This window comes from Lonchura striata, chromosome 1 (genome assembly GCF_046129695.1).
Source record: "Lonchura striata isolate bLonStr1 chromosome 1, bLonStr1.mat, whole genome shotgun sequence".
Classification (NCBI taxonomy): Eukaryota; Metazoa; Chordata; class Aves; order Passeriformes; family Estrildidae; genus Lonchura; species Lonchura striata.
In genome coordinates, this window is record NC_134603.1 from 1 (window position 1) to 138993 (window position 138993).

The 138993-nt window shown below is 60.3% G+C and overlaps 6 protein-coding genes across 7 annotated transcripts in view; 5 read left to right on the top strand and 1 right to left on the bottom strand.

Moving 5' to 3' along the window:
• Positions 1-7: 7 nt before the first annotated feature.
• LOC110483343 (transcriptional repressor scratch 1) lies at positions 8-4361 on the top strand (the record flags this gene model as incomplete). Its single annotated transcript, XM_077781451.1, has 2 exons — positions 8-107; positions 3634-4361. Coding segments are annotated over 2 exons (828 nt in total), but the record flags the coding sequence as incomplete, so codon positions are not given.
• Positions 4362-16531: 12170 nt separating this feature from the next.
• Positions 16532-34103, top strand: LOC110479458 (cytochrome P450 11B, mitochondrial-like). Its single transcript, XM_077781453.1, has 10 exons — positions 16532-16660; positions 19359-19514; positions 21518-21717; positions 24162-25514; positions 26112-26167; positions 26410-26523; positions 28932-29128; positions 30756-30834; positions 32512-32703; positions 33990-34103. Exons 1-10 carry the CDS (start codon positions 16542-16544, stop codon positions 34101-34103), a joined length of 2580 nt encoding a protein of 859 aa, XP_077637579.1. The 5' UTR covers positions 16532-16541.
• Positions 34104-36020: 1917 nt separating this feature from the next.
• On the top strand, positions 36021-65552 carry LOC110483891 (diacylglycerol O-acyltransferase 1-like). The gene is made up of 17 exons (XM_077781454.1): positions 36021-36199; positions 41300-41387; positions 42152-42192; positions 45982-46067; positions 47419-47471; positions 50029-50134; positions 50234-50374; positions 50444-50509; positions 54720-54823; positions 56624-56662; positions 57248-57289; positions 58009-58053; positions 59484-59596; positions 60882-60947; positions 62238-62325; positions 63296-63358; positions 64797-65552. The coding sequence occupies exons 1-17, from the start codon at positions 36021-36023 to the stop codon at positions 64941-64943; spliced, it is 1467 nt and encodes a 488-aa protein (XP_077637580.1). The 3' UTR covers positions 64944-65552.
• A 3033-nt stretch (positions 65553-68585) lies between these two features.
• LOC144246325 (uncharacterized) lies at positions 68586-76331 on the top strand. Of its 2 annotated transcripts, XM_077783512.1 has the most exons (8): positions 68592-68641; positions 70347-70405; positions 70503-70553; positions 71152-71190; positions 71759-71791; positions 72765-72887; positions 74402-74446; positions 76097-76331. In XM_077783512.1, exons 1-8 carry the CDS (start codon positions 68598-68600, stop codon positions 76102-76104), a joined length of 402 nt encoding a protein of 133 aa, XP_077639638.1. In that variant the 5' UTR covers positions 68592-68597; the 3' UTR covers positions 76105-76331. The 2 variants fall into 2 exon arrangements, with proteins under 2 accessions (XP_077639656.1, XP_077639638.1); XM_077783530.1 differs by lacking the exon at positions 70503-70553 and having other exon boundaries at positions 68586-68641.
• A 9279-nt stretch (positions 76332-85610) lies between these two features.
• Positions 85611-102594, bottom strand: LOC110484436 (heat shock factor protein 1). The gene is made up of 11 exons (XM_077781456.1): positions 102460-102594; positions 100275-100383; positions 97929-98065; positions 96243-96367; positions 94647-94722; positions 92323-92384; positions 90934-91027; positions 89628-89812; positions 87486-87737; positions 86113-86558; positions 85611-85621 (listed from the first exon to the last, which is right to left on the bottom strand). Exons 1-11 carry the CDS (start codon positions 102592-102594, stop codon positions 85611-85613), a joined length of 1632 nt encoding a protein of 543 aa, XP_077637582.1.
• Positions 102595-107332: 4738 nt separating this feature from the next.
• The window catches only part of LOC110482562 (ribosome biogenesis protein BOP1), a gene marked incomplete at its 3' end in the record, with an annotated part of 100064 nt that continues 68403 nt past the window's right edge, over positions 107333-138993 (top strand). The window contains exon 1 of the mRNA XM_077781459.1: positions 107333-107361. Within this exon, the coding sequence (XP_077637585.1) occupies positions 107353-107361 (9 nt within the window). The remainder of the gene's footprint in view (positions 107362-138993) is intronic.

The window sequence follows — 138993 nt, forward strand, 5'->3', positions numbered from 1 at the left end:
CAGGTCGTTCCTGGTGAAGAAGGTGAAGCTCGATGATTTCCCCGCCGGCCTCGACGCCCCGTACGGCCGCGCCCGGGCGGATTTCGGCTCCCGCTTGCACGACAAGGGTAAATACCGAGCGCCGGGCCCCCGCCGGGCCCCGGCCGGGAACCGCCGCATTCCGCCGCGCTGCCGCCGCCGCCGCCGCCGCCGGGCGCGGGGAAACGCCGCCGGAGCGCGGCGGGACCGGGCCGGGACCGGGCCGGGACCGGGGCAGAACCGGGGCTCCGCGGGCGGCCGGTCCCCGGCGCTGCCCTTTGTCTGCGGGAGCCAAGTTCAAGGGCAGCGGCGGCGGCGGCGGCGGCGGCGCGGAGCCCCCCGCGGCCCCGCCGCCGTTGTCCCCGTTGTCCCCGTTGTCCCCGTTGTCCCCGTGCTCCTCGGGCCGGCCTTTGTGCGGAGCGCGGCCCCGGCCGGGCCCGGTGCGGCGGCGGCGGCTGCGGCTGCGGCGCGTTGCGTAACCGGGACCGGCGGAACCGCCGCAGCCGCACCGGGCCCGGCCCGGCCCCGCCGTGACCTTGAGCGGGGCCGGGGCAGCGGCGGCGGCGGGCGGGGAATGCGGGAATGCGGGAGCGCGGATGGCGGCGGCCCCGGGAATGCGGGCACGGAGCGGGACGGCGGCGGGGGACGGACACGGGACAGGGGAGGGACAGACGGACACGGGGACGGACAGCGGGACACGGGGAGGGACACACGGACACGGGGACGGACAGCGGGACAGGGGAAGGGACAGCGGGACACGGGGAGGGACAGACGGACACGGGGACGGACAGCGGGACACGGGGAGGGACAGACGGACACGGGAACGGACACGGGACAGGGGAGGGACAGACGGACACAGAGAGGGACAGACGGACACGGAGAGGGACAGACGGACACGGGAACGGACACGGGACAGGGGAGGGACAGACGGACACGGAGAGGGACAGCGGGACACGGGAACGGACAGAGGGACACGGGAACGGACAGCGGGACACGGGGACGGACGGGATGCGGGGGCAGGGACCGGGACTGCGGGCACGGACGGGGACAGCGACAGGGGAAGGGACAGCGGGACACGGGAAGAGACAGCGGGACATGGGGAGGGACAGAGGGACAGGGGAAGGGACAGACGGACACGGGAACGGACACGGGACAGGGGAGGGACAGACGGACACGGGAACGGACACGGGACAGGGGAGGGACAGACGGACACGGGAACGGACAGCGGGACATGGGGAGGGACAGAGGGACAGGGGAAGGGACAGACGGACACGGGAACGGACAGCGGGACACGGAGAGGGACAGACGGACACGGAGAGGGACAGTGGAGGACGGCAGCGATGCGGGGATGGGGATGGAGGAAGGAGGGACGGGGACAGGGGACACGGACTGCGGGGACTGGGACAGGGGACAGGGGACAGGGACAGGGACGGGGACAGGGATGGGACAGGGACAGGGGACAGGGACAGGGACAGGGACAGGGACAGGGGACAGGGACAGGGGACAGGGAGCAGAGCAGAGATGCGGCAGCGATGGGGACAGGGACAGGGGACAGCGACAGGGACAAGGGAAGGGACAGGAAGCCAACGGCAGGGATGGGGACAGGAGTGCGGGGACAAGGGACAGGGACAGAGATGCGGGCAGGGATGGGGACAAGGGAAGGGACAGGGACCAATGGCAGGGATGGGGACAAGGACAGGGACATGGACTGGGGACTGCGGGGACAGGGATGGGGACAGCGTCAGGAGGAGACAGGGACGGGGGACAGGGACAGGGGACAAGGGACAGGGGACGGGGGACAGGGGACAAGGGACAGGGCAGGAGTTGAGTCGGGCACAGTCTGGCAGAGGGATGGGCCGGGGTCGGGAAGGGGGACAGATGGGGGACAGAAGGGGGACAGGCAGGGGCAGAGGGGTGACAGACACGACAGGCAAGGGGACAACCAGGGGACAGACAAGGGGACAGGCAGGGGGACAGACGGGGGGACAGACGGGGGATGGGCAGGGGGGGACAAGGGGGTCACAGTGTGACAGACATGGGGACAGACAGGGGGACAGACAAGGGGACAGACAGGGGGACGGGCAGGGGGACAGGCAGGGGGGGACAAGGGGGTCACAGTGTGACAGACAGGGGGACAGACAGGGGGACAGACAGGGGGATGGGCAGGGAAAGGGCAGGGGACGAGCAGGGGACAAGGAACTGCCAGGAGGACACAGGAGGGACACAGCCAGGGTGACACACATGGGACAGGCAGGGTGACATAGGAGAGACACACAGGGGACATCCAGGGGGACACAGAAGGGACACAGGGGACAGGCAGGGGGACACACAGGGAATAGCCAGGGTGACACAAGAGGGACACACAGGGGACACACAAGGGACACCAGGGTGACACAGAAGGAACACTCAGGGGACACACAGGGTGACACTCAGCGCCCCCATCATGTCCCCCCCCCTTCACCACCACCCCCACGCGTGTCCCAAGTGCCACCAGCCCCTCTGACTGCTGTCCCCAGTGCCACCAGTGCCACCACCCTCCCTGACCTCTGTCCCCAGTGCCACCAGTGCCACCATCCCCTCTGACCGCTGTCCCCAGCGCCACCACCCTCCCTGACCGCTGTCCCCCGTGTCCCCCGGCTGTCCCCAGTGCCACCACCCTGCCTGACCGCTGTCCCCCCATGTCCCCAGTGCCACCAGCCTCTCTGACCGCTGTCCCGCCGTGTCCCCAGTGCCACCACCCTCCCTGACCGCTGTCCCCAGTGCCACCAGCCCCTCTGACCGCTGTCCCCCCATTGTCCCCAGTGCCACCACCCTCCCTGACCGCTGTCCCCCCATTGTCCCCCCGTGTCCCCAGTGCCACCAGCCCCTCTGACTGCTGTCCCCAGTGCCACCAGTGCCACCATCCCCTCTGACTGCTGTCCCCAGTGCCACCACCCTCCCTGACCTCTGTCCCCAGTGCCACCAGTGCCACCACCCTCCCTGACCGCTGTCCCCCCATTGTCCCCCCGTGTCCCCAGTGCCACCATCCCCTCTGACCGCTGTCCCCAGTGCCACCAGTGCCACCACCCTCCCTGACCTCTGTCCCCAGTGCCACCAGTGCCACCACCCTCCCTGACCGCTGTCCCCCCATTGTCCCCCCGTGTCCCCAGTGCCACCAGCCTCTCTGACCGCTGTCCCCAGTGCCACCAGTGCTACCATCCCCTCTGACCGCTGTCCCCAGCGCCACTCTCCCTCCCTGACCGCTGTCCCCCCATTGTCCCCAGTGCCACCACCCTCCCTGACAGCTGTTCCCCGGCTGTCCCCCCGTGTCCCCAGTGCCACCAGCCCCTCTGACCACTGTCCCCAGTGCCACCACCCTCCCTGACCGCTGTCCCGCCGTGTCCCCAGTGCCACCACCCTCCCTGACCGCTGTCCCCCCCATTGTCCCCCCGTGTCCCCAGTGCCACCAGCCCCTCTGACCGCTGTCCCCCCATTGTCCCCCCGTGTCCCCAGTGCCACCAGCCTCTCTGACCGCTGTCCCCCTCACTGTCCCCAGTGCCACCAGCCCCTCTGACCGCTGTCCCCCGTGTCCCCAGTGCCACCAGCCCCTCTGACCGCTGTCCCCCGCGTCCCCAGGTTACCTCAGCGACTACATGGCCCCCTCGTCCTTCCCGGGGGACGCCGAGGCCGCGCTCAAGGTGCCGTCGCCGGCCTCGCTCTACCCCGGCGGCCGCGGCGACTTCGGCGCCGGCGACTCGGAGCCCCCCGACAGCCCGCACTCGGGCATGGCCGGCGGCTACATCAACGGCGACGCGGCCGTCAGCGAGGGCTACGCCGTGGACGCCTTCTTCATCACGGACGGCCGCTCCCGGCGCAAGGCGAGCGGCGGCGCGGCGCGGAGCCTGCCCCGCCACACCTGCGGCGAGTGCGGCAAGAGCTACGCCACCTCGTCCAACCTCAGCCGCCACAAGCAGACCCACCGCAGCCTGGACAGCAAGATGGCCAAGAAATGCCCCACCTGCGGCAAGGTGTACGTCTCCATGCCGGCCATGGCCATGCACCTGCTGACGCACGACCTGAAGCACAAGTGCCAGGTGTGCGGGAAGGCGTTCAGCCGGCCCTGGCTGCTGCAGGGCCACATGCGCTCGCACACCGGGGAGAAGCCGTTCGGCTGCGCCCACTGCGGCAAAGCCTTCGCCGACCGCTCCAACCTGCGCGCCCACATGCAGACCCACTCGGCCTTCAAGCACTTCAAGTGCAAGCGCTGCAGCAAAACCTTCGCCCTCAAATCCTATCTCAACAAGCACTACGAGTCCGCCTGCTTCAAGGGCGCCGCGGCGCCCCTCAGCCCCCTGCACCCCTGATGGGGCCGGGGGGCAGCGAGCCCCGCGGAGCCGCCGCGGGGGGAGCGGCCCCGCCCGGGGCTCTGCGGCTCCTCCGCACCGAGTTCGCCCGGCCGGGACCGCGAGGGGACGGGGAGCCCCCGGTTCAGCCCCTCGGAGCGCGGCCGCCGGGCCCGAGGCGCCGGCGCGGACGGAGCTTCTCCCGTCGGGATCGGCGGCGCGGATCGCGGCCGGCGGGGTCCGCCCGGCGGGATCCGCCCTTCGAAATTCATCCTCCAGGATTCACCTGGCCAAATTCACCCTTCAGGATCCGCCCTTCGAACTTCATCCTCCAGGATTCACCTGGCCAAATTCACCCTTCAGGATCCGCCCTTCGAAATTCATCCTTCGAACTTCATCCTCCAGGATTCACCTGGCCAAATTCACCCTTCAGGATCCGCCCTTCGAAATTCATCCTTCGAATTTCATCCTTCGGGATTCACCTGGCCAAAATCACCCTTCAGGATCCGCCCTTCGAACTTCATCCTCCAGGATTCACCTGGCCAAATTCACCCGGCGGGATCCGCCCTTCGAAATTCATCCTCCAGGATTCACCTGGCCAAATTCACCTTTCAGGATCCGCCCTTCGAAATTCATCCTCCAGGATTCACCTGGCCAAATTCACCCTTCAGGATCCGCCCTTCGAACTTCATCCTCCAGGATTCACCTGGCCAAATTCACCCTTCAGGATCTGCCCTTCGAAATTCATCCTTCAAATTTCATCCTTCGAACTTCATCCTCCAGGATTCACCTGGCCAAATTCACCCTTCAGGATCCGCCCTTCGAACTTCATCCTCCAGGATTCACCTGGCCAAATTCACCCGGCGGGATCCGCCCTTCGAACTTCATCCTCCAGGATTCACCTGGCCAAATTCGCCCGGCGGGATCCGCCCTTCGAAATTAATCCTCCAGGATTCACCTGGCCAAAATCACCCTTCAGGATCCGCCCTTCGAAATTAATCCTTCAAATTTCATCCTTCGAACTTCATCCTCCAGGATTCACCTGGCCAAATTCACCCTTCAGGATCCGCCCTTCAGGATTCACCTGGCCAAATTTGCCCTTCACATTTCACCCTTCAGGAATAACCTCTCAAAATTCACCCTTCAGGATTCAATTCTCAAATTTCAACCTTCAGGAATCACCTCGCCAAATTCAACCCTTCAGAATTCGCCTTTCAAATTTCACCCTTCGGGATTCACTTCACAAAGTTCGCCTTTCAAAATTCACCTTTTAAATTTGACTCGTCGGGATTCACCCGTCGAAATTCGCCTTTCGAAATTCGCCTTTCAAAAGTCACTTTTCAAAATTCACTTTTCAAAATTCACCCTTCCAATTCCGGCCGTCAGGATTCACCCCAAAAACTTCACTCTTCAAAGTTCAGCCCAAAAAATTCACCCTTCAAAATTCAGCCCCAAAAATCACCCCAAAAAATTCCGGCCCCAAAATTGACCCCAAAAAAGTCAACCTTCAAAGTTCAGCCCAAGGAATTGCATCCCAAAAAATTCCGGCCATGAGATTCACCCCAAATATTCATCCCAAAAAATTCACCCCAAAAATTCACCCTTCAAAATTCAGCCTTAGGAATTTCAACCCAAAAATTTCATTCACGAGATTCACCCCAAAAAGTTCACCCTTCAAAGTTCAGCCCAAGGAATTGCACCCCAAAAAATTCCGGCCACAAAATTCACCCCAAAAATTCATCCCCCCAAAATCCCCCCAAAATTCACCTCAAAATTCATCCCTCCAAAATTTATCCCCCCAAAATTCGACCCCCAAATTCATCCCCCCAAAATTCACCCTCCAAAATTCATCCCAAAAAATTAATCCCCCCAAAACTCATTCCCCGCAAAATTCATCCCAAAATTCATCCCCCCCAAATTCGATCTCCCAAAAATTCACCCCAAAATTCACCTCAAAATTCATTCCCCCAAAATTCATTCCCCCCAAAATTCATCCCAAAATTCATCCCCCCAAATTTCACCCCAAAATTCATTCCCCCCAAAATTCGACACCCCCCCAAAATTCATCCCCCCAAATTTCATCCCAAAATTCATCCCAAAATCCGACCCCCCAAATTCCCCTCTGGGATCCCCCAAATTCACGTGCATGGCCCCTCCCCCCGCCCCTCCCCCACCCGGCGCCCCCCGCTGCCTTCAAGGGGGTCCCGGGCACCCCAAAATTGGGGGGACCCCCCCAGTTCTTGCAGGGACGTCCCCCCCCCACGCTGGTGTCCCCCAAATTCGGGGTCACCCTCGCTCTTCCATGGGCTCTGCGCCCCCCCACCGGGGCGCACCCCAAATTTGGGGTGACCCCCCCTCCCCCCACCCTCAAAGGGTGCCCCGACCCCGCGGGGCGCCCCAAAATTGGGGTGCCCCCCCCGCGCCCCCCCTTTTTGCATGGGTGCCTCAGCCTTGTGCCATAGCCCAGCCCTGGGGTCACCCCCCCGCACCCCAAAATTCGGGGTGACCCCCCAAACTCTGCATGGGCCCCCCGGGCCTGCTGGGGGAGCCCCCCCAAAATTCGGGGGGACCCCCCCCCAAACTCTGCATGGGCCCCCCGGGCCTGCTGGGGGAGCCCCCCCAAAATTCGGGGGGACCCCCCCACCCACTTTTGCATGGGCGCCCCCCTCCCGTGCCGTGACCCAGCCCTGGGGTCACCCCAAAATTTGGGGGTGCCCCCCTCCCCCCGCGCTGCACCCCAAAATTCGGGGTGTCCCCCTCCCCCCCTTGCATGGGTACCCCGGCCTCGCGCCGTACCCCAAATCAGGTGAGCCCCCCCCCAGACCCCCAAATTTGGGGGTCCCCCCCTCCCCCCACGCTGCATGGGTGCCCCTCCCCCACAGCTGCCCCCCCGTGCCGTACCCCAATACCGGGGCGCCCCCCCCCCACAATTTGGGGGCGCCCCTCCCCCCGCAATAAGCCCCTCCCCCCCCACGGCACAGCAGCTCCTGGGGGGACCCCAAAACCTCCCCCCACCCCCCCCGGGACCCCCCAATTTGGGGAGGGGTCCCGCCACCCCTCCCCCATCCGTGCATGGCCCCCCCCTCCCCCCGGGTACCCCTCCCCCACCTTGGGTACCCCAATAACTTCAGGGTGCCCCTCCCCCACCCCTCCCCCTCAATGGGGGGGGGGATCCCCCAAATTTCCCATTTAGGGACCCCCCCCCAAAATCCCGGGGGGGTTTTTTTTGGGGGGGGGAGGGGAGGACCCCCAAATTCTCCCCTCCCCCCACGAGGGGCGGCCCCGCCTCCCCCCATTTTGGGGGCGCCCTTGCCGAGAGCACAAACCCCTCCCCCACCCCCCCAAAACCGACCCCTCCCCCCCCAATTAAACCCCTCCCCCTCCCCCCCCGGGATTTCGCGCCCCTCCCCCCTCCTCCCCTCCCCCCCCGCGATGCCAAAGCCTGAAGGGGGGAGGGGGAGGGGAGGGGGGAGGGGCGGGGTGGGGGAGGGGTCTCTGCATGCCGGCCCCTCCCCCCGCCCCTCCCCCCCCCCCCCCCCGATCTCCATCTATGCCAATTTTTGGAGCTTTTTTGGAGTTTTGTTTTTTTTTTTAAAGGAACTTTTTCCTTTTTTTTCCGTTTTTTTTTTAAATTAATTTTTTTGCGTTGCCAAACTGTAGAACCGCGGGCGCGCCGCCCGCCCTAGAGCAATAATTACCGACCGTTAATTACCGATTAATTAGCGACCGCATGGGCTCGAGCAATCAGGGACCCCCCCGAGCCGAAACCCCTCCCCCCGCCCCTCCCCCCCTTAGAGCGACCGAAATCAGGGATGACGTCAGAGTAGCGATAGCCGCCCCTCCCCCACCGCACGGCCACGCCCACGGACACGCCCAGGACACCTGGACACGCCCACGGACACCTGGACACGGCCGGGACACCTGGACACGGCCACGGACACCTGGACACGCCCACGGACACGCCCGGGACACCTGGACACGCCCACGGACACCTGGACACGGCCAGGCCACGCCCACGGACACCTGGACACGCCCGGGACACCTGGACACGCCCAGGACACCTGGACACGCCCGGGACACCTGGACACGCCCACGGACACGCCCACGGACACGCCCAGGACACCTGGACACGCCCGGGACACCTGGACACGGCCAGGACACGGCCAGGACACCTGGACACGCCCACGGACACGCCCATGGACACGCCCAGGACACCTGGACACGCCCGGGACACCTGGACACGCCCACGGACACGCCCACGGACACGCCCAGGACACCTGGACACGCCCACGGACACGCCCGGGACACCTGGACACGGCCAGGACACCTGGACACGCCCAGGACACGCCCACGGACACGCCCGGGACACGGCCAGGACACCTGGACACGCCCACGGCACCTGGACGCGCCCATGGACACGGCCAGGCCACGCCCACGGACACTGACACGCCCACTCCCAGGCCACGCCCACGGACACCTGGACACGCCCACGGACACCTGGACACGCCCACGGACACCTGGACACGCCCATTGACACCTGGACACGCCCACGGCACCTGGACACGCCCACGGCACCTGGACACGCCCAGGACACGCCCATGGACACGGCCACGCCCAAGGACACGCCCGGGACACGCCCAGGACACGCCCATGGACACGGCCACGCCCACGGCCACGCCCACGGCACCGGGACACGCCCCCAACACCTGGACACGCCCACGGACACGGCCAGGCCACGCCCACGGCACCTGGACACGCCCACGGACACCTGGACAGGCCCAGGACATGCCAAGGACACGCCAAGAACATGCGGGGTGGGCGTGGGGAGAGGGGGAATGAGAATACCTGTACACACGTGTGAGCACCTGGACACACCTGTGCGCACACCTGGACACACCTGAACACACACCTGTACACACACCTGTACACACACCTGTACACACACCTCTGCACACACCTGTGAGCACCGGTACACACACCTGGATACACATGTACACACCTGGACACACATGTACACACCTGTGAGCACCGATACACACACCTGTAGACACACCTGTGCACACCTGTACACACCTATATACACACCTGTACACACAGGTACAGACCTGTGCACACCTGTGAGCACCTGGACACACACCTGTGCGCACCTGTACACAGCTGCACACACAGGTGCACACCTGCACAAACATTGACACACCTGTACACACCTGTATGCACCTGTACAGACCTGAGCACACCTGAGCACACCTGAGCACACCTGTGAACACCTCTACACACCTGCACACGCCTGCACATTGACACACCTGTGCACACCTGTACACACACCTCTACACACCTGCACACGCCTGCACATTGACACACCTGTGCACACCTGTGCACACCTGTACACACACCTCTACACACCTGCACACGCCTGCACATTGACACACCTGCGCACACCTGTGCACACCTGTGAGTGCCTGCACACACCTGCGCACACCTGTGAGGACTTGTACATACCTGTACACACCTGTACACACCTGCACAAAGCATGTACTGTAACTCAGCTCACCTGCACACACCTGCACACACCTGTACACACACCTTTGCACACCTGCACACACCTGCACACACCTGTACACACCTGTACACACACCTTTGCACACCTGCACACACCTGCACACACCTGTACACACACGTTTTCACACCTGCACACACCTGTACACACTTGTGCACACCTGCACACACCTGCGCAGGGCGCACCTGTGCACCTGTGCACTGACACGCATTGTACCTGTATGGCACACCTGTACATTGACACACCTGTACACACCTTTAGGCACCCATGAATACCTGCACACATCTGTGCACACCTGTACACACCTGTGCTTTGCACACCTGTGCACCTGGGCACTGACACGCATTGTACCTGCACTGCACACCTGTGCACACCTGTACAACGCACACCTGCACCGCTGCGCATGGCCCACACTACACCTGTACTGCACACCTGACACACCTGCACACACCTGTGCACCTGGGCACTGACACGCATTGTACCTGTATTGCACACCTGCACACCTGTGCAATGCACACCTGTGCACCTGTGCTTTGCACACCTGCACCGCTGTGCATGGCCCACACTACACCTGTACTGCACACCTGTACACACCTGCGCACACCTGTGCAATGCACACATGCACACACCTGTGCAGTGCACACCTGTCCAATGCACACTTGCACACCTGTGCAATACACACCTGCACACACCGGTGCATGGCCCACATTACACCTGTACTGCACACCTGCACACACCTGCGCACACCTGAACACAACTGCACACACCTGACACACCTGTACACACCTGACACACCCACCCAGGTGCATCCCCACAGGTGCCCCCAGATATCCCCAGGTGTGCCCAGGTGTGCCAGGTGTGTCCCAGATATCCCCAGGTGTGCCAAGGTGTGTCCCAGGTGTGCCCAGGTGTGTCCCTTCCTCACCTGGGCCAGGCTGGGCCCCCCCAATTCAGGTACCGCAGGTCCGGGAGCTCCGCCCCCTTCTGGCCACGCCCCCTGGCACACCTGAGCCTGGCCACGCCCCCGGGCACACCTGGGCCTGGCCACGCCCCTGGGCACACCTGGGTTGGTCACGCCCTTTGGGCACACCTGGCCACGCCCCCGGGCACACCTGACCACGCCCCCGGGCACACCTGGGCCTGGCCACGCCCGCGGCGCACCTGGCCACGCCCCCGGGCACACCTGGGCCTGGCCACGCCCCCGGGCACACCTGGGCCTGGCCACGCCCCCGGGCACACCTGGCCACGCCCCCGGGCACACCTGGGCCTGGCCACGCCCCAGGGCACACCTGGCCGCGCCCCCGGGCACACCTGGGCCTGGCCACGCCCCCGGGCACACCTGGCCACGCCCCCGGGCACACCTGGCCACGCCCCCGGCGCACCTGGGCACGCCCCCCGGGCACACCTGGGCACGCCCCCGGGCACACCTGGGCCTGGGCACGCCCCCGGGCACACCTGGGCACGCCCCCGGGCACACCTGGCCACGCCCCCGGGCACACCTGGGCCTGGCCACGCCCCCGGCGCACCTGGCCACGCCCCCGGCGCACCTGGGCACGCCCCCGGGGTTTTGGGGCCAATCCGAGCGGTTTCTGGACAAGCACAAGCGGCCCCCGCGGCCCCCCCGGCCCCGCGGCCAATAAAGGGACGAACCCGGCCCGGCTCCGCCTCCCTGCGACCCCCGGGAACACCGGGAACGAACACCGGGAACACCGGGAACACCGGGAACAAACACCGGGAACACCGGGAACACCGGGAATACCGGGAATACCGGGAATAAACACCGGGAACACCGGGAACACCGGGAATAAACACCGGGAACAAACACCGGGAACAAACACCGGGAGCAAACACCGGGAGCAAACACCGGGAACGAACACCGGGAACACCGGGAATAAACACCGGGAATAAACACCGGGGAACACTGGGGAACACTGGGGAATACCGGGGAACACCGGGAACAAACACCGGGAACAAACACCGGGAACAAACACCGGGAACAAACACCGGGAACACCGGGAACACCGGGAATAAACACCGGGAATAAACACCGGGAAACACCGGGAATACCGGGAACACCGGGAATACCGGGAACAAACACCGGGAACACCGGGGAGCACTGGGAAATACCGGGAATAAACACCGGGAATACCGGGAACACCGGGGAAATACCGGGGAGCACTGGGAAATACCGGGGAACACCGGGAATAAACACCGGGAACAAACACCGGGAACACCGGTAACACCGGGGAACACCGGGAACACCGGGAATAAACACCGGGAATACCAGGGAAATACCGGGAATACCGGGAAACACCGGGAACACCGGGAATAAACACCGGGAATACCAGGGAAATACCGGGAATACCGGGAAACACCGGGAACACCGGGAATAAACACCGGGAACACCGGGGAACACCGGGAAATAATACCGGGAAACACCGGGAAATACCGGGAACACCGGGAATAAACACCGGGAACACCGGGGAACACCGGGAAATACCAGGGAACACCGGGAACACCGGGAATAAACACCGGGAATAAACACCGGGAATACCGGGAACACCGGGAAACAACGGGAAACACCGGGAATACCGGGAATAAACACCGGGAATACCGGGAACACCGGGAAATACCGGGGAACACCCGGGAAATACCGGGGAACACCGGGAACACCGGGAAACACCGGGAACACCAGGGAAATACCGGGAAATACCGGGGAACACTGGGGAATACCGGGGAACACCGGGAAATACCGGGAAACACCGGGAACACCGGGAACACCAGGGAACACCAGGGAACACCGGGAATACCGGGAAATACCGGGGAATACCGGGAAATACCGGGGAACACCAGGAAATACCGGGAAACACCGGGAAATACCGGGGAACACCGGGAACACTGGGAACACCGGGAATAAACACCGGGAAACACAGGGAATACCGGGATACACCGGGAAATACCGGGAAACACCGGGAAACACCGGGACCCTCCCGGGACCCCCCTCGGGATCATCGGGACGCCCACGGGACCACCGGGATCAGCCCCGGGACCCAACCGGGACTCCCCCCCCCGGGAAACACCGGGACCACCGGGACCCCCCCAGGACCCCCTCGGGAATCACCGGGAAAGACCGGGACTACCCCGGAAAACACCGGGAAACACCGGGAATCACAGGGGACCCCCTCGGGACCCCCCCCCCCCCCCCCCGGGAAACACCGGGACCACCGGGACCCCTCCGGGACACCCCCGGGAAATACCGGGACCACCGGGACCCCTCCGGGAGACACCGGGACCCCCCCGGGAAACACCGGGACCACCGGGACCCCTCCGGGACACCCCCGGGAAATACCGGGACCACCGGGACCCCTCCGGGAGACACCGGGACCCCCACGGGATCCCCCCGGGGCCACCACTGGGACCCCACCGGGACCACCGGGATCAGCCCTGGGACCCTCCCGGGACCCCCCCCCCCCCCGGGACCACCAGGACTCCCCCCCGGGAAACACCGGGACCACCGGGACCCCCCCCGGGAATCAACGGGAAACACCGGGACCCCCCCGGGATCACCGGGATTCCCCCGGGAACCACCCGGGAATCAACTGGACCCACCCAGGACCCCGCCGAGACCCCCTCCCGGGACCACCGGGACCCCCCCCCGCTCCCATGGAACCCCCCGGGACCACACCGGGACCACCGGGACCCCCCCCGGGAATCACTGGGAAACACCGGGACCCCCCCCAGGAAACACCGGGATCACCGGGACCCTCCCGGGACCACCGGGACCCCCCCGGGAAACACTGGGAAACATCGGGAGTCACCGGGAACCACCGGGATCAGCTCCGGGATCCCTCGGGATCACCGGGATCCCCCCCCCCCGGGGCACCGAGACCCCCCCGGGAAACACTGGGACGACCCCATCCGGGACCCCCCAGGGATCACCGGGACCCCACCCCGGGATCACCGGGAATCACCGGGACCCCCCCGGGACCCCCCCGGGACCACACCGGGGCCTCCCCCCCCCACCATGGAACCCCCGGGACCACCGGGACCCTCCCCGGGAAACACCGGGACCCCCCCGGGATTCTCCGGGACCCCCCCCCGGGGCCTTTCATAGGCGAGACCCACCCCGGGACCCCCGAACCGCGGGACCCCCGGTCCCGGGACCCCCGGGACCCCCGAACCGCGGGACCCCCGGTCCCGGGACCCCCGGGACCCCCGAACCCCGAGACCCCCGGTCCCGGGACCCCCGGGACCCCCGAACCGCGGGACCCCCGGTCCCGGGACCCCCGGGACCCCCGAAACGCGGGACCCCCGGGGTCCCCTCGCCCCCAGCCCTGTCCCGTTCCACGGGGCTCCCCCCGCCCACCCCCGGGCCCCCCCCGGTGTCTCCCCGGTGTCCCTCCCGTGTCCTCCCCCGGTGTCCGGTGTCCTCCCCCCGGTTCCCCCCCCGGTTTTTCCCCTCCCCCGTGTCCCCTGTATGCCCCCCGGTGTCCCCTCCCGGTGTCCGGTGTCCCCCCGATGTCCCCCCGGTTTTCCCCCCCGGTTTTTCCCCTCCCGGTGTCCCCTCCCGGTGTCCTGTGTCCCCCCGATGTCCCCCCGGTTCCCCCCCCGGTTTTTACCCCTCCCCCGTGTCCCCTGTATCCCCCTCGATGTCCCCCCCGGTGTCCGGTGTCCCCCCGGTGTCCCCCCGGTTTTCCCCCCCGGTTTTTCCCCTCCCGGTGTCCCCCCGGTGTCCGGTGTCCCCCCCTCGATGTCCCCCCGGTTTTCCCTCCCGGTTTTTCCCCTCCCGGTGTCCCCCCGGTGCCCCTCCCCCCTCCCGGTGCCCCTCCCCCTCCCGGTTCCTCCCCCTCCCCCCCGGGCCCTGACCCCGCTGCCCCCCCCGGTTATTTTTAGCTCCGGCGGCACCGGCGGGGGGAGGGGAGACCCCGAAACCGGGGAGAGACCCCCCAAAACTGCCCCACACCGACCCCGAAACCGGGACAGACCCCGAAACCGGGAGAGAGACCCCAAAACCGGGGGAGGGGAGACCCCGAAACCGGGACAGACCCCGAAACCGGGGGAGAGACCCCGAAACCGGGGGAGAGACCCCCCAAAACTGCCCCACACCGACCCCGAAACCGGGACAGACCCCAAAACCGGGAGAGAGACCCCGAAACCGGGGGAAGACCCCAAAACCGGGGGAAGACCCCAAAACCGGGGGGGAGACCCCGAAACTGGGGGGAGATCCCGAAACCGGGAGAGAGACCCCAAAACCGGGGAGAGACCCCCAAAACCGCCCCACAGCGACCCCCAAAACCGAAGAAGCTCGGAGCCCTCCCCAGCTCCACATTTTGGCGGTTCCCCAAATTTTGGGGGTCCCCCCACATCCCGGGGTCCTCCACACCCTGGGGGTCTCCCCCACATCCCGGGGGTCTCCCCCAAATCCCCGGGGTCCCCCCAGCCCCCTCCCCCACCCCACAGGTGCCCTCCATTTCCCCCCTCCCCCTCCCGGGGGTCCGTGGGTCCCTCCCCACCCCACATCCCGGGGTTCCCCCAAATCCCGGGGTTCCCCCCCACATCCCGGGGTTCCCCCAAATCCCGGGGGTCTCCCCCCCATCCCGGGGTCCTCCACATCCCGGGGGTCCCCCCCCAATCCCGGGCCCCCCCATTTCCCCCCTCCCCTCGGGGCTGGCCCCTCCCCACCCCACATTTTGGGGGTCCCCCCCAAATCCCGGGGTCTCCCCCCCATCCCGGGGTCCTCCACACCCTGGGGGTCTCCTCCACAGTCTGGGGGTCCCCCCCCAATCCCGGGGCCCCCCCATTTCCCCCCTCCCCTCGGGGCTGGCCCCTCCCCCCGCGCGTGGGCGGCCTTGGCCGGGGCCGATAAAAGGGGCGAGAAAAGGGGCGAGAAAAGGGGCGAAAAAAGGGGCGAGAAAAGGGGGGGGTCCCGGCAGATAAAGGGGGTCCTGGCAGATCAAAGGGGGTCCTGGCAGATAAAGGGGGTCCTGGCAGATCAAAGGGGGTCCTGGCAGATAAAGGGGGTCCTGGCAGATCAAAGGGGGTCCTGGCAGATCAAAGGGGGTCCCGGCTGATAAAGGGGGTCCTGGCAGATCAAAGGGGGTCCCGGCAGATAAAGGGGGTCCTGGCAGATCAAAGGGGGTCCTGGCAGATCAAAGGGGGTCCCGGCAGATAAAAGGGGGGGGGGTCCCGGCAGATAAAGGGGGTCCCGGCAGATAAAAGAGGGGGGGGTCCCGGCAGATCCAAGGGGGTCCCGGCAGATAAAGGGGGTCCCGGCAGATAAAGGGGGTCCCGCAGCCATGGCAGCCCCGGGCTGGCTGTGGGGCCGGGGGGCGCGGCGGGCGCTGAGCTTGGGGGTCTCCCCAAACTCGGGGGTCTCCCCAGCCTCGGGGGTCTCCCCAGCCTCGGGGGTCTCCCCAAGCGCGGGGGTCTCCCCAACCTCGGGGGTCTCCCCAGCCTCGGGGGTCTCCCCAAACTCGGGGGTCTCCCCAGCCTCGGGGGTCTCCCCAAACTCGGGGGTCTCCCGCAGATCGGGGGTCTCCCCAGGCTCGGGGGTCTCCCCAAACTCGGGGGTCTCCCCAGGCTCGGGGGTCTCCCCAAGCTCGGGGGTCTCCCGCAGATCGGGGGGCCCGCGGCCCTTCGAGGAGATGCCGCGGGCCGGGCGGAGCCGCTGGCTGAACCTGCTGAGCCTCTGGGGCCGGGGGGGCTTCCAGGACTTCCACCGCCGCATGGAGGGGGGCTTCCAGCGCCTCGGGCCCGTCTACAGGTGGGGACCCCCCCGGGGGCCGGGAGGGCACCCCAAAAATTCCCGGGGCTGGGGGACACAGGGGAGGGGGGAAAAGTGACCCCAAAAACGTCCTGGGGCTGGGGGACACTGGGGAGGGGGCGCAGGAGACCCCCGGGGGGCTTCCAGCGCCTCGGGCCCGTCTACAGATGGCACCCCAAAAATTCCCGGGGCTGGGGGGACACCGGGGATGGGGAAAAAAGTGACCCCAAAAATTCCCGGGGCTGGGGGACCCTGGGGAGGGGGCTCAGGAGACCCCCGGGGGGCTTCCAGCGCCTCGGGCCCGTCTACAGGTGGGGACTCCCCCGGGGGCCGGGAGGGCACCCCAAAAATTCCCGGGGTTGGGGGGACACAGGGGAGGGGGGGAAAAGTGACCCCAAAAATTGCCGGGGCTGGGGGGACACAGGGGAGGGGGGAAAAGTGACCCCAAAACCGCCCTGGGGTCACCGGGGCTGGGGGACCCTGGGGAGGGGGCGCAGGAGACCCCCGGGGGGCTTCCAGCGCCTCGGGCCCGTCTACAGGTGGCACCCCAAAAATTCCCGGGGCTGGGGGACACCGGGACATGGGGGAAAAGTGACCCCAAAAATTCCCGGGGTGGGGGACACCGGGGCATGGGGGAAAAGTGACCCCAAAAACGTCCTGGGGCTGGGGGACACTGGGGAGGGGGCGCAGGAGACCCCCGGGGGGCTTCCGGCGCCTCGGGCCCGTCTACAGGTGGGGACCCCCCCGGGGGCCGGGAGGGCACCCCAAAAATTCCCGGGGCTGGGGGGACACAGGGGAGGGGGGAAAAGTGACCCCAAAAATTCCCGGGGTTGGGGGGACACAGGGGAGGGGGGAAAAGTGACCCCAAAAATTCCCGGGGTGGAGGACACCGGGACATGGGGGAAAAGTGACCCCAAAAATTCCAGGGGAGGAGGGAAAAGTGACCCCAAAAATTCCCGGGACTGGGGGACACCCGGGAGAGGGGGAAAAGTGACCCCAAAAATTCCCGGGGAGGGGGGAAAAGTGACCCCAAAAATTCCCGGGGAGGAGGGAAAAGTGACCCCAAAAATTCCAGGGGAGGGGGGAAAAGTGACCCCAAAAATTCCCGGGGTTGGGGGACCCCGGGGAGGGGGCACAGGGGACCCCCAAAACCGTCCTGGGGTCACCGGGGAGGGGGGACCCTGGGGAGGGGGCTCAGGAAACCCCCAAAACCGCCCTGGGGACCCCCAAAACCGCCCTGGGGTCACCGGGGAGGGGGGACAGGGGGACCCCCAAAAATTCCCGGGGCGGGGGGACCCTGGGGAGGGGCACAGGGGACCCCCAAAATCTCCCGAGCCCCCCGAGCGTGGTGGGACCCCACCGGTCCTGCTGCCCCCCCGGTTTTGGGGTCCCACTGAGGGGGGGTCCCCGGTTTTGGGGTGCCCGGGCCGGGTGTACCCCACCGACTCCGTGTCCCCCCGGTTTTGGGGTGGTTTTGGGGTGATTTTTGGGGTGATTTTGGGGTGATTTTGGCTGTTTTTGGGGCGAAGGGACCGCGTGGGCTCCCTGGACACTGACCCCGTGTCCCCCCACTTTTGGGGTGATTTTTGGGGGTTTTTTCGGTGATTTTTGGGGTGAATTTTGGTGTTTTTGGGGCGCAGGGACCGCGTGGGCTCCCTGGACTGCGTGAACCCCCTGACCCCGTGTCCCCCTGCTTTTCGGGTGATTTTGGGGTGATTTTTGGGGTGATTTTTGGGGTGATTTTTGGGGTGATTTTTGGGGTGATTTTTGGGGTGAATTTTGGTGGTTTTGGGGCACAGGGACCGCGTGGGCTCCCTGGACTGCGTGAACCCCCTGTCCCCGTGTCCCCCCGGTTTTGGGGTGATTTTTGGGTGATTTTTGGGGTGATTTTGGGGGGATTTTTGGGGGTGTTTTTGGGGTGTTTTCGAGGTGATTTTGGGGTGATTTTTGGGGTGATTTTTGAGGTGATTTTTGGGGGATTTTTGGGGTGATTTTTGAGGTGATTTTGGGGTGATTTTGAGGTGATTTTGGGGTGATTTTTGGGGTGATTTTGGGGTGATTTTGGGGTGATTTTTGGGGTGAATTTTGGTGGTTTTGGGCGCAGGGACCGCGTGGGCTCCCTGGACTGCGTGAACCCCCTGACCCCGTGTCCCCCCGGTTTTGGAGATGATTTTGGGATGATTTTTGGGGTGATTTTGGCTGTTTTCGAGGTGATTTTTGGGGTGATTTTTGGGTGATTTTTGGGATGTTTTCGAGGTGATTTTGGGCTGATTTTTGGGGTGATTTTGGCGGTTTTTGGGGTGATTTTTGGGTGATTTTTGGGTGATTTTGGGGATGTTTTCGAGGTGATTTTGGGGTGATTTTTGGGGTGAATTTTGGTGTTTTTGGGCGCAGGGACCGCGTGGGCTCCCTGGACTGCGTGAACCCCCTGACCCCGTGTCCCCCCGGTTTTGGGGATGATTTTGGGATGATTTTTGGGGTGATTTTGGCTGGTTTTGGGGTGATTTTGGGGGTGATTTTTGGGGTGATTTTTGGGATGTTTTCGAGGTGATTTTGGGGTGATTTTTGGGGTGATTTTCAGGATGTTTTCGAGGTGATTTTTGGGGATGTTTTCGAGGTGATTTTGGGGTGATTTTTGGGGTGATTTTGGCTGTTTTTGGGGTGATTTTGGGGTGATTTTTGGTGTTTTTGGGCGCAGGGACCGCGTGGGCTCCCTGGACTGCGTGAACGTGCTGCTGCCCGAGGACGCGGCGCAGCTGCTGCGGGCAGAGGGGCCCTTCCCCCGCAGGATGGGCATCGCGGCCTGGAGCGCCCACCGCAGCCTGCGCGCCCACCGCTGCGGGCTCTTCCTGCTGTGAGGGCACTGGGCAAACTGGGCAAACTGGGATGGCACTGGGATGGCACTGGGATGGGCATCGCGGCCTGGAGCGCCCACCGCAGCCTGCGCGCCCACCGCTGCGGGCTCTTCCTGCTGTGAGGGCACTGGGATGGGCACTGGGCAAACTGGGATGGCACTGGGATGGGCACTGGGATGGCACTGGGATGGGCATCGCGGCCTGGAGCGCCCACCGCAGCCTGCGCGCCCACCGCTGCGGGCTCTTCCTGCTGTGAGGGCACTGGGATGGCACTGGGCAAACTGGGATGGCACTGGGAGCACTGGGATGGCACTGGGAGCACTGGGATGGCACTGGGATGGGCACTGGGAGCACTGGGATGGCACTGGGAGCACTGGGATGGCACTGGGATGGGCACTGGGAGCACTGGGATGGCACTGGGATGGCACTGGGATGGGCATCGCGGCCTGGAGCGCCCACCGCAGCCTGCGCGCCCACCGCTGTGGGCTCTTCCTGCTGTGAGGGCACTGGGCAAACTGGGCAAACTGGGATGGCACTGGGATGGGCACTGGGAGCACTGGGATGGCACTGGGATGGGCACTGGGCAAACTGGGATGGAACTGGGAGCACTGGGATGGCACTGGGAGCACGGGGATAGGCACTGGGATGGCACTGGGATGGCACTGGGATGGCACTGGGATGGCACTGGGATGGGCACTGGGATGGGCACTGGGAGCACTGGGATGGCACTGGGATGGGCACTGGGAGCACTGGGATGGGCACTGGGATGGCACTGGGATGGGCACTGGGAGCACTGGGATGGGCACTGGGAGCACTGGGAGCACTGGGATGGCACTGGGATGGGCACTGGGATGGCACTGGGATGGCACTGGGATGGGCACTGGGAGCACTGGGATGGGCACTGGGATGGGCACTGGGATGGGCATCGCGGCCTGGAGCGCCCACCGCAGCCTGCGCGCCCACCGCTGCGGGCTCTTCCTGCTGTGAGGGCACTGGGATGGCACTGGGCAAACTGGGATGGCACTGGGATGGGCACTGGGATGGCACTGGGATGGGCACTGGGATGGGCACTGGGATGGGCACTGGGATGGGCACTGGGAGCACTGGGATGGCACTGGGCTGGGCACTGGGAGCACTGGGAGCACTGGGATGGGCACTGGGATGGCACTGGGATGGGCACTGGGATGGGCACTGGGATGGGCACTGGGAGCACTGGGATGGGCACTGGGATGGCACTGGGATGGCACTGGGAGCACCGGCAGCACTGGGATGGGCACTGGGATGGCACTGGGAGCACTGGGATGGGCACTGGGAGCACTGGGATGGGCACTGTCCCTCCCCTGTCCCTGACCCAATTTTGGGCTGATTTTTGGGCTGATTTTGGTGGTGATTTTTGGCTGATTTTGGGGTGATTTTGGCTGATTTCGGGCAGGAACGGCCCCGCGTGGCGCTCGGACCGCCTGGCGCTGAACCGAGCCGTGCTGGCCCTGACCCGATTTTGGGCTGATTTTGGGCTGATTTTTGCGGTGATTTTGGGCTGATTTTTGGGCTGATTTTTGCGGTGATTTTGGGCTGATTTTGGGCTGATTTTTGCGGTGATTTTGGGCTGATTTTTGGGCTGATTTTTGCGGTGATTTTGGGCTGATTTTTGCGGTGATTTTGGGCTGATTTTGGGCTGATTTTTGCGGTGATTTTTCGGTGATTTTGGGCTGATTTCGGGCAGGAACGGCCCCGCGTGGCGCTCGGACCGCCTGGCGCTGAACCGAGCCGTGCTGGCCCTGACCCGATTTTGGGCTGATTTTGGGCTGATTTTGGGCTGATTTTGGGCTGATTTTGGGCTGATTTTGGCTGATTTCGGGCAGGAACGGCCCCGCGTGGCGCTCGGACCGCCTGGCGCTGAACCGAGCCGTGCTGGCCCTGACCCGATTTTGGGCTGATTTTGGGCTGATTTTTGCGGTGATTTTTCGGTGATTTTGGGGTGATTTCGGGTGATTTCGGGCAGGAACGGCCCCGCGTGGCGCTCGGACCGCCTGGCGCTGAACCGAGCCGTGCTGGCCCCGGCCGGGGCCCGCCGGTTCCTGCCGCTGCTCGATTCCGTCGCCCGCGACTTCGCCCGGGCCCTGCGGAGCCGCGTCCGCGCCGCCCCCGGGGGGGCTCTGACCATCGACCCCCACCCGCTGCTCTTCCGCTTCACCCTCGAGGGTGCGCGACCCCCGGGACCCCGGGACACCCGGGACCCCCGGGACACCCGGGACCCCCGGGACCCGCGGGACCCCCGGGACACCTGCGACCCACGGGACCCCCGGGACCCACGGGAGCCCCGGGACCCTCGGGACCCACGGGACCCACGGGACCCACGGGACTCCCGGGACACCCGGGACCCACGGGACCCTCGGGACCCACGGGACCCCCGGGACTCCCGGGACACCCGGGACCCACGGGACCCACGGGACCCCCGCGACCCCGGGACCCCCGCGACCCCGGGACCCACGGGACCCACGGGACCCCCGGGACCCCCAGGGATGGGGGGTGGCAATGGGACCCCTGGGACCCCTGCGACCCCCGGGACCCCCGGGACCCACGGGACCCCCGCAACCCCCAGGGATGGGGGGTGGCAATGGGACCCCCGGGACCCCTGGGTACCCGCGGGACCCCCAGGGATGGGGGGGTGGCAATGGGACCCCTGCGACCCCCCGGACACCCAGGACCCCCAGGGATGGAGATGGCAATGGGACCCCGGGACACCCAGGGATGGGGGGCGACACCAGGACCCCCAGGGCCCCCGGGACCGGGAGAGGGGCGTGGGTGGGACCCCCAGGGACCCCCAGGGGATGGGTGGGGGGGGTGACAATGGGACCCCCCTGGGAAGGAGGGGGGGGCGCTATAACAGGATCCCTCCCCACCCCAAATCTGGGGGGCTGAGGGGGTGCAGACCCAGGAGATTGGGGGGGTTGGGACCCCCAAAACCCCTTGGAGGTGGGGGGGGGACACCCCGGGACTGAAGGGGACCCCTGGGAGGGGGGGACACCCCGGGACTGACACCGGGCTGCCCAACGGGGGTGTGGGACCCCTGCCCACCCGTCCCGAATTTGGGGGGCTGAGGGGGGGCAGACCGATCAGATTGGGGGGGTTGGGACCCCCAAAACCCCCATGGAAGGGGGGGACACCCCGGGACTGACCACGGGCTGCCCAACGGGGTTGTTGGACCCCTCCCCACCCGTCCCGAATTTGGGGGGCTGAGGGGGTGCAGACTGGGGGGGTTGGGATCCCCAAAACCCCCATGGGGAGGGGAGACACCCCGGGGACTGAAGGGGACCCCATGGAAGGGGGAGACACCCCGGGACCGACACCGGGCTGCACAACGGGGGTGTGGGACCCCTCCCCACCCGTCCCGAATTTGGGGGGCTGAGGGGGGGCAGACCGAGCAGATTGGGGGGGTTGGGACCCCCAAAACCCCCATGGGGAGGGGAGACACCCCGGGGACTGAAGGGGACCCCTGGGAGGGGGGGAGCACCCCAGGGACTTAAAGGGACCCCCAAAACCCCCATGGGGAGGGGGGGACACCCTGGTGACTGAAGAGGACCCCATGGAAGGGGGGGACACCCCGGGACTGACACCGGGCTGCCCAACGGGGGTGTGGGACCCCTCCCCACCCGTCCCGAATTTGGGGGGCTGAGGGGGGGCAGACTGGGGGGGTTGGGATCCCCAAAACCCCCATGGAAGGGGGAGACACCCCAGGGACTTAAAGGGACCCCCAAAACCCCCATGGAAGGGGGAGACACCCCAGGGACTTAAAGGGATCCCCAAAACCCCCATGGAAGTGGGGGGCACACCCCAGGGACTGAAGGGGACCCCATGGAAGGGGGGGGCACCCCGGGACTGACACCGGGCTGCCCAACGGGGGTGTCGGACCCCTCCCCACCCGTCCCGAATTTGGGGGGCTGAAGGGGGCAGACCCAGGAGACTGGGGGGGTTGGGACCCCCAAAACCCCCATGGGGAGGGGGGAACACCCTGGTGACTGCAGGGGACCCCATGGAAGGGGGGGACACCCCGGGGACTGACACCGGGCTGCCCAACGGGGGTGTGGGACCCCTCCCCACCCGTCCCGAATTTGGGGGGCTGAGGGGGTGCAGACCCAGGAGACTGGGGGGGTTGGGACCCCCAAAACCCCCATGGGGAGGGGGGGACACCCCAGGGACTGAAGGGGACCCCTGGGAGGGGGGGGGACACCCCGGGACTGACACCGGGCTGCACAACGGGGGTGTCGGACCCCTGCCCACCCGTCCCGAATTTGGGGGGCTGAGGGGGGGCAGACCGAGCAGATTGGGGGGGTTTGGGACCCCCAAAACCCCCATGGAAGGGGGGGACACCCTGGTGACTGCAGGGGACCCCATGGAAGGGGGGGACACCCCGGGACTGACACCGGGCTGCACAACGGGGGTGTGGGACCCCTCCCCACCCGTCCCGAATTTGGGGGGCTGAGGGGGGGCAGACTGAGCAGATTGGGGGGTTGGGACCCCCAAAACCCCCATGGGGAGGGGGGGACACCCCGGGGACTGACACCGGGCTGCCCAACGGGGGTGTGGGACCCCTCCCCACCCGTCCCGAATTTGGGGGGCTGACGCGGCCCCCCGTGTCCCCCCAGCCAGCAGCTACGCGCTGTACGGGGAGCGGCTGGGGCTGCTGGGGGGGCCGGGCTCGGGGGGCGCGCAGCGGTTTTTGGGGGCGCTGGAGGAGATGCTGCGCACCACGCTGCCGCTGCTCTTCCTGCCCGCGCCGCTGCTGCGCCTGCCCGCGCCGCTCTGGCGCCGCCACCTGCGCGCCTGGGACACCATCTTCCAGCACGGTGAGACCCCCGCCCACCCGCGGGAACACCCACGCGGGAACCCACCCGCGGGAACCCACCCGGGACCCCCGCCCACCCGCGGGACCACCCACGGGACCACCCACGGGACCCCCGCCCACCCGCGGGACCCCCGCCCACCCGCGGGAACACCCACGCGACCACCCGCGGGACCACCCACGGGACCCCCACCCACCCGCGGGACCACCCACGGGACCACCCACGGGACCCCCGCCCACCCGCGGGACCACCCACGGGACCCACCCGGGACCCCCGCACACCCGCGGGAACCCACCCGGGACCCACCCACGGGACCACCCACGGGACCACCCACGGGACCACCCACGGGACCCACCCGGGACCCCCGCACACCCGCGGGAACCCACCCGGGACCCACCCACGGGACCACCCACGGGACCACCCACGGGACCACCCACGGGACCACCCCCGGGACACCCGCCCACCCGCGGGAACCCACCCGGGACCCACCCACGGGACCACCCACGGGGCACACCCCGGGACACCCCCCGGGACACCCGCCCACCCGCGGGAACCCACCCGGGACCCACCCACGGGACCACCCACGGGGCACACCCCGGGACACCCCCCGGGACCACCCACGGGACCACCCACGGGACCCCGACCACCCGCGGGACCACCCACGCGGGAACACCCGCGGGACCACCCACGGGACCATCCCCGGGACCCCCGCCCACCCGCGGGACCACCCACCCGGGACACCCACCGGGACACACCCGGGACCCCCGCCCACCCGCGAGACCACCCACCCGGGACCACCCACGGGACCCCCGCCCACCCGCGGGACCACCCACGGGACCACCCCCGGGACCCCCGCCCACCCGCGGGACACCCACGGGACCCCGACCCACCCGCGGGACCACCCACGGGACCCCCGACCACCCGCGGGAACCCACCCGGGACCACCCACGGGACCACCCACCCGCGGGACCACCCACGGGACCACCCACGGGACCCCCGCCCACCCACGGGAACCCACCCGGGACACACCCACGGGACACCCGCCGGGACACACCCACGGGACCCCCCCCCCCACCCACGGGACCACCCACGGGGCACCCCCGGGACCCCCACCCACCCCCGGGACACCCACCCACACCCAGGACCCCCGCCCCCGTGGGACCCCCCCCCCAATTTTTGGGAACCCCACCCATGGGAATTCCCCACTTTTGGGATGCCCCCCCCCCCAATTTTTGGGACCCCCCCCTACCCGTGGGAATTCCCCCCTTTTGAGACCCCCCCCAATTTTTGGGACCCCTCCCCCTTTTTAGAATCCCCCCAATTTTTGGGACTCCCCACCCGTGGAAATTTTCCCCTTTTGGGACCCCCACCCGTGGGACCCCCCCCTCATTTGAGGTCCCCCCCAATTTTTGGGACCCCTCCTCACTTTTTAGACCCCCCCTCAATTTTTGGGACCCCTCCCCCTTTTTGGGTGGGCTCTGGGCGGGGGTCCCGGTGCCCCCCCCACAATTTGGACCCCCCCAAATTTGGGAGTGGAGGGTCCCGGTGCCCCCCCCACAATTGGGACCCCCCCAAATTTGGGAGTGGGGGCTCTGTCTGGGGGTCCCGGTGCCCCCCTACCGGGAGTTCTGCCGGTACCGGGGGGGTCCCGGAGGGGGTCCCGGGGGGTTCCGGTGCCCCCCCCCAATTGTGACCCCCCAAATTCGGGGTGGGGGTCCCGGTGCCCTCCGGTCTGACCCGCCCGTCCCGCAGCTGACGAGAGCATCCAGCGGATCTCCGGGAGTTCTGCCGGGCCGGGCCCGGGGCCGGTGCCGGTGCCGGTGCCGGGGGGTCCCGGGGGGTCCCGGGGGGTCCCGGGGGGTCCCGAGGGGGTCCCGGGGGGTCCCGAGGGGGTCCCGGGGGGGTTCTGGGGGTTCCGGGGGGGTCCCGGTGCCCCCCGGTCTGACTCGCCCGTCCCGCAGCTGACGAGAGCATCCAGCGGATCTACCGGGAGTTCTGCCGGGCCGGGCCCGGGGCCGGTGCCGGTGCCGGTGCCGGTGCCGGTGCCGGGGGGGTCCCGGGGGGTCCCGAGGGGGTCCTGGCGGAGCTGCTGCTGCAGGGGCACCTCCCCCTCCCCAACATCAAAGCCAACGTCACCGAGTTCACCGCGGGCGGCGTGGATACCGTGAGCACCGGGAACCGGGGATACCGGGGGGAATGGGAACCGAGGATACCGGGGGGAACGGGAACCGGGAACCGGGGATACCAGGGGGGAACGGGGGGACCGGGGGGGAACGGGAACCGAGGATACCGGGGGGACCGGGGAACCGAGGCTAACGGGGATACCGGGGCGGCACCGAGTTCACCACGGGCGGCGTGGACACCGTGAGCACCGGGGGACCGGGGATACCGGGGGGGAACGGGAACCGGAGATACCGGGGGGGAATGGGGATACCGGGGGGGAACGGGAACCGGGGTGTACCGGGAACCGGGGCTAACGGGGAGACCGGGGGGGCACCGAGTTCACCGCGGGCGGCGTGGACACAGTGAGCACCGGGGGAACGGGGATACCGGGAACCGGGGATACCGGGGGAGACCGGGGGTGGAACCGGGGGGACCGGGGATACCGGGGGGGAACGGGGAAACGGGGGGGAAACCGGGGACCGGGGGGAGAACGGGGGAACCGGGGTGGGGACACGGTGAGGGGCACCGGGGGGAGAACGGGGGAACCGGGGTGGGGACACGGTGAGGGGCACCGGAGGGGAACCGGGGGGGGAACGGGGGGAACGGGGTGGGGAGAAACGGGTGGGACACCGAGACGGGCACCGGGGGAACACCGGTGAAAAGCGGGGGGGGAACGGCGGGGACACCGGGGGGAACCGGGGGGAACCGGAGAGGGCACCCGGAGGGGCTTTGGGGTGGGGGGGGCACGGGGGGAACCGGAGAGAACGGGGAGGGTCCCGGGGGGCTCCGGGGGGTTTGGGGGTGTTCCGGGGGTCCCGGGGGTGTTCCGGGGGTCCCGGGGGGGTTTGGGGGGGTCCCGGGGGGTCCCGGGGGGGTTTGGGGGTGTTCCGGGGGTGTTTGGGGTGTCCCGAGGATGTTTTGGGGGGTCCCGGGGGGGTTTATCCGGGATTTTGGAGCCGGGGTTTCGTGGAGGTGGTCCCGGGGGTGTTTTGGGGGTCCAGGGGGTGTTTCGGGGGGTCCCGGGGGTGTTTCGGGGGTCCCGGGGGTATTTTGGGGTGTCCCGGGGGGTCTCTCACTGTCCCCCCCCCAGACGGCGATCCCGCTGCTGTTCACGCTGTTCGAGCTGGGGGTGTTTTGGGGGTCCCTGGGGGGTCTAAGGGATGTTTTTTGGGGATTTTGGAGCCGGGGGTGTTTTGGGGGGTCCCGGGGGTATTTTGGGGGGTCCCGGGGGGTCCCTCAGGTGTATCCCCCCCCCCAGACGGCGATCCCGCTGCTGTTCACGCTGGGGATGTTTTGGGGGGGTCCCGGGGGGTTTATCGGGGATTTTGGAGCCGGGGGGTCCCGGGGGTGTTTCGGGGGTCCCGGGGGTATTTTGGGGTGTCCCGGGGGGTCTCTCACTGTCCCCCCCCCAGACGGCGATCCCGCTGCTGTTCACGCTGTTCGAGCTGGGGGTCCCGGGAATGTTTTTTTGGGGATTTTGGAGCCGGGGGGTCCCGGGGGTGTTCCGGGGGTCCCGGGGGTGTTTCGGGGTGTCCCGGGGGGTCTCTCAGGTGTGTCCCCCCCCCCAGACGGCGATCCCGCTGCTGTTCACGCTGTTCGAGCTGGGGGTGTTTCGGGGGGTCCCGGGGGTGTTTCGGGGGTCCCGGGGGTATTTTGGGGTGTCCCGGGGGGTCCCTCAGGTGTATCCCCCCCCCCAGACGGCGATCCCGCTGCTGTTCACGCTGTTCGAGCCGGGGGTCCCGGGGGGGTCTAAGGGATGTTTTTTGGGGATTTTGGAGCCGGGGGTGTTTTGGGGGGTCCCGGGGGTATTTTGGGGTGTCCCGGGGGTCTCTCACTGTCCCCCCCCAGACGGCGATCCCGCTGCTGTTCACGCTGTTCGAGCTGGGGGTCCCGGGAATGTTTTTTTGGGGATTTTGGAGCCGGGGGGTCCCGGGGGTGTTTCGGGGGTCCCGGGGGTGTCTCGGGGGGTCCCGGGGGGTCTCTCAGGTGTGTCCCCCCCCCAGACGGCGATCCCGCTGCTGTTCACGCTGTTCGAGCCGGGGGTCCCGGGGGGGTCTAAGGGATGGTTTTTGGGGATTTTGGAGCCGGGGGTGTTCCGGGGGTCCCGGGGGGTCTCTCAGGTGTGTCCCCCCCCAGACGGCAATCCCGCTGCTGTTCACGCTGTTCGAGCTGGGGATGTTTTGGGGGTCCCGGCGGTTCCGGGGGTCCCGGGGGGTGTTTTGGGGGGTCCCGGGGGTATTTTGGGGTGTCCCGGGGGTCTCTCACTATCCCCCCCGCAGACGGCGATCCCGCTGCTGTTCACGCTGTTCGAGCCGGGGGTCCCGGGGGGGTCTAAGGGATGTTTTTTGGGGATTTTGGAGCCGGGGGTATTTTGGGGTGTCCCGGGGGTCTCTCACTGTCCCCCCCCAGACGGCGATCCCGCTGCTGTTCACGCTGTTCGAGCTGGGCCGGAACCCGGCCGTGCAGCGGGAGCTGCGGGACGAGCTGCGGGCGGCGGGGGCGGCGCCGGGGGGCGGCCCCGGGGGCGGCGCGGGCGGGGCGCGACCCCTGCCCGACCTGCTGGGGGCGCTGCCGCTGCTGCGGGCGGCCATCAAAGAGACCCTCCGGTGCGCGGGACACCGGGGGGACCGGGGGGACCGGGGGGACGGGGGGGACGGGGACTGGGGAACTGGGAATGGGGACCGGGGGGACTGGGGCACCGGGGGGACCGGGGGACCGGGGGGACTGGGAACGGGGACTGGGGACACCGGGGGACCGGGGGGACGGGGACACCGGGGACACCGGGGACACCGGGGGGACTGGGAACGGGGTCTGGGGAACTGGGGAGAATGGGACTGGGGGAACTGGGAACGGGGACTGGGGGACTGGGAATGGGGACTGGGGGGACTGGGGGGGACTGGGGGGACTGGGGGGACTGGGAGACTGGGGGGACTGGGGGACTGGGAGACTGGGGGGACTGGGGGACTGGGAGACTGGGGGACTGGGGGGACTGGGGGGACTGGGGGGACTGGGGGGACTGGGAGACTGGGGGGACTGGGGGACTGGGAGACTGGGGGGACTGGGGGACTGGGAGACTGGGGGACTGGGGGGACTGGGGGGGACTGGGGGGACTGGGGGGACTGGGAGACTGGGGGGACTGGGGGACTGGGAGACTGGGGGGACTGGGGGACTGGGAGACTGGGGGACTGGGGGGACTGGGGGGACTGGGAGAACTGGGGGGACTGGGGGGACTGGGGGGACTGGGGGGACTGGGGACTGGGGGGACTGGGGGGACTGGGGGGACTGGGAGACTGGGGGGACTGGGGGACTGGGAGACTGGGGGGACTGGGGGACTGGGAGACTGGGGACTGGGGGGACTGGGGGGACTGGGGGACTGGGGGGACTGGGAGACTGGGGGGACTGGGGGGACTGGGGGGACTGGGGGGACTGGGGGACTGGGGGGACTGGGGGGACTGGGGGACTGGGGGGACTGGGGGGACTGGGAGACTGGGGGGACTGGGGGGACTGGGGGGACTGGGGGGACTGGAGACTGGGGGGACTGGGGGACTGGGGGACTGGGGGACTGGGGGGACTGGGAGACTGGGGGGACTGGGGGACTGGGGGGACTGGGGGACTGGGAGACTGGGGGACTGGGGGACACCGGGGGGACTGGGGGGACTGGGGGACTGGGAGACTGGGGGACTGGGGGGACTGGGAATGGGGACTGGGGGGACTGGGGGACTGGGGGGACTGGGAGGGACCTGGAGGGAACTGGGAGGGACCGGGGGGGGAACTGGGATGGACTGGAAGGGAATGGGAGGGAACTGGGAGGGACTGGGATGGACTGGGAGAGACTGGGAGGAACTGGGAGGAACTGGGATGGACTGGGAGGGACTGGGAGGAACTGGGATGGAGTGGGATGGACTGGGATGGGACTGGGAGGGACTGGGAGGGAACTGGGAGGGACTGGGAGGGACTGGGGGGACCGGGGGGACTGGGAGGGAACTGGGGGGACTGGGGGGACTGGGGGACTGGGAGGGACTGGGAGGGACTGGGAGGGAACTGGGAGGGACTGGGAGGGACTGGGGGACTGGGAGGGACTGGGATGGACTGGGAGGGAACTGGGAGGGAACTGGGAGGGACTGGGTGTCCACACTGGTCCATACTGGTCCGTACTGGTCTGTACGGGTTTATACTGGTCCATACCGGTTTTTACTGGTCCATACTGGTTTATACTGGTCCGATTCCCCCCAGGCTGTACCCGGTGGGCATCACGGTGCAGCGCTACCCGGCCACCGACGTGGTGCTCCACAACTACCGCGTGCCCAAGGGGGTGAGCGCCGCGCGGGGTCACGGGGGGTCACGGGGTCACGGGGGGTCACGGGGGGGTCACGGGGGGGTCACGGGGTCACGGGGGGGTCATGGGGTGACCAAAAGTCTTGGATTGACCCAATGAGGTCTTGGATTGACCCAAAGTCTTGGATTGACCCAATGAGGTCTTGGATTGACCCAAAATCTTCGCTTGGTCCAAGATCTTGGATTGACCCAAGGTCTTGGCTTGACCCAACGGGGTCTTGGCTTGACCCAAAGCTTCTGGCTTGACCAGAAGTCTTGGCTTGGTCCAAAGTCTTGGCTTGACCCAATGAGGTCCTGGAGTGACCCAAAGTCTTGGCTTGGTCCAAACTCTTGGCTTGACCCAAAGTCTAACCTTGACCAAAGGTCTTGACTTGGGTTTTGACTTGACCCAAGGTCTTGGCTTGACCCAAAGTCTTGGATTGACCCAATGAGGTCTTGGATTGACCCAAAGTCTTGGATTGACCCAAAGTCTTGGATTGACCCGAACTCTTGGATTGACCCAACGAGGTCTTGGATTGACCCAAAGTCTTGGCTTGGCCCAACGAGGTCTTGGATTGACCCAAGGTCTTAGATTGGCCCAATGAGGTCTTGACTTGGTCCAAAGTCTTGGCTTGGCCCAACGAGGTTTTGGATTGACCCAAAATCTTGGATTGACCCAAAACCTTGGCTCGGCCCAAACTCTTGGCTTGGCCCAATGAGGTCTTGGCTTGACCCCAAAGTCTTTGCCTGGGTTTTGGCTTGACCCAAAGTCTTGGCTCGGCCTGGTGGGGTCAGCGCTGGGCCGGACATCCCGGTGACTTCCGGTCACTCCCGGTCACTCCCATTGACTCCTGGTCACTCCCGGTGCCCCCCGGTGCCCCCTGGTCACTCCTGGTCACTCCCATTGACTCCCGGTCACTCCCGGTCCCTCCTGGTCCCTCCCGGTCCCTCCCGGTGCCCCTGGCACCCCCTGGTCACTCCCGGTGCCTCCTGGTCACTCCCGGTCACTCCCGGTGACTCCCATTGACTCCCAGTCCCTCCCGGTCACTCCCGGTGCCCCCCGGTGCCCCCCGGTGCCCCCTGGTCACTCCCGGTGCCTCCTGGTCACTCCCGGTCACTCCCATTGACTCCCGGTCCCTCCCGGTGCCCCCAGCGCCCCCGGTGCCCCCTGGTCACTCCCGGTGCCCCCTGGTCACTCCCGGTCCCTCCCGGTCCCTCCCGGTCCCTCCCGGTGCCCCCAGCGCCCCCCGGTGCCCCCTGGTCACTCCCGGTGCCCCCTGGTCACTCCCGGTCCCTCCCGGTCCCTCCCGGTCCCTCCCGGTGCCCCCAGCGCCCCCCGGTGCCCCCTGGTCACTCCCGGTCCCTCCCGGTCCCTCCCGGTCACTCCCGGTGCCCCCCGGTGCCCCCTGGTGCCCCCTGGTCACTCCCGGTGCCTCCTGGTGCCCCCCGGTGCCCCCTGGTCACTCCCGGTGCCCCCCGGTGCCCCCTGGTGCCCCCTGGTCACTCCCGGTGCCCCCTGGTGCCCCCCGGTGCCCCCTGGTCACTCCCGGTGCCCCCCGGTGCCCCCTGGTCCTTCCCGGTGACTCCCATTGACCGGTGACTCCCATTGACTCCCGGTGCCCCCCGGTGCCCCCCGGCGCCCCCCGGCGCCCCCGGTGACGCGGCGGCCCCGCAGACGCTGTGCCAGGTGGCGCTGTACGCCATGGGCCGCTGCCCCGAGGTGTTTGCGCAGCCGGAGCGCTACGCGCCGCGCCGCTGGCTGGCCAAGGACGCCACGGCCTTCAAGGCCTTGGCCTTCGGCTTCGGCGCGCGCCAGTGCATCGGCCGGCGCCTGGCCGAGGCGCAGATGATGCTCTTCCTCGTCCACGTGAGTCGGGGGTCCCGAAAAACGGCCCCGGGCCCGGCGGGGGGCGGGAGGGACGCCACCGGCCGGGGGGTTCGCTCAGCGGGGTCGCAGTTGGGAGAAACGACGCGGGGGAGGTTCAGGGGTTGGGTTGATGCAGGGAGGGGTGGGGCGAGACAAAACTGCCTCGGTTTGACCCAAAACCGCCTTGGTTTGACCCAAAACCGCCTCGGTTTGACCCAAAATCTCCTCGGTTTGACCCAAAATCTCCTCGGTTTGACCCAAAACCACCTCAGTTTGACCCAAAACCGCCTGGGTTTGACCCAAAACCGCCTCGGTTTGACCCAAAACCGCCTCGGTTTGACCCAAAATCTCCTCGGTTTGACCCAAAACCTCCTCGGTTTGACCCAAAATCTCCTCGGTTTGACCCAAAACCGCCTTGGTTTGACCCAAAACCTTGGTTTGACCCAAAATCTCCTCAGTTGGACCCAAAACCTCCTCGGTTTGACCCAAAACCATCGAGATTTGACCCAAAACGTCCTCGGTTTGACCCAAAACCGCCTTGGTTTGACCCAAAACCTTGGTTTGACCCAAAATCTCCTCCGTTTGACCCAAAACCTCCTCAGTTTGACCCAAAACCTCCTCGGTTTGACCCAAAACCGCCTCGGTTTGACCCAAAACCTCCTCGGTTTGACCCAAAACCATCAAGATTTGACCCAAAACGTCCTCGGTTTGACCCAAAACTGCCTCGGTTTGACCCAAACCATCAAGGTTTGACCCAAAACTGCCTCACTTTGACCCAAAACCGCCTCAGTTTGACCCAAAATCTCCTCGGTTTGACCCAAAACCTTGGATTGATCCAAAACCATCCAGATTTGACCCAAAACAATCTTGGTTTGACCCAAAACCTCCTCGGTTTGACGCAAAACCTCCTTGACTTGGCCCCAAACCTCGGTTTGACCCAAAACCCCCAAGATTTGACCCAAACCCTCTGAATTTTACCAAAACCCTCTGGGATTGACCCAAACCCCCCCAAATTTCCCCCAAAATCCCCAGAATTTGCCCCAAACTCCCCGAATTTGCCCAAAATCTTGGGAATTTTCCCAAATTCTGCGGAATTTGCCCCAATTCCAGGTGCTGGGGAACTTCTCGGTGGAGGCGGCCAGCGCCGAGGACCCAAACCCCCAAATTTCCCCCCAAATTTCCCCCAAATTTCCCCCCAAAACCCCCAAATTTCCCCCCCAAACCCCCAAATTTCCCCAAAATCTGGGGAATTTTCCCGAATTCCGCGGGATTTGCCCCAATTGCAGGTGCTGGGGAACTTCTCGGTGGAGGCGGCCAGCGCCGAGGACCCCGGCACGGCGTTCCGCTTCATCCTGGTGCCGCGGCGCGCGCCGCTGCTCACCTTCCGCGCCCTGCCCTGACCCGGTCACCCGGGGTCACCCAGGGGTCACACGGGGGTCACGGGGTCACGCTGGGGTCACGGGGTCACACGGGGTCACGCTGGGGTCACATGGGGCAATGGGGTCACGCTGGGGTCACGGGGTCGTGCCAAGGTCACAGGGTCATGCTGGGGTCAGGCAGGGGCATTGGGGTCACGGGGTCACCCGGGGTCATGCAGGGGTCACGGGGTCACACGGGGGTAATGGGGTCATGCTGGGGTCACGGGGTCATTCTGGGGTCACAGGGTTATCCGGAGATCACGGGGGTCACACGTGGGTCACAGGGGTCAGCCAGGGGTCACGGGGTCATCCAGGGGTCACGGGGGTCAGCCAGGGGCCACAGGGTCAGGGGATCATCCAGGGGTCACGGGGTCACATGGGGTCACGCAGGGATCACGGGGTCACGGGGGTCAGCCAGGGGGTCACAGGGTCACATGAGGATAACGGGGTCACATGGGGGTCACAGGGTCATCCGGGGTCACACGGGGGTCACACCAGGGTCATGGGGTCACCTAGGGGTCACGGGGTCACTGAGGGGGCACAGGGCCATGGTGGGTCACACTGGGGTCACACAGAGGTCACGGGGTCACCTAGGGGTCACTGAGGTCACCCAGGGGTCACTCAGGGGTCACTCAGGGGTCACTCAGGGGTCACTCAGGGGTCACGGGGGTTCCCCCCCGCCCCTCCCCCCAGCCCCCCCCGGACCGTGGGAAAATCCTCCGGGTGGGGGAGGGGCAGGACCCCACACCCCCCCGCGAGAGATGGGCGGGTTATGCAAATGACATGTAAATCGCATGCAAATCGTATGCAAACCAGCACTCCCGGCCCCCAATAAAGGCACGTCGCAGGCACGGAGTCGGCTCGGCTTGGAGGGGGGGGGGCCTGGGGCACCCCAAAAACTCCAAAAATTCCCCCAAAAACCCCAAAAATCTGCCCCAAAATCCCCAATGATCCCCCCCAAAAAATCCCAAAAACTCCCCAAAATTCCCAAAAAAATTCCCAAAAATCTGCCCAAAATTTCCCCAAAGAGCCCCCCAAAACCACCCCCAAAACTCCCCTAAATTTCCCCAAAATTCTCCAAAAATTCCCCGAAAATTTGCCCCAAAACCCCCCAAAGATGCCCCAAAAACCACAAAAATCTGCCTAAAATTCCCCAAAAATTTTCCAATAGAATTCCCCAAAATCTGCCCAAAATCCCCCAAAGATCCCCCCAAAAACCTCCAAAAATTCCCCAAAAAACTGCCACAAATTCCCCAAATTTCTCCAATTTCCCCCAAAATTCCCCCCAAATCCCCCCAAATTCCCCAAATTTCCCCAATTCCTCCAAAATTCCCCCCAAATTCCCCAAATTTCCCCCAAATTCTCAAAATCCCCCAAATTCCCCCAGTTTAGCCCCAAATTCCCCCCAAATCCTCAAAATCCCCCAAATCCCCCAAAATTTCTCCCAAATTCCCCCAAGTTCCCCCAAAATTTTCCCCAAAATTTCCCCAAATTCCCCACCAAAATCCCCCCAAATTCTCCAATTTCCTCCCAAATGTCTCAAATCTCCCCAAAATCCCCCAAAATTTCCCCAAAATCCTCCAAGGCCCCAAATTTTTTCCCAAAATCCCCCAAATTTTTTCCCAAAATTCCCAAATTTCCCCCAAATTCCCCAAAATTCCCCAAATTCCCCAAATCCCCCCATTCCCCTGGCCCCGCCCCTTTCCCTTCCCCACCCTCCCATTGGCTGCCCCCTCAAACCCCGCCTCCCTTCCTGATTGGCCGCCTTTTTCCCCGCACTCTCCTGCCATTGGCCGCCGTCCCCGCCCATCGCGCGCTTCCCGCGCGGCCATTGGCTCGCGGGCGGGGGCGGGGCGGTGCGAGGTTTCAAAGGGCGGGGCGCGGGCGGGCCGGCCGCAGATGGGCGAGCGCGGCGGCAGCGCGGGGGCCGCGGGCCCGGCCGGGGGCGGCGGCGCCCCCCGAGCCCCCAGCCCCGCCCGGGGCAACGGCGGCGCCCGCAGGCGGCGGGGGGGACCCCCCAAAGCCGAGCCCCGCTCCGGACATGGCGACGGCGCCGAGGAGCCCGCCGGAGACTTCAGGTAACGGGGCCCGGCCAAGCGGAGCCGCCCCCTCAGGCCGGAGGGGGAGCCCTGAGGGGGAGGTGGGCGCGGGGTGGGGCTGGGGCTGCCTCAGGTGGGGCTGGGGCCGCCTCAGGTGGGTTTGGGACCCCCCCAGGTGGGTTTGGGACCCCCAGGGACCCCCTCAGGTGGGTTTGGGACCCCCTCGGGTGGGTTTGGGACCCCCAGGGACCCCCCCAGGTGGGTTTGGGACCCCCTCGGGTGGGTTTGGGACCCCCGGGGATCCCCTCATGTGGGTCTGGGACCCCCTCAGGTGGGTTTGGGACCCCCAGGGATCCCCTCAGGTGGGTTTGGGACCCCCAGAGACCCCCTCAGGTGGGTTTGGGACCCCCAGAGACCCCCTCAGGAGGGTTTGGGACCCCCTCAGGTGGGTTTGGGACCCCCAGAGACCCCCTCAGGAGGGTTTGGGACCCTCTCAAGAGGGTTTGGGACCCTCTGGGACCCCCTCAGGTGGGGCTGGGACCCGCAGGGACCCCCCCAGGTGGGTTTGGGACCCCCTCAGGTGGGTTTGGGACCCCCAGAGACCCCCCCAGGAGGGTTTGGGACCCCCTCAGGAGGGTTTGGGACCCCCTCAGGTGGGTTTGGGACCCCCAGGGACCCGCTCCCGCCCTCATTTTGGGTCCTTTGGGACCCTCCCCCACCCTGAGCTGGCCCTGGGACCCCCGGGACCCCTCCCCATGTTTTGGGCTCCCCTCTGGGGACCCCCAAGCACCGCCCACCCTCACCCCGTTCCTCTGGGTCCCCCCCACCTCCACCCCGGGGTCCCCATGATCGTGTCCCCCATTTCCCTGGGTGTTCCCCCCAGTGCCCCCTGTCCCCAAAAAAACCCCAAAAAACCCCAAAGAACCCCCAAAAACTCCCAAAAAAAACCCCAAAAAATTCCCTAAAAACCCTTCCAAAAAAAGCCCCAAAACCCCAAAAAACTGCCCCAAAGACCTTCAAAAACTGCCCCCCAAAAAACTCCCAAAAAATGCCCCGCAAGTCCCCAAAAATTCCTCAAAAAAATCCAAAAATCTCTCCCAAAACCCCCCAGAGATCCCCCCAAAAACCTCCCGGTGTCCCAGTGCCCCTTGTCCCCGTGTCCCCCCGGTGTCCCCCCGGTGTCCCCCCCGTGTCCCCCCGGTGTCCCGGTGCCCCCTGTCCCCGTGTCCCCCCGGTGTCCCCCCGGTGTCCCCTCGGTGTCCCTTGTCCCCGTGTCCCCCCGGTGTCCCCTCGGTGTCCCCACTGTCCCCCCGGTGTCCCCCCCGGTGTCCGGTGCCCCCTGTCCCGGTGCCCGCTCCGTGTCCCCGGGGCGATGTCCCAACCCTGCCCCGCCACTCCCGCTTGCGACACCGCCGCCAGCGCCGCGGGACGGCCCCGCCCGCCCCGGTGTCACCATCGTGTCCCTGTCACCGCCCCGGTGTCACCATCGTGTCCCTGTCACCGCCCCGGTGTCACCATCGTGTCCCTGTCACCGCCCCGGTGTCACCTCCGTGTCCCTGTCACCGCCCCGGTGTCACCTCCGTGTCCCCATCGTGTCCCAGTCACCGCCCCGGTGTCACCTCCGTGTCCCCATCCCCGTGTCCCTGTCACCGCCCCGGTGTCACCATCGTGTCCCTGCCACGGCCCTGGTGTCACCTCCGTGTCCCCTCTGTGTCCCTGTCACCGCCCCGGTGTCACCTCCGTGTCCCTGCCACGGCCCCAGTGTCCCCATCGTGTCCCTGCCACGGCCCCGGTGTCACCATCGTGTCCCTGTCACCGCCCCGGTGTCACCTCCGTGTCCCCATCCCCGTGTCCCTGTCACCGCCCCAGTGTCACCATCGTGTCCCTGCCACGGCCCCGGTGTCACCTCCGTGTCCCCTCTGTGTCCCTGCCACCACCCAGGTGTCCCCCTGTGTCCCGCTGTGCCACCGCCCTGGTGTCCCCATCATGTCCCCATCACTATGTCCCTGCTGCCACCCCCTTGTCCCCTCGGTGCCACTACCCCCGTGTCCCCGAGGGGGTCCCACTGTCCCCTGTCCTTGATTTGGGGTCCCCAAGGGGAGCCCACTGTCCCCTGTCTCTTTTGGGGTCCCTCTGTCCCCCAGGGCCACCCCAAACCTGCTCAGGGCCACCCCAAACTCACCCAAGGCCACCCCAAACCCCCCAGGGCCACCCCAAATCCCCCCAGGGCCACCCCAAATCTGCTCAGGGCCACCCCAAACCCCCCAGGGCCACCCCAAACCCCCCCAGGGCCACCCCAAACCTGCTCAGGGCCACCCCAAACCTGCTCAGGGCCACCCCAAACCCCCCCAGGGCCACCCCAAACCCGCCCAGGGCCACCCCAAACCCGCCCAGGGCCACCCCAAACCCCCCCAGGGCCACCCCAAACCCCCCAGGGCCACCCCAAACCCCCTCAGGGCCACCCCAAACCTGCTCAGGGCCACCCCAAACTCCCTCAAGGCCACCCCAAACCCCCCCTGGGCCACCCCAAACCTGCCCAGGGCCACCCCAAACCTGCCCAGGGCCACCCCAAACCCCCTCAAGGCCACCCCAAACCTGCTCAGGGCCACCCCAAACCCCCCCAGGGCCACCCCAAACCTGCCCAGGGCCACCCCAAACCCCCCCTGGGCCACCCCAAATCTGCTCAGGGCCACCCCAAACCCCCCCAGGGTCACCCCAAACCTGCTCAGGGCCACCCCAAATCTGCTCAGAGTCACCCCAAACCTGCTCAGGGCCACCCCAAACCCCCCAGGGCCACCCCAAACCCTCCCAGGGCCACCCCAAACCCCCCCAGGGTCACCCCAAACCTGCTCAGGGCCACCCCAAATCTGCTCAGGGCCACCCCAAACCCCCCCGGTGCCACCCCAAACCCCCCCAGGGCCACCCCAAACCCGCTCAGGGCCACCCCAAACTCCCTCAGGGCCACCCCAAACCCCCCCAGGGCCACCCCAAACCCCCCCAGGGTCACCCCAAACCCCCCCAGGGCCACCCCAAACCCCCCCAGGGCCACCCCAATCCCGCCCAGGGCCACCCCCAGGGGTCAGAGGTCACCCTGGTGCCACCCCTGCCCCCCCTAATCCGCCCCTAATTAGTGTTAATTACCCCTGATCACCCCTATCTTATCGGGGGGACTCTGGACCCGGAGCTGGCGCTGCCACCGCCCTGTCCCTGCCTGCGTCACCTCTGTCCCCTCTTCTGTCACCTGTGCCACCTCTGTCACCCCCCGGGGGTGTCCCCAAGCCTTGGGGACCCCTCTGGGTGTCCCCTCCCCACCCAGAGCCCCCCAAAACCTCCCCAGGGTCCCTTTTGGGGGGTCCTGTCCCTGTGTGTCCCCTCCTGTGTCACCTCTGTCACTTTTCTGTCACCTCTGTCACTCCTGTGTCACCTGTGTCACACCCCCGGGGATGTCCCCAAGCCTTGGGGACCCCTTTGGGTGTCCCCTCACCCCTGGGAGGGTTTGGGGGTGTCCCCCCCGTCCCCAAGGTGTCCCCCCTGTCCCCAAGGTGTCCCCACCATCCCTCATTGTCCCCACGGTATCCTCAAGGTGTCCCCAAGGTGTCCCCTGCTGTCCCTTCGCTGTCCCCAAGGTGTCCCCCTGTCCCCGGGGTGTCCCCCAGGTGTCCCCAAGGTGTCCCCACGTGTCCCCAAGTGCTACAAGGTGTCCCCAAGATCTCCCCAAGGTGTCCCCTCGCTGTCCCCAGGGTGTCCCCCCGTCCCCAGGTGCCACAAGATGTCCCCGAAGGTGTCCCCATGGTGTCCCCACAGGGTCCCCAAGGTGTCCCCCCCATTCCCAAGGTGTCCCCGTGGTGTCCCCCCGTCCCCAAGGTGTCCCTGCGTGTCCCCAGGGTGTCCTCCTCACTGCCCCAGGGTGTCCCCAAGGTGTCCCCCCTGTCCCCAAGGTGTCCCCACCATCCCTCATTGTCCCCACGGTATCCTCAAGGTGTCCCCAAGGTGTCCCCCGCTGTCCCTTCGCTGTCCCCAAGGTGTCCCCCTGTCCCCGGGGTGTCCCCCAGGTGTCCCCAAGGTGTCCCCACGTGTCCCCAAGTGCTACAGGGTGTCCCCAAGATCTCCCCAAGGTGTCCCCAAGGTGTCCCCAGGTGCCACAAGCTGTCCCTTCGCTGTCCCCAAGGTGTCCCCCCATCCCCAGGGTGTCCCCAAGGTGTCCCCAAGGTGTCCCTGCGTGTCCCCAAGTGTCCCCCAGGTGTCCCCAAGGTGTCCCCAAGTGTCCCCCAGGTGTCTCCAAGGTGTCCCCAGGTGACCCTGCGTGTCCCCAGGGTGTCCCCCCTGTCCCCAGGGTGTCCCCCCTGTCCCCAGGGTGTCCCCGCATGTCCCCTCACTGTCCCCAGGGTGTCCCCAAGGTGTCCCCACGTGTCCCCAAGTGCTACAAGGTGTCCCCAAGATCTCCCCAAGGTGTCCCCTCGCTGTCCCCAGGGTGTCCCCAGGGTGTCCCCCCGTCCCCAGGTGCCACAAGATGTCCCCGAAGGTGTCCCTGTGGTGTCCCCACAGGGTCCCCAAGGTGTCCCCCCCATTCCCAAGGTGTCCCCATGCTGTCCCCCCGTCCCCAAGGTGTCCCTGCATGTCCCCAGGGTGTCCTCCTCACTGCCCCAGGGTGTCCCCAAGGTGTCCCCCCTGTCCCCAAGGTGTCCCAGCCATCCCTCATTGTCCCCACGGTATCCTCAAGGTGTCCCTAAGGTGTCCCCTGCTGTCCTTTCGCTGTCCACAAGTGTCCCCACGTGTCCCCAAGGTGTCCCCAGCTGTCCCCAAGGTGTCCCATTGCTGTCCCCACGTGTCCCCAAGGTGTCCCCACGTGTCCCCACGTGTCCCCATGTGTCCCCTGTGGCTGTCCCCAGGTGCCACAGGGTGTCCCCAAGGTGTCCCCAAGGTGTCCCCAGGTCTCACAAGGTGTCCCCAAGGTGTCCCCAAGGTGTCCCCAAGGTGTCTGCCCCGTCTCTCGCTGTCCCCAAGGTGTCCCTTCGCTGTCCCCAAGGTGTCCCGTTGCTGTCCCCACGTGTCCCCAAGGTGTCCCCACGTGTCCCCACGTGTCCCCAAGTGTCCCCAAGTGTCCCCAGCTGTCCCCACGTGTCCCCTGGCTGTCCCCAGGTGCCACAAGGTGCAGGAGTCGCTGCTGAGCTCGGCCAGCGGCTACAGCAACTACCGGGGGGTGCTCAACTGGTGCGTCGTCATGCTGGTGAGTCCCCGTGTCCCCGTGTCCCCAATGTCACCCCCAGGGTCCCCAGTGTGTCCCCAATGTCCCCAATGTCCCCCAATGTCCCCCCAATGTCCCCCCAATGTCCCCCCAATGTCCCCAATGTCCCCACTGATGTCCCCAATGTCCCCCCAATGTCCCCAATGTCCCCCAATGTCCCCAATGTCCCCCCAATGTCCCCCAATGTCCCCAATGTCCCCAATGTCCCCCCAATGTCCCCAATGTCCCCCAATGTCCCCAATGTCCCCCCAATGTCCCCAATGTCCCCAATGTCCCCAATGTCCCCAATGTCCCCCAATGTCCCCAATGTCCCCCCAATGTCCCCCAATGTCCCCAATGTCCCCCAATGTCCCCCCAATGTCCCCCAATGTCCCCAATGTCCCCCAATGTCCCCCAATGTCCCCCCAATGTCCCCCCAATGTCCCCAATGTCCCCCAATGTCCCCAATGTCCCCCCAATGTCCCCAATGTCCCCCCAATGTCCCCCCAATGTCCCCAATGTCCCCAATGTCCCCCCAATGTCCCCCAATGTCCCCCCAATGTCCCCCCAATGTCCCCCCAATGTCCCCCCAATGTCCCCCAATGTCCCCAATGTCCCCCCAATGTCCCCAATGTCCCCAATGTCCCCCAATGTCCCCAATTTCCCCAATGTCCCCAATGTCCCCAATGTCCCCCAATGTCCCCAATCCCCCCCAATGTCCCCCCAATGTCCCCAATGTCCCCTCAGTGTCCCCAATGTCCCCACAGGTTCTGTGCAACGCGCGGCTCTTCCTGGAGAACCTCATCAAGTGAGGGGGGACAGGGACGGGGACGGGGTGGCACTGGGGTGGCACTGTCCCAATTGGGGTGGCACTGTCCCCAAGGAGGGGGTGGCACTGTCCCCAGTTGGGGTGGCACTGTCCCAAGGGCAGGATTGGGGTGGCACTGTCCCCAATTGGGGTGGCACTGTCCCCAGGACAGGATTGGGGTGGCACTGTCCCCAATTGGGGTGGCACTGTCCCCAGTTGGGGTGGCACTGTCCCAAGGGCAGGATTGGGGTGGCACTGTCCCCAATTGGGGTGGCACTGTCCCCAGGACAGGATTGGGGTGGCACTGTCCCCGATTGGGGTGGCACTGTCCCAACTGGGGTGGCACTGTCCCCAGTTGGGGTGGCACTGTCCCCAGGACAGGATTGGGGTGGCACTGTCCCCAATTGGGGTGGCACTGTCCCAATTGGGGTGGCACTGTCCCAGTTGGGGTGGCACTGTCCCCAGGGCAGGATTGGGGTGGCACTGTCCCCAATTGGGGTGGCACTGTCCCCAATTGGGGTGGCACTGTCCCCAGTTGGGGTGGCACTGTCCCAGTTGGGGTGGCACTGTCCCCAATTGGGGTGGCACTGTCCCCAGTTGGGGTGGCACTGTCCCAATTGGGGTGGCACTGTCCCAATTGGGGTGGCACTGTCCCCAGGGCGGGATTGGGGTGGCACTGTCCCAGTTGGGGTGGCACTGTCCCCAGTTGGGGTGGCACTGTCCCAATTGGGGTGGCACTGTCCCCAATTGGGGTGGCACTGTCCCCAGGGCGGGATTGGGGTGGCACTGTCCCAATTGGGGTGGCACTGTCCCCAATTGGGGTGGCACTGTCCCCAATTGGGGTGGCACCGTCCCAATTGGGGTGGCACTGTCCCCAGGGCAGGATTGGGGTGGCACTGTCCCCAATTGGGGTGGCACTGTCCCCGATTGGGGTGGCACTGTCCCAATTGGGGTGGCACTGTCCCAATTGGGGTGGCACTGTCCCCGGGACAGGATTGGGGTGGCACTGTCCCCAATTGGGGTGGCACTGTCCCCAGTTGGGGTGGCACTGTCCCAATTGGGGTGGCACTGTCCCCAGGGCGGGATTGGGGTGGCACTGTCCCCAATTGGGGTGGCACTGTCCCCAGTTGGGGTGGCACTGTCCCCAGGGCAGGATTGGGGTGGCACTGTCCCAATTGGGGTGGCACTGTCCCAATTGGGGTGGCACTGTCCCCGGGACAGGATTGGGGTGGCACTGTCCCCAATTGGGGTGGCACTGTCCCAATTGGGGTGGCACTGTCCCAATTGGGGTGGCACTGTCCCCGATTGGGGTGGCACTGTCCCAATTGGGGTGGCACTGTCCCCAGTTGGGGTGGCACTGTCCCAATTGGGGTGGCACTGTCCCCAGGGCAGGATTGGGGTGGCACTGTCCCCAATTGGGGTGGCACTGTCCCCGATTGGGGTGGCACTGTCCCAATTGGGGTGGCACTGTCCCAATTGGGGTGGCACTGTCCCCGGGACAGGATTGGGGTGGCACTGTCCCCAATTGGGGTGGCACTGTCCCCAGTTGGGGTGGCACTGTCCCAATTGGGGTGGCACTGTCCCCAGGGCGGGATTGGGGTGGCACTGTCCCCAATTGGGGTGGCACTGTCCCCAGTTGGGGTGGCACTGTCCCCAGGGCAGGATTGGGGTGGCACTGTCCCAATTGGGGTGGCACTGTCCCAATTGGGGTGGCACTGTCCCCGGGACAGGATTGGGGTGGCACTGTCCCCAATTGGGGTGGCACTGTCCCAATTGGGGTGGCACTGTCCCCGATTGGGGTGGCACTGTCCCAATTGGGGTGGCACTGTCCCCAGTTGGGGTGGCACTGTCCCAGTTGGGGTGGCACTGTCCCAATTGGGGTGGCACTGTCCCCAATTGGGGTGGCACTGTCCCCAGTTGGGGTGGCACTGTCCCAATTGGGGTGGCACTGTCCCCAGGGCGGGATTGGGGTGGCACTGTCCCAATTGGGGTGGCACTGTCCCAATTGGGGTGGCACTGTCCCCAGGGCGGGATTGGGGTGGCACTGTCCCAATTGGGGTGGCACTGTCCCCAGTTGGGGTGGCACTGTCCCAATTGGGGTGGCACTGTCCCCAGGGCGGGATTGGGGTGGCACTGTCCCCAATTGGGGTGGCACTGTCCCCGGGACAGGATTGGGGTGGCACTGTCCCAATTGGGGTGGCACTGTCCCCAGGGCGGGATTGGGGTGGCACTGTCCCCAATTGGGGTGGCACTGTCCCCAATTGGGGTGGCACTGTCCCAATTGGGGTGGCACTGTCCCCAGGGCAGGATTGGGGTGGCACTGTCCCCAATTGGGGTGGCACTGTCCCCAATTGGGGTGGCACTGTCCCCAGTTGGGGTGGCACTGTCCCAATTGGGGTGGCACTGTCCCAATTGGGGTGGCACTGTCCCCAGGGCAGGATTGGGGTGGCACTGTCCCCAATTGGGGTGGCACTGTCCCCAATTGGGGTGGCACTGTCCCCAGTTGGGGTGGCACTGTCCCAATTGGGGTGGCACTGTCCCAATTGGGGTGGCACTGTCCCCAATTGGGGTGGCACTGTCCCCAGTTGGGGTGGCACTGTCCCAATTGGGGTGGCACTGTCCCCAGTTGGGGTGGCACTGTCCCCAATTGGGGTGGCACCGTCCCAATTGGGGTGGCACTGTCCCCAGGGCAGGATTGGGGTGGCACTGTCCCCAGTTGGGGTGGCACTGTCCCCAATTGGGGTGGCACTGTCCCCGATTGGGGTGGCACTGTCCCAACTGGGGTGGCACTGTCCCCAGTTGGGGTGGCACTGTCCCCAGGACAGGATTGGGGTGGCACTGTCCCAATTGGGGTGGCACTGTCCCTGGGACAGGATTGGGGTGGCACTGTCCCCAATTGGGGTGGCACTGTCCCCGGGACAGGATTGGGGTGGCACTGTCCCCAGCAGGGGTGGCACTGTCCCAATTGGGGTGGCACTGTCCCCAACAGGGGTGGCACTGTCCCCAGGACAGGATTGGGGTGGCACTGTCCCAATTGGGGTGGCACTGTCCCCAATTGGGGTGGCACTGTCCCCAAGGAGCGGGTGGGGTGTCCGGGGTTATTTTTGGGGTGATTTTGGGGGATTATGGGGCTTTTTTGGGGGAATTTTGGGGCAGTTTTTGTTGCTGGTTTTGGGATTGTTTTTGGGGTGTTCCATGGGTGGTTTTGGGGTGATTTTTGGGGCTGTTTTTGGGGTATCCCAGCGTATTTTGGGGCTGTTTTTGGGATTATTTTTGGGGAGTCCCATGGCTGATTTTGGGCTGTTTTGGGGTTTTTTTTGGGATGTCCCAGGGTATTTTGGGGTTATTTTTGGGGCAGTTTTTGGGGCTGTTTTTGGGGCTGTCTCAGGGTTATTTTTTGGGGTGTCCCGTAGGTGTTTTTGGGTGATTTTTGGGGTGTCCCGTGGGTGGTTTTGTGACAGTTTTTGGGGTGATTTTTGGGGTGTCCCAGGGTATTTTGGGGCTGTTTTTGGGGTTATTTTTGGGGCTGTCTCGGGGTGATTTTTGGGGTGTCCCAGGGTATTTTGGGGCTGTTTTTGGGGTTATTTTTGGGGAGTCCCATGGCTGATTTTGGCCTGTTTTGGGGTTATTTTTTGGGGTGTCCCAGGGTATTTTGGGGCTGTTTTGGGGATGATTTTTGGGGTGTCCCAGGGTATTTTGGGGCTGTTTTGGGGGTTATTTTTGGGGCTGTCTCGGGGGGATTTTTGGGGTGTCCCAGGGTATTTTGGGGCTGGTTTTGGGGTGTTCCAGGTACGGAATCCTGGTGGATCCCATCCAGGTGGTCTCGCTGTTCCTCAAGGACCCCTACAGCTGGCCCAGCCCCTGCCTGGTCATCGGTACGGCCTGAACCCCAAAATCTCCCCAAAAAATCCCCCAAATCCCCCCAAAACCACACCCAAAATCCTCCCCAAAAAAAATCCCCAAAATCCCCCCAAAAAAATCCCCAAAATCCCCCTGAAAAAAATCCCCCAAATTCCCCCCAAAATCGCCCAAAAATGCCCTTAAAAAATCCCTCTAAAATCCCCCCCCAAAAAATCCCCAAAATCCCCCCAAATCCCTCCAAAAACGCCGCCAAAAATCCCCAAAATCCCCCCAAATCCCTCCAAAATGCCCCCAAAAATCCCCCCAAAATCCCCTCAAAACCCCTCCAAAATCAACCAAAATCCCCCCAAAATCACCCAAAATACCCCCCAAAAAATCCCCCCAAAATCCCGTCAAAAATCCCCTGAATAATCCCCAAAATCCCCCCCAAAATCCCCCCCAAAATCCTCCCATAAAATCCACAAAAACCCCAATAATCCCCAAAATCCCCCCAAACCCCCCCAAATCCTCCCACAAACCCCAAAAAACCCCCAAATCCCCCCATAAAGCCCCCAAAACCCACCAAATTTCCCCCAAAATCCCCCCAAAACCCCCCAAAATTCCCCCAAATTCTCCCAAAATCCCCCCAAAAATCCCCCAAAACCCCCAAAATCCCCCATAAAATCCCCCCAAAAAACCCCAATTTCCCCCAAAATCCCTCCAAAACCCCCAAAAATTCTCCCAAAAAAACCCAAAATCCCCTCAAAAATCCCCAAAAACCCCCAAATTCCCCCAACCCCCCCCAAAATCCTCCCACAAACCCCCAAAAAACCCAAATCCCCCATAAACCCCCCAAAACCCACCAAATTTCCCCGAAATCATCCCAAATTCTCCCAAAATCCCCCAAATCCCCCAAACCCCCCAAAATCCCCCATAAAACCCCCCAAAAAACCCCCAATTTCCCCCAAAATCCCCCCAAAACCCCCAAAAATTCTCCCAAAAAACCCCAAAATCCCCTCAAAAATCCCCAAAATCCCCAAAATTCCACCTAAAATTCCCCCAAACATCTCCCCTAAATCCCCCAACCCCCCCAAAATCCCGCCATAAAACCCCCCAAAAAACCCCAAATTTCCCCCAAAATCCCCCCAAACCCCCACAAATTCTCCCAAAAAAACCCAAAATCCCCTCAAAAATCCCCAAAATCCCCCCAAACACTCCAAAATCCCCCCCCAAAATCCCCCAAACCCCCCAAAATCCCCCCATAAAACCCCCCAAAATCCACCAAAATTCCCCCAAATCATCCCAAAATCCCCCCCAAAAATCCCCAAAATCCCCAAAATCCCCCAAAATGCCCCAAAATGCCCCAAATTTGGCCGTTCCCCGCAGGGGCCAACGCCTTCGCCGTGGCGGCGCTGGAGCTGGAGCGGCGCCTGGCGGCGGTGAGGGGATTTTGGGGGATTTTGGGGAAATTTGGGGATTTTGGGGGATTTTGGGGAATTTTGGGGGAATTTTGGGGGGTTTTGGGTTTTTAAAGGGATTTTAGGAGGTTTTGGGGGGATTTTGGGGGGGGTTTGGAGAGATTTTGGGGGATTTAAGGGTGCATTTGGAGGGCATTTTGGGGGGATTTTTGGGGGCAATTTGGGAGGATTTGGGTGTATTTGGGGGGATTTGGGGGAAATTTTTGATTTTTTGGGGGGATTTTGGGAGGATTTGGGGAGACTTTGGGGTTTTAAAGGGATTTTAGGGGTTTTTGGGGAGATTTTGGGAGGATTGGGGGGATTTTGGGGGGATTTGGGTGTATTTGGGGGAAGATTTTGAGGGGAATTTTTTGGGGATTTTGGGGAGATTTTGGGGATTTTGGAGGGATTTTGTTGGGATTTTAGGGAATTTTGGGGGATCCTGGGGGGATTTTGGGGGGAATTTTGGGGGGATTGGGGTGTATTTGGGGGGATTTTGGGGGAGATTTTGAGGGAATTTTGGGGGGATTTTGGGAGGATTTTGGGGAATTTTGGAAGGATATGGGAGGATTTGGGGGATTTTGGGGGGATTTTGGGAGGATTTGGGGGGATTTGGGTTTTTAAAGGGATTTTCAGGGGTTTTGGGGGGATTTTGGGTGGTTTTAGAGGGATTTGGGGTGGATTTAGGGAAGGATTTGGGGGGATTTTCAGGTTTTTTTTGGGGAATTTTGGGGGAATTTTGGGGAATTTTGAGTTTTTAAAGGGAATTTCAGGGTTTTTTTGGGGAATTTTGGGGGGATTTTGGGGAATTTTGGGTTTTTAAAGGGAATTTCAGGGGTTTTGGGGGGATTTAGGGGGATTTGGGGAGGATTTGGGGCGATTTGGGGGAATTTTGGCTGTATTTTGGGGTTATTTTGGGTGCATTTTTGGGGATATTTTGGGGTTATTTTGGCTGTATTTTGGGTGCATTTTTGGGGATATTTTGGGGTTATTTTGGCTGTATTTTGGGTGCATTTTGGGGATATTTTCAGGAATATTTTGCTGTATTTTGGGGGTTATTTGTGGAGTATTTTGTCCATATTTTGGCTGTATTTTGGCTGTATTTTGGGGAGTATTTGGGGTTATTTGGGGGAATATTTTGTCCATATTTTGGGTGTATTTGAGGAGTATTTGGGGAATGTTTTGGCTGTATTTTGTGTACATTTTGGGGAGTAATTGGGGATATTTTGGGGATATTTTGGGGACTATTTTGGGGATATTTTGGGGACATTTTGGGGATATTTTGGGGACATTTTGGGGATATTTTGGGGACATTTTGGGGACTATTTTGGGGACATTTTGGGGATATTTTGGGGACATTTTGGGGACTATTTTGGGGAACATTTTGCTGGTTTTTGTGTACATTTTGGGGATATTTTAGGGACATTTTGGGGATATTTTGGGGACATTTTGGGGAATATTTTGCTGTATTTTGTGTACGTTTTGGGGATATTTTGGGGAATATTTTGCTGTATTTTGTGTACGTTTTGGGGATATTTAGTGTACATTTTGGGGATATTCTGGGGATATTTTGGGGATATTTTGGGGAACATTTTGCTCTATTTTGTGTACATCTTGGGGATATTTTGGGGATATTTTGGGGAATATTTTGTGTACATTTTTGGGATATTCTGGGGTATTTTGTGTACATCTTGGGGATATTTTTGGGATATTCTGGGGATATTTTGGGGGATATTTTGGGGAACATTTTGCTCTATTTTGTGTACATCTTGGGGATATTTTGGGGATATTTTGTGTATTTTGTGTACATTTTATTGATATTTTGTGTACATCTTGGGGATATTTTGGGGATATTTTGTGTACATCTTGGGGATATTTTGTGTACATCCCGGGGATATTCTGGGTGTATTTTGGGGATATTCCGGGGATATTCTGGGTGTATTTTGGGGATATTCCGGGGATATTCTGGGTGTATTTTGGGGATATTCCGGGGATATTCTGGGTGTATTTTGGGGATATTCCGGGGATATTCTGGGTGTATTTTGTGTACATCCCGGGGATATTCTGGGTGTATTTTGGGGATATTCCGGGGATATTCTGGGTGTATTTTGGGGATATTCCGGGTGTATTTTGGGGATATTCCGGGGATATTCTGGGTGTATTTTGGGGATATTCTGGGTGTATTTTGGGGATATTCCGGGGATATTCTGGGTGTATTTTGAGGATATTCCGGGGATATTCTGGGTGTATTTTGGGGATATTCTGGGTGTATTTTGAGGATATTCCGGGGATATTCTGGGTGTATTTTGGGGATATTCTGGGTGTATTTTGGGGATATTCTGGGGATATTCTGGGTGTATTTTGGGGATATTCTGGGTGTATTTTGGGGATATTCCGGGGATATTCTGGGTGTATTTTGGGGATATTCTGGGTGTATTTTGGGGATATTCCGGGGATATTCTGGGTGTATTTTGGGGATATTCCGGGGATATTTTGGGGCACCTCGTGCCGTTTTTTGGGGTGACCTGGCCGCCCCCAGGGCTCGGTGTCGGCGCGCGCGGGCTGGGCGCTGCGCTGCCTCAACCTCCTGAGCATCCTCTGCTTCCCGGCCGCCGTGGTGCTGCTGCTGCCCTCCGTCACCCCGGGTGAGCCTCGGGCGGGCTGGGACCCCCCGAATTCGGGGACCCCCCGAATTCGGGGATCCCCCCCAAAATCAGCCGCTGAGCTGCCCCGACCTCCCTCAGTGGGCGCGGCGCTGGCGCTGGGCGTGCACACCGTGCTCTTCCTCAAGCTCTTCTCCTTCCACCACGTCAACGAGTGGTGCCGGCAGCGCCCCCGGAACGCGCCCGCAGCCCCCCAAAAACCCCCCGGGGCGGGGCAGGAAGGTACCGAGGGGGCCGGGGGGTCCCGCCCAGCCCCACTTTTGGGTGGGGGGCTCACCCAAGGGTCCCCAGCCCGCAGAGCCAACGGGGACGTGGCGCGCGGGGAGGTGGAGTACCCGGAGAACCTCAGCTACCGCAGTGAGTGCGGGGAGAAAACGCCCCGAAATGTCCCCGGAGTAGCCCCGAAATATCCCCGAAATATCACTGAAACATCACCAAAATATCCCCAAAATATCCCTGAGACATCACCAAAATATCCCCAAAATATCCCCAAAATATCCCCAAAATGTCCCCGAAATATCCCCAAAATATCACTGAAACATCACCAAAATATCCCCAAAATATCCCCGAAATATCCCTGAGACATCACCAAAATATTCCCAAAATATCTCCGAAATAGCCCCGAAATATCCCCAAAATATCCCTGAAATATCCCCGAAATAGCCCCAAAATATCACTGAAACATCACCAAAATATTCCCAAAATATCCTGAAACATCAACAAAATATTCCCAAAATATCCCCGGAATAGCCCCAAAGTATCCCCGAAATATCCCTGAGACATCACCAAAATATTCCCAAAATATCCCTGAGACATCACCAAAATATTCCCAAAATATCCCTGAGACATCACCAAAATATTCCCAAAATGTCCCCGGAATAGCCCCAAAGTATCCCCAAAATATCCCTGAAATATCCCTAAAATATCCCTGAAATAGCCCCAAAATATCCCCAAAATATCCCTGAGACATCACCAAAATATCCCAAAATATCCCTGAGACATCACCAAAATATTCCCAAAATATCCCTGAAATATCCCAAAATATCCCCAAAATATCCCTGAAACATCACCAAAATATCCCCAAAATATCCCAAAATAGCCCCAAAATATCCCTGAAACATCACCAATATATTCCCAAAATATCCCCAGAATAGCCCCAAAGTATCCCCGAAATATCCCTGAAAACATCACCAAAATATCCCTAAAATATCCCCGGAATAGCCCCGAAATATCCCCAAAATATCACCAAAATATCCCCGAAATAGCCCCAAAATATCCCTGAAACATCACCAAAATATTCCCAAAATATCCCCGAAATAGCCCTGAAATATCCCTGAAACATCACCAAAATATCCCTGAAACATCACCAAAATATCCCCAAAATAGCCCCAAAATGTCCCCGAAATATCACTGAAACATCACCAATATATTCCCAAAATATCCCCAAAAATAGCCCCAAAATATCCCCAAAATATATCCCCAAAATATCTCCAAAGTATCCCTGAAATATCACCAAAATATCCCCAAAATCCCCCCAAAATATCACTGAAATATTCCTGAAATATCCCCAAAATGTCACCAAAGTATCCCCAAAATACCCCCAAAATGTCCCCGAAATATTCCCAAAGTATCCCCGAAATATCCCCAAAATATCCCCAAAATATCCCCAAAATCCCCCAAAATATCCCCAAAATCCCCCAAAATATCCCCAAAATCCCCCCAAAATACCACTAAAGTCCCTCGCAAAATCTGCCCCAAAATACCCCAAATTCACCCCAAAAATCCCCCTAAAATTGACCCCAAAAATCCCCCAATTCACCCAAAATGCCCCTGAAATCCCCTAAAATATTCCCAAAATTACCCCTCAACCCCCACATTCCCCTAAAATGTATTTTGGGTTTTTTGGGGGTTTTTGGGGTTTTTTTAGGGGGGTTTTGTGGTTTTGGGGGGTTTTTAGGGGGGTTTGGGAGTTTTTTGGGGGTTTTTGGGTGTTTTGGGTGGTTTTGGGGATGTTTTTTGGGGTGTTTTTGGGTGGTTTTGGGTTTTTGGGTTTTTTGGGGGTGATTTTGGGGATGTTTTTGGGGTGTTTTGGGTGTTTTGGGGGTTTTTGGGGGTGTTTTTGGGGTGGTTTTGGGGTGATTTTGGGGATGTTTTTGGGGTGTTTTTGGGTTTTTGGGTTTTTTGGGGGTGATTTTGGGGATGTTTTTGGGGTGTTTTTGGGTGTTTTGGGGGTTTTTAGGGGGTTTTGGGAGTTTTTTGGGTTTTTTGGGTGTTTTGGGGGTTTTTGGGATGTTTTTGGGGTGTTTTTGGGGTGGTTTTGGTTTTTGGGTTTTTTGGGGGTGATTTTGGGGATGTTTTTGGGGTGTTTTGGGTGTTTTGGGGTTTTTAGGGGGTTTTGGGAGTTTTTTGGGGTGTTTTTGGTTGTTTTGGGGTTTCTTTGGGGTGTTTTGGGGTTTCTTTGGGGTGTTTGGGGGTTTTTTTGGGGTGTTTTTGGGTTTTTTTAGAGGGTTTTAGGTTTTTTTGGGGTTTTTGGGATGTTTTGGGGGTTTTTTTGGGTGTTTTTGGGTTTTTTGGGGGTGCTTTGGGGTTGATTTTGGGGTTGGTTTTGGGGTGGTTTTGGGGTGTTTTCGGTGTTTTTTTCAGGGTGTTCCCCAGGTGTTCTCAGGGTGTTTTTGGTGTATTTTTGGTTTTTTTTCAGGGTGTTTTCAGGGTGTTTTTGGTGTATTTTTGGGGTTTTTTTTCAGGGTATTTTTGGGGTATTTTTGGGGTTTTTTTCAGGGTGTTTTCAGGGTGTTTTTGGTGTATTTTTGGTTTTTTTTCAGGGTGTTTTCAGGGTGTTTTTGGTGTATTTTTGGGGTTTTTTCAGGGTATTTTGGGGTATTTTTGGGTTTTTTTCAGGGTGTTTTCAGGGTGTTTTTGGTGTATTTTTGGGGTTTTTTTCAGGGTATTTTTGGGGTATTTTTGGGTTTTTTTCAGGGTGTTTTCAGGGTGTTTTTGGTGTATTTTTGGGGTTTTTTTCAGGGTATTTTTGGGGTATTTTTGGGGTTTTTTTCAGGGTGTTTTCAGGGTGTTTTGGTGTATTTTTGGGGTTTTTTTCAGGGTGTTTTCAGGGTGTTTTTGGTGTATTTTTGGGGTTTTTTTCAGGGTATTTTTGGGGTATTTTTGGGTTTTTTTTCAGGGTGTTTTCAGGGTGTTTTTGGTGTATTTTTGGGGTTTTTTTCAGGGTGTTTTCAGGGTGTTTTTGGGGTTTTTTTCAGGGTATTTTTGGGGTGTTTTTAGGGTATTTTTGGGGTGATTTTGGGCTGTTTTGGGGGTGGTTTTGGGGATTTTCTCAGGGTATTTTGGGGTGTTCTCCTGCTGTTTTCGGGGTGATTTTGGGGTGATTTGGGTCAGTTTTGGGGGTCCCTGACCCCTGTCCCCCCAGACCTGTACTATTTCCTGCTGGCCCCCACGCTCTGTCACGAGGCTGATTTTGGGCTGGTTTGGGGGTTTTTTCAGGGTGTTTTTGGGTCTGTTTTTGGGGATTTTTTCAGGGTGTTTTTGGGGTGATTTTGGGCTGTTTTGGGGTTTTTTTCAGGGTATTTTCGGGGTGATTTTGGGCTGTTTTTGGGGATTTTTTCAGGGTGTTTTTGGGCTGATTTTGGGCTGTTTTTGGGGATTTTTTCAGGGTATTTTTGGGATGTTTTTCGGGATTTTTTCAGGGTGTTTTTGGGGTATTTTTGCGGTGTTTTGGGGGTGTTTTTGGGGTCCCTGACCCCTGTCCCCCCAGACCTGTACTATTTCCTGCTGGCCCCCACGCTCTGTCACGAGGCTGATTTTGGGCTGTTTTGGGAGTTTTTTCAGGGTGTTTTGGGCTGTTTTTGGGGATTTTTTCAGGGTGTTTTTGGGCTGTTTTTGGGCTGTTTTGGGGGATTTTTTCAGGGTGTTTTTGGGCTGTTTTTGGGGATTTTTTCGGGGTGATTTTGGGGTGATTTGGGTCAGTTTTGGGGGTCCCTGACCCCTGTCCCCCCAGACCTGTACTATTTCCTGCTGGCCCCCACGCTCTGCCACGAGGCTGATTTTGGGCTGGTTTGGGGGTTTTTTCAGGGTGTTTTTGGGTCTGTTTTTGGGGATTTTTTCAGGGTGTTTTTGGGGTGATTTTGGGCTGTTTTGGGGTTTTTTTCAGGGTATTTTCGGGGTGATTTTGGGCTGTTTTTGGGGATTTTTTCAGGGTATTTTTGGGGTGTTTTCAGGGTATTTTTGGTCTGTTTTTGGGTTTTTTTCAGGGTGTTTTCGGGGTGATTTTGGGGATTTTTTCAGGGTGTTTTTGGGGTGATTTGGGGCTGTTTTTGGGGTGTTTTTGGGGGTCCCTGACCCCCTGTCCCCCCAGACCTGTACTATTTCCTGCTGGCCCCCACGCTCTGCCACGAGGCTGATTTTGGGCTGTTTTGGGGTGTTTTTGGGCTGTTTTTGGGCTGTTTTGGGGGATTTTTTCAGGGTGTTTTTGGGCTGTTTTTGGGGATTTTTTCGGGGTGATTTTGGGGTGATTTGGGTCAGTTTTGGGGGTCCCTGACCCCTGTCCCCCCAGACCTGTACTATTTCCTGCTGGCCCCCACGCTCTGCTACGAGCTCAACTTCCCGCGCTCCCCCCGGCTCCGCAAGCGATTCCTGCTGCGCCGCCTCGCCGAGATGGTCGGGGGGGTTTGGGGGGTCCCGGGGGGTCCCGGGGGATTTGGGGGGTCCTGGGGGGATTTGGGGACATTTGGGGGGTCCCGAGGGGGATTTGGGGGGTCCCAGAGGGGTTTGGGGGGTCCTGGGGGGATTTGGGGGTCCTGGGGGGGATTTGGGGGGTCCCGGGGGGTCCCGGGGGATTTGGGGGGTCCTGGGGGGGATTTGGGGGGTCCCAGAGGGGGTTTGGGGGGTCCCGGGGGGATTTGGGGGTCCTGGGGGGATTTGGGGGGTCCTGGGGGGGGTCCCAGGGGGGATTTGGGGGATCCCGGGGGGATTTGGGGGGTCCCAGGGGGGGTTTGGGGGGTCCCGGGGGGAATTTGGGGGGTCCCGGGGGGGTTTGGGGGGTCCCAGGGTGGGTTTGGGTGGTCCCGAGGGGATTTGGGGGGTCCCTGGGGGATTTGGGGGTCCTGGGGGGATTTGGGGGGTCCCTGGGGGGGTTTGGGGGAGGTTTGAGGGGGTTTGGGGGTCCTGGGGGGGATTTGGGGGGTCCTGGGTGGGTCCCAGGGGGGATTTGGGGGGTCCCAGGGGGGATTTGGGGGTCCCAGGGGGGTTTGGGGGGTCCCAGGGTGGGTTTCAGGGAGGTTTGGGGGGGATTTGGGGGTCCCGGGGGGTTTGGGGGGGGGTCTGTAATTTGGGGAGGGGTCTCTAATTTGGGGAGGGGTCTGTAATTAGGGGAGGGGTCCCGGGGGTCTCTAATTTGGGGGGGTCTGTAATTAGGGGAGGGGTCCCGGGGGTCTCTAATTTGGGGAGGGGTATGTAATTAGGGGAGGGGTCCCGGGGGTCTCTAATTTTGGGGGGGGGTCTCTAATTCGGGGGTCTCTAATTTGGGGGGGGGTCTCTAATTAGGGGAGGGGTCTGTAATTAGGGGAGGGGTCCCGGGGGTCTCTAATTAGGGGGGTCTCTAATTTGGGGGGGTCTGTAATTAGGGGACGGGTCCCGGGGGTCTCTAATTAGGGGGGTCTCTAATTTGGGGGGGTCTCTAATTAGGGGAGGGGTCCCGGGGGTCTCTAATTTTGGGGGGGGGTCTCTAATTCGGGGGTCTCTAATTTGGGGGTCTGTAATTTGGGGGGGTCTGTAATTAGGGGAGGGGTCCCGGGGGTCTCTGAATTTGGGGAGGGGTCCCGGGGGTCTCTAATTAGGGGGTCTCTAATTAGGGGAGGGGTCCCGGGGGTCTCTAATTTGGGGGTCTCTAATTAGGGGAGGGGTCCCGGGGGTCTCTAATTAGGGGAGGGGTCTCTAATTCGGGGGTCTCTAATTTGGGGAGGGGTCCCAGGGGTCTCTAATTTGGGGGTCTCTAATTTGGGGAGGGGTCTCTAATTTGGGGGGTCTCTAATTGGGGAGGGGTCTCTAATTTGGGGGTCTGTAATTTGGGGGTCTGTAATTAGGGGGGTCTGTAATTAGGGGAGGGGTCCCGGGGGTCTCTAATTTGGGGAGGGGTCTCTAATTAGGGGGGTCTGTAATTAGGGGAGGGGTCTCTAATTTGGGGGTCTGTAATTTGGGGGTCTCTAATTAGGGGGGTCTGTAATTAGGGGAGGGGTCCCGGGGGTCTCTAATTTGGGGAGGGGTCTCTAATTAGGGGGGTCTGTAATTAGGGGAGGGGTCTCTAATTTGGGGGTCTGTAATTTGGGGGTCTCTAATTAGGGGGGTCTGTAATTAGGGGAGGGGTCCCGGGGGTCTCTAATTTGGGGAGGGGTCTCTAATTAGGGGGGTCTGTAATTAGGGGAGGGGTCCCGGGGGTCTCACGGCCCCTCCCCCCCCCAGCTTTTCTTCACGCAGCTCCTGGTGGGGCTCATCCAGCAGGTGAGGCCGAAATTTGGGGCATTTTGGGCCTTTTTGGGCCATTTTCGGAGGTTTTTGGGCATTTGGGGATTTTTGGGAGGTTTGGGGACTTTTTTGGGGATTTTTTGGGATTTTTGTTGTTGGGTTTTTTGGGCATTTTGGGGATTTTTAGGGATTTTTTTGGTTGTTTTTTTAAGGGGTTTTTAGGGGTTTTTGGGAGGTTTTGGGGATTTTTGGGAGGTTTTTTTTTTGGTTTTTTGGGTTTTTTTGGGGAGGTTCTTTGGGCGTTTTTAGGGGTTTTTTGGGTGTTTTTGGATGCTTTTTCGGTGTCTTTTTGCGTTTTGGATATTTTTGGGCATTTTTAGTTTTTTGGGGATGTTTTGGGGGTTTTCTTGGGTGTTTTTGGATGTTCTTTCGAGTCTTTCTGTTTTGGGGTTTTTTTGGGTGTTTTTGGGTGGTTTCAAACACTTTTTGGGTGTTTTTTGGGGTGTTTTGGGTGGTTTTGGGTGGTTTCTTTTTGGCTTTGGGTGGTCTTGGATGCTTTTTGGGGTTTTTTTTTGGTTTTTGGGTGTTTTTGGGACATTTTTGGGTTTTTCCCCTTCGCAGTGGATGGTTCCGACCATCCAAAATTCCATGAAACCGTTTCGGGTGAGTCTGGGGGCGCCTCCCGCGGCCCCCTCCCCAAATTCCCCAAAATTCCCCCCAAATTCCCCCAAAATCCCCTCAAAACCCCCCAAATTTCCCCAAAATCTCCCAAATTCCCCCCAAAATCTCCCAAATTTCCCCAAAATCCTCCAAATTCCCACAGAATTCCCTCTCAAAAACCTCAATTCCCCCAAATTCGCCCCCAAATTCCCCCAAATTTTCCCAAATTCCCCTGAATTTCCCCAAAATCCTCCAAATTTCCCTGAATTTCCCCAAAATCATCCAAATTCCCCGAAATTCCCCCGAATTTCCCTGAATTTCCCCAAGTTCTCCCCGAATTTCCCCAGAATTCCCTGCCAAAAACCTGAATTCCCCCAAATTCCCCTAAATTCTCCCAAAATCTCCCAATTTCCCCCAAGTTCCCCCAAAATCTCCCAAATTCACCCAGAATTCCCTGCCAAAAACCTGAATCACCCCAAATTCCCCCAAATTCTCCCCAAATTCCCCAAAATTCCCCCAAAATCTCCCCAAAAATCCCCCAAATTCTCCCAAATTCTTCCCAAATTCCCCAAAATTTTCCCAAAATCTCCCCAAAATCCTCCCAAATCCCCCTGAATTCCCCCAAATTCCCCCAGAATTCCCTGCCAAAAACCTGAATTCCCCCAAATTCCCCCAAAACCCCCAAATTTGCCCCAAAATCCCAAATTTCTCGGCCTCCCCAGGACATGGATTATTCCCGGATCATCGAGCGCCTCCTGAAGCTGGCGGTGAGGAACCCCAAAATCACCCAAAATTCCCCCAAAACACCCCAAAATCCCCCCCAAAATCCCCCCCAAAATCCCCCCGAAAACCCCCCCAAAATCCCCCCAAAATACCCCAAAATTTCCCCAAAATCCCCCCCAAAATCCCCCGTAATTTCCCCAAAAAACACCCTAAAATCCCCCCAAAACCCCCCAAAATTCCCCAAAATTTCCCCAAAATTCCCAAATCCCCCAAATTTCCCCCAAAAATCCCAAATTCTCCCAAATCCCCCCTCAAACCCCAAAAATCCCCACAAAATCTCCCAAAACCTCCCCAAAATCCCAAAATGCCTCCAAAATCTCCCCAAAAATCCTAAAATGCCCCTAAATCCCCAAAATTCCCCCCAAAAGCCCCCAAAAAACACAAAATCCCCAAAAATCCCCCAAAATCCCTCCAAAACCCCGAATTCTCCCCCAAAATCCCCCCAAATTCCTGAATTTTCCCCTAAAATCCCCCAAAAAATCCTCAATTCTCCCCAAAATGCCCCAAAAATCCTGAATTTTCCCCAAAACTCCCCCAAAATGCCCCCAAGAAATTCTGAATTTTCTCTCCAATCCTCCCTCAAACCCCCCAAATTTCCTCCAAAAATCCCCCTAAAATCCCCTCAAAACCCCCCAAAACCCCCCCAAAAAATCCCCAAATCTCCCCCAAACGCTGAATTTTCCCAAAATTTGGGTTTTTTGCCCCAAAGGTGCCGAACCACCTGATCTGGCTGATTTTCTTCTATTGGTTCTTCCACTCCTGCCAAAACCCAAAATCCCCCCAAATTCTCGAATTTTCCCCTAAAATCCCCCCAAAAATCCGGAATTCTCCCCAAAATGCCCCAAAAATCCTGAATTTTCCCCAAAAATCCTGAATTTACCCCAAAAATCCTGAATTTCCCCCAAAATTCTCCCCAAAATCCCAAAAAAATTCTGAATTTTCTCTCCAATCCCCCCTCAAACCCCCCTCAAACCCCCCAAAAATCCCCCCAAAAATCCCCAAATTCCCTGTTTTTTCCCCCAAAACCGCTGAATTTTCCCAAAATGTGGGTTTTTTGCCCCAAAGGTGCCGAACCACCTGATCTGGCTGATTTTCTTCTATTGGTTCTTCCCCTCCTGCCTGACCCACAAAATCCCCCAAAATTCCTCCAAAATCCCCCCAAACCCCCAAACTTTCCCCTAAAATCCCCCCAAAAATCCGGAATTCTCCCCAAAATGCCCCAAAAATCCTGATTTTTCCCCAAAACTCCCCCAAAATGCCCCCAAAAAATCCTGAATTTTCTCTCCAATCCCCCCTCAAACCCCCCAAATTTCCTCCAAAAATCCCCCCAAAAACCCCCCAAACCCCCCAAAATCCCCGATTTTTTCCCCCCAAACGCTGAATTTTCCCAAAATCGTGTTTTTTTGCCCCAAAGGTGCCGAACCACCTGATCTGGCTGATTTTCTTCTACTGGTTCTTCCACTCGTGCCTCAACGCCGTGGCCGAGCTGCTGCGCTTCGGCGACCGCGAGTTCTACCGCGACTGGTGGTGCGTTCGGGGCAAATTCCCGGGATTTTGGGAAAATTCCAAATCTGGGGGGAAACTGGGGGTTTTGGGGGGTCTGGGGGGAAATTCGGGGGGAAATTCGGGGTTTTAGGGGGATTTTTAGGGGATTTTTGAGGGGTTTTGGGGGAAAATTTGGATTTTTGGGGGGATTTTTGAGGGGTTGATGGGGGATTTTGGGGGAAAATTTGGATTTTTGGGGGGATTTTGGGGGAAAATTCGGCATTTTGGGGGAATTTTGGGGGGAAATTCGGGATTTTGGGGGGAAAATTTGGATTTTTGGGGGGATTTTTAGGGGATTTTTGAGGGGTTGATGGGGGATTTTGGGGGAAAATTCGGATTTTTGGGGGGATTTTGGGGGAAAATTCGGCATTTTGGAGGGATTTTGGGGGGGGAAATTCGGGATTTTTGGGGGGATTTTGGGGAAAATTCCGGTTTTTAGGTGGATTTTGGGGGAAAATTTGGGATTTTGGGGGAAAATTTGGATTTTTGGGGGGATTTTTAGGGGATTTTTGAGGGGTTGATGGGGGATTTTGGGGGAAAATTCAGGATTTTTAGGGGGATTTTGGGGGAAAAAATCAGGATTTTTGGTGGATTTTTGGGGAATTTTGGGGGAAAATTCGGCATTTTGGAGGGATTTGGGGAGGAAATTTGGGGGGATTTGGGGGGGGAAATTCGGGATTTTTGGGGGGATTTTGGGGGGAAATTTGGGGGGAAAATTCGGGATTTTAGGGCAAAAATTCGGCATTTTTAGGGGGATTTTTAAGGGATTTTTGAGGGGTTTTGGGGGATTTTGGGTGGATTTTTAGGCGATTTTGGGGGATTTTGGGGGAAAATTCGGGATTTTTGGGGGGATTTTGAGGGGATTTTTTGAGCGGTTTAGGGGGATTTTGGGGGAATTTGGGTTTTTGGGGTGCGTTTGAGATTTTGGGGAGATTTTGGGGATTTTTGGGGGGAGTTTTGGGATGATATTGGGGGATTTTTGGGGGGTATTTTGGGGGATTTTTTGGGTGATTTTGGGGGATTTTTGGGGAGATTTTGGGGGGATTTTTGGGGGGATTTTTGGGGAGATTTTGGGGGATTTTTTGGGTGATTTTGGGGAATTTTTGGGTGGAATATTGGGGGATTTTTTGGGGGAATTGGGGGATTTTTGGGGCAATTTTGGGGGATATTTGGGGGGGATTTTGGGGTGATTTTTGGGGTGATTTTGGGTGATTTTTGGGGTGATTTTGGGCATTTTTGGGGTGCCCGAGCCGCTTTTTTGCCGCAGGAATTCGGAATCCGTCACCTACTTCTGGCAGAACTGGAACATCCCCGTGCACAAGTGGTGCCTCAGGTGGGATTTGGGGAAATTTGGGAGAATTTGGGGATTTTTGGGGATTTGGGGAAAATCTGGGAGGTTTTGGGGGATTTGGGGGGAAATTTGGGGTTTTTTTGGGGGGATTTTTGGGGAAATTTGGGGGTTTGGGGGGGGATTTTGGGGGGAATTTGGGTTTTTTGGGGGGGTTTTGGGGAGGAATTTGGGATTTTTGGGTTTTTTGGGGAGAATTTGGGGAATTTTGGGGGGAATTTGGGGAAATCTGGGGGGAATTTGGAGTTTTTGGAAGGAACTTGGGGTTTTGGGGGAATTTGGGGGTTGAGGGGGATTTGGGGGGATTTGGGGTTTTTTGGGGGCTTTTGGGGAGGAATTTGGGGAAATTTGAGGAGAAATTTTGGATTTTTTTGGGACTGGAATTTTGGGGTTTTTGGGGCTGGAATTTGGGATTTTTGGGGCAGGAATTTGCGCCAATCGGGGCATTTCCCCTCCCCTTTTTTGGGGTGCCAGGCTGGATTTTGGGGGTTTCTGGGGGTTTTTGGGGATTTTTGGAGTGCCAGGCTGGATTTTGGGGTGCCAGGGCAGATTTTGGGAGGTTTTTGGGCATTTTTGGGGTGCCAGGCAGGATTTTGGGTGGATTTTGGGGATTTTTGGGGTGCCAGGCTGGATTTTTGGGGGTTTTTGGGTGGATTTGGGGGTTTTTGGGGTGCCCGGGTGGTTTTTGGGAGGTTTTTGGGTGGATTTTGGGTGGATTTTGGGTATTTTTGGGGCGCAGGCTGGATTTTGGGGGGTTCTTGGGTGGATTTGGGGGTTTTTGGGGTGCAGGCTGGATTTTGGGTGGATTTGGGGGATTTTTGGGGTGCCCGGGTGGTTTTTGGGTGGATTTGGGGATTTTTGGGGCGCAGGCTGGATTTTGGGGGGGTTTTGGGGGGGTTTTGGGAGGATTTGGGGGTTTTTGGGTGCAGGCTGGATTTGGGGTGGATTTTGGGGGGATTTTGGCTGGATTTTGGGTGGATTTTGGGTGGATTTGGGGTGGAGTTTGGGTGGATTTGGCGGTTTTTGGGTGCAGGCTGGATTTTGGGTGGATTTTGGGTGGATTTGGGTGGATTTTGGGTGGATTTTGGGCGGATTTGTCGGTTTTTGGCGCAGGCTGGATTTTGGGTGGATTTGGGGTGGATTTGGGTGGATTTTGGGTGGATTTTGGGCGGATTTGTCGGGTTTTTGGCGCAGGCTGGATTTTGGGTGGATTTTGGGGGGATTTTGGGGGGATTTTGGGGGGATTTTGGGGGATTTGTTGATTTTTTGGCGCAGGCACTTCTACAAGCCGATGCTGCGCCGGGGCGTGAGCCGCTGGGCCGCCCAGGCCGCCGTGTTCCTCGCCTCCGCCTTCTTCCACGAGGTCAGCGCCCCAAAATCCCGGGGGAAAACGGAATTCCCACAGGGAAAATCAGAAATCCCACAGGGAAAACCAAAATCCCACAGGGAAAATCAGAAATCCCAAAGGGAAAATCAAAAATCTCACAGGGAAAACCAAAATCCCACAGGGAAAATCGAAAATCCCGAAGGGAAAATCAAAATCCCCAAAGGGAAAATCGAAAATCCCAAAGGGAAAATCCAAATCCCACAGGGAAAATCGAAAATCCCAAAGGGAAAATCAGAAATCCCACAGGGAAAACCAAAATCCCACAGGGAAAATCGAAAATCCCACAGGGAAAACCAAAATTCCCAAAGGGAAAATTGAAAATCCCAAAAGGAAAATCAAAATCCCACAGGGAAAACCAAAATCCCGGGGACCCCAAAATCCGGGGGGAAAACGGAATTCCCACAGGGAAAATCAGAATTCCCACAGGGAAAACCAAAATCCCAAAGGGAAAACCAAAATTCCCACCAGGAACCCCCAAATCCCACTGGGAAACCCCAAATTTCGGCCGGGAACCCCCAAAATTCCCTCTGAGAACCCCCAAATTCCCGGGTCCCCCAATCCCGGGGTCCCCCCAGTTCCGGGGTCCCCCCAATTCCCGGGTCCCTCCAATCCCGGGTCCCCCCAATCCTGTGTCCCCCCCCAATTCCCGGGGTCCCCCCAAATCCCGGGTCCCCAAATCCCGGGTCCCCCCAATCCCGGGTCCCCCCAATTCCCAGGCTCTCCCCCAAATCCCGTGTCCCCCCAAATTCCGTGTCCCCCCAATTCCCAGGCTCTCCCCCCAATCCCGGGGTCCCCCCAATTCCCGTGTCCCCCCAATCCCGGGGTCCCCCCAATCCCGGGGTCCCCCCAATCCCGTGTCCCCCCAATCCCGGGTCCCCAATCCCGGGGTCCCCCCAATCCCGTGTCCCCCAAATCCCGTGTCCCCCATCCCGGCGCTGTCCCACAGTACCTGGTCAGCGTCCCCCTGCGCATGTTCCGGCTCTGGGCCTTCATGGGCATGGCGGCGCAGGTGAGCACCCCAAAATAAATACGGGCACTCCAAAAATGGGAACCCCAAAAATGGGAACCCCAAAATACGGGCACCCCAAAATACGGGCACCCCAAAATCCGGGAACCCCAAAATACGGGCACCCCAAAAATGGGAATCCCAAAATACGGGGCACCCCAAAATCCCCGGGGCACCCCAAAACCCCCGGGCACCCCAAAACCCCCGGGCACCCCAAAAATGGGAACCCCAAAACCCTGGGAACCCCAAAAATGGGAATCCCAAATTCCTGGGAACCCCAAAACCCCCGCGGCACCCCAAAATCCGGGCACCCCAAAAATGGGAACCCCAAAAATGGGAACCCCAAAAACAGCAACCCCAAAACCCCCGGGCACCCCAAAATCCCCGGGGCACCCCAAAATACGGGCACCCCAAAAATGGGAACGCCAAAAATGGGAACCCCAAAAATGGGAACCCCAAAATCCCCGGGGCACCCCAAAATACGGGCACCCCAAAATCCGGGAACCCCAAAAATGGGAATCCAAAATTCCTGGGAACCCCAAAAACAGCAACCCCAAAACCCCCGGGGCACCCCAAAATCCGGGCACCCCAAAAACGGGAACCCCAAAATCCTGGGAGCCCTAAAAACGGGAACCCCAAAATCCCCGGGGCACCCCAAAACCCCCGGGGCACCCAAAACCCCCGCGGCACCCCAAAAACGGGCACCCCAAAATCCCCCGGTCACCCCAAAATCCGGAGCATCCCAAAAACGGGAACCCCAAAATCCGGGGTACCCCAAAATCCCCAGGGCAATCCAAAAACGGGAACCCCAACAATGGGGACCCCAAAAACAGCAACCCCAAAATCCCCGCGGCACCCCAAAAATGGGAACCCCAAAATCCTGAGCACCCCAAAATCCAGGGGTGGCACAGGTGTGACACACAATGACACGCGTGTGACACGCAATGACACGCGTGTGACACGCGTGTCGCCGTCCCCAGATTCCCCTGGCCTGGCTGGTGGCGCGGGGCAGGGAGGTGGCAGGGGTGGCACAGGTGTGACACGCAATGACACACGTGTGTGACACACAATGACACAGGTGACACACGCAATGACACGCGTGTGACACGCGTGTTCCCGTCCCCAGATTCCCCTGGCCTGGCTGGTGGCGCGGGGCAGGGAGGTGGCAGGGGTGGCACAGGTGTGACACACAATGACACACGTGTGACACACAATGACACAGGTGTGACACGCAATGACACGCGTGTGACACGCGTGTCGCCGTCCCCAGATTCCCCTGGCCTGGCTGGTGGCGTGGGGCAGGGAGGTGACAGGGGTGGCACAGGTGTGACACACGCAATGACACAGGTGTGACACACAATGACACGCGTGTGTGACACACAATGACACGTGTGTGTGACACGCAATGACACGCGTGTGACACGCGTGTCGCCGTCCCCAGATTCCCCTGGCCTGGCTGGTGGCGCGGTTCCTGCGGGGGCACTACGGCAACGCGGCCGTGTGGCTCTCGCTGATCCTGGGCCAGCCCGTGGCCGTGCTCATGTATGTGCACGACTACTACGTGCTGCACTGCGCTAACCCGGGATAACCCGGGATAACCACCCGGGATAACCCGGGATAACCCGGGACAACCCGGGATAACCCGGGATAACCCACAATAAACCGGCTCCCGGCACACGCGTGTGGCTCTCGCTGATCCTGGGCCAGCCCGTGGCCGTGCTCATGTATGTGCACGACTACTACGTGCTGCACTGCGCTAACCCGGGATAACCCGGGATAAACCCGGGACAACCCGGGATAACCCGGGACAACCCGGGATAACCCGGGATAACCCACAATAAACCGGCTCCCGGCACACGCGTGTGGCTCTCGCTGATCCTGGGCCAGCCCGTGGCCGTGCTCATGTATGTGCACGACTACTACGTGCTGCACTGCGCTAACCCGGGATAACCCGGGATAAACCCGGGACAACCCGGGATAACCCGGGACAACCCGGGATAACCCGGGATAACCCACAATAAACCGGCTCCCGGCACACGCGTGTGGCTCTCGCTGATCCTGGGCCAGCCCATGGCCGTGCTCATGTATGTGCACGACTACTACGTGCTGCACTGCGCTAACCCGGGATAAACCCGGGATAAACCCGGGATAACCCGGGATAAACCCGGGATAACCCACAATAAACCGGCTCCCGGCACACACGTGTGGCTCTCGCTGATCCTGGGCCAGCCCGTGGCCGTGCTCATGTATGTGCACGATTACTACGTGCTGCACTGCGCTAACCCGGGATAACCCGGGATAAACCCGGGATAACCCGGGACAACCCGGGATAACCCACAATAAACCGGCTCCCGGCACACGCGTGTGGCTCATGGACGTGCACGACTAGTACTGCTGAACCAGGTAAACCGGGATAAACCGGGATAAACCCAGGACAAACCGGCTCATGGACGTGCACGACTAGTACTGCTGAACTGGAATAAACCCGGCATGAACTGGGATAAACCCGGGATAAAACCAGGATAAACCGGGACAGAGCCGGGACACCCGTGGAACTCCTCCAAACCCCACCCAGGGAATCCCGGGACCCCAAATCCTCCCGGGACAGACCCGGGACAGCCCCGAACCTTCTTTGGGATCCCCAAATCCTCCCTGGGACTGACCCGGGACAAACCGGGACAGACCCGGGACAGACCCGGGACAGCCCCGAACCTTCTTTGGGATCCCCAAATCCCCCCCAGGACTGACCCGGGACAAACCGGGACAGACCCGGGACAGCCCCGAACCCCCCTCAGGATCCCCAAATCCCCCCCAGGACAGACCCGGGACAAACCGGGACACACACGGGACACCGACAGCCCCACCCCGACACCGACACGGGACACCGGTACCGGGCACCGCCCCCAGCACCGCCCCCGGGACCGCGGTACCGGCACTGGCCCCGGGACCGGCCCCGGTGCTGCCCCCAACCCCCACACCGATACCGACACGGGACAGCAGCACAGGACACCGACACCCGGTACCGGTACCGACACCCGGTACCGACACCCGGTACCCGGTACCGCCATCCCCACCCGGTACCGACACCCGGTACCGACACCCGGTACCGGCACCTTCACCCGGTACCGACACCTTCACCCGGTACCGACACCCGGTACCGCCATCCCCACCCGGTACCGACACCTTCAGCCGGTACCGACACCCGGTACTGGCACCTTCAGCCGGTACCGACACCTTCACCCGGTACCGACACCTTCAGCCGGTACCGACACCCGGTACCGACACCTTCAGCCGGTACCGACACCCGGTACCGACACCTTCAGCCGGTACCGACACCCGGTACCGACACCTTCAGCCGGTACCGACACCCGGTACCGACACCTTCAGCCGGTACTGACACCCGGTACCGACACCCGGTACCGACACCTGGTACCGACACCTTCAGCCGGTACCGACACCTTCACCCGGTACCGACACCTTCACCCGGTACCGACACCCGGTACCGACACCTTCAGCCGGTACCGACACCTTCACCCGGTACCGACACCTGGTACCGACACCTTCACCCGGTACCGACACCTTCACCCGGTACCGACACCTTCACCCGGTACCGACACCCGGTACCGACACCTTCAGCCGGTACCGACACCTTCACCCGGTACCGACACCTGGTACCGACACCTTCACCCGGTACCGACACCTTCACCCGGTACCGACACCTTCACCCGGTACCGCCATCCCCACCCGGTACCGCCATCCCCACCCGGTACCGCCATCCCCACCCGGTACCGCCATCCCCACCCGGTACCGACACCCGGTACCGGCACCTTCACCCGGTACCGACACCCGGTACCGCCATCCCCACCCGGTACCGCCATCCCCACCCGGTACCGACACCCGGTACCACCATCCCCACCCGGTACCGGCACCCGGTACCGGCATCCCCACCCGGTACCGCCATCCCCACCCGGTACCGACACCCGGTACCGGCACCGGCAGCGCCGGGGCCCGGGAACGGGACCGCGGCACCGGCCGGGATGGGACCCCCAAATTTGCATATGGAAATCCCTAATCTGCATATGGAAATACAAAATTTGCATGTGTAAATACAAAATCTGCATATGGAAACCCCGGATCTACACCGGGACAGAGAGAACCGGGACAGAGCCGGGACAGGACCGGGAGAGAACCGGGACAGAGCCGGGACAGGACTGGGACAGAACCGGGACAGGACCGGGACAGAACCGGGACAGGACCGGGAGAGAACCGGGACAGGACCGGGACAGAACCGGGACAGAACCGGGACAGGACCGGGACAGAACCGGGACAGGACTGGGACAGAACCGGGAGAAGACCGGGACAGGACTGGGACAGAACCGGGAGAGAACCGGGACAGGACCGGGAGAAGACCGGGACAGAACCGGGAGAGAACCGGGACCGCATTCCCGGTCCAGTCCCGGTGCGGTTCCGTTGTAGTCCCGGTTCTACCCCGGTGCTGCAGTCGGTCCCGGTCCAGTCCCGGTGCGGTTCCGTTGCAGTCCCGGTCCCGGCCCGGTTCCGGTGCGGTTGCGTTTCTGTCCCGGTGCGGTCCCGGCTCCAGTCCCACTGCGGTTCCGGTTCTAGCCCGGTGCTGCAGTCGGTCCCGGTTCTGTCCCGGTCCTGTCCCGGTGCAGTCCCGGTTCCAGTCCCACTGCGGTTCCGGTTCTACCCCGGTGCTGCAGTCGGTCCCGGTTCTGTCCCGGTTTTGTCCCGGTGCAGTCTCGGTTCCGGTCCCTCTGCGGTTCCGCTGCAGTTCCGGTTCTGTCCCGGTTCCGGTCCCATTGCGGTCCCGGTGCAGTCCCGGTTCCGGTCCCATTGCGGTTCCGCTGCGGTCTCGTTGCAGTTCCGGTTCCATCCCCGTCCTGGCCCGGTTCCGTCCCATTGCGGTCCCGGTCCCGGCCCGGTTCTGTCCCGGTTCCGGTGCGGCGGGCCGGGATTGGCTGGCCCCGCCGCCGGCCCCGCCGCCGCCCGCCCCTCCCCGCTAAAACGGCCCCGGTTCTGTCCCGGTTCTGTCCCGGTTCTGTCCCGGTCCTGTCCCGGCCCCGGGCCGGTCCTGTCCCGGTCCTGTCCCGGTTCTGTCCCGGTTCTGTCCCGGTCCTGTCCCGGTTCGGTCCCGGTTCGGTCCCGGTTCCGGTGCGGCGGGCCGGGATTGGCTGGCCCCGGCACCGGCCCCGGCACCGCCCCTCCCGCCCCCGCCGTTAAAATGGCCCCGGGCGGGCCCGGCCCGGCAAACATGGGCGGGCGGCGGTGAGCGGCGGCACCGGCACCGGGACACCGGGGACAGCGGGATACCGGGACAGCGGGGATGGAGGGGACAGCGGGATACCGGGACACCGGGGACACCGGGGACAGCGGGGATACCGGGGATGGAGGGGGGACACCGGGACACCGGGGACAGCGGGGACAGCGGGGACAGCAGGGACAGCAGGGACAGCGGGGATGGAGGGGACACCGGGACAGCGGGGACAGCGGGGACACCGGGGATACCGGGGACGGAGGGGGGACAGCGGGACACCTGGGACAGCGGGGACACCGGGGATACCGGGGATGGAGGGGGGACACCGGGACACCGGGGACAGCGGGGACAGCGGGGATACCGGGGACAGCGGGGACAGCGAGGATACCGGGGATGGAGGGGACACCGGGACAGCGGGGACAGCGGGGACAGCGGGGATACCGGGGATGGAGGGGGGACACCGGGACAGCGGGACAGCGGGGATGGAGGGGGGACACCGGGGATACCGGGAGGACAGCGGGGACAGAGGGGGCACCGGGACAGACAGGCGGGACACCGGGGATAGAGGGGACGGGGGGGGACACCGGAGATACCGGGGGATGGAGGCGACAGCGGGGACAGCGGGGGGACACCGGGACAGACAGGCGGGACACCGGGGATAGAGGGGACGGGGGGGGACACCGGGGGGATGGAGGCGACAGCGGGGACAGCGGGGGGACACCGCGGATGGACGGGGGACACCGGGGACACGGCGGCGACACCGGGGATAGGGGACAGAGGAGGAACGGGGGGACACCGGAGGGACACTGGGGGGACACCGGGGGGGACAGAGGGGACACCGAGGGGACACCGAGGGGACATCGCGGACACCGGGAGGACAGGGGGGACACCGAGGGGACACACCGGGGACACACCGGGACACGCGGAGGTGGCAGCGGGGGGGTCCTGGCGGCTCTCGGGGTGTCCCGGGAGCCGCGCGGGGATTTTGGGGACCGGGGGGGCCTCAGGGTGGCACCGGGGGTGACAATGGGGACAACGGCACCGGGGGTGACAGAGGGGACAACGGCAGCGGGTGGCACTTGGGGACCCGGGATGGCACCGGGTGGCACCGGGGGTGACAATGGTGACAGTGGTGACAGTGGTGACAGTGGTGACAATGGCACCGGGGGGGTGACAGTGGTGACAATGGTGCCAGAGGTGACACCGGTGACAGTGTCCCTGTCCCCGGGGGGAGGTGACACCGGTGACAATGGTGACAGTGTCCCTGTCCCCGGGAGGTGACATTGGTGACACCGGTGACAATAGTGACAGTGTCCCTGTCCCCGGGGGGAGGTGACACCGGTGACAGTGTCCCCGGGGGGAGGTGACACTGATGACAATAGTGACAGTGTCCCTGTCCCTGGGGAGGTGACACTGGTGACACCGGTGACAGTGTCCCTGTCCCCGGGAGGTGCCACCGGTGCCACCGGTGCCCTGTCCCCGGGGGGAGGTAACACTGGTGACACTGGTGACACCGGTGCCAGTGTCCCTGTCCCCGGGGGGAGGTGACACCGATGACAATGGTGCCAATGGTGTCCCTGTCGCCGGGAGGTGCCACCGGTGCCACCGGTGCCCTGTCCCCGGGGGGAGGTGACACTGGTGACACTGGTGACACGGGTGACAGTGTCCCTGTCCCCGGGAGGTGCCACCGGTGCCACCGGTGCCCTGTCCCCGCAGGCTCCCGGCTCTGGCCGCTCTCACCGTCCTGCTCCTCGTGGCCGCCGCGGCGAGCGATGGTGAGGGGGGGGCGGGGGGCGCCATTCTGGGGGTCCCGCGGTGCCACCCCCGGTGCCACCCCCGGTGCCACCCGGTGCCACCCCCCTGTCCCCGCAGGTCCCCCGGGTCGCCTGGAGGTGGCGCTGTCGGGGGAGGGGCAGAGCCCGGGTGAGGCCGGGGGGGAGTTGGGGACCCCCCGAATTTGGGGGGGTCGGGGGGGGGGGTTTGGGGACACCACGGGGACATCGTGTCCCCCCCAATGTCCCCAATGTCCCCAATGTCCCCAATATCCCCCCAATGTCCCCAGTGTCCCCCAATGTCCCCCCAATGTCCCCAATGTCCCCAATGTCCCCCAATGTCCCCCCAATGTCCCCCCAATGTCCCCAATGTCCCCAATGTCCCCAGTGTCCCCAATGTCCCCAATGTCCCCAATGTCCCCAATGTCCCCAATGTCCCCAATGTCCCCCAATGTCCCCCAGTGTCCCCAATGTCCCCAATGTCCCCAATGTCCCCAGTGTCCCCAATGTCCCCCCAATGTCCCCCCAATGTCCCCCCAATGTCCCCCCAATGTCCCCAATGTCCCCAATGTCCCCAATGTCCCCAATGTCCCCAATGTCCCCCAATGTCCCCCAGTGTCCCCAATGTCCCCAATGTCCCCAATGTCCCCAGTGTCCCCAATGTCCCCAATGTCCCCAGTGTCCCCAATGTCCCCCCAATGTCCCCAGTGTCCCCAATGTCCCCCAATGTCCCCCCAATGTCCCCCCAGAGCCCCCCGGGCCCGCCAGGCTGGAGGCGTCGGGAGAGAGTGAGTGGGGACCCCCCCGGGAGCTCCAAACCCCCCCGGACACCCCAAAAAACACCCGGGGACCCCAAAACCCCCCCAGGACACCCCAAAAACTCCCCGGGAACCCCAAAATCCACAGGGGAACCCAAAACCCTCCTGACTCCACCTGGGACCCCAAAACCCCCCCAGGACACCCCAAAAACTCCCCGGGAACCCCAAAACCAAACGGACACCCCAAAAACGCCCCGGGGACCCCAAAAACGTCCTGACCCCCCTGGGAACCCCAAAAACACCCCCGGACACCCCAAAAAAGCCCCGGGGGACCCCAAACCCCCCCGGAACCCCAAAATCGCCTCGGGGACCCCAAAAACTCCCCGGGGACCCCAAAAACCTCCTGACCGCTCCGGGACACCCCAAAAACCATCCTGGGGACCCCAAAAACTTCCCCGGGACCTGAAAAACCACCCGGGGACCCCAAAAAAGCCTCCGGGGACCCCAAACCCGCCTCAGAGACCCCAAATTCCTCTTGACGCCCCGGGGACCCCAAAATCTCCCCCGGGGACCCCAAATTCCTCCTGACCCCCCCCAGGTGATCTCAGCACCCCGGCACAGCTGGGCAAAGGTAGGGGCACCCCAAAAATGGGCACCCAAAACGGGCACCCCAAAAACGGGCACCCCAAAAATGGGCACCCAAAACGGGCACCCCAAAAACGGGCACCCCAAAAATGGGGATGGGGACCCCAAAATGGGGATGGGCACCCCAAAATGGGCACCCCAAAAATCGGGTTAGGGACCCCCAAAATGGGCACCCCAAAAATGGGGGTGGGCACCCCAAAAATGGGGATGGGGACCCCAAAATGGGGGTGGGCACCCCAAAATAAGCACCCCAAAATGGGCACCCCAAAAATGGGGGTGGGGACCCCAATAATCGGGTTAGGGACCCCCAAAATGGGGGTGGGGACCCCAAAAATGAGCACCCCCAAAATGGGCACCCCAAAAATGGGCACCCAAAAAATCGGGTTAGGGACCCCAAAAATTGGAACGGGCACCACAAAAATGGGGGTGGGGATCCCAAAAATGGGGGTGGGGACCCCAAAAATGGGCACGGGACCCCCAAAAATGGGCACGGGGACGCCAAAATTGGGGTAGAGACCCTAAAAATGGGGACAGGGACCCCAAAATGGGGGTGGGGGTCCCAAAAATGGGGGTCGGGACCCCAAAATGGTGGTGGGGACCCCAAAAATGGGGATGCAGATCCCAAAATGGGGGCCGGGACCCCCGAAATTTAGGACAAGAATGTCAAAAATGGGCACGGGGACCCCAAAATAGAGATGGGGACCCCAAACCGGGGCCGGGGACCCCAAAAAAGGGGGTGGGGGGCCCCAAAATGGGGGTGGGGGACCCCAAAATGGGGGTGGGGACCCCAAAATGGGGGTGGGGGACCCCAAAATGGGGTGGGGGACCCCAAAATGGGGTGGGGACCCCAAAATGGGGGTGGGGGGTTCCAAAATGGGGGTGAGGGACCCCAAAAATGGGACGGGGACCCCAAACCGGGGCCGGGGCCCCCCCAATCCCCTCCGCGGTGCCCCCCCCAGCTGTGACGTCACTCGCCATCCCGGGGTCCCCGCTGGCCCCCGAGCCCCGGGACCCCCAAATTGGGGGCGGCTCCAGCCCCGAGAGCGGCTCCGACAGCGCCGCCCCCCGCGGGGCGCCCCCAGGTCAGGGGACCCCGAATTGGGGAGGGGGCCCGAAATGGGGGGGGCCCGAAATGGGGAGGGGTCCCGAAATGGGGAGGGGGTCCCGAAATGGGGAGGGGGCCCGAAATGGGGGGGAGGGGTCCCCAAAACGGGGAGGGGTCCCGAAATGGGGAGGGGGCCCGAAATGGGGGGGGCCCGAAATGGGGAGGGGTCCCGAAATGGGGGGGGGTCCGAAATGGGGGGGGGCTCCCCAAAACGGGGAGGGGGCTCAAAGTGATGGGGGGGGCCCAAAAATGGGGGGGGGGGGGGCCGAATTGGGGAGGGGGTCCCGAAATGGGGAGGGGGCCCAAATTGATGGGGGGGGCCAAAAATGGGGGGGCCCGAATTGGGGAGGGGGTCCCGAAATGGGGGGACCCCGAATTGGGGAGGGGGCCCGAAATGGGGAGGGGGTCCCGAATGATGGGGAGGGGGTCCCAAAACAGGGAGGGGGTCCCAAAATGGGGAGGGGGCCCGAATTGGGGAGGGGGTCCCGAAATGGGGAGGGGGCCTAAAGTGATGGGGGGGGCCCAAAAATGGGGGGGGCCGAAATGGGGAGGGGGTCCCGAATGATGGGCGGGGGGTCCCCAAAATGGGGAGAGGTCCCAAAAGTTGGGGGGGGTCCCCAAAATGAGGAGGGGTCCTCAAAGTTGGGGAGGGGCCCCGAAGTGGGGAGGGGGCCCAAAAGTTGGGGAGGGGTTCCCGAGATGGGGAGGGGGCCCGAATGATGGGGGGGGCCGAAAATGGGGAGGGGTCTCAAAATGGGAAGGGGTCCTCAAAATGGGGAGGGGGCCCGAATGATGGGGAGGGGTTCCCAAAAGTTGGGGAGGGGTCTCCGAAATGGGGAGGGGGCCCAAAAGTTGGGGAGTGGTCCCGAAAGTTGGGGAGGGGGCCCCGAAGTGATGGGGAGGGGGCCCCAAAATGGGGAGGGGGTCCCAAATGGGGAGGGGTCCACAAAGTTGGGGAGGGGTCCCGCAAATGGGGAGGGGGCCCAAAGTGGGGAGGGGGCACGAATGATGGGGGGGGGCCGAAAATGGGGAGGGGTCCCCCAAGTTGGGGAGGGGGGTCTCGATAATGGGGAGGGGTCCCTAAAGTGGGAGGGGTCCCCGAAGTTGGGGGGGGGGGCCCAAAATGGGGAGGGGGTTCCAAATGGGGAGGCGTCCCTGGAATTTGGGGAGGGGGTCTCAGTTTTTTGGGGGTGTTCTCTGGATTTTGGGGAGGGGTCTCTGGATTTTGGGGGGGGTCTCTGGAATTTGGGGGGGGGTTCTCTGGATTTTGGGGAGGGGTCTCAGAATTTGGGGAGGGGTCTCTGGATTTGGGGAGGGGTCTCTGGAATTTGGGGGGTGGTCTCTGGATTTTGGGGAGGGGTCCCAAAAGTTGGGGAGGGGTCCCTGGAATTTGGGGAGGGGTCTCAGAATTTGGGGAGGGGTCTCTGGATTTGGGGAGGGGTCTCTGGATTTGGGGAGGGGTCTCAGGCCTCACTGTCCCCTCCCCCCCAGGGCCCCTCTCCGATGGCCCCGCCCAGTCCAGCGAGTCCGAGGAGGGTGAGACCCCAGACCCAAATTAATTAACCTCCGAGACCCCAGACCCAAATTAATTAACCCCGAGACCCCAGACCCAAATTAAATAACCCCCGAGCCCCCAGACCCAAATTAATTAACCCCGAGACCCCAGACCCAAATTAAATAACTTCCGAGCCCCCAGACCCAAATTAATTAACCCCGAAACCCCAGACCCAAATTAAATAACTCCCGAGCCCCCAGACCCAAATTAATTAACCCCGAGACCCCAGACCCAAATTAAATAACTCCCGAGCCCCCAGACCCAAATTAATTAACCCCCGAGCCCCCAGCCCCAAATCCCGACCCGGGGATCCCGGGGGTCCCCAAAGCCCCCAGCCCCAAATCCCAACCCGGGGGTCCCTAGAGCCCCCAGCCCCAAATCCCGGCCCGGGGGTCCCGGGGGTCCCCGGAGCCCCCAGCCCCAAATCCCAACCTGGGGGTCCCCAAATCCCGACCCGGGGGTCCCTAGAGCCCCCAGCCCCAAATCCCGGCCCGGGGGTCCCGGGGGTCCCCGGAGCCCCCAGCCCCAAATCCCAACCTGGGGGTCCCGGGGGTTCCCAAAGCCCCCAGCCCCAAATCCCGACCCGGGGGTCCCGGGGATCCCCAAATCCCAACCTGGGGGTCCCGGGGGTTCCCAAAGCCCCCAGCCCCAAATCCCGACCCGGGGGTCTCGGGGGTCGGGGTGGCCCCGCCCTGTCCTTGTCCCCAGGGGGCGCTGGGGACACCGGGGGGACATGGGGAGGGGACACCGGGGACATTGGGGGGTGACAAAGGGGGTGGCCACGGGGACAGGGGGACACGGGACAGGGTGGGGACACGGGACACCTGGGGGGGGTTGGGGTGACAGGGGACAGGGTGACACGGGGTGGGACGGTGCTGGGGACAGAGGGGACCCAGGGGGGACCCAAAGGTGACAGAGGGGACCCAGAGGGGACAGAGGGGACCCAAAGGTGACAGAGGGGACCCAGAGGGGACCCAGAGGGGACCCAAAGGTGACAGAGGGGACCCAGAGGGGACAGAGGGGACCCAGGGGGGACCCAAAGGTGACAGAGGGGACCCAGAGGGGACAGAGGGGACAGAGGTGACCCAGAGGGGACAGAGGGGACCCAGGGGGGACCCAAAGGTGACAGAGGGGACCCAGGGGGGACAGAGGGGACCCAAAGGGGACCCAGGGGGGACCCAAAGGTGACAGAGGGGACCCAGAGGGGACAGAGGGGACCCAAAGGGGACCCAGAGATGACCCAGAGGGGACAGAGGGGACCCAGAGGGGACCCAAAGGTGACAGAGGGGACCCAAAGGGGACCCAGAGGGGACAGAGGGGACCCAGAGGGGACAGAGGGGACCCAGAGGGGACCCAAAGGTGACAGAGGGGACCCAAAGGGGACCCAGAGGGGACAGAGGGGACCCAGAGGGGACAGAGGTGACCCAGAGGGGACAGAGGGGACCCAGGGGGGACCCAAAGGTGACAGAGGGGACCCAAAGGGGACCCAGAGGGGACAGAGGGGACCCAGAGGGGACAGAGGTGACCCAGAGGTGAGCCAGGTGACAGAGGTGACATGAGGTGGGACAATGTTAAGGAGATGACCCAGAGGTGACCCAGGTGGCCCAGATGTGACCTCACTGTCCCCGCAGGTCTCTGACGCCGCCGCTCCCGATGGATTCTCCCGTGGGACCTTCCACGAGTGTCCCCAATGTCCCTCCCAATGTCCCCAAGTGTCCCCCCATGTCCCCAAGTGTCCCCAATCTGTCTCCCCCGATGTCCCCAAGTGTCCCCGCGGTGTCCCCGGGCCGGGGGGCCCTGGGGGTGGCCGCACCCCCCCGTGTGTCCCCCCGAGCCCCCAACCCCAAATAAAAACCTGCAGAGCCACCGGAGGGACACTGGGGACAATGGGGGGGATATTGGGGGGGATTGGGGACATTGGGGGACATTGGGGACATTGGGGACATTGGGGGGACATTGGGGACATTGGGGACATTGGGGACATTGGGGACATTGGGGGGACATTGGGGGGACATTGGGGGACATTGGGGGGACATTGGGGGGACATTGGGGACATTGGGGGGACATTGGGGACATTGGGGACATTGGGGACATTGGGGACATTGGGGGGACATTGGGGGGACATTGGGGGGACATTGGGGACACTGGGGGGACATTGGGGACATTGGGGACATTGGGGTGACCCCGGGGTGACCCTGGGGGTGCCGAGGTGTTTCCGGGGGATTTTGGGGCTCCTCCTCAGCTCGGGATTGGCTGAACCCGCCCAGCCCCCCCCGAGGGACCCGGGGGGGGGCAGGGAATGGGGGAATTCCCGGATATTCCTGGAGGGGAATTCCCAACCCCGGATCCCAATTCCCAACCCCGGATCCCAATCCCCGAATTCCCAACCCCGGATCCCAATCCCCGAATTCCCGGATCCCAATTCCGAACCCTGGATCCCAATTCCCGAATTCCCGGATCCCAATCCCCGAATTCCCGGATCCCAATCCCCGAATTCCCAGATCCCAATTCCCAACCCCAGATCCCAATTCCGAACCCCGGATCCCAATTCCCGAATTCCCGGATCCCAATTCCGAACCCCGGATCCCAATTCCCGAATTCCCAGATCCCAATTCCCAACTCTGGATCCCAATTCCCGAATTCCCGGATCCCAATTCCCAACTCCGGATCCCAATTCCCAAATTCCTGGATCCCAATCCCCGAATTCCCGGATCCCAATTCCCGAATTCCCAGATCCCAATCCCCGAATTCCCAGATCCCAATCCCCGAATTCCCGGATCCCAATCCCCGAATTCCCAGATCCCAATTCCCGAATTCCCGGATCCCAATTCCCGGCGCCGGATTTCTCCGTTGCTTCCCAACCCCCCCTTCCCCCCGGGAAGACGGAAAATTCGGGAAGCGGCGGAGCCGAGCTTTTATGGAGATCTGGGCGTGGGCAGCACGCGGAATTTCGGCATTCCCACCCGGATCCCGACATTCCCACATGGAATTTGGGCATTCCCACATGGATCCCAATGTTCCCACGTGGAATTTCGGCATTCCCACACAGATCCCGGCGCTCCAATGCGGAATTTCAGTGTTCCCACACGGATCCCGACATTCCCACATGGGATCCCGGCGCTCCCACGTGGAATTTTGGCATTCCCACACGTGATCCCAGAATTCCCATGTTGGATCCCGACATTCCCACACGGAATTTCGGCATTCCCACATGGGATTCCAGCGAGATCCTCCAGAATTCCAGCAGGATCCCTCCAAAATTTCAGCGGGATCCCCCGAAATTCCAGCGGGATTTCCCAAAATTCCACTGGGCTTTCCCAGAATCTGAGCAGGATCCACCAGAATTCCTGAAGTATCCCCCGGAATTCCAGCAGGATCCCCCAAAATTCCAGTGGGGTCTCCTCAGAATTCCAGCAGGATCTCCTGGAAATCCAGCAGGAGCCCCCCAAAATTCCAGCAGGATCCCCCAAAATTCCATCATGACTCCCTGGAATTCCTGCGGGATCCTCCAAAATTCCAGCAGACTCCCCAGAATTCCGGCAGAATCCTCCAAAAGTCCAGCAGGATTTCCCAAAATTCCAGCAGACTCCCCAGAATTCCGGCAGAATCCTCCAAAATCCCAGCGGATACCCCAAAATTCCAGCGGGATCTCCTCAGAATTCCAGCGGGATCGCCCAGAGCGGAGCAGGGAATAAAAACCGGGAATGCCCAAAGCAGGAATTGGGGGTCCCAATGGATTCCGGGGCTCCCATGGATTTTGGGATCCCACGGGATTTTGGGATCCCACGGGATTTGGGGTCCAGTGGGATTTGGGCAGTGCCAGGTTTTGGGATCCCACGGGATTTTGGGATCCCGTTGGATTTTGGGATCCTGTCTGGATTTTGGGGTCCCATTGGATTTTGGGATCCCGTTGGATTTTGGGATCCTATTGGATTTTGGGATCCTGTCTAGATTTTGGGATCCCGTTGGATTTTGGGATCCCGTTGGATTTTGGGATCTCACTGGATTTTGGGATCCTGTCTGGATTTTGGGATCCTGTTGGATTTTGGGATCCCATTGGATTTTGGGATCCTGTCTGGATTTTGGGATCCCATTGGATTTTGGGATCCTGTCTGGATTTTGGGATCTCACTGGATTTTGGGATCTCACTGGATTTTGGGATCCCGTTGGATTTTGGGATCCCGTTGGATTTTGGGATCCCATTGGATTTTGGGATCCTGTCTGGATTTTGGGATCTCACTGGATTTTGGGATCTCACTGGATTTTGGGATCCCGTTGGATTTTGGGATCCCGTTGGATTTTGGGATCCTGTCTAGATTTTGGGATCTCACTGGATTTTGGGATCTCACTGGATTTTGGGATCCCGTTGGATTTTGGGATCCCGTTGGATTTTGGGATCCTGTGGGATTTTGGGATCCCGTTGGATTTTGGGATCCCGTTGGATTTTGGGATCCCACGGGATTTTGGGATCCCGTTGGATTTTGGGATCTCACTCGATTTTGGGATCCCATTGGATTTTGGGATCCCGTTGGATTTTGGGATCCTGTGGGATTTTGGGATCCCGTGGGGTTCAGGCACTTCCTGGCCTTGGGGTCAGGTGGGATTTCAGGAATTTCGAGATTCCATGGATTTTGGGGTCCTGGGGAATTCCAGGTTTCCCCGGGATTTTGGGATCTGCTGGATTTGGGGATCCTGGGCGTTCCAGGTTTCCCTGGGATTTTGGGGATCCCTGGATTTCGGCCTTGGGATTTGGGAAACGCCTTGGGAGAACAAAAACCGAGGGATCCTCCGGGACCTCCTGGAATGTTCCGGAATTCCCTGGGATCCTCCGGGATCCTCCAGGAATGTTCCGGAATTCCCTGGGATCCTCCGGGATCCTCCGGGACCTCCTGGAATGTTCCGGAATTCCCTGGGATCCTCTGGGATCCTCCGGGACCTCCTGGAATGTTCCGGAATTCCCTGGGATCCTCCGGGGTCCCTCGCAATGCTCTGGGATGCTCCAGGACCTCCTGGAATGTTCCGGAATTCCCAGGGATTCTTTGGGAAGCTCTGGGATTTCTGGGATCCTTGTGATTCTCCGGGATGCTCCGGGATTTCCGGGATCTCCTGCGATTTCCCGGGATGATCCGAGATTCTCCAGGATTCCCTGCGATGGTCCAAGGTTCCCCGGGATCCTCTGGGATTTCCCGGAATTCCCCGGGATTGTTTGGGATCCTCCAGGATGCTCCAGAATGTTCCAGGATTCTCCGGGATTTCCCGGAATTCCCCGGGATTGTTTGGGATCCTCCAGGATGCTCCAGAATGTTCCAGGATCCTCCGGGATTTCCCGGAATTCCTCAGGATGTTCCAGGACCCCCTGGGATTTTCCAGGATTTGGGATCCTCCAGGATTTCCTGGGATACCCCGGGATTATTTGGGATCCTCCAGGATGTTCCAGGATCCTCCGGGATTTCCCGGAATTCCCTGGGATTATTTGGGATCCTCCAGGACGTTCCAGGACCCCCCGGGATTTGGGATCCTCCAGGATGTTCCGGGATCCTCTAGGATTTCCTGGAATTCTCCAGGACGATTTGGGATCCTCCGGGATTTCCCGGGATTCCCCGGGATTCCCCGGGATTTGGGATTCTCCGGGATTTCCCCGGGATGCTCCGAGGGCGGCGGCTCCGGGCTCAGCGCCAAGCAGGACGAGTCACGGGGGGCTCCCGTCCCTCTCCGGGATCCTTTTGGGATTTCTGGGATCCTTTTGGGATTTTTGGGATCCTTTTGGGATTTCTGGGATCCTTTTGGGATTTCTGGGATCCTTTTTGGGATCTGTCCCCGTCCCGATCCCGGATTTAGGACGCGGCCGGGTCCCGGGGCGCGGCGTCCTCGGGATACTCCTCGGGATACTCCTGGGAATACTCCTCGGGATATTCCCGGGAATATTCCTCGGGATACTCCTCGGGATAGTCGTCCCCGTCCGGGAAGCAGGGCCCCTCGCCCAGCTCGAAAAAGATGGGAAGATCCCCGGATCCGACGTCCACGGCGCTGGAATCCACCAGGAACAGCGGCTGCAGCGTGCAGGGCACCAGCTGCTTCCCTGGAAAAACGGGAATTCGGGAATGGGAATGGGAAAAATGGGATTGGGATAATGCACTGCGCAGGGCACCAGCTGCTTCCCTGGAAAAACGGGAATTCGGGAATTTGGGAATGTGGGATTGGGATAATCCACCAGGAACAGCGGCTGCAGCGTGCAGGGCACCAGCAGCTTCCCTGGAAAAACGGGAATTCGGGAATTCGGGAATGTGGGATTGGGAAAATCCACCGGGAACAGCGGCTGCAGCGTGCAGGGCACCAGCTGCTTCCCTGGAAAATCGGGAATTCGGGAATGTGGGATTGGGATAATCCACCGGGAACAGCGGCTGCAGCGTGCAGGGCACCAGCTGCTTCCCTGGAAAATCGGGAATTCGGGAATGTGGGATTGGGATAATCCACCGGGAACAGCGGCTGCAGCGTGCAGGGCACCAGCTGCTTCCCTGGAAAAACGGGAATTCGGGAATGGGAATGGGAAAAATGGGATTGGGATAATGCACTGCGCAGGGCACCAGCTGCTTCCCTGGAAAAACGGGAATTCGGGAATTCAGGAATGTGGGATTGGGAAAAATGGGATTGGGATAATGCACTGAGCAGGGCACCAGCTGCTTCCCTGGAAAAACGGGAATTTGGGAATTCGGGAATGTGGGATTGGGATAATCCACCAGGAACAGCGGCTGCAGCGTGCAGGGCACCAGCTGCTTCCCTGGAAAAACGGGAATTTGGGAATGTGGGATTGGGATAATCCACCAGGAACAGCGGCTGCAGCGTGCAGGGCAGCAGCTGCTTCCCTGGAAAATCGGGAATTCGGGAATGTGGGATTGGGAACGTGGGATGGGGATAATGCACCAGGAACAAATCCAGGAATGTCGGGATGGACAGACGGGAATGTTTGGGATGATCCCAGCTCCAGGCTGGAATTCCAGGAGAGTTTGGGTGGGAAGAGGCTCCCATGCCATGATCCCAATCCCAATCCCAATCCCAATCCCAATCCCAATCCAATCCTAATCCAATCCAATCCCAATCTCAATCCCAATCCCAATCCCAATCCCATCCCAATCCCATCCCAATCCCATCCCAATCCCATCCCAATCCCATCCCAATCCAAATCCCAATCCCAATCCCAATCCCAATCCAAATCCCAATCCCAATCCCAATCCAAATCCCAATCCCAATCCCAATCCCAATCCCAGCCTCATTCCCAACCTGGATCCCAACCCCAATCCCACACAAATACTGGAGTCCCCCCATTCCCAAAAATCCCAAAATTCCTGTGGGAATACTGGAGTCCCCCATTCCCAAAATTCCCATTGGAATACTGGAGTCCCCCATTCCCAAATATCCCAAAAATCCCCAAATTCCCATTGGAATACTGGAGTCTCCCATTCCCAAAAATCCCAAATCCCAAATTCCCATTGGGATAGCAGAGTCCCCCATTCCCAAAAACAAAACCAAAAAAATCCCAAAATTCCCATTCTGGTACCGGAGTCCCCCATTCCCAAGTATCCCAAAATTCCCAAATTCCCAGAATTCCCGCGGGAGTACCGGAGTCCCCCATTCCCAAGTATCCCAAAATTCCCAAATTCCCAGAATTCCCGCGGGAGTACCGGAGTCGCCGGCGCCGGGCTCGGCCTCGGCGGGTTTCTGCTGCTCCTGGTTGGAGAGGAGATCCTGGATCTGCCGGAATTCCGGGAATCATTTCCGCCCATCCCGAACTTTTGGGGCTTTCCGAGGGGTCCCAAACGTTCCCAAAAAATGATCCCGGGGGGGAAAATCCCGGGAATGGGGCGGAGTCGGGACAGATGGGAGCGGTCCCGGAGCAGATCCCGATCCCGATCCCGATCCCAACCGTGATCCCGACCCTGATCCTGGTCCTGGTCCCGATTCCAGCCCCAATCCCCATCCCAATCCCATTCCCAATCCTGATCCCAATCCCAATCCCAGCCCTGACCCCAATCCTGATCCTGGTCCCGATCCCAACCCTGATCCCGATCCCAATCCCATTCCCAACCCTGATCCCAATCCTGATCCCAAATCCCAATCCCAGACCCGATCCCGATTCCAGTCCCGATCCTAATCCCAAATCCCATTCCCAACCTTGATCCCAATCCGAACCCTGACCCCCATCCCAATCCCATTCCCAACCCTGATCCCGATCCTGATCCCGATTCCAGCCCCAATCCAAATCCCATTCCCAATCCTGATCCCAATCCCAATCCCAATCCCGACCCTGATCCCATTCCCAATTCCAATCCCATTCCCAACCCTGATCCCAATCCTGATCCCGATCCCATTCCCAACCCTGATCCCGATCCTGATCCCAGTCCCGATTCCAGTCCTGATCCTCATTCCAACTCCAGTCCCAATCCCAGCCCTGACCCCAATCCCAGCTTTGATCCCGATCCCAATCCCAAATCCCAAATCCCAAATCCCAATCCCGATCCCGATCCCGATCCCGATCCCGATCCCAATCCCAAATCCCGATCCTAATCCCAATCCCAATCCCGATCCCAATCCCGATCCCAAATCCCGATCCCAAATCCCGATCCCAATCCCAATCCCGATCCCGATCCCGATCCCAAATCCCGATCCCGATCCCGATCCCAAATCCCGATCCCAATCCCAATCCTGATCCCAATCCCAATCCCAATCCCAAATCCCAATCCCAAATCCCAATCCCAAATCCCAATCCCAAATCCCAATCCCAAATCCCAATCCCAATCCCAAATCCCAATCCCGATCCCAATCCCAATCCCAATCCCAATCCCGATCCCGATCCCAATCCCGATCCCGATCCCAATCCCGATCCCAAATCCCGATCCCGATCCCGATCCCGATCCCAATCCCAAATCCCGATCCCAATCCCAATCCCGATCCCAAATCCCGATCCCGATCCCGATCCCAATCCCGATCCCGATCCCGATCCCGATCCCAAATCCCAATCCCGATCCCAATCCCAATCCCAATCCCGATCCCGATCCCAATCCCGATCCCGATCCCGATCCCAATCCCGATCCCGATCCCGATCCCAAATCCCAATCCCGATCCCAAATCCCAATCCCAATCCCAATCCCGATCCCGATCCCGATCCCAAATCCCAATCCCAATCCCAATCCCGATCCCGATCCCGATCCCAAATCCCAATCCCGATCCCAATCCCAATCCCAATCCCGATCCCGATCCCAATCCCGATCCCGATCCCAAATCCCGATCCCAAATCCCGATCCCAATCCCAATCCCGATCCAAATCCCAATCCCAATCCCAATCCCAATCCCGATCCCAATCCCGATCCCAGATTTCCCCTCTGGGCTCCGGCTCCTCCCGGCCCCAATCCCCCCCCGGTGCCGATCCCGCGGGATCGGGAATTCCCAAACGGCTCCGGGACGAGGGATCCACCCCCATCCCAAATCCCAAAAATCCCAAATCCCAAAAATCCCAAATCCCACCCCAGGAATATCCCAAAAAATCCCTTTTTGGCTTTTCCGTGGAAATTTGGGCCCCAAATCCCAGGATTTCCCCAGGGAATTCTGGAATCTGGGAAAGGGAATTCCAGGGGCTGGGAAATTGGGATTCGGGAAAATTGGGATTTGGGAATTTCAGGGGCTGGAATTCCAGGATTTGGGAATTCCAGGATTTGGGAATTCCAGGGGCTGGGAATTCGGGGATTTAGGGAATTCCAGGGGCGGGAATTCCTGGAATTTGGGGGTTTTTGGGAATTGCAGGGGCGGGAATTCCGGGATTTTGGGAATTCCAGGGACTGGGAAATGGGGATTTGGGAATTGCAGGGGCAGGAATTCCAGGAATTCGGGGATTTTTGGGAATTGCAGGGACTGTAAATCTGGGATTTGGGAATTGCAGGGGCCGGGAATTCCGGGAATCCGGGGATTTTTGGGAATTGCGGGGGGGGGGATTCCGGGGATTCCGGGATTTTTGGGAATTGCAGAGCCGGGAATTCCAGGAATCCGGGGATTTTTGGGAATTGCAGGGGGGGATTCCGGGGATTCCGGGATTTTTGGGAATTGCAGGGGCCGGGAATTCTGGGAATTTCGGGATTTTTGGGAATTCTAGGGACTGGGAAATGGGGATTTGGGAATTGCAGGGGGGGGAATTCCGGGAATTTGGGGATTTTTGGGAATTGCAGGGGGGGGAATTCCGGGAATTTGGGGATTTTTGGGAATTGCAGGGGGGGAATTCCGGGAATTTGGGGATTTTTGGGAATGGGGCTCACGCTGGCCAGGCCGCTGTCCAGGTCCGGCAGCGCCACCTCCGGCACGGCCACGGCCGGGCTGAAGAGCTGCGGAGAGCGGGAACGGCGTCGGAATCCCGGGAATTCCCGGGAAAAACCCACCCCAACCGGGAATTCCCGGGAAAAACCCGCCCCAACCGGGAATTCCCGGGAAAAACCCAACCCAACCGGGAATTCCCGGGAAAAATCCACCCCAACCAGGAATTCCCGGGAAAAACCCAACCCAAACCAGGGAATTCCCGGGAAAAACCCAACCCAACCGGGAATTCCCGGGAAAAATCCACCCCAACCGGGAATTCCCGGGAAAAATCCACCCCAACCGGGAATTCCCGGGAAAAACCCAACCCAACCGGGAATTCCCGGGAAAAATCCACCCCAACCGGGAATTCCCGGGAAAAATCCACCCCAACCAGGAATTCCCGGGAAAAACCCAACCCAAACCAGGGAATTCCTGGGAAAACCCCGCCCCAACCGGGAATTCCTGGGCAAAATCCACCCCAAACCAGGGAATTCCTGGGAAAACCTGCCCCGAGTCTGGGAATGCTGAAATTCCCAGGAAAAACCCAGCCCCAGTTTGGGAATTCCTGGGAAAAACCCAACCCAAACACGGGAATTCCCGGGAAAAATCTGTCCCAAACCAGGAATTCCCAGGAAATTCTGTCCCCATCCTGGGAATTCCCGGGAAAAACCTGACCCAAACATGGGAATTCCCGGGAAAAATCCACCCAAATGTGGGAATTCCCAGGGAAAATCTGCCTTGAGACCGAGAATTCCTGGGAAAAACCTGATCCAAACATGGGAATTCCCGGGGAAAATCTGATCTGAGTCAGGGAGTTCCTGGGAAAAATTCCCAACGTGGGAATTCCCAGAAAAAACCCATCCTGAGCAAGGGAATTCCTGGGAAAATCCGACCCAAATGTGGCAATTCCCGGGAAAAATCTGTCCCAAACTGGGGAATTCCTGGAAAAAACTCCAAACACGGGAATTCCTGGGAAAAATGTGTCCCAAGCCAGGAATTCCCAGGAAAATCTGTCCCAAACCAGGGAATTCCCAAAATTCCCGGCTCAGGAAAAGTGGGAATGGGAATGGGGAGAAATGAATGGAATTCCCAAAATTCCCAGCTGGGGAAAAAGCGGGAATGTTGGGAATGCTGGGAATCCTGGGTGGAAATGTTGGGGATTTTGGCTGGGAATGTTGGGGATTCCAGGTGGGAATGTTGGGAATTCCAGGAATTCCGGGAATGTTGGGAATTTGGGGTGGGAATGTTGGGAATTCTGGCTGGGAATGTTGGGAACTTTGGGAATTCCGGGAACATTGGGAATTCTGGCCGGGAATGTTGGGGATTCCGGGTGGGAATGTTGAGAATTCCAGGAATTCCGGGAATGTTGGGAATTCCGGCTGGGAATGTTGGGAATTTTGGGGATTCCGGGTGGGAATGTTGGGGATTCTGGCCAGGAATTTTGAGATTTCTGGGCAGGAACGTTGGGAACGTTGGGAATTCTGGGAATGTTGGGAATTCCGGCCGGGAATGTTGGGAATTCCGGGTGGGAATGTTGTCAATTTTGGGACCATTGGGAACGTTGGGAATTCTGGCCAGGATATTCCGGGAAGGCTGGGGATTCTGGCTGGGAACGTTGGGAATTCCGGGAATTCCGGGAATTCCGGGCTCACGTCGAGCAGGGCGCTGTCCATGCTGAAGCCGTGGGAGCCGAGCAGCGCCTGCAGCTTCTCCAGGCTGGAATCCACCGAGTCCAGGTGCTCGCTCAGCTCCGACCTGGAAAAACCGGAATAAACACCGGGAATGACGGGAATGAACCCCGGGAATAGTGGGAATGGACACCGGGAATAGCGGCAATGAACCCCGGGAATGGCAGCGGGAACAGCGAGGCCAGGTGCTCGCTCAGCTCCGACCTGGAAAAACCGGAATAAACACCGGGAATGACGGGAATAAAAACCGGGAATAGCGGGAATGGACACCGGGAATGAACCCCGGGAACAGCGAGGCCGGGTGCTCGCTCAGCTCCGACCTGGAAAAATGGGAATAACGGGAATAAACCCCGGGAAAAATGGGAATAAACATCGGGAATAACGGGAATGAATCCCGGGAACACTGAGTCCAGGTGCTCGCTCAGCTCCGACCTGGAAAAACCGGAATAAACACCGGGAATAACGGGAATAAAAACCAGGAACAGTGAGTCCAGGTGCTCGCTCAGCTCCGACCTGGAAAAACGGGAATAACGGGAATGAACCCCGGGAATAGCAGGAATGAACCCCGGGAATGAACCCCGGGAATAACGGGAATGAACCCCGGGAACAGCGAGGCCGGGTCCTCGCTCAGCTCCGACCTAAAAACCGGGAATAAACACCGGGAATAAAAAGCGGGAATGACGGGAACGAAACTGGGAATGACACCGGGAACATCGGAACCACCGAGTCCAGCTCTGACCTGAGCCATTCCCATTCCCATTCCCGCTTTTCCCGAGCTGGGAATTCTGGGAATTCCGGGAATTCTGCCCCATTCCCATTCCCAGATTCCCATTCCCATCCCCATTCCTGCTTTCCCCAGCCAGGAATTTTGGGAATTCTGCCCCATTCCCATTCCCAGATTCCCATTCCCATTCCCAGATTCCCATCCCCATTCCCATTCCCGCTTTCCCCAGCCGGGAATGTTGGGAATTCCGGGAATTCCGGAGGGGCTGACCTGTCGAGGCAGGCGAGGCTCCGGCATTTTTCCGGGAATTTTTCGGGGCCGTTCCCGGGCGCGGCTCCGGAGTCGTTTTCCCGCAGGATGGAGTCGATGAAGGTGCCGGGCGACAGCGGCGTCTCGGCGCTCCCGGGATTCCCGGGATTCCCGGAATTCCCGGAATTCCCGGCATTCCCGGGGTTCCGGGGCTCCTCCCCCCGCGGGCTGGGGGCGGGGCTGGCAGGCTCCTCCTTGATCCGGACGGGCGGGCTGCTCCGGCCGGGAAAAATGGGAACGCGGGAATGCGGGAATGAATGGGAATGCGGGAATGTGGGAATAACGGGAATAAATGGGAATGTGGGAATGACGGGAATGTGGGAATGTGGGAATGAATGGGAATAAATGGGAATGTGGGAATGACGGGAATGTGGGAATGTGGGAATGAAGGGAATAACGGGAATGTGGGAATGTGGGAATGACGGGAATGTGGGCATGACGGGAATGTGGGAATGACGGGAATAAATGGGAATGTGGGAATGACGGGAATGTGGGAATGACGGGAATGTGGGAACGAAGGGAATGTGGGAATGACGGGAATGTGGGAATGAAGGGAATGTGGGAATGATGGGAAAAACGGGAATGTGGGAATGAAGGGAATGTGGGAATGACGGGAATGTGGGAATGAAGGGAATGTGGGAATGATGGGAAAAACGGGAATGTGGGAATGTGGGAAAATGGGAATAACGGGAATGTATGAATAACAGGAATGTGGAAAAACGGGAATAACGGGAATAAAGGGAATGTGGGAAAAACGGGAATAACGGGAACGACGGGAATAACGGGAATAAAGGGAATGCGGGAAAAACGGGAATGCGGGAAAGACGGGAATGTGGGAATAAAGGGAAAAAAACGGGAATGTGGGAATAAAGGGAAAAAAACGGGAATGTGGGAATAAAGGGATTAACGGGAATGACAGGAAAAACGGGAATGTGGGAATAAAGGGAATACGGGAATGAGGGAATGATGGGAATGTGGGAATAAAGGGAATAATGGGAAAAATGGGAATTTGGGAAAATGGGAATGATGGGAAGGTGGGAAAAATGGGAATATGGGAATAAACAGGAATAACGGGAATATGGGAAAAATGGGAATGAGGGAAAATGGGAATGTGGGAAAGGCCCATTCCTGGGGAATTTTGGGGAATCCCAGCCCCATTCCCAGGAAATTTTGGGACTCCCATTCCCATTCCCAGGGAATTTCCTGGAATTCCATCCCAAATCCCAGGGAATTTTTGGGAATCCCATCCCATTCCTGGGGAATCCCATCCCACCTGCACCATTCCCAGGGAATTTTCGGGAATCCTGTCCCAATCCCAGGGAATTTTCAGGACTCCCATCCCCATTCCCAGGGAATTTTTGGGAATCCTGTCCCATTCCCAGGGAATTTTCAGGAATCTCGGCCCCATTCCCAGGGAATCCCGTCCCACCTGCCCCATTCCTGGGGGAATTTCCTGGAATTCCATCCCAGGGGATTTCCGGGAACCCCATTCCCATTCCCGGGGAATTTTTGGGAATCCCATCCCCGTTCCTGGGGAATTTCCGGGAATCTCAGCCCCATTCCCAGGGAATTTTTGGGAATCTCAGCCCCGTTTCCAGGGAATTTTCGGGAGTCCTGTCTCACCCACCCCATTCCCAGGGAATTTCCGGGAATTCCGTCCCACCTGCCCCATTCCCAGGGAATTTCCGGGAATCCCGTCCCCATTCCCAGGGAATTTCCGGGAATCCCGTCCCAAATCCCAGGGAATTTTCGGGAATCCCGTCCCAAATCCCAGGGAATTTCTGGGAATCCCGTCCCCATTCCCGGGGAATTTCCTGGAATCCCGTCCCAAATCCCAGGGAATTTCTGGGAATTCCGTCCCACCTGCCCCATTCCCGGGGAATTTCCGGGAATCCCATTCCCATTCCCGGGGAATTTCCGGGAATCCCGTCCCACCTGCCCCATTCCCGGGGAATTTCCTGGAATCCCATTCCCATTCCCAGGGAATTTTTGGGAATCCCGTCCCAAATCCCAGGGAATTTTTGGGAATCCCGTCCCCATTCCCGTGGAATTTCCAGGAATCCCGTCCCCATTCCCGGGGAATTTCCGGGAATTCCGTCCCACCTGTGTCCGGGGGAGGGGGCGGGGCCGGCCGGGGGCAGCTCGGCGATGACGTCATTGGTGACGTCATTGGTGGTGACGTCACGGGCAATGACGTCATTGGTGACGTCGGTGATGACGTCATTGGTGACATCATCGATGCGGCGGGCGGGGCCGGGATCGGCCGGGAGCAGCGCCGGGCCCGGAGCCTGCGGAAAAACACCGGGAATGGCACCGGGAAAAATGGGAATGAACACCGGGAAAAACGGGAATGAACACCGGGAATGGCACCGGGAATGGGAATGAACACCGGGAATGACACCGGGAAAAATGGGAATGAACACTGGGAATGAACACCGGGAAAAACGGGAATGAACACCGGGAATGGGAATGAACACCGGGAATGACACCGGGAAAAACGGGAATAGCACCGGAAAAATGGGAATGGCTCTGGGAATGGCACTGAGAGCTCCCATCCCATTCCCATAAATCCCATTCCCATAAATCCCATTCCCATAAATCCCATTCCCCTAAATCCCATTCCCATAAATCCCATTCCCCTAAATCCCATTCCCATAAATCCCATTCCCCTAAATCCCATTCCCATAAATCCCATTCCCATAAATCCCATTCCCCTAAATCCCATTCCCATAAATCCCATTCCCCTAAATCCCATTCCCATAAATCCCATTCCCATAAATCCCATTCCCCTAAATCCCATTCCCCTAAATCCCATTCCCATAAATCCCATTCCCAATGAATCCCATTCCCAATGAATCCCATTCCCAATGAATCCCATTCCCAATGAATCCAATTCCCATAAATCCCATTCCCATAAATCCCATTTCCATAAATCCTATTCCCATAAATCCCATTCCCATAAATCCCATTTTTTATAAATAAATCCCAATCAATCCCATTATTTTCCCGATCAATCCCATTATTTTCCCCGATCAATCCCGTTATTTTCCGGGATCGATCCCGTTATTTTCCGGGATCCATCCCGTTATTTTCCCAATCAATCCCATTATTTTCCCCAATCAATCCCGTTATTCTCCCCGATCAATCCCGTTATTTTCCCCGATCAATCCCGTTATTTTCCGGGATCAATCCCGTTATTTTCCGGGATCAATCCCATTATTTTCCCCAATCAATCCCGTTATTTTCCCCGATCAATCCCATTATTTTCCCAATCAATCCCATTATTTTCCCAATAAATCCCGTTATTTTCCCCGATCAATCCCGTTATTTTCCCCGATCAATCCGGTTCTTTTCCGGGACAATCCCGTTATTTTCCGGGACAATCCGGTTTTCTGGGAATGCCGCTCACTCCGTAGGGGGAATTCCCGCGGTGCTCCAGGGGGAAGGCGCGGCCGAACTTGGGCCCGGAATGGGCGGAGCCGGCGTCGTTCAGCAGCAGCGGGCTGCAATTCCCAAAAAAAACGGGAATACCCACGGTGAAATTCCCAAAAAAACCCGGGAATACCCACGGTGAAATTCCTAAAAAAACCGGGAATACCCACGGTGAAATTCCCAAAAAAACGGGAATACCCACGGTGAAATTCCCAAAAAAACCCGGGAATACCCACGGTGAAATTCCCAAAAAAAACCGGGAATACCCGGGCTGCAATTCCCAAAAAAAACGGGAATACCCGGGGTGCAATTCCCAAAAAAAACGGAAATACCCACGGTGAAATTCCCAAAAAATTCCCAAAGAAACCGGGAATACCCACAATGAAATTCCCAAAAAAAACCCGGGAATACCCGGGGTGAAATTCCCAAAAAAAACCGGGAATACCCGGGATGAAATTCCCAAAAAAACCCGGGAGTACCCGAGATTAAATTCCCAAAAAATTCCCAAAAAAACGGGAAAACTCCAGGGCTGAAATTCCCCAAAAAATTTGGGAATTACCCCCTGGGAAATTTGGGAATTATGACGGAAATTTGGGAATGGGCTCTGAAAATTTGGGAATTATCCCTGGAAATTTGGGAATTGCCCCTGGAAATTTGGGAATTATCTCTCGGAAATTTGGGAATTACCCCCTGGGGAATTTGGGAATTTTCCCCGGGAGATTTCCTGGATTGTCCCAGGGAGGAGCGAGCCAGGATTGGGAATGGGAAAATTGGGAAAATTTTGGGAATTCCAGGGGTTTTCCCAGGGATTTTTTAGGATTTTTCCAGGGTGTTTTTAGGATTTTTCCAGGGTTTTTTTTTTTTTTTTTTTTTTGGGTTTTTCCAGAGGATTTCCAGAATTTTCCAGAATTTTCCCAAGATTTTTCCAGGGTTTTTTTTTTTGTTTTTCCCGAGATTTTCCCAGGATTTTTCCAGGGTCTTTTTTTGGGTTTTTCAAGAGTTTTTTCAGTATTTTTAGGATTTTTTCAGGGATTTTCCAGGGATTTTCCCAGGATTTTTCCGGGGATTTTCCTCAGGATTTTCCCGTTTTTTTCCCAGGGGTTTTTCCCGAGATTTTTCCAGGATTTTTCCAGGTTTTTTCCAGGATTTTTCCCAGGGGTTTTTCCCGAGATTTTTCCAGGATTTTTCCCAGCAGGGAGGGGGTTGGGAAGGGATTTCTGGAAGGAATTCCCAGAGAATCCCAGGAAAAACGGGAATTCCAGGAATTCCCTTTATCCCAAATTCCCAAATCCCAGCCCGGGGGGATTTTGGGGTCCCGGCTCCGGAATTTTGGAGTTTTTTTGGGAATTTTGGGGATTTCTCTCACATTTTCCTCTTGACGCCCAGGATCCGGTTGGATTGCACCAGGGAGATCAGGAACTGGATCAGCTGCGAGAGAAAACAGGGAAAGGGTCAGGAAAAACGGGAAAAAACGGGAAAAAATGGGAAAAACGGGAAAAATGGGGAAAAATGGGGAAAAAATGGGGAAAAATGGGGAAAAAACGGGAAAAATGGGGAAAAATGGGGAAAAACTCGGGAAAAAATGGGGAAAAAACGGGAAAAATGGGGAAAAAGGGGAAAAAAAAGGAAAAAATGGGAAAAAAACCTGGGAAAATGGGGAAAAACAGGAAAAAAACTGGGGAAAAAATGGGAAAGAATGGAGAAAAATGGAAAAATGGGAAAAAAAGTGGGAAAAAATGGGGGAAAATGGGAAAAAACTGGGAAAAAAAAAGCTGGGAAAAATGGGGGAAAAGGGGAAAAAAACCTGGGAAAAATGGGAAAAATACCTGGGGAAAACTGGGAAAATAGGGAAAAAACTGGGGAAAATGGAGGAAAAATGGGGAAAAATGGGAAAAAACTGGGGAAAAAAACCCTGGGAAAAATGGGGTAAAACAGGAAAAAAATGGAGGGAAAATGGGAAAAAATTGGAAAAAATGGGAAAAATTTGGAGAAAAACTGGGGGAAAACGGGAAAAACCTGAGGTAATCGGGAAAAAATGGGGGAAAAGTGGGAAAAAACCTGGGGAAAATGGGAAAAAATTGGGAAAATTGAGAAAAGCAGGGAAAAAACTGGAGAAAACTGGGAAAAAAAAAAGGCAAAAAAACTGGGAAAAATAAAAATGGGAAAAAAAAAAGAAAAAAAATTGGGGAAAACTGGGAAAGAATGGGAAAAAACTGGGAAAAAAGGGGGAAAATTGAGAAAAACAGGGGAAAACATGGGGAAATGGGAAAAACAGAGAAAAATGGGAAAAAAAACTGGGCAAAATGGGAAAAAATGGGATAAAATGGGAAAAATGGGGAAAACTGGAAAAGGGAAAAAATGGGAAAAGAAACCTGGGGAAACTGGTGGAAAATGGGGAAAATATGGCGAAATCTTGGAAAAATGAGGGAAAAAACCTGGGGAAAAATGGGGAAAAAAAGGGAAAAAACTGGTTAAAATTGAGAAAAACAGGGAAAAAACTGGGGAAAACTAGGAAAACTGGGAAAAAAAATGAAAAAATGGTGAAATGGGGAAAGAAAAGGGAAAATTGGGAAAAAAACTGGGGAAAACTGGGAAAAATGGGAAAAACGGGGAAAAAATGGAGAAAACTGGGAAAAATGGAGGAAAATTGGGAAAAACAGGGAAAAAATGGGAAAATAACTGAGGAAAACCGGGAAAAAACCTGGGGAAATGGGGAAAAAGGGAAAAACCTGGGAAAAATTGGGAAAAACTGGGGGGGGAAACTGGGAAAAATGGGAAAAAATTGGGAGAAAATGGAAAAATTGGGAAATCCTTGGAAAACTGGGGGGGGGAACTGGGAAAAATTGGGGAAAATGGGAAAAATTTGGGGGGGGGGAAGGGATTTGGGAAGGGAAAAGTGGGAAAAAACTGGGAAAAATTGGGAATTACCATGGAAATTTGGGAAATACCCCAGAAATTTAGGAATTACCCCCATAAATTTGGGACTTAGCCTGGAAATTTGGGAATTATCCCTGGAAATGTGGGAATTACGCTGGGGAATTTGGGAATTACCGCCGGAAATTTGGGAAGAACCCCTGGGAATTTGGGAATGACCCCCAAAATTTGGGAATGGGGTCTGGAAATTTGGGAATGACCCCCAGAAATTTGGGAATTACACTGGAAATTTGGGAACGGGGTCTGGAAATTTGGGAATTACCCCCAGAAATTTGAGACTTACACCTGAAAATTTGGGAATTACCACAGGAAATTTGGGAATTATCCCCAGAAATTTGGGAATTACCCCCAGAAATTTGGGAATTACCCCCAGAAATTTGGGAATTACACCTGAAAATTTGGGAATTACCACAGGAAATTTGGGAATTACCCCTGGAAATTTGGGAATTATCCCCATAAATTTGGGAATTACTCCTAAAATGTGGGAATTACCCCCGGAAATGTGGGAATGACCCCCGGAAATGTGGGAATTTTGCTGGATGGAAATGTGGGAATTTTGCTGGAAATGTGGGAATTTCGCTGGAAATGTGGGAATTTCGCGGGAAATGTGGGAATTTCGCGGGAAATGTGGGAATTTCGCTGGAAATGTGGGAATTTCGCTGGGAATGTGGGAATTTCGCTGGGAATGTGGGAATTTTGCGGGAAATGTGGGAATTTTGCTGGAAATGTGGGAATTTTGCGGGAATGGGGCGTTACCTTGTTGACGACCTTCTGCTGCTGCGCGTGCTTCTGGCGCAGGGCGGCCACCTCCCGCCACAGAGCCTCGTTCTCCCTGCCGACAGAATTCCAGGGAAAAGCGGGAGAAATTCCGTCAGGAACGGGGGAATGCCATGGGAAACAGGGGGGAAAATTCCATGGAAAACGGGGGAGAAATTCCATGGGAAAATGGGAGAAATTCCATCAGGAACGGGGGAAATTCCATGGGAAACAGGGGGAAAATTCCCGCAGGAACGGGGAAATGCCATGGGAAAACGGGGAAAAATTCCATGGAAAATGGGGGAGAAATTCCGTCAGGAACGGGGAAATTCCATGGGGAAACGGGGGGAAAATTCCGTCAGGAACGGGGGAAATGCCATGGAAAAACAGGGGAAAATGCCAGGGAAAACGGGGAGAAATTCCATCAGGAACGGGGGGAATTCCATGGGAACAGGGGGGGGAAATTCCGTCAGGAACGGGGGAGAAATTCCATGGAAAAATGGGGGAAAATTCCGTCATAAACGGGGGGAAATTCCATGGAAAATGGGGAGAAATTCCATGGAAAATGGGGGAGAAATTCCAGGAAAACAGGGGAGAAATTCCATGAGAAACAGGGGAGAAATTCCATGAGAAATGGGGGAGGAATTCCATGGAAAACAGGGAGGAATTCCATGGAAAACAGGGGAGAAATTCCATGAGAAATGGGGGAGGAATTCCATGGAAAACAGGGAGGAATTCCATGGAAAATGGGGAGAAATTCCATGAGAAATGGGGGAGAAATTCCATGGAAAACAGGGAGGAATTCCATGGAAAATGGGGAGGAATTCCATGGAAAATGGGGAGGAATTCCATGGAAAATGGGGGAGAAATTCCATGGAAAACGGGGGAGAAATTCCGGGAAAACAGGGAGAAACTCCATGAAAAATGGGGAGGAATTCCATCAATATCCCCAATTCCTGGATTTATTCCCGGATTTAATCCTGGATTTTATCCCCAATTCCTGGATTTTTTCCCGGATTTTATCCCCAATTCCCGGATTTTTCCCAGGATTTATTCCCGGAATTTTTCCGTAGCATTTCACGGTGAGCAGCCGCGAGTCCAGGCTGTGCTGCCGTTCCCACATCCCATTCCCTGGGGGTTTATTCCCGGATTTTTTCCCGGATTTTATCCCGGATTTTTTCCCAGATTTCATCCCCGATTCCCGGATTAATTCCCGGATTTTTCCCGGATTTTATTCCCGGATTCCCCTCACCGTTTCATGTTGAGCAGCCGGGAGTCCAGGCTGTGCTGCCGTCCCCCATTCCATTCCCCATTCCATTCCCCATTCCCTGGGGGTTTATTCTCGGATTAATTCCCAGATTTTTTCCCGGATTTTCCCGGATTTTTCCCAGATTTTTCCCGGATTTTATTCCGGGATTTCCCTCACCGTTTCATGTTGAGCAGCCGGGAGTCGAGGCTGTGCTGCCGTTCCCCATTCCATCCCCCATTCCCTGGGGGTTTATTCCCAGATTTTATCCTGGATTTTCCCGGATTTTTTCCCGGATTTTCCCAGATTTTCCGGGATTTTTCCCGGATTTATTCCCGGATTTCCCTCACCGTTTCATGGTGAGCAGCCGGGAGTCCAGGCTCTCCTGCCGGCCGCGCATGGCGTGCATGTCGGCCAGGAGCCGCGCCACGCTGTCCTGCCGCAGCCGCGCCTCCTCCGGCCGCAGCGGCGGCACCTGCAACGGGAAAAAACGGGAAAAAAAACGGGAAAAACGGGAATTCCACACCCGAGAAACACGCCACAACTTTGGGGAACTTTTGGAGATTTTTTTCCGATTTTTTTTCCGATTTTTTTCCGATTTTTTCCAATTTTTTCCGATTTTTTTTCTATTTTTTTCCGATTTTTTAATCAAGGTTTTTGGGATTTTTTGAGGGATTTTTTCCCAATTTTTTTGGATTTTTCTCAAACGTTTTCAGGGTTTTTTTTGGATTTTTAGGGATTTTTAGGGATTTTTAAAGAATTGTTGGGGGTTTCTTTGGAATTGTTTTGGGGATATTTTTGGGGGGTTTGGGCTGTCCTGCCGCAGCCGCGCCTCCTCCGGCCGCAGCGGCACCTGGAACGGGAAAAAACGGGAAAATCGGGAAAATCGGGAATTCCACACCCGAGAAACACGCCACAACTTTGGGGAACTTTTGGAGATTTTTTTCCGATTTTTTTTCCGATTTTTTTCCGATTTTTTCCAATTTTTTCCGATTTTTTTTCTATTTTTTTCCGATTTTTTAATCAACGTTTTTGGGATTTTTTGAGGGATTTTTTCCCAATTTTTTGGATTTTTCTCAAACGTTTTCAGGGTTTTTTTTGAGGTGTTTTAGGGATTTTTAGAGAATTGTTGGGGGTTTATTTGGAATTGTTTTGGGGATATTTCTGGGGGGTTTGGGCTGTCCTGCCGCAGCCGCGCCTCCTCCGGCCGCAGCGGCGGCACCAAAAACGGGGAAAAATATTGAAAAATGGGGAAAAATCGGGAAAAACGGAAAATCCGGATCTAGGAAACACTCGGGAATTTTGGGGATTTTTTTTCCAAATTTTTTTTGGATTCTTTCCAATTTTTTTCTGCTTTTTTTTCTGGTTTTCAATCAACGTTTCTGGGATTTTTTGGCCGATTTTTCTCAAACCATTTTTCCCATTTCTGGGGAATTTTTTTGGGGTGTTTTTTGCGAATTTTTTGGGGGGATTTTTTTTTAAGTTTTTTTAACAGAATAATTCTGATTTTTTTTCCGATTTTTGGGGGAATTTTTTTGGGTTTTTTTACAGAATAATTCCGATTTTTTCCAGATTTTTTCGGGGATTTTTTTGCTGAATTTCCCGATTTTTTAGGGATTGTTTTGCCCATTTTCCCCGAGCCGTTTTTCCCAATTTGGGGCATTTTTTGGGGTGATTTTTGGGGATTTTGGGCGCACTGACGCCGGTGACTTTGCGTTTGATGTTCTCCAGGAGCCGCTCCTGGAAGGATTTGTACAAACCCAATTCTGGTGATTTTTTAAGGGAATTTTTGCCCATTTTCCCCGAGCCGTTTTTCCCAATTTCGGGCATTTTTTGGGGTGATTTCCGGGGATTTTGGGCGCACTGACGCTGGTGACTTTGCGTTTGATGTTCTCCAGGAGCCGCTCCTGGAAGGATTTGTACAAACCCAATTCTGGTGATTTTTTAATGGGAATTTTTGCCGGTTTTCCCCGAGCCGTTTTTCCCAATTTGGGGCGTTTTTTGGGGTGATTTTGGGGGATTTTGGGCGCACTGACGCCGGTGACTTTGCGTTTGATGTTCTCCAGGAGCCGCTCCTGGCCGCGCAGGAAGAACGGGTGCTGGAACTCGGTGTCGTCCTTCTCCGGCTTCACCAGCCCGCCCTGCTCCAGGTGCAGAACCTTCCGGAATCCGTCTGGAATGGGGCGAAAAACGGGAAAAATGGGAAAAATGGGAAAAAATGGGAATTATGGGGAAAAAACGGGGAAAAAATGGGGAAAAAAGGGATTTTCAATGGGAAAACGGGATTGTGGCACCAGCCCGCCCTGCTCCAGGTGCAGAACCTTCCGGAATCCGTCTGGAATGGGGCGAAAAACGGGAAAAATGGGAAAAACGCGAAAAAACGGGAATTATGGGGAAAAAACGGGGAAAAAATGGGGAAAAAAGGGATTTTCCATGGGAAAACGGGATTGTGGCAGCAGCCCGCCCTGCTCCAGGTGCAGAACCTTCCGGAATCCGTCTGAAATGGGGCGAAAAACGGGAAAAATGGGAAAAATGGGAATTAGGGGGAAAAAACGGGGAAAAAATGGGAATAAATGGGAATAAAAAGGGAATAAAAAGGGAATAAAAAGGGTAAAAACGGGATTGTGGCACAAGCCCGCCCTGCTCCAGGTGCAGAACCTTCCGGAATCCGTCTGGAATGGGGCGAAAAACGGGAAAAATGGGGAAAAACGGCGAAAAAATGGGGAAAAACGACGAAAAAATGGGGAAAAACAACGAAAAAATGGGGAAAAAAGGGATTTTCCATGGGAAAACGGGATTGTGGCAGCAGCCGCCCTGCTCCAGGTGCAGAACCTTCCGGAATCCGGCTGCAAATGGGGGAAAAATGGGAAAAACGGGAAAAAACGGGAATTTTGGGGAGAAAATGGGAAAAAATTTGGGAATAATGGTGAGAAATCCAGGAACTTCCAGGGGAAAATGGGAAAAAAAATGGGGAAAAATCCTGGGAAAACGGGAAAAAATCCCAGAATTTCCAGGGGAAAATTCCAGGAAACAATGGGAAAAATCCTGGAATTTCCATGGAAAAATGGGAAAAAATGGGGAAAAATCTGGGGAAAATGGGAAAAAAATCCAGGAATAATGGGAAACAATGGGAAGCCGATTCCCAAAGCCCCAAAATCCTTCCGGGAACCCCAAAAATCCCAAAAACATCCCCAAAAATCCCCTGGAAAAGCCCCAGAAGCCCCAAATTTCAGCCCAGAATTCCCGAATTTCCGTGAATTTTTGGGAATTTGGGAATTTTGGGAATTCTCACTCACACATGTTGAGCTGCCTGACGAAGCCGATTCCCAAAGCCCCAAAATCCTTCCGGGAACCCCAAAAATCCCAAAAAAATCCCCAAAATCCCCTGGGAAAGCCCCAGAAGCCCCAAATTTCAGCCCAGAATTCCCGAATTTCTGGGAATTTTTGGGAATTTTGGGAATGTTGGGAATTGCCACTCACACATGTTGAGCTGCCTGACGAAGCCGATTCCCAAAGCCCCAAAATCCTTCCGGGAACCCCAAAAATCCCCAAAAAAATCCCAAAAATGCCCTGGAAAAGCCCCAGAAGCCCCAAATTTCAGCCCAGAATTCCGGAATTTTTGGGAATTTTTGGGAATTTGGGAATGTTGGGAATTGCCACTCACACATGTTGAGCTGCCTGACGAAGCCGATTCCCAAAGCCCCAAAATCCTTCCGGGAACCCCAAAAATCCCCAAAAAAATCCCAAAAATCCCCTGGAAAAGCCCCAGAAGCCCCAAATTTCAGCCCAGAATTCCGGAATTTTCGGGAATTCCTGGGAATTTTGGGAATTGCCACTCACACATGTTGAGCTGCCTGACGAAGCCGATTCCCAAGGCACCAAAATCCTTCCGGGAACCCCAAAAAATCCCCAAAAATGCCCTGGGAAAGCCCCAGAAGCCCCAAATTTCAGCCCAGAATTCCCGAATTTTTGGGAATTTTTGGGAATTTTTGGGAATTTTGGGAATTCTCACTCACACATGTTGAGCTGCCTGACGAAGCCGATTCCCAAAGCCCCAAAATCCTTCCGGGAACCCCAAAAATCCCCAAAAATCCCCAAAAATCCCCTGGGAAAGCCCCAGAAGCCCCAAATTTCAGCCCAGAATTCCGGAATTTTTGGGAATTTTTGGGAATTTGGGAATGTTGGGAATTCTCACTCACACATGTTGAGCTGCCTGACGAAGCCGATTCCCAAAGCCCCAAAATCCTTCCGGGAACCCCAAAAATCCCCAAAAATCCCCAAAAATCCCCTGGGAAAGCCCCAGAAGCCCCAAATTTCAGCCCAGAATTCCGGAATTTTTGGGAATTTTTGGGAATTTGGGAATGTTGGGAATTGCCACTCACACATGTTGAGCTGCCTGACGAAGCTGGCCATGTTGCTGTGCTTGAAGTACTTGGGCAGAACCTCCTTGGAGAACTGGCCCTGGTCAAAGACGTGGAAGCTGCTCCCGCTCTGGGAAAAAAACACGGAAAATCGGGAATTCCTGGGGAAGTTGGAATTGTTGGGATTTTTTAGGGAATTGTGGGGGATTTTGGGGCAATTTTGGGCGGTTTTGGGGACTTTTTTGAGGGGTTTTAAGGGATTTTTTGCATTTTTTTCATATTTTCTGGGGGATTTTTTAAGGTATTTTTTTGGAATTTTTGGGGGTTTTGGTATATTTTTGACATTTTTCAGGAATTTTGGAGGGATTTAAAGGAAATTCTTGGGATTTTTGGGGATTTTGGGGATGTTTGGAAGAACTGGCCCTGGTCAAAGACGTGGAAGCTGCTCCCACTCTGGAAAAACACGGAAAATTGGGAATTTTTGGGGATTTTGAGAATGATGGTGGATTTTGGGGAATTTTTTGGGATAATTTTAGGGAATTTCTGGGGTGTTTTGGGCAATTTTTGGGGATTTTTTGGGGATTTTTTTTGGATTTTTTTTTTTTAAATTTTGGGGATTTTTTGAGGAACTATTTTTGGAATTTTTGGGAACTATTTGGGATTTTTTTTTTGGGGGGGGAGAATTTTGTGGATTTTTGAGGATTTTTTTGGATTTTTTGAAACTTTTTTTTACATTTTTTGAATTTTGGGATTTTTGGAATTTTGGGGGATTTTTTGGGAATTGTTGGGCAGTTTTTCGGTATTTTTTGGGATGTTTTTGGAATTATTTGGGAATTTTGGGGATTTTTTGGTATTATTTGGATTATTTTTGGGGACTTCTCGGAATTTTTGGGATGTTTGGGAGAACCGGCCCTGGTCAAACATGGAAAATTGGGAATGAAATGGGAATTTTTGGGACTTTTGGGATATTTTTAAGGAATTTCTGGGGGATTTTTGGTAATTTTTGGGAATTTCTTGGGAATTTGGGGGAATTTTTTTAGGAATTTTTAAAGGAATTTTCTGGATTTTTAAATGGGATTTTTTTGTGGGAAAAATGGGATTTTTTTTGCAGGAAAAATGGAATTTTTTTGTGGGAAAAATGGGATTTTCCCTGGGAAAAGCTGGAATTTTACAGGAAAATTGGGTTTTTAGTGGGAATAATGAGATTTTTTCCGGGAAAACCTGGATTTTGTGTGGGAATAATGGGATTTTCCTGGGAAAAGTAGGATTTTTTGTCGGAAAAATGGAATTTTTCCCAGGAAAAGTAGAGTTTTTCCAGGAATAAGGGGATTTTCCTAGAATAACAGGATTTTCCCCAGGAATAATGGGATTTTCCATGGGGAAATGGGATTTTTTGTTGGTAAAGCTGAAATTTTATGGGAAAAATTGGATTTTTTGCAGGAATAACAGGATCTTCCCAAGAATAATGGGATTTTCCCTGGGAAAAGTGGGATTTTTCTTCAAGAAAAATGGAATTTTTTGTGGGAAAAGTGGGATTTTCCAGGAAATAATGGGATTTTTCCCGGAAAAAATGGGAAAATGGGATTTTCCCTGGGGAAAGAGGGATTTTACGCTGGTAAAGCTGGAGTTTTTCAAGGAAAAATTGGATTTTTCGCGGGAATAACGGGATTTTCCCAGGAATAACGGGATTTTCCCTGGGGAAAGTGGGATTTTATGTGGGAAAAGCTGGAATTTTATGGGAAAAATTGGATTTTTCGTGGGAATAACGGGATTTTCCCAGGAATAACTGGATTTTCCCTGGGGAAAGTGGGATTTTATGTGGGAAAAGCTGGAATTTTATGGGAAAAATTGGAATGTTCGCGGGAATAACGGCATTTTTCCGGGGAATAAGAGGATTTTTTGCGGGAATAACGTGATTTTTTGCGGGAATAAGGGGCTTTTCGCGGGAATAACGGAAGTTTTCGTGGGAATAAGGGCCTTTTTCCCAGGAAAAGTGGGATTTTTCGTGGGACAAGTGGGATTTTCCCGGGAATAACGGGATGTTTCGCGGGACCATGGGCCCATTCCGCGGGAAAAGCGGGTGTTTTTGGCGGGAAGGGGCGGTTTTCCCGCGGGAAGCGGCCGAGCGGCCCGCGGGGCCGGGCCGGGCCTCGGCGGGCGGCGGGAGCGGCCCCGGGAGCGGCCCCGGGCGGCCGCGGGCTCTCACCGGGCTCCAGCAGATCAGCGCGTCCGTCTCGGGGTCCTCCACCAGCGTCCACAGCTTGCTCAGGAACGCGGGCACGTTGCTGGGCCCGGGGCCCGCCGCCGCCGCCGCCGCCGCCGCCGCGCCCGGCCCCTCCATGGCCGCGGCGGGGCCGGGAAGCGCTGGGGGAGGCCCCGCGGGGAAAGCCCCGGGCGCGGCGGCGCCGTTAAAGAGCGACGGGAGAGCCCCGGGCGGCGGCGGCGGCGGCGGCGGCGGCGCGGGCGGGGGGCGGCATGGCGGCCGCCATCTTGGGGCGGGAGGGAACGGGAACGGGGCGGGGCTTGACGCGAGGACACGCCCCCTCTGACGTAGCCACGCCCACTGCTGTGACTGATAGGGGCTTTGGCTCAAAGACACGCCCACTTGGGAGATAGCCACGCCCACTGCTGTGACTGATAGGGGCTGTGGGGCAAAGACACGCCCACTTGGGAGATAGCCACGCCCACTGCGTGTGACTGATAGGGCCTTGAGGCAAAGACACGCCCACTTGGGAGATAGCCACGCCCACTGCTGTTACTGATAGGGGCTGTGTCGCAAAGACACGCCCACTTAGGAGATAGCCACGCCCACTGCTGTGACTGATAGGGGCTTTGGGGCAAAGACACGCCCACTTAGGAGATAGCCACGCCCACTGCTGTGACTGATAGGGGCTGTGGGGCAAAGACACGCCCACTTGGGAGATAGCCACGCCCACTGCGTGTGACTGATAGGGCCTTGAGGCAAAGACACGCCCACTTGGGAGATAGCCACGCCCACTGCTGTTACTGATAGGGGCTGTGTCGCAAAGACACGCCCACTTAGGAGATAGCCACGCCCACTGCTGTGACTGATAGGGGCTTTGGGGCAAAGACACGCCCACTTAGGAGATAGCCACGCCCACTGCTGTGACTGATAGGGCCCTGAGGCAAAGACACGCCCACTTGGGAGATAGCCACGCCCACTGCTGTGACTGATAGGGGCTTTGGGGCAAAGACACGCCCACTTAGGAGATAGCCACGCCCACTGCTGTGACTGATAGGGCCTTGAGGCAAAGACACGCCCACTTGAGAGATAGCCACGCCCACTGCGTGTGACTGATAGGGGCTGTGGGGCAAAGACACGCCCACTTGGGAGATAGCCACGCCCACTGCTGTGACTGATAGGGCCTTGAGGCAAAGACACGCCCACTTGGGAGATAGCCACGCCCACTGCTGTGACTGATAGGGGCTTTGGCTCAAAGACACGCCCACTTGGGAGATAGCCACGCCCACTGCTGTGACTGATAGGGCCTTGAGGCAAAGACACGCCCACTTGAGAGATAGCCACGCCCACTGCTGTGACTGATAGGGGCTTTGGCTCAAAGACACGCCCACTTGGGAGATAGCCACGCCCACTGCTGTGACTGATAGGGGCTGTGGGGCAAAGACACGCCCACTTAGGAGATAGCCACGCCCACTGCTGTGACTGATAGGGGCTTTGGCTCAAAGACACGCCCACTTGGGAGATAGCCACGCCCACTGCTGTGACTGATAGGGGCTGTGGGGCAAAGACACGCCCACTTGGGAGATAGCCACGCCCACTGCGTGTGACTGATAGGGGCTCTGGCTCAAAGACACGCCCACTTGGGAGATAGCCACGCCCACTCCGTGTGAGTGATAGGGCCTTGAGGCAAAGACACGCCCACTTGAGAGATAGCCACGCCCACTGCTGTTACTGATAGGGGCTGTGGGGCAAAGACACGCCCACTTGGGAGATAGCCACGCCCACTGCGTGTGACTGATAGGGGCTGTGGGGCAAAGACACGCCCACTTGGGAGATAGCCACGCCCACTGCTGTGACTGATAGGGCCTTGAGGCAAAGACACGCCCACTTGGGAGATAGCCACGCCCACTGCTGTGACTGATAGGGGCTGCGGCATAAAGACACGCCCACTTGGGAGATAGCCACGCCCACTGCTGTTACTGATAGGGGCTGTGGGGCAAAGACACGCCCACTTGGGAGATAGCCACGCCCACTGCGTGTGACTGATAGGGGCTGTGGGGCAAAGACACGCCCACTTGGGAGATAGCCACGCCCACTGCTGTGACTGATAGGGGCTGTGGGGCAAAGACACGCCCACTTGGGAGATAGCCACGCCCACTGCTGTGACTGATAGGGCCTTGAGGCAAAGACACGCCCACTTGGGAGATAGCCACGCCCACTGCTGTGACTGATAGGGGCTTTGGCTCAAAGACACGCCCACTTAGGAGATAGCCACGCCCACTGCTGTGACTGATAGGGGCTTTGGCTCAAAGACACGCCCACTTGGGAGATAGCCACGCCCACTGCTGTGACTGATAGGGGCTTTGGCTCAAAGACACGCCCACTTAGGAGATAGCCACGCCCACTGCTGTGACTGATAGGGGCTTTGGCTCAAAGACACGCCCACTTAGGAGATAGCCACGCCCACTGCTGTGACTGATAGGGCCTTGAGGCAAAGACACGCCCACTTGGGAGATAGCCACGCCCACTGCTGTGACTGATAGGGGCTTTGGGGCAAAGACACGCCCACTTAGGAGATAGCCACGCCCACTGCTGTGACTGATAGGGCCTTGAGGCAAAGACACGCCCACTTGGGAGATAGCCACGCCCACTGCTGTGACTGATAGGGCCTTGAGGCAAAGACACGCCCACTTGGGAGATAGCCACGCCCACTGCTGTTACTGATAGGGGCTTTGGGGCAAAGACACGCCCACTTGGGAGATAGCCACGCCCACTGCTGTGACTGATAGGGCCTTGAGGCAAAGACACGCCCACTTGGGAGATAGCCACGCCCACTGCTGTGACTGATAGGGCCTTGAGGCAAAGACACGCCCACTTGAGAGATAGCCACGCCCACTGCTGTGACTGATAGGGGCTGTGGGGCAAAGACACGCCCACTTGGGAGATAGCCACGCCCACTGCTGTGACTGATAGGGGCTTTGGGGCAAAGACACGCCCACTTGGGAGATAGCCACGCCCACTGCTGTGACTGATAGGGCCTTGAGGCAAAGACACGCCCACTTGGGAGATAGCCACGCCCACTGCTGTTACTGATAGGGGCTGTGGGGCAAAGACACGCCCACATGGGAGAAAGCCACGCCCACTGAGAGTTACTGATAGGGGCTGTGGCTCAAAGACACGCCCACTTGGGAGATAGCCACGCCCACTGAGAGTGACTGATAGGGCCTTGAGGCAAAGACACGCCCACTTGGGAGATAGCCACGCCCACTGCTGTGACTGATAGGGGCTCTGGCTCAAAGACACGCCCACTTGAGAGATAGCCACACCCACTGCTGTGACTGATAGGGCCTTGAGGCAAAGACACGCCCACTTGGGAGATAGCCACGCCCACTGCTGTGACTGATAGGGGCTCTGGCTCAAAGACACGCCCACTTGAGAGATAGCCACGCCCACTGCGTGTGACTGATAGGGCCTTGAGGCAAAGACACGCCCACTTGGGAGATAGCCACGCCCACTGCTGTTACTGATAGGGGCTGTGGCTCAAAGACACGCCCACTTGGGAGATAGCCACGCCCACTGCGTGTGACTGATAGGGGCTGTGGGGCAAAGACACGCCCACTTGGGAGATAGCCACGCCCACTGCTGTGACTGATAGGGGCTGTGGTGCAAAGACACGCCCACTTTTGCGGTAGCCACGCCCATTTCATGTTAATGTAAAAAAGGGGGGGTTCGGGTCAAAGACACGCCCACTTGTGCGGTAGCCACGCCCACTAAGTGTTGCAGATAGGGGCCTTGGGGCAAAGACACGCCCCCTTTTTTAGTAGCCGTGCCCACTGCGATTTATAGAGAGGGGCTTTGCCACAGGGCACGGCCCCTTGTGCCGTAGCCACGCCTACTGCGTGTTACAGATGCAGAGCACCCCCTGTCTCACCTGCCCATAGAGACACGCCCCCTCACCCCTGGCCCTGCCCTCGGGCCATTTTTGGCAATATTTGGGCGGGGCTCTCACAGGGTGACACCCCCTGTCTCACCTGCCCATAGAGACACGCCCCCTCGCCCCTGGCCCTGCCCTTGGGCCATTTTTGGCAATATTTGGGCGGGGCTCTCACAGGGTGACACCCCCAAAGAGTGGAGACACCCCCAAAGAGTGGAGACGCCCCTGTGCGATCTGGCCCCGCCCTTCCCGCGTGGACACGCCCCTTTCCATTGAGACCACGCCCCTTTTATCTTGAGACCGCGCCCCTTTCCATTGAGACCACGCCCCTTTCCATTGAGACCACGCCCCTTTCTCTTGAGACCGCGCCCCTTTCCATTGAGACCACGCCCCTTTCCATTGAGACCACGCCCCCTTTCTCTTGAGACCGCGCCCCTTTCCATTGAGACCACGCCCCTTTTCTCTTGAGACCGCGCCCCTTTTCTCTTGAGACCGCGCCCCTTTTCTCTTGAGACCACGCCCCTTTCTCTTGAGACCACGCCCCTTTTCTCTTGAGACCGCGCCCCTTTCCATTGAGACCACGCCCCTTTCTACTGCCGGCCCGGCGCGAGGGGAACGCCCCCAGCCCGCGTGGCCACGCCCCCTTCCAGAGCCACGCCCCCTCCCGGCCCTCACCCAGCCATCCGCGCGGCTGCCGCAGCGCGCATGCGCGGGCCCGGCGGGGCGGTCTCCTCCGCGCACGCGCGTTGCTTTCCCCATTTTCCCGCGCTGCCGCCCCCTTCCCGTTATTTCCCCCGTTCCCTTCTCCCGCTCCCATCGCCGCTTCCCGTCATCCCGTCCTGCCCAGCGGCGGCGTCCCCTGCTCCGGGAGCGGCGCGGGGCCGCGGCGAGGCGGAAGAGCGGCGGGAAGGGGCGTGGCCGTGCCTCTGAGCGACGCACACGTGTTCGGCGGGGCCGCCAGCATGGAGCAGGTCCGGGGGTGACCGGGGAGGGGACACGGGGATGGGACACGGGGATGGGACACACACGGGGTGTCCTGGCAATGGGCAGGGAGGGGACACACACGGCATTGCTGTGGCGGCGGGGCGGGGCTGGGCTGGGGTCTGTGAGGGGAAATGGGGAAATTGGGAGGGGCTGGTGTCCGTGAGGGGGAAATGGGGAAATGGGGAGGGGTCCGGGCTGGGGTCTGTGAGGGGAAATGGGGAAATTGGGAGGGGTCCGGGCTGGTGTCCGTGAGGGGAAATGGGGAAATTGGGAGGGGTCCGGGCTGGGGTCTGTGAGGGGAAATGGGGAAATTGGGAGGGGTCGGGGCTGGTGTGAGTGAGGGGAAATGGGGAAATTGGGAGGGGTCCGGGCTGGGGTCTGTGAGGGGAAATGGGGAGGGGTCCGGGCTGGTGTGAGTGAGGGGAAATGGGGAAATTGGGAGGGGTCCGGGCTGGTGTGAGTGAGGGGAAATGGGGAAATTGGGAGGGGTCCGGGCTGGTGTGAGTGAGGGGAAATGGGGAAATGGGGAGGGGTCCGGGCTGGTGTGAGTGAGGGGAAATGGGGAAATTGGGAGGGGTCCGGGCTGGTGTGAGTGAGGGGGAAATGGGGAGGGGTCCGGGCTGGTGTGAGTGAGGGGAAATGGGGAGGGGTCCGGGCTGGTGTGAGTGAGGGGAAATGGGGAAATGGGGAGGGGTCCGGGCTGGTGTGAGTGAGGGGAAATGGGGAAATTGGGAGGGGTCCGGGGGAAATGGGGAAATTGGGAGGGGTCCGGGCTAGTGTTAGTGAGAGGGAAATGGGGAAATTGGGAGGGGTCCGGGCTGGTGTGAGTGAGGGGGAAATGGGGAGGGGTCCGGGCTGGTGTGAGTGAGGGGAAATGGGGAGGGGTCCGGGCTGGTGTGAGTGAGGGGAAATGGGGAAATTGGGAGGGGCTGGTGTCCGTGAGGGGGAAATGGGGAAATTGGGAGGGGTCCGGGCTGGGGTCTGTGAGGGGGAAATGGGGAAATTGGGAGGGGCTGGTGTGAGTGAGGGGAAATGGGGAAATGGGGAGGGGTCCGGGCTGGTGTGAGTGAGGGGAAATGGGGAGGGGTCCGGGCTGGTGTGAGTGAGGGGGAAATGGGGAGGGGTCCGGGCTGGGGTCTGTGAGGGGAAATTGGGAGGGGTCCGGGCTGGTGTGAGTGAGGGGAATCGGGAAATTGGGAGGGGCTGGTGTGAGTGAGGGGAAATGGGGAAATGGGGAGGGGTCCGGGCTGGTGTGAGTGAGGGGGAAATGGGGAAATTGGGAGGGGTCCGGGCTGGGCTCCGTGAGGGGCACCGGGAAATGGGAAAATAAATGCGGAGGGGTCCGGGCTGGGCTCCGTGAGGGGCAGCCCGCACACAGAGGGGGTCTGGCCTTACCCTGAGGGGGAACTCGGCACTGAGGGTGGGTCTGGCCTCCTGAGAGAAAATTGGTCTTGTCTTCACTGTCGACAACGCGTAATATGTGCGGGTTTGGTACCATGAAGGGCGAGACCCGGCTCTGTCCAGGTGACAAGGGATGAGGAGATGCCGGCGGGGGGACCCAGCCTGGTCTGTGTGAGGGAATGGGGCACTGAGAGCTCTGGGAATGGCGGGTCCAGCCTGGTCTCCATGAGGGAATGGGGCACTGAGAGCTCTGGGAATGGCGGGTCCAGCCTGGTCTGTGTGAGGGAATGGGGCACTGAGAGCTCTGGGAATGGCGGGTCCAGCCTGGTCTCCATGAGGGAACCCGGCACTGAGAGCTCTGGGAATGGCGGGTCCAGCCTGGTCTGTGTGAGGGAATGGGGCACTGAGAGCTCTGGGAATGGCGGGTCCAGCCTGGTCTGCGTGAGGGAACCCGGCACTGAGAGCTCTGGGAATGGCGGGTCCAGCCTGGTCTGTGTGAGGGAACCCGGCACTGAGAGCTCTGGGAATGGCGGGTCCAGCCTGGTCTGTGTGAGGGAACCCGGCACTGAGAGCTCTGGGAATGGCGGGTCCAGCCTGGTCTGTGTGAGGGAACCCGGCACTGAGAGCTCTGGGAATGGCGGGTCCAGCCTGGTCTCCATGAGGGAACCCGGCACTGAGAGCTCTGGGAATGGCGGGTCCAGCCTGGTCTCCATGAGGGAACCCGGCACTGAGAGCTCTGGGAATGGCGGGTCCAGCCTGGTCTGTGTGAGGGAACCCGGCACTGAGAGCTCTGGGAATGGCGGGTCCAGCCTGGTCTGTGTGAGGGAACCCGGCACTGAGAGCTCTGGGAATGGCGAGTCCAGCCTGGTCTCCATGAGGGAATGGGGCACTGAGAGCTCTGGGAATGGCGGGTCCAGCCTGGTCTCCATGAGGGAACCCGGCACTGAGAGCTCTGGGAATGGCGGGTCCAGCCTGGTCTGTGTGAGGGAATGGGGCACTGAGAGCTCTGGGAATGGCGGGTCCAGCCTGGTCTGTGTGAGGGAATGGGGCACTGAGAGCTCTGGGAATGGCGGGTCCAGCCTGGTCTCCATGAGGGAACCCGGCACTGAGAGCTCTGGGAATGGCGGGTCCAGCCTGGTCTGTGTGAGGGAACCCGGCACTGAGAGCTCTGGGAATGGCGGGTCCAGCCTGGTCTGTGTGAGGGAACCCGGCACTGAGAGCTCTGGGAATGGCGGGTCCAGCCTGGTCTCCATGAGGGAACCCGGCACTGAGAGCTCTGGGAATGGCGGGTCCAGCCTGGTCTGTGTGAGGGAATGGGGCACTGAGAGCTCTGGGAATGGCGGGTCCAGCCTGGTCTCCATGAGGGAATGGGGCACTGAGAGCTCTGGGAATGGCGGGTCCAGCCTGGTCTGTGTGAGGGAACCCGGCACTGAGAGCTCTGGGAATGGCGGGATCCAGCCTGGTCTGTGTGAGGGAATGGGGCACTGAGAGCTCTGGGAATGGCGGGTCCAGCCTGGTGTCCATGAGGGAACCCGGCACTGAGAGCTCTGGGAATGGCGGGTCCAGCCTGGTCTGTGTGAGGGAACCCGGCACTGAGAGCTCTGGGAATGGCGGGTCCAGCCTGGTCTGTGTGAGGGAATGGGGCACTGAGAGCTCTGGGAATGGCGGGTCCAGCCTGGTCTGTGTGAGGGAACCCGGCACTGAGAGCTCTGGGAATGGCGGGATCCAGCCTGGTCTCCATGAGGGAATGGGGCACTGAGAGCTCTGGGAATGGCGGGTCCAGCCTGGTCTCCATGAGGGAACCCGGCACTGAGAGCTCTGGGAATGGCGGGTCCAGCCTGGTGTGTGTGAGGGAACCCGGCACTGAGAGCTCTGGGAATGGCGGGTCCAGCCTGGTCTCCATGAGGGAACCCGGCACTGAGAGCTCTGGGAATGGCGGGTCCAGCCTGGTCTGTGTGAGGGAACCCGGCACTGAGAGCTCTGGGAATGGCGGGTCCAGCCTGGTGTGTGTGAGGGAATGGGGCACTGAGAGCTCTGGGAATGGCGGGTCCAGCCTGGTCTCCATGAGGGAACCCGGCACTGAGAGCTCTGGGAATGGCGAGTCCAGCCTGGTCTGTGTGAGGGAACCCGGCACTGAGAGCTCTGGGAATGGCGGGTCCAGCCTGGTCTCCCTGAGGGAACCCGGCACTGAGAGCTCTGGGAATGGCGGGTCCAGCCTGGTCTGTGTGAGGGAATGGGGCACTGAGAGCTCTGGGAATGGCGGGTCCAGCCTGGTCTGTGTGAGGGAATGGGGCACTGAGAGCTCTGGGAATGGCGGGTCCAGCCTGGTCTGTGTGAGGGAATGGGGCACTGAGAGCTCTGGGAATGGCGGGTCCAGCCTGGTCTGTGTGAGGGAACCCGGCACTGAGAGCTCTGGGAATGGCGGGTCCAGCCTGGTCTGTGTGAGGGAATGGGGCACTGAGAGCTCTGGGAATGGCGGGTCCAGCCTGGTCTGTGTGAGGGAATGGGGCACTGAGAGCTCTGGGAATGGCGAGTCCAGCCTGGTCTCCATGAGGGAATGGGGCACTGAGAGCTCTGGGAATGGCGGGTCCAGCCTGGTCTCCATGAGGGAACCCGGCACTGAGAGCTCTGGGAATGGCGGGTCCAGCCTGGTCTGTGTGAGGGAATGGGGCACTGAGAGCTCTGGGAATGGCGGGTCCAGCCTGGTCTGTGTGAGGGAATGGGGCACTGAGAGCTCTGGGAATGGCGGGTCCAGCCTGGTCTCCATGAGGGAACCCGGCACTGAGAGCTCTGGGAATGGCGGGTCCAGCCTGGTCTGTGTGAGGGAACCCGGCACTGAGAGCTCTGGGAATGGCGGGTCCAGCCTGGTCTGTGTGAGGGAACCCGGCACTGAGAGGTCTGGGAATGGCGGGTCCAGTCTGGTCTCCATGAGGGAACCCGGCACTGAGAGCTCTGGGAATGGCGGGTCCAGCGTGGTCTCCATGAGGGAACCCGGCACTGAGAGCTCTGGGAATGGCGGGTCCAGCCTGGTCTGTGTGAGGGAATGGGGCACTGAGAGCTCTGGGAATGGCGGGTCCAGCCTGGTCTCCATGAGGGAATGGGGCACTGAGAGCTCTGGGAATGGCGGGTCCAGCCTGGTCTGTGTGAGGGAACCCGGCACTGAGAGCTCTGGGAATGGCGGGATCCAGCCTGGTCTGTGTGAGGGAATGGGGCACTGAGAGCTCTGGGAATGGCGGGTCCAGCCTGGTGTCCATGAGGGAACCCGGCACTGAGAGCTCTGGGAATGGCGGGTCCAGCCTGGTCTGTGTGAGGGAACCCGGCACTGAGAGCTCTGGGAATGGCGGGTCCAGCCTGGTCTGTGTGAGGGAATGGGGCACTGAGAGCTCTGGGAATGGCGGGTCCAGCCTGGTCTGTGTGAGGGAACCCGGCACTGAGAGCTCTGGGAATGGCGGGATCCAGCCTGGTCTCCATGAGGGAATGGGGCACTGAGAGCTCTGGGAATGGCGGGTCCAGCCTGGTCTCCATGAGGGAACCCGGCACTGAGAGCTCTGGGAATGGCGGGTCCAGCCTGGTGTGTGTGAGGGAACCCGGCACTGAGAGCTCTGGGAATGGCGGGTCCAGCCTGGTCTCCATGAGGGAACCCGGCACTGAGAGCTCTGGGAATGGCGGGTCCAGCCTGGTCTGTGTGAGGGAACCCGGCACTGAGAGCTCTGGGAATGGCGGGTCCAGCCTGGTGTGTGTGAGGGAATGGGGCACTGAGAGCTCTGGGAATGGCGGGTCCAGCCTGGTCTCCATGAGGGAACCCGGCACTGAGAGCTCTGGGAATGGCGAGTCCAGCCTGGTCTGTGTGAGGGAACCCGGCACTGAGAGCTCTGGGAATGGCGGGTCCAGCCTGGTCTCCCTGAGGGAACCCGGCACTGAGAGCTCTGGGAATGGCGGGTCCAGCCTGGTCTGTGTGAGGGAATGGGGCACTGAGAGCTCTGGGAATGGCGGGTCCAGCCTGGTCTGTGTGAGGGAATGGGGCACTGAGAGCTCTGGGAATGGCGGGTCCAGCCTGGTCTGTGTGAGGGAATGGGGCACTGAGAGCTCTGGGAATGGCGGGTCCAGCCTGGTCTGTGTGAGGGAACCCGGCACTGAGAGCTCTGGGAATGGCGGGTCCAGCCTGGTCTGTGTGAGGGAATGGGGCACTGAGAGCTCTGGGAATGGCGGGTCCAGCCTGGTCTGTGTGAGGGAATGGGGCACTGAGAGCTCTGGGAATGGCGGGTCCAGCCTGGTCTGTGTGAGGGAATGGGGCACTGAGAGCTCTGGGAATGGCGGGTCCAGCCTGGTCTGTGTGAGGGAACCCGGCACTGAGAGCTCTGGGAATGGCGGGTCCAGCCTGGTCTGTGTGAGGGAATGGGGCACTGAGAGCTCTGGGAATGGCGGGTCCAGCCTGGTCTGTGTGAGGGAACCCGGCACTGAGAGCTCTGGGAATGGCGGGTCCAGCCTGGTCTGCGTGAGGGAACCCGGCACTGAGAGCTCTGGGAATGGCGGGTCCAGCCTGGTCTGCGTGAGGGAACCCGGCACTGAGAGCTCTGGGAATGGCGGGTCCAGCCTGGTCTGTGTGAGGGAATGGGGCACTGAGAGCTCTGGGAATGCCGGGTCCAGCCTGGTCTCCATGAGGGAACCCGGCACTGAGAGCTCTGGGAATGGCGGGTCCAGCCTGGTCTGTGTGAGGGAATGGGGCACTGAGAGCTCTGGGAATGGCGGGTCCAGCCTGGTGTGTGTGAGGGAATGGGGCACTGAGAGCTCTGGGAATGGCGGGTCCAGCCTGGTCTGTGTGAGGGAATGGGGCACTGAGAGCTCTGGGAATGCCGGGTCCAGCCTGGTCTGTGTGAGGGAACCCAGCTCTGAGAGCTCTGGGAATGGCGGGTCCAGCCTGGTCTGTGTGAGGGAATGGGGCACTGAGAGCTCTGGGAATGCCGGGTCCAGCCTGGTCTGTGTGAGGGAACCCAGCTCTGAGAGCTCTGGGAATGGCGGATCCAGCCTGGTCTGTGTGAGGGAACCCGGCACTGAGAGCTCTGGGAATGGCGAGTCCAGCCTGGTCTCCATGAGGGAACCCGGCACTGAGAGCTCTGGGAATGGCGGGTCCAGCCTGGTCTCCATGAGGGAACCCGGCACTGAGAGCTCTGGGAATGGCGGGTCCAGCCTGGTCTGTGTGAGGGAACCCGGCACTGAGAGCTCTGGGAATGGCGGGTCCAGCCTGGTCTCCGTGAGGGAACCCGGCACTGAGAGCTCTGGGAATGGCGGGTCCAGCCTGGTCTGTGTGAGGGAATGGGGCACTGAGAGCTCTGGGAATGGCGGGTCCAGCCTGGTGTCCATGAGGGAACCCGGCACTGAGAGCTCTGGGAATGGCGGGTCCAGCCTGGTCTCCCTGAGGGAACCCGGCACTGAGAGCTCTGGGAATGGCGGGTCCAGCCTGGTCTCCATGAGGGAACCCGGCACTGAGAGCTCTGGGAATGGCGGGTCCAGCCTGGTCTCCATGAGGGAACCCGGCACTGAGAGCTCTGGGAATGGCGGGTCCAGCCTGGTCTGTGTGAGGGAATGGGGCACTGAGAGCTCTGGGAATGGCGGGTCCAGCCTGGTCTCCATGAGGGAACCCGGCACTGAGAGCTCTGGGAATGGCGGGTCCAGCCTGTTGTGTGTGAGAAAACCCGGCACTGAGAGCTCTGGGAATGGCGGGTCCAGCCTGGTCTGTGTGAGGGAACCCGGCACTGAGAGCTCTGGGAATGGCGGGTCCAGCCTGGTCTCCATGAGGGAATGGGGCACTGAGAGCTCTGGGAATGGCGGGTCCAGCCTGGTCTGTGTGAGGGAACCCGGCACTGAGAGCTCTGGGAATGGCGGGTCCAGCCTGGTCTCCCTGAGGGAACCCGGCACTGAGAGCTCTGGGAATGGCGGGTCCAGCCTGGTCTCCCTGAGGGAACCCGGCACTGAGAGCTCTGGGAATGGCGAGTCCAGCCTGGTCTCCATGAGGGAATGGGGCACTGAGAGCTCTGGGAATGGCGGGTCCAGCCTGGTCTCCATGAGGGAACCCGGCACTGAGAGCTCTGGGAATGGCGGGTCCAGCCTGGTCTGTGTGAGGGAATCCGGCACTGAGAGCTCTGGGAATGGCGGGTCCAGCCTGGTCTGTGTGAGGGAATGGGGCACTGAGAGCTCTGGGAATGGCGGGTCCAGCCTGTTGTGTGTGAGGGAACCCGGCACTGAGAGCTCTGGGAATGGCGGGTCCAGCCTGGTGTGTGTGAGGGAATGGGGCACTGAGAGCTCTGGGAATGGCGGGTCCAGCCTGGTCTGTGTGAGGGAACCCGGCACTGAGAGCTCTGGGAATGGCGGGTCCAGCCTGGTGTGTGTGAGGGAACCCGGCACTGAGAGCTCTGGGAATGGCGGGTCCAGCCTGGTCTCCCTGAGGGAACCCGGCACTGAGAGCTCTGGGAATGGCGGGTCCAGCCTGGTCTCCATGAGGGAACCCGGCACTGAGAGCTCTGGGAATGGCGGGTCCAGCCTGGTCTGTGTGAGGGAACCCGGCACTGAGAGCTCTGGGAATGGCGGGTCCAGCCTGGTCTCCATGAGGGAACCCGGCACTGAGAGCTCTGGGAATGGCGGGTCCAGCCTGGTCTGCGTGAGGGAACCCGGCACTGAGAGCTCTGGGAATGCCGGGTCCAGCCTGGTCTGCGTGAGGGAACCCGGCACTGAGAGCTCTGGGAATGGCGGGTCCAGCCTGGTCTGTGTGAGGGAATGGGGCACTGAGAGCTCTGGGAATGGCGGGTCCAGCCTGGTCTCCATGAGGGAACCCGGCACTGAGAGCTCTGGGAATGGCGGGTCCAGCCTGGTCTGTGTGAGGGAATGGGGCACTGAGAGCTCTGGGAATGGCGGGTCCAGCCTGGTGTGTGTGAGGGAATGGGGCACTGAGAGCTCTGGGAATGGCGGGTCCAGCCTGGTCTGTGTGAGGGAATGGGGCACTGAGAGCTCTGGGAATGCCGGGTCCAGCCTGGTGTGTGTGAGGGAACCCAGCTCTGAGAGCTCTGGGAATGGCGGGTCCAGCCTGGTCTGTGTGAGGGAATGGGGCACTGAGAGCTCTGGGAATGGCGGGATCCAGCCTGGTCTGTGTGAGGGAACCCGGCACTGAGAGCTCTGGGAATGGCGGGATCCAGCCTGGTCTGTGTGAGGGAACCCGGCACTGAGAGCTCTGGGAATGGCGAGTCCAGCCTGGTCTCCATGAGGGAACCCGGCACTGAGAGCTCTGGGAATGGCGGGTCCAGCCTGGTCTCCATGAGGGAACCCGGCACTGAGAGCTCTGGGAATGGCGGGTCCAGCCTGGTCTGTGTGAGGGAACCCGGCACTGAGAGCTCTGGGAATGGCGGGTCCAGCCTGGTCTGTGTGAGGGAATGGGGCACTGAGAGCTCTGGGAATGGCGGGTCCAGCCTGGTGTCCATGAGGGAACCCGGCACTGAGAGCTCTGGGAATGGCGGGTCCAGCCTGGTCTCCATGAGGGAACCCGGCACTGAGAGCTCTGGGAATGGCGGGTCCAGCCTGGTCTCCATGAGGGAACCCGGCACTGAGAGCTCTGGGAATGGCGGGTCCAGCCTGGTCTGTGTGAGGGAATGGGGCACTGAGAGCTCTGGGAATGGCGGGTCCAGCCTGGTCTGTGTGAGGGAACCCGGCACTGAGAGCTCTGGGAATGGCGGGTCCAGCCTGGTCTCCATGAGGGAACCCGGCACTGAGAGCTCTGGGAATGGCGGGTCCAGCCTGTTGTGTGTGAGGGAACCCAGCACTGAGAGCTCTGGGAATGGCGGGTCCAGCCTGGTCTGTGTGAGGGAACCCGGCACTGAGAGCTCTGGGAATGGCGGGTCCAGCCTGGTCTCCATGAGGGAATGGGGCACTGAGAGCTCTGGGAATGGCGGGTCCAGCCTGGTCTGTGTGAGGGAACCCGGCACTGAGAGCTCTGGGAATGGCGGGTCCAGCCTGGTCTCCCTGAGGGAACCCGGCACTGAGAGCTCTGGGAATGGCGGGTCCAGCCTGGTCTCCATGAGGGAACCCGGCACTGAGAGCTCTGGGAATGGCGGGTCCAGCCTGGTCTCCATGAGGGAACCCGGCACTGAGAGCTCTGGGAATGGCGGGTCCAGCCTGGTCTGTGTGAGGGAATGGGGCACTGAGAGCTCTGGGAATGGCGGGTCCAGCCTGGTCTCCATGAGGGAACCCGGCACTGAGAGCTCTGGGAATGGCGGGTCCAGCCTGGTGTGTGTGAGGGAACCCGGCACTGAGAGCTCTGGGAATGGCGGGTCCAGCCTGGTCTCCATGAGGGAACCCGGCACTGAGAGCTCTGGGAATGGCGGGTCCAGCCTGGTCTGTGTGAGGGAATGGGGCACTGAGAGCTCTGGGAATGGCGGGTCCAGCCTGGTCTGTGTGAGGGAACCCGGCACTGAGAGCTCTGGGAATGGCGGGTCCAGCCTGGTCTGTGTGAGGGAATGGGGCACTGAGAGCTCTGGGAATGGCGGGTCCAGCCTGGTCTGTGTGAGGGAACCCGGCACTGAGAGCTCTGGGAATGGCGGGTCCAGCCTGGTCTGTGTGAGGGAATGGGGCACTGAGAGCTCTGGGAATGGCGGGTCCAGCCTGGTCTGTGTGAGGGAATGGGGCACTGAGAGCTCTGGGAATGGCGGGTCCAGCCTGGTCTGTGTGAGGGAATGGGGCACTGAGAGCTCTGGGAATGGCGGGTCCAGCCTGGTCTCCGTGAGGGAACCCGGCACTGAGAGCTCTGGGAATGGCGGGTCCAGCCTGGTCTGTGTGAGGGAACCCGGCACTGAGAGCTCTGGGAATGGCGGGTCCAGCCTGGTCTGTGTGAGGGAACCCGGCACTGAGAGCTCTGGGAATGGCGGGTCCAGCCTGGTCTCCGTGAGGGAACCCGGCACTGAGAGCTCTGGGAATGGCGGGTCCAGCCTGGTCTGTGTGAGGGAATGGGGCACTGAGAGCTCTGGGAATGGCGGGTCCAGCCTGGTCTCCATGAGGGAACCCGGCACTGAGAGCTCTGGGAATGGCGGGTCCAGCCTGGTCTGTGTGAGGGAACCCGGCACTGAGAGCTCTGGGAATGGCGGGTCCAGCCTGGTCTCCCTGAGGGAACCCGGCACTGAGAGCTCTGGGAATGGCGGGTCCAGCCTGGTCTCCATGAGGGAACCCGGCACTGAGAGCTCTGGGAATGGCGGGTCCAGCGTGGTCTGTGTGAGGGAATGGGGCACTGAGAGCTCTGGGAATGGCGGGTCCAGCCTGGTCTCCATGAGGGAATGGGGCACTGAGAGCTCTGGGAATGGCGGGTCCAGCCTGGTCTGTGTGAGGGAATGGGGCACTGAGAGCTCTGGGAATGGCGGGTCCAGCCTGGTCTGTGTGAGGGAACCCGGCACTGAGAGCTCTGGGAATGGCGGGTCCAGCCTGGTCTGTGTGAGGGAATGGGGCACTGAGAGCTCTGGGAATGGCGGGTCCAGCCTGGTCTCCGTGAGGGAACCCGGCACTGAGAGCTCTGGGAATGGCGGGTCCAGCCTGGTCTCCCTGAGGGAACCCGGCACTGAGAGCTCTGGGAATGGCGGGTCCAGCCTGGTCTGTGTGAGGGAATGGGGCACTGAGAGCTCTGGGAATGGCGGGTCCAGCCTGGTCTGTGTGAGGGAACCCGGCACTGAGAGCTCTGGGAATGGCGGGTCCAGCCTGGTCTGTGTGAGGGAATGGGGCACTGAGAGCTCTGGGAATGGCGGGTCCAGCCTGGTCTGTGTGAGGGAACCCGGCACTGAGAGCTCTGGGAATGGCGGGTCCAGCCTGGTCTCCATGAGGGAACCCGGCACTGAGAGCTCTGGGAATGGCGGGTCCAGCCTGGTCTCCGTGAGGGAACCCGGCACTGAGAGCTCTGGGAATGGCGGGTCCAGCCTGGTCTGTGTGAGGGAATGGGGCACTGAGAGCTCTGGGAATGGCGGGTCCAGCCTGGTCTCCATGAGGGAACCCGGCACTGAGAGCTCTGGGAATGGCGGGTCCAGCCTGGTCTGTGTGAGGGAACCCGGCACTGAGAGCTCTGGGAATGGCGAGTCCAGCCTGGTCTCCATGAGGGAATGGGGCACTGAGAGCTCTGGGAATGGCGGGTCCAGCCTGGTCTCCATGAGGGAATGGGGCACTGAGAGCTCTGGGAATGGCGGGTCCAGCCTGGTCTCCATGAGGGAACCCGGCACTGAGAGCTCTGGGAATGGCGGGTCCAGCCTGGTCTGTGTGAGGGAATGGGGCACTGAGAGCTCTGGGAATGGCGGGTCCAGCCTGGTCTGTGTGAGGGAATGGGGCACTGAGAGCTCTGGGAATGGCGGGTCCAGCCTGTTGTGTGTGAGGGAACCCGGCACTGAGAGCTCTGGGAATGGCGGGTCCAGCCTGGTGTGTGTGAGGGAATGGGGCACTGAGAGCTCTGGGAATGGCGGGTCCAGCCTGGTCTCCATGAGGGAACCCGGCACTGAGAGCTCTGGGAATGGCGGGTCCAGCCTGGTGTGTGTGAGGGAATGGGGCACTGAGAGCTCTGGGAATGGCGGGTCCAGCCTGGTGTGTGTGAGGGAACCCGGCACTGAGAGCTCTGGGAATGGCGCGTCCAGCCTGGTGTCCATGAGGGAATGGGGCACTGAGAGCTCTGGGAATGGCGGGTCCAGCCTGGTCTGTGTGAGGGAACCCGGCACTGAGAGCTCTGGGAATGGCGGGTCCAGCCTGGTCTGTGTGAGGGAATGGGGCACTGAGAGCTCTGGGAATGGCGGGTCCAGCCTGGTCTGTGTGAGGGAATGGGGCACTGAGAGCTCTGGGAATGGCGGGTCCAGCCTGGTCTGTGTGAGGGAACCCGGCACTGAGAGCTCTGGGAATGGCGGGTCCAGCCTGGTGTGTGTGAGGGAACCCGGCACTGAGAGCTCTGGGAATGGCGGGTCCAGCCTGGTGTCCATGAGGGAATGGGGCACTGAGAGCTCTGGGAATGGCGGGTCCAGCCTGGTCTGTGTGAGGGAACCCGGCACTGAGAGCTCTGGGAATGGCGGGTCCAGCCTGGTCTGTGTGAGGGAATGGGGCACTGAGAGCTCTGGGAATGGCGGGTCCAGCCTGGTCTGTGTGAGGGAATGGGGCACTGAGAGCTCTGGGAATGGCGGGTCCAGCCTGGTCTGTGTGAGGGAATGGGGCACTGAGAGCTCTGGGAATGGCGGGTCCAGCCTGGTCTGTGTGAGGGAACCCGGCACTGAGAGCTCTGGGAATGGCGGGTCCAGCCTGGTCTCCATGAGGGAACCCGGCACTGAGAGCTCTGGGAATGGCGGGTCCAGCGTGGTGTGTGTGAGGGAATGGGGCACTGAGAGCTCTGGGAATGGCGGGTCCAGCCTGGTGTGTGTGAGGGAATGAGGCACTGAGAGCTCTGGGAATGGCGGGTCCAGCCTGGTCTGTGTGAGGGAACCCGGCACTGAGAGCTCTGGGAATGGCGGGTCCAGCCTGGTCTCCCTGAGGGAACCCGGCACTGAGAGCTCTGGGAATGGCGGGTCCAGCCTGGTCTCCATGAGGGAACCCGGCACTGAGAGCTCTGGGAATGGCGGGTCCAGCCTGGTCTGTGTGAGGGAACCCGGCACTGAGAGCTCTGGGAATGGCGGGTCCAGCCTGGTCTGTGTGAGGGAATGGGGCACTGAGAGCTCTGGGAATGGCGGGTCCAGCCTGGTCTCCGTGAGGGAACCCGGCACTGAGAGCTCTGGGAATGGCGAGTCCAGCCTGGTGTGTGTGAGGGAATGAGGCACTGAGAGCTCTGGGAATGGCGGGTCCAGCCTGGTCTGTGTGAGGGAATGGGGCACTGAGAGCTCTGGGAATGGCGGGTCCAGCCTGGTCTCCATGAGGGAACCCGGCACTGAGAGCTCTGGGAATGGCGGGTCCAGCCTGGTCTCCGTGAGGGAACCCGGCACTGAGAGCTCTGGGAATGGCGGGTCCAGCCTGGTCTCCATGAGGGAACCCGGCACTGAGAGCTCTGGGAATGGCGGGTCCAGCGTGGTCTGTGTGAGGGAATGGGGCACTGAGAGCTCTGGGAATGGCGGGTCCAGCCTGGTCTCCATGAGGGAATGGGGCACTGAGAGCTCTGGGAATGGCGGGTCCAGCCTGGTCTGTGTGAGGGAATGGGGCACTGAGAGCTCTGGGAATGGCGGGTCCAGCCTGGTCTGTGTGAGGGAACCCGGCACTGAGAGCTCTGGGAATGGCGGGTCCAGCCTGGTCTGTGTGAGGGAACCCGGCACTGAGAGCTCTGGGAATGGCGGGTCCAGCCTGGTCTGTGTGAGGGAACCCGGCACTGAGAGCTCTGGGAATGGCGGGTCCAGCCTGGTCTCCATGAGGGAACCCGGCACTGAGAGCTCTGGGAATGGCGGGTCCAGCCTGGTCTCCGTGAGGGAACCCGGCACTGAGAGCTCTGGGAATGGCGGGTCCAGCCTGGTCTGTGTGAGGGAATGGGGCATTGAGAGCTCTGGGAATGGCGGGTCCAGCCTGGTCTGTGTGAGGGAACCCGGCACTGAGAGCTCTGGGAATGGCGGGTCCAGCCTGGTCTCCATGAGGGAATGGGGCACTGAGAGCTCTGGGAATGGCGGGTCCAGCCTGGTCTCCATGAGGGAACCCGGCACTGAGAGCTCTGGGAATGGCGGGTCCAGCCTGGTCTGTGTGAGGGAACCCGGCACTGAGAGCTCTGGGAATGGCGAGTCCAGCCTGGTCTCCATGAGGGAATGGGGCACTGAGAGCTCTGGGAATGGCGGGTCCAGCCTGGTCTCCATGAGGGAACCCGGCACTGAGAGCTCTGGGAATGGCGGGTCCAGCCTGGTCTGTGTGAGGGAATCCGGCACTGAGAGCTCTGGGAATGGCGGGTCCAGCCTGGTCTGTGTGAGGGAATGGGGCACTGAGAGCTCTGGGAATGGCGGGTCCAGCCTGTTGTGTGTGAGGGAACCCGGCACTGAGAGCTCTGGGAATGGCGGGTCCAGCCTGGTGTGTGTGAGGGAATGGGGCACTGAGAGCTCTGGGAATGGCGGGTCCAGCCTGGTCTCCCTGAGGGAACCCGGCACTGAGAGCTCTGGGAATGGCGGGTCCAGCCTGGTCTCCATGAGGGAACCCGGCACTGAGAGCTCTGGGAATGGCGGGTCCAGCCTGGTGTGTGTGAGGGAATGGGGCACTGAGAGCTCTGGGAATGGCGGGTCCAGCCTGGTGTGTGTGAGGGAACCCGGCACTGAGAGCTCTGGGAATGGCGCGTCCAGCCTGGTGTCCATGAGGGAATGGGGCACTGAGAGCTCTGGGAATGGCGGGTCCAGCCTGGTCTGTGTGAGGGAACCCGGCACTGAGAGCTCTGGGAATGGCGGGTCCAGCCTGGTCTGTGTGAGGGAACCCGGCACTGAGAGCTCTGGGAATGGCGGGTCCAGCCTGGTCTGTGTGAGGGAACCCGGCACTGAGAGCTCTGGGAATGGCGGGTCCAGCCTGGTGTCCATGAGGGAATGGGGCACTGAGAGCTCTGGGAATGGCGGGTCCAGCCTGGTCTCCATGAGGGAACCCGGCACTGAGAGCTCTGGGAATGGCGGGTCCAGCCTGGTCTGCGTGAGGGAACCCGGCACTGAGAGCTCTGGGAATGGCGGGTCCAGCCTGGTCTGTGTGAGGGAATGGGGCACTGAGAGCTCTGGGAATGGCGGGTCCAGCCTGGTCTGTGTGAGGGAACCCGGCACTGAGAGCTCTGGGAATGGCGGGTCCAGCCTGGTCTCCATGAGGGAATGGGGCACTGAGAGCTCTGGGAATGGCGGGTCCAGCCTGGTCTGTGTGAGGGAACCCGGCACTGAGAGCTCTGGGAATGGCGGGTCCAGCCTGGTCTCCCTGAGGGAACCCGGCACTGAGAGCTCTGGGAATGGCGGGTCCAGCCTGGTCTCCATGAGGGAACCCGGCACTGAGAGCTCTGGGAATGGCGGGTCCAGCCTGGTCTGTGTGAGGGAATGGGGCACTGAGAGCTCTGGGAATGGCGGGTCCAGCCTGGTCTCCATGAGGGAACCCGGCACTGAGAGCTCTGGGAATGGCGGGTCCAGCCTGGTGTGTGTGAGGGAACCCGGCACTGAGAGCTCTGGGAATGGCGGGTCCAGCCTGGTCTCCATGAGGGAACCCGGCACTGAGAGCTCTGGGAATGGCGGGTCCAGCCTGGTCTGTGTGAGGGAATGGGGCACTGAGAGCTCTGGGAATGGCGGGTCCAGCCTGGTCTGTGTGAGGGAACCCGGCACTGAGAGCTCTGGGAATGGCGGGTCCAGCCTGGTCTCCATGAGGGAACCCGGCACTGAGAGCTCTGGGAATGGCGGGTCCAGCCTGGTCTGTGTGAGGGAATGGGGCACTGAGAGCTCTGGGAATGGCGGGTCCAGCCTGGTCTGTGTGAGGGAACCCGGCACTGAGAGCTCTGGGAATGGCGGGTCCAGCCTGGTCTGTGTGAGGGAATGGGGCACTGAGAGCTCTGGGAATGGCGGGTCCAGCCTGGTCTGTGTGAGGGAATGGGGCACTGAGAGCTCTGGGAATGGCGGGTCCAGCCTGGTCTGTGTGAGGGAACCCGGCACTGAGAGCTCTGGGAATGGCGGGTCCAGCCTGGTCTCCGTGAGGGAACCCGGCACTGAGAGCTCTGGGAATGGCGGGTCCAGCCTGGTCTGTGTGAGGGAATGGGGCACTGAGAGCTCTGGGAATGGCGGGTCCAGCCTGGTCTGTGTGAGGGAATGGGGCACTGAGAGCTCTGGGAATGGCGGGTCCAGCCTGGTCTGTGTGAGGGAACCCGGCACTGAGAGCTCTGGGAATGGCGGGTCCAGCCTGGTCTGTGTGAGGGAATGGGGCACTGAGAGCTCTGGGAATGGCGGGTCCAGCCTGGTCTCCGTGAGGGAACCCGGCACTGAGAGCTCTGGGAATGGCGGGTCCAGCCTGGTCTGTGTGAGGGAACCCGGCACTGAGAGCTCTGGGAATGGCGGGATCCAGCCTGGTCTGTGTGAGGGAATGGGGCACTGAGAGCTCTGGGAATGGCGGGTCCAGCCTGGTCTCCGTGAGGGAACCCGGCACTGAGAGCTCTGGGAATGGCGGGTCCAGCCTGGTCTGTGTGAGGGAATGGGGCACTGAGAGCTCTGGGAATGGCGGGTCCAGCCTGGTCTCCATGAGGGAACCCGGCACTGAGAGCTCTGGGAATGGCGGGTCCAGCCTGGTCTGTGTGAGGGAACCCGGCACTGAGAGCTCTGGGAATGGCGGGTCCAGCCTGGTCTCCCTGAGGGAACCCGGCACTGAGAGCTCTGGGAATGGCGGGTCCAGCCTGGTCTCCGTGAGGGAACCCGGCACTGAGAGCTCTGGGAATGGCGGGTCCAGCCTGGTCTGTGTGAGGGAACCCGGCACTGAGAGCTCTGGGAATGGCGGGTCCAGCCTGGTGTGTGTGAGGGAATGGGGCACTGAGAGCTCTGGGAATGGCGGGTCCAGCCTGGTCTCCATGAGGGAACCCGGCACTGAGAGCTCTGGGAATGGCGGGTCCAGCCTGGTCTGTGTGAGGGAACCCGGCAGTGAGAGCTCTGGGAATGGCGGGTCCAGCCTGGTCTGTGTGAGGGAACCCGGCACTGAGAGCTCTGGGAATGGCGGGTCCAGCCTGGTCTGTGTGAGGGAATGGGGCACTGAGAGCTCTGGGAATGGCGGGTCCAGCCTGGTCTGTGTGAGGGAACCCGGCACTGAGAGCTCTGGGAATGGCGGGTCCAGCCTGGTGTGTGTGAGGGAACCCGGCACTGAGAGCTCTGGGAATGGCGGGTCCAGCCTGGTCTGTGTGAGGGAACCCGGCACTGAGAGCTCTGGGAATGGCGGGTCCAGCCTGGTCTGTGTGAGGGAACCCGGCACTGAGAGCTCTGGGAATGGCGGGTCCAGCCTGGTCTGTGTGAGGGAATGGGGCACTGAGAGCTCTGGGAATGGCGGGTCCAGCCTGGTCTCCATGAGGGAACCCGGCACTGAGAGCTCTGGGAATGGCGGGTCCAGCCTGGTCTGTGTGAGGGAATGGGGCACTGAGAGCTCTGGGAATGGCGGGTCCAGCCTGGTCTCCGTGAGGGAACCCGGGACTGAGAGCTCTGGGAATGGCGGGTCCAGCCTGGTCTGTGTGAGGGAATGGGGCACTGAGAGCTCTGGGAATGGCGGGTCCAGCCTGGTCTGTGTGAGGGAATGGGGCACTGAGAGCTCTGGGAATGGCGGGTCCAGCCTGGTCTGTGTGAGGGAACCCGGCACTGAGAGCTCTGGGAATGGCGGGTCCAGCCTGGTCTGTGTGAGGGAATGGGGCACTGAGAGCTCTGGGAATGGCGGGTCCAGCCTGGTCTGTGTGAGGGAACCTGGCACTGAGAGCTCTGGGAATGGCGGGTCCAGCCTGGTCTGTGTGAGGGAACCCGGCACTGAGAGCTCTGGGAATGGCGGGTCCAGCCTGGTCTGTGTGAGGGAATGGGGCACTGAGAGCTCTGGGAATGGCGGGTCCAGCCTGGTCTGTGTGAGGGAACCCGGCACTGAGAGCTCTGGGAATGGCGGGTCCAGCCTGGTCTGTGTGAGGGAATGGGGCACTGAGAGCTCTGGGAATGGCGGGTCCAGCCTGGTCTGTGTGAGGGAACCCGGCACTGAGAGCTCTGGGAATGGCGGGTCCAGCCTGGTCTGTGTGAGGGAATGGGGCACTGAGAGCTCTGGGAATGGCGGGTCCAGCCTGGTCTGTGTGAGGGAACCCGGCACTGAGAGCTCTGGGAATGGCGGGTCCAGCCTGGTCTGTGTGAGGGAACCCGGCACTGAGAGCTCTGGGAATGGCGGGTCCAGCCTGGTCTGTGTGAGGGAACCCGGCACTGAGAGCTCTGGGAATGGCGGGTCCAGCCTGGTCTGTGTGAGGGAACCCGGCACTGAGAGCTCTGGGAATGGCGGGTCCAGCCTGGTCTGTGTGAGGGAACCCGGCACTGAGAGCTCTGGGAATGGCGGGTCCAGCCTGGTCTGTGTGAGGGAATGGGGCACTGAGAGCTCTGGGAATGGCGGGTCCAGCCTGGTCTCCGTGAGGGAACCCGGCACTGAGAGCTCTGGGAATGGCGAGTCCAGCCTGGTGTGTGTGAGGGAATGAGGCACTGAGAGCTCTGGGAATGGCGGGTCCAGCCTGGTCTGTGTGAGGGAATGGGGCACTGAGAGCTCTGGGAATGGCGGGTCCAGCCTGGTCTCCATGAGGGAACCCGGCACTGAGAGCTCTGGGAATGGCGGGTCCAGCCTGGTCTCCGTGAGGGAACCCGGCACTGAGAGCTCTGGGAATGGCGGGTCCAGCCTGGTCTCCATGAGGGAACCCGGCACTGAGAGCTCTGGGAATGGCGGGTCCAGCGTGGTCTGTGTGAGGGAATGGGGCACTGAGAGCTCTGGGAATGGCGGGTCCAGCCTGGTCTCCATGAGGGAATGGGGCACTGAGAGCTCTGGGAATGGCGGGTCCAGCCTGGTCTGTGTGAGGGAATGGGGCACTGAGAGCTCTGGGAATGGCGGGTCCAGCCTGGTCTGTGTGAGGGAACCCGGCACTGAGAGCTCTGGGAATGGCGGGTCCAGCCTGGTCTGTGTGAGGGAACCCGGCACTGAGAGCTCTGGGAATGGCGGGTCCAGCCTGGTCTGTGTGAGGGAACCCGGCACTGAGAGCTCTGGGAATGGCGGGTCCAGCCTGGTCTCCATGAGGGAACCCGGCACTGAGAGCTCTGGGAATGGCGGGTCCAGCCTGGTCTCCGTGAGGGAACCCGGCACTGAGAGCTCTGGGAATGGCGGGTCCAGCCTGGTCTGTGTGAGGGAATGGGGCATTGAGAGCTCTGGGAATGGCGGGTCCAGCCTGGTCTGTGTGAGGGAACCCGGCACTGAGAGCTCTGGGAATGGCGGGTCCAGCCTGGTCTCCATGAGGGAATGGGGCACTGAGAGCTCTGGGAATGGCGGGTCCAGCCTGGTCTCCATGAGGGAACCCGGCACTGAGAGCTCTGGGAATGGCGGGTCCAGCCTGGTCTGTGTGAGGGAACCCGGCACTGAGAGCTCTGGGAATGGCGAGTCCAGCCTGGTCTCCATGAGGGAATGGGGCACTGAGAGCTCTGGGAATGGCGGGTCCAGCCTGGTCTCCATGAGGGAACCCGGCACTGAGAGCTCTGGGAATGGCGGGTCCAGCCTGGTCTGTGTGAGGGAATCCGGCACTGAGAGCTCTGGGAATGGCGGGTCCAGCCTGGTCTGTGTGAGGGAATGGGGCACTGAGAGCTCTGGGAATGGCGGGTCCAGCCTGTTGTGTGTGAGGGAACCCGGCACTGAGAGCTCTGGGAATGGCGGGTCCAGCCTGGTGTGTGTGAGGGAATGGGGCACTGAGAGCTCTGGGAATGGCGGGTCCAGCCTGGTCTGTGTGAGGGAACCCGGCACTGAGAGCTCTGGGAATGGCGGGTCCAGCCTGGTCTCCATGAGGGAACCCGGCACTGAGAGCTCTGGGAATGGCGGGTCCAGCCTGGTGTGTGTGAGGGAATGGGGCACTGAGAGCTCTGGGAATGGCGGGTCCAGCCTGGTGTGTGTGAGGGAACCCGGCACTGAGAGCTCTGGGAATGGCGCGTCCAGCCTGGTGTCCATGAGGGAATGGGGCACTGAGAGCTCTGGGAATGGCGGGTCCAGCCTGGTCTGTGTGAGGGAACCCGGCACTGAGAGCTCTGGGAATGGCGGGTCCAGCCTGGTCTGTGTGAGGGAACCCGGCACTGAGAGCTCTGGGAATGGCGGGTCCAGCCTGGTCTGTGTGAGGGAACCCGGCACTGAGAGCTCTGGGAATGGCGGGTCCAGCCTGGTGTCCATGAGGGAATGGGGCACTGAGAGCTCTGGGAATGGCGGGTCCAGCCTGGTCTCCATGAGGGAACCCGGCACTGAGAGCTCTGGGAATGGCGGGTCCAGCCTGGTCTGCGTGAGGGAACCCGGCACTGAGAGCTCTGGGAATGGCGGGTCCAGCCTGGTCTGTGTGAGGGAATGGGGCACTGAGAGCTCTGGGAATGGCGGGTCCAGCCTGGTCTGTGTGAGGGAACCCGGCACTGAGAGCTCTGGGAATGGCGGGTCCAGCCTGGTCTCCATGAGGGAATGGGGCACTGAGAGCTCTGGGAATGGCGGGTCCAGCCTGGTCTGTGTGAGGGAACCCGGCACTGAGAGCTCTGGGAATGGCGGGTCCAGCCTGGTCTCCCTGAGGGAACCCGGCACTGAGAGCTCTGGGAATGGCGGGTCCAGCCTGGTCTCCATGAGGGAACCCGGCACTGAGAGCTCTGGGAATGGCGGGTCCAGCCTGGTCTGTGTGAGGGAATGGGGCACTGAGAGCTCTGGGAATGGCGGGTCCAGCCTGGTCTCCATGAGGGAACCCGGCACTGAGAGCTCTGGGAATGGCGGGTCCAGCCTGGTGTGTGTGAGGGAACCCGGCACTGAGAGCTCTGGGAATGGCGGGTCCAGCCTGGTCTCCATGAGGGAACCCGGCACTGAGAGCTCTGGGAATGGCGGGTCCAGCCTGGTCTGTGTGAGGGAATGGGGCACTGAGAGCTCTGGGAATGGCGGGTCCAGCCTGGTCTGTGTGAGGGAACCCGGCACTGAGAGCTCTGGGAATGGCGGGTCCAGCCTGGTCTCCATGAGGGAACCCGGCACTGAGAGCTCTGGGAATGGCGGGTCCAGCCTGGTCTGTGTGAGGGAATGGGGCACTGAGAGCTCTGGGAATGGCGGGTCCAGCCTGGTCTGTGTGAGGGAACCCGGCACTGAGAGCTCTGGGAATGGCGGGTCCAGCCTGGTCTGTGTGAGGGAATGGGGCACTGAGAGCTCTGGGAATGGCGGGTCCAGCCTGGTCTGTGTGAGGGAATGGGGCACTGAGAGCTCTGGGAATGGCGGGTCCAGCCTGGTCTGTGTGAGGGAACCCGGCACTGAGAGCTCTGGGAATGGCGGGTCCAGCCTGGTCTCCGTGAGGGAACCCGGCACTGAGAGCTCTGGGAATGGCGGGTCCAGCCTGGTCTGTGTGAGGGAATGGGGCACTGAGAGCTCTGGGAATGGCGGGTCCAGCCTGGTCTGTGTGAGGGAATGGGGCACTGAGAGCTCTGGGAATGGCGGGTCCAGCCTGGTCTGTGTGAGGGAACCCGGCACTGAGAGCTCTGGGAATGGCGGGTCCAGCCTGGTCTGTGTGAGGGAATGGGGCACTGAGAGCTCTGGGAATGGCGGGTCCAGCCTGGTCTCCGTGAGGGAACCCGGCACTGAGAGCTCTGGGAATGGCGGGTCCAGCCTGGTCTGTGTGAGGGAACCCGGCACTGAGAGCTCTGGGAATGGCGGGATCCAGCCTGGTCTGTGTGAGGGAATGGGGCACTGAGAGCTCTGGGAATGGCGGGTCCAGCCTGGTCTCCGTGAGGGAACCCGGCACTGAGAGCTCTGGGAATGGCGGGTCCAGCCTGGTCTGTGTGAGGGAATGGGGCACTGAGAGCTCTGGGAATGGCGGGTCCAGCCTGGTCTCCATGAGGGAACCCGGCACTGAGAGCTCTGGGAATGGCGGGTCCAGCCTGGTCTGTGTGAGGGAACCCGGCACTGAGAGCTCTGGGAATGGCGGGTCCAGCCTGGTCTCCCTGAGGGAACCCGGCACTGAGAGCTCTGGGAATGGCGGGTCCAGCCTGGTCTCCGTGAGGGAACCCGGCACTGAGAGCTCTGGGAATGGCGGGTCCAGCCTGGTCTGTGTGAGGGAACCCGGCACTGAGAGCTCTGGGAATGGCGGGTCCAGCCTGGTGTGTGTGAGGGAATGGGGCACTGAGAGCTCTGGGAATGGCGGGTCCAGCCTGGTCTCCATGAGGGAACCCGGCACTGAGAGCTCTGGGAATGGCGGGTCCAGCCTGGTCTGTGTGAGGGAACCCGGCAGTGAGAGCTCTGGGAATGGCGGGTCCAGCCTGGTCTGTGTGAGGGAACCCGGCACTGAGAGCTCTGGGAATGGCGGGTCCAGCCTGGTCTGTGTGAGGGAATGGGGCACTGAGAGCTCTGGGAATGGCGGGTCCAGCCTGGTCTGTGTGAGGGAACCCGGCACTGAGAGCTCTGGGAATGGCGGGTCCAGCCTGGTGTGTGTGAGGGAACCCGGCACTGAGAGCTCTGGGAATGGCGGGTCCAGCCTGGTCTGTGTGAGGGAACCCGGCACTGAGAGCTCTGGGAATGGCGGGTCCAGCCTGGTCTGTGTGAGGGAACCCGGCACTGAGAGCTCTGGGAATGGCGGGTCCAGCCTGGTCTGTGTGAGGGAATGGGGCACTGAGAGCTCTGGGAATGGCGGGTCCAGCCTGGTCTCCATGAGGGAACCCGGCACTGAGAGCTCTGGGAATGGCGGGTCCAGCCTGGTCTGTGTGAGGGAATGGGGCACTGAGAGCTCTGGGAATGGCGGGTCCAGCCTGGTCTCCGTGAGGGAACCCGGGACTGAGAGCTCTGGGAATGGCGGGTCCAGCCTGGTCTGTGTGAGGGAATGGGGCACTGAGAGCTCTGGGAATGGCGGGTCCAGCCTGGTCTGTGTGAGGGAATGGGGCACTGAGAGCTCTGGGAATGGCGGGTCCAGCCTGGTCTGTGTGAGGGAACCCGGCACTGAGAGCTCTGGGAATGGCGGGTCCAGCCTGGTCTGTGTGAGGGAATGGGGCACTGAGAGCTCTGGGAATGGCGGGTCCAGCCTGGTCTGTGTGAGGGAACCTGGCACTGAGAGCTCTGGGAATGGCGGGTCCAGCCTGGTCTGTGTGAGGGAACCCGGCACTGAGAGCTCTGGGAATGGCGGGTCCAGCCTGGTCTGTGTGAGGGAATGGGGCACTGAGAGCTCTGGGAATGGCGGGTCCAGCCTGGTCTGTGTGAGGGAACCCGGCACTGAGAGCTCTGGGAATGGCGGGTCCAGCCTGGTCTGTGTGAGGGAATGGGGCACTGAGAGCTCTGGGAATGGCGGGTCCAGCCTGGTCTGTGTGAGGGAACCCGGCACTGAGAGCTCTGGGAATGGCGGGTCCAGCCTGGTCTGTGTGAGGGAATGGGGCACTGAGAGCTCTGGGAATGGCGGGTCCAGCCTGGTCTGTGTGAGGGAACCCGGCACTGAGAGCTCTGGGAATGGCGGGTCCAGCCTGGTCTGTGTGAGGGAACCCGGCACTGAGAGCTCTGGGAATGGCGGGTCCAGCCTGGTCTGTGTGAGGGAACCCGGCACTGAGAGCTCTGGGAATGGCGGGTCCAGCCTGGTCTGTGTGAGGGAACCCGGCACTGAGAGCTCTGGGAATGGCGGGTCCAGCCTGGTCTGTGTGAGGGAATGGGGCACTGAGAGCTCTGGGAATGGCGGGTCCAGCCTGGTCTCCATGAGGGAACCCGGCACTGAGAGCTCTGGGAATGGCGGGTCCAGCCTGGTCTCCATGAGGGAACCCGGCACTGAGAGCTCTGGGAATGGCGGGTCCAGCCTGGTCTGTGTGAGGGAACCCGGCACTGAGAGCTCTGGGAATGGCGGGTCCAGCCTGGTCTGTGTGAGGGAACCCGGCACTGAGAGCTCTGGGAATGGCGGGTCCAGCCTGGTCTCCGTGAGGGAACCCGGCACTGAGAGCTCTGGGAATGGCGGGTCCAGCCTGGTCTGTGTGAGGGAATGGGGCACTGAGAGCTCTGGGAATGGCGGGTCCAGCCTGGTCTCCATGAGGGAACCCGGCACTGAGAGCTCTGGGAATGGCGGGTCCAGCCTGGTCTGTGTGAGGGAACCCGGCACTGAGAGCTCTGGGAATGGCGGGTCCAGCCTGGTCTCCCTGAGGGAACCCGGCACTGAGAGCTCTGGGAATGGCGGGTCCAGCCTGGTCTGTGTGAGGGAACCCGGCACTGAGAGCTCTGGGAATGGCGGGTCCAGCCTGGTCTGTGTGAGGGAATGGGGCACTGAGAGCTCTGGGAATGGCGGGTCCAGCCTGGTCTCCATGAGGGAACCCGGCACTGAGAGCTCTGGGAATGGCGGGTCCAGCCTGGTCTGTGTGAGGGAATGGGGCACTGAGAGCTCTGGGAATGGCGGGTCCAGCCTGGTCTCCATGAGGGAATGGGGCACTGAGAGCTCTGGGAATGGCGGGTCCAGCCTGGTCTGTGTGAGGGAATGGGGCACTGAGAGCTCTGGGAATGGCGGGTCCAGCCTGGTCTGTCTGAGGGAACCCGGCACTGAGAGCTCTGGGAATGGCGGGTCCAGCCTGGTCTGTGTGAGGGAATGGGGCACTGAGAGCTCTGGGAATGGCGGGTCCAGCCTGGTCTCCGTGAGGGAACCCGGCACTGAGAGCTCTGGGAATGGCGGGTCCAGCCTGGTCTCCCTGAGGGAACCCGGCACTGAGAGCTCTGGGAATGGCGGGTCCAGCCTGGTCTGTGTGAGGGAATGGGGCACTGAGAGCTCTGGGAATGGCGGGTCCAGCCTGGTCTGTGTGAGGGAACCCGGCACTGAGAGCTCTGGGAATGGCGGGTCCAGCCTGGTCTGTGTGAGGGAATGGGGCACTGAGAGCTCTGGGAATGGCGGGTCCAGCCTGGTCTGTGTGAGGGAACCCGGCACTGAGAGCTCTGGGAATGGCGGGTCCAGCCTGGTCTCCATGAGGGAACCCGGCACTGAGAGCTCTGGGAATGGCGGGTCCAGCCTGGTCTCCGTGAGGGAACCCGGCACTGAGAGCTCTGGGAATGGCGGGTCCAGCCTGGTCTGTGTGAGGGAATGGGGCACTGAGAGCTCTGGGAATGGCGGGTCCAGCCTGGTCTCCATGAGGGAACCCGGCACTGAGAGCTCTGGGAATGGCGGGTCCAGCCTGGTCTGTGTGAGGGAACCCGGCACTGAGAGCTCTGGGAATGGCGAGTCCAGCCTGGTCTCCATGAGGGAATGGGGCACTGAGAGCTCTGGGAATGGCGGGTCCAGCCTGGTCTCCATGAGGGAATGGGGCACTGAGAGCTCTGGGAATGGCGGGTCCAGCCTGGTCTCCATGAGGGAACCCGGCACTGAGAGCTCTGGGAATGGCGGGTCCAGCCTGGTCTGTGTGAGGGAATGGGGCACTGAGAGCTCTGGGAATGGCGGGTCCAGCCTGGTCTGTGTGAGGGAATGGGGCACTGAGAGCTCTGGGAATGGCGGGTCCAGCCTGTTGTGTGTGAGGGAACCCGGCACTGAGAGCTCTGGGAATGGCGGGTCCAGCCTGGTGTGTGTGAGGGAATGGGGCACTGAGAGCTCTGGGAATGGCGGGTCCAGCCTGGTCTCCATGAGGGAACCCGGCACTGAGAGCTCTGGGAATGGCGGGTCCAGCCTGGTGTGTGTGAGGGAATGGGGCACTGAGAGCTCTGGGAATGGCGGGTCCAGCCTGGTGTGTGTGAGGGAACCCGGCACTGAGAGCTCTGGGAATGGCGCGTCCAGCCTGGTGTCCATGAGGGAATGGGGCACTGAGAGCTCTGGGAATGGCGGGTCCAGCCTGGTCTGTGTGAGGGAACCCGGCACTGAGAGCTCTGGGAATGGCGGGTCCAGCCTGGTCTGTGTGAGGGAATGGGGCACTGAGAGCTCTGGGAATGGCGGGTCCAGCCTGGTCTGTGTGAGGGAATGGGGCACTGAGAGCTCTGGGAATGGCGGGTCCAGCCTGGTCTGTGTGAGGGAACCCGGCACTGAGAGCTCTGGGAATGGCGGGTCCAGCCTGGTGTGTGTGAGGGAACCCGGCACTGAGAGCTCTGGGAATGGCGGGTCCAGCCTGGTCTGTGTGAGGGAACCCGGCACTGAGAGCTCTGGGAATGGCGGGTCCAGCCTGGTCTGTGTGAGGGAATGGGGCACTGAGAGCTCTGGGAATGGCGGGTCCAGCCTGGTCTGTGTGAGGGAATGGGGCACTGAGAGCTCTGGGAATGGCGGGTCCAGCCTGGTCTGTGTGAGGGAATGGGGCACTGAGAGCTCTGGGAATGGCGGGTCCAGCCTGGTCTGTGTGAGGGAACCCGGCACTGAGAGCTCTGGGAATGGCGGGTCCAGCCTGGTCTCCATGAGGGAACCCGGCACTGAGAGCTCTGGGAATGGCGGGTCCAGCGTGGTGTGTGTGAGGGAATGGGGCACTGAGAGCTCTGGGAATGGCGGGTCCAGCCTGGTGTGTGTGAGGGAATGAGGCACTGAGAGCTCTGGGAATGGCGGGTCCAGCCTGGTCTGTGTGAGGGAACCCGGCACTGAGAGCTCTGGGAATGGCGGGTCCAGCCTGGTCTCCCTGAGGGAACCCGGCACTGAGAGCTCTGGGAATGGCGGGTCCAGCCTGGTCTCCATGAGGGAACCCGGCACTGAGAGCTCTGGGAATGGCGGGTCCAGCCTGGTCTGTGTGAGGGAACCCGGCACTGAGAGCTCTGGGAATGGCGGGTCCAGCCTGGTCTGTGTGAGGGAATGGGGCACTGAGAGCTCTGGGAATGGCGGGTCCAGCCTGGTCTGTGTGAGGGAACCCGGCACTGAGAGCTCTGGGAATGGCGAGTCCAGCCTGGTGTGTGTGAGGGAATGAGGCACTGAGAGCTCTGGGAATGGCGGGTCCAGCCTGGTCTGTGTGAGGGAATGGGGCACTGAGAGCTCTGGGAATGGCGGGTCCAGCCTGGTCTCCATGAGGGAACCCGGCACTGAGAGCTCTGGGAATGGCGGGTCCAGCGTGGTCTGTGTGAGGGAATGGGGCACTGAGAGCTCTGGGAATGGCGGGTCCAGCCTGGTCTCCATGAGGGAATGGGGCACTGAGAGCTCTGGGAATGGCGGGTCCAGCCTGGTCTGTGTGAGGGAATGGGGCACTGAGAGCTCTGGGAATGGCGGGTCCAGCCTGGTCTGTGTGAGGGAACCCGGCACTGAGAGCTCTGGGAATGGCGGGTCCAGCCTGGTCTGTGTGAGGGAACCCGGCACTGAGAGCTCTGGGAATGGCGGGTCCAGCCTGGTCTGTGTGAGGGAACCCGGCACTGAGAGCTCTGGGAATGGCGGGTCCAGCCTGGTCTCCATGAGGGAACCCGGCACTGAGAGCTCTGGGAATGGCGGGTCCAGCCTGGTCTCCGTGAGGGAACCCGGCACTGAGAGCTCTGGGAATGGCGGGTCCAGCCTGGTCTGTGTGAGGGAATGGGGCATTGAGAGCTCTGGGAATGGCGGGTCCAGCCTGGTCTGTGTGAGGGAACCCGGCACTGAGAGCTCTGGGAATGGCGGGTCCAGCCTGGTCTCCATGAGGGAATGGGGCACTGAGAGCTCTGGGAATGGCGGGTCCAGCCTGGTCTCCATGAGGGAACCCGGCACTGAGAGCTCTGGGAATGGCGGGTCCAGCCTGGTCTGTGTGAGGGAATCCGGCACTGAGAGCTCTGGGAATGGCGGGTCCAGCCTGGTCTGTGTGAGGGAATGGGGCACTGAGAGCTCTGGGAATGGCGGGTCCAGCCTGTTGTGTGTGAGGGAACCCGGCACTGAGAGCTCTGGGAATGGCGGGTCCAGCCTGGTGTGTGTGAGGGAATGGGGCACTGAGAGCTCTGGGAATGGCGGGTCCAGCCTGGTCTGTGTGAGGGAACCCGGCACTGAGAGCTCTGGGAATGGCGGGTCCAGCCTGGTCTCCATGAGGGAACCCGGCACTGAGAGCTCTGGGAATGGCGGGTCCAGCCTGGTGTGTGTGAGGGAATGGGGCACTGAGAGCTCTGGGAATGGCGGGTCCAGCCTGGTGTGTGTGAGGGAACCCGGCACTGAGAGCTCTGGGAATGGCGCGTCCAGCCTGGTGTCCATGAGGGAATGGGGCACTGAGAGCTCTGGGAATGGCGGGTCCAGCCTGGTCTGTGTGAGGGAACCCGGCACTGAGAGCTCTGGGAATGGCGGGTCCAGCCTGGTCTGTGTGAGGGAATGGGGCACTGAGAGCTCTGGGAATGGCGGGTCCAGCCTGGTCTGTGTGAGGGAATGGGGCACTGAGAGCTCTGGGAATGGCGGGTCCAGCCTGGTCTGTGTGAGGGAACCCGGCACTGAGAGCTCTGGGAATGGCGGGTCCAGCCTGGTCTGTGTGAGGGAACCCGGCACTGAGAGCTCTGGGAATGGCGGGTCCAGCCTGGTGTCCATGAGGGAATGGGGCACTGAGAGCTCTGGGAATGGCGGGTCCAGCCTGGTCTCCATGAGGGAACCCGGCACTGAGAGCTCTGGGAATGGCGGGTCCAGCCTGGTCTGCGTGAGGGAACCCGGCACTGAGAGCTCTGGGAATGGCGGGTCCAGCCTGGTCTGTGTGAGGGAATGGGGCACTGAGAGCTCTGGGAATGGCGGGTCCAGCCTGGTCTGTGTGAGGGAACCCGGCACTGAGAGCTCTGGGAATGGCGGGTCCAGCCTGGTCTCCATGAGGGAATGGGGCACTGAGAGCTCTGGGAATGGCGGGTCCAGCCTGGTCTGTGTGAGGGAACCCGGCACTGAGAGCTCTGGGAATGGCGGGTCCAGCCTGGTCTCCCTGAGGGAACCCGGCACTGAGAGCTCTGGGAATGGCGGGTCCAGCCTGGTCTCCATGAGGGAACCCGGCACTGAGAGCTCTGGGAATGGCGGGTCCAGCCTGGTCTGTGTGAGGGAATGGGGCACTGAGAGCTCTGGGAATGGCGGGTCCAGCCTGGTCTCCATGAGGGAACCCGGCACTGAGAGCTCTGGGAATGGCGGGTCCAGCCTGGTGTGTGTGAGGGAACCCGGCACTGAGAGCTCTGGGAATGGCGGGTCCAGCCTGGTCTCCATGAGGGAACCCGGCACTGAGAGCTCTGGGAATGGCGGGTCCAGCCTGGTCTGTGTGAGGGAATGGGGCACTGAGAGCTCTGGGAATGGCGGGTCCAGCCTGGTCTGTGTGAGGGAACCCGGCACTGAGAGCTCTGGGAATGGCGGGTCCAGCCTGGTCTCCATGAGGGAACCCGGCACTGAGAGCTCTGGGAATGGCGGGTCCAGCCTGGTCTGTGTGAGGGAATGGGGCACTGAGAGCTCTGGGAATGGCGGGTCCAGCCTGGTCTGTGTGAGGGAACCCGGCACTGAGAGCTCTGGGAATGGCGGGTCCAGCCTGGTCTGTGTGAGGGAATGGGGCACTGAGAGCTCTGGGAATGGCGGGTCCAGCCTGGTCTGTGTGAGGGAATGGGGCACTGAGAGCTCTGGGAATGGCGGGTCCAGCCTGGTCTGTGTGAGGGAACCCGGCACTGAGAGCTCTGGGAATGGCGGGTCCAGCCTGGTCTCCGTGAGGGAACCCGGCACTGAGAGCTCTGGGAATGGCGGGTCCAGCCTGGTCTGTGTGAGGGAATGGGGCACTGAGAGCTCTGGGAATGGCGGGTCCAGCCTGGTCTGTGTGAGGGAATGGGGCACTGAGAGCTCTGGGAATGGCGGGTCCAGCCTGGTCTGTGTGAGGGAACCCGGCACTGAGAGCTCTGGGAATGGCGGGTCCAGCCTGGTCTGTGTGAGGGAACCCGGCACTGAGAGCTCTGGGAATGGCGGGTCCAGCCTGGTCTGTGTGAGGGAATGGGGCACTGAGAGCTCTGGGAATGGCGGGTCCAGCCTGGTCTCCATGAGGGAACCCGGCACTGAGAGCTCTGGGAATGGCGGGTCCAGCCTGGTCTGTGTGAGGGAACCCGGCACTGAGAGCTCTGGGAATGGCGGGTCCAGCCTGGTCTCCCTGAGGGAACCCGGCACTGAGAGCTCTGGGAATGGCGGGTCCAGCCTGGTCTCCGTGAGGGAACCCGGCACTGAGAGCTCTGGGAATGGCGGGTCCAGCCTGGTCTGTGTGAGGGAACCCGGCACTGAGAGCTCTGGGAATGGCGGGTCCAGCCTGGTGTGTGTGAGGGAATGGGGCACTGAGAGCTCTGGGAATGGCGGGTCCAGCCTGGTCTCCATGAGGGAACCCGGCACTGAGAGCTCTGGGAATGGCGGGTCCAGCCTGGTCTGTGTGAGGGAACCCGGCAGTGAGAGCTCTGGGAATGGCGGGTCCAGCCTGGTCTGTGTGAGGGAACCCGGCACTGAGAGCTCTGGGAATGGCGGGTCCAGCCTGGTCTGTGTGAGGGAATGGGGCACTGAGAGCTCTGGGAATGGCGGGTCCAGCCTGGTCTCCGTGAGGGAACCCGGGACTGAGAGCTCTGGGAATGGCGGGTCCAGCCTGGTCTGTGTGAGGGAATGGGGCACTGAGAGCTCTGGGAATGGCGGGTCCAGCCTGGTCTGTGTGAGGGAACCCGGCACTGAGAGCTCTGGGAATGGCGGGTCCAGCCTGGTCTGTGTGAGGGAACCCGGCACTGAGAGCTCTGGGAATGGCGGGTCCAGCCTGGTCTGTGTGAGGGAATGGGGCACTGAGAGCTCTGGGAATGGCGGGTCCAGCCTGGTCTGTGTGAGGGAACCTGGCACTGAGAGCTCTGGGAATGGCGGGTCCAGCCTGGTCTGTGTGAGGGAACCCGGCACTGAGAGCTCTGGGAATGGCGGGTCCAGCCTGGTCTGTGTGAGGGAATGGGGCACTGAGAGCTCTGGGAATGGCGGGTCCAGCCTGGTCTGTGTGAGGGAACCCGGCACTGAGAGCTCTGGGAATGGCGGGTCCAGCCTGGTCTGTGTGAGGGAATGGGGCACTGAGAGCTCTGGGAATGGCGGGTCCAGCCTGGTCTGTGTGAGGGAACCCGGCACTGAGAGCTCTGGGAATGGCGGGTCCAGCCTGGTCTGTGTGAGGGAATGGGGCACTGAGAGCTCTGGGAATGGCGGGTCCAGCCTGGTCTGTGTGAGGGAACCCGGCACTGAGAGCTCTGGGAATGGCGGGTCCAGCCTGGTCTGTGTGAGGGAACCCGGCACTGAGAGCTCTGGGAATGGCGGGTCCAGCCTGGTCTCCATGAGGGAATGGGGCACTGAGAGCTCTGGGAATGGCGGGTCCAGCCTGGTCTCCATGAGGGAACCCGGCACTGAGAGCTCTGGGAATGGCGGGTCCAGCCTGGTCTCCATGAGGGAACCCGGCACTGAGAGCTCTGGGAATGGCGGGTCCAGCCTGGTCTGTGTGAGGGAACCCGGCACTGAGAGCTCTGGGAATGGCGGGTCCAGCCTGGTCTGTGTGAGGGAATGGGGCACTGAGAGCTCTGGGAATGGCGGGTCCAGCCTGGTCTCCATGAGGGAACCCGGCACTGAGAGCTCTGGGAATGGCGGGTCCAGCCTGGTCTCCATGAGGGAACCCGGCACTGAGAGCTCTGGGAATGGCGGGTCCAGCCTGGTCTGTGTGAGGGAATGGGGC

Coding starts and splice junctions, on each gene's coding strand:
- LOC110483891 (XM_077781454.1), top strand. CDS start 36,021: ATGGGCGAGCGCGGCGGCAGCGCGGGGGCCGCGGGCCCGGCCGGGGGC. Junction 46,068..47,418: donor CAGCCCCTGCCTGGTCATCG/GTACGGCCTGAA, acceptor CGTTCCCCGCAG/GGGCCAACGCCTTCGCCGTG. Junction 58,054..59,483: donor AGCGCCTCCTGAAGCTGGCG/GTGAGGAACCCC, acceptor TTTGCCCCAAAG/GTGCCGAACCACCTGATCTG.
- LOC110484436 (XM_077781456.1), bottom strand. CDS start 102,594: ATGGAGGGGCCGGGCGCGGCGGCGGCGGCGGCGGCGGCGGCGGGCCCC. Junction 96,368..97,928: donor TCAAACGCAAAGTCACCGGC/GTCAGTGCGCCC, acceptor TTCCCGTTGCAG/GTGCCGCCGCTGCGGCCGGA. Junction 86,559..87,485: donor AGCCTCGCCTGCCTCGACAG/GTCAGCCCCTCC, acceptor CGGTTTTTCCAG/GTCGGAGCTGAGCGAGCACC.
- LOC110479458 (XM_077781453.1), top strand. CDS start 16,542: ATGCCGCGGGCCGGGCGGAGCCGCTGGCTGAACCTGCTGAGCCTCTGG. Junction 19,515..21,517: donor CGCTGCGGGCTCTTCCTGCT/GTGAGGGCACTG, acceptor GATTTCGGGCAG/GAACGGCCCCGCGTGGCGCT. Junction 26,524..28,931: donor CCGCGGGCGGCGTGGATACC/GTGAGCACCGGG, acceptor GTCCCCCCCCAG/ACGGCGATCCCGCTGCTGTT.
- LOC144246325 (XM_077783512.1), top strand. CDS start 68,598: ATGGCCCCGGGCGGGCCCGGCCCGGCAAACATGGGCGGGCGGCG. Junction 70,406..70,502: donor GGCCGCCGCGGCGAGCGATG/GTGAGGGGGGGG, acceptor CTGTCCCCGCAG/GTCCCCCGGGTCGCCTGGAG. Junction 71,191..71,758: donor GCTGGAGGCGTCGGGAGAGA/GTGAGTGGGGAC, acceptor GACCCCCCCCAG/GTGATCTCAGCACCCCGGCA.